The following is a 141,370-nucleotide window of genomic DNA, read 5'->3' on the forward strand; positions in this document are numbered from 1 at the left end:
TAGTTTATTGCAGCAAAAACAAAGAAGAATGTTGTGGCATTTTAAGGCTATCATAATAAATAATAACTGTATTAGTATTTAAGAAGCATTTGTCATGGTGACAGCCATGTCCTACATTGCCTCCAGGGCTGTTAACAATTGCCAAACAAACAGTGAAGTGAAAATGTAGCCTAGACTCTTCATAACGTTTACGTTGGTTACACAACGTGCTCCGGAATAATCCAGGAAAAACCCGCAGACTGTGTATGTCACAAAATGAACAACTATCAACAATACTTCGGGCATCAGATTTATTACATAAGTTCAGCTCGTTATATAAGCTCTGAGCCCCCCCCCCCGCAACTTCAGCCAAGATTTGGAAAATCCTGTCATCCTACGGAAATTTAGATAAATTAGGGCCAAACTAGACGGAGAAACCTCTGAATCCACTTTACCCAGCCATTGTTTCACACGCTCACGTAGCTAGAGACATAGAAGGCGCAAATGCACTGTTTCCTCCCACCCTCCAGTCCGCGTTTATGGGCGTGGTAAGCAGCCTACATCAGAGAGCGCTCCGGGTTAATCAATAACAAGCATAAACGTCTCCATTCATTCAAAAGATGGCACAGTCAGTCTATATTCATACATTAACCGAAGTGCATGAACAAAGGGGTAGTCAAGGACTGTCAAACGTTAGTCTAGGTACACAAAGCAAGCTGGTGAGCACAAGCTCAGCTGAACGCCCATTCTTATCCGAGCATCGCTTTGTCAGGCTCCCGCCCCTCAAAAATGAATTTATTCCATACTGGTCAACCGAGGACAATAGCTTTGCGCAACAGCGAACCCCTATGCTCGCTGCACAATGGAATCCCTGTATTACTTATTTCTATTTCCCACTGGAAGCATCAAACCCCACGCCCGGTTTTCGCCCTCTCCCCGCTTCCTCCGGAGACGCGTTTTACTGCTGCTGCTCCTCCTCCTCCTCCCTTTACAATGGACATTCTTCGGAATTAGGAAAATCTAAATATTCTAATAATAGCACCCTGAGCCCCCATCTCCCGGCCTAGCCAATTAGCGGATCCACACCAGAAGGGTGGGACTCTAAATCTTCCGTTAGCCAATCACAGAAGCCGGTAGAAGCCTTCGGCTTCAACCCGACACTTTTTGCGCAAGAAGGAGGGCGGGCGCGCGAGAGGAAGCCGTCACGGTCCGCGGGCCAATTGCGACCGGGGCTTCGGCGACGGGACCAATCGGCTGGCGGCAGCCGCGCAGGCTAGCCAATGGCGCACGCGCGGGGAGGTGGCGCCGCTGCCGCCGCTGCTACTGCCGCCAGGGGAGAAGGGGGCGGAGGCGACCCCGGTCTGGCAGGGGAGGGGGGGATTGGGCCTGGCTGGGCCCAGCCGGAGCCTCCTGCCGCCTGCACCGAGCGAGCGGGGAGAGCGCCCCCTCCCCGCGGGCCCAGCCCAAGCCCCAGCCCGGCCCCCGCCCGGCCATGGGCAACGCGGCCACGGCCAAGAAGGGCGGCGAGATTGAGAGCGGTGAGTGCGCGGCGGGAGGAAGCCGGGTGTGGGGAGCGGGGGCCGCAGTCTGGGAGAAGCCGAGGCAGGAACTGGCGCCGGACCTCCCTCTTCCCTCCCGGAGCGGGGAGGGTGCTGGGGTTTGCGGGCAGCCGGTTCCGGAGAGTGGAGGAGCAGCGGGGGCGTCGCCGCCCGTGAAGCCCGCTCGCGGGGCAGGACACCGCCTTGCCCCCCCCTGCCTTCACACCAGGTATCCCGGGCCGGGAGTGGGGGTGTTTCCCCAGCCAGGCCTTTGCCTCCGCCTGCCGTGCCAGGCTTATCCGTAGTGCGGGGGTGGCGGGCGGCCCCTCCGTGCCTCGTTTGTGGGACACCTGGCTGGCCGGTGCTGCCGGGGGACTTTGGGGGCGATCTGGCCGGTCTGCCTGCCGCGCTCTCCGGCGCCCCCGCCCTGCCTCCCCTGGGAGCCTGCGAGTGCGCTGCCTCCACATGGAATGAGTCCCCATTCTTCGCGTTCGCCTTCCCCTCCCATGAGCCTTACTTTTAATGCTTTGTCCGATTTGGGTCCACGTGTGTGTTTATTGGGGAAGAGGGTTTCTAGCATGGAAAAACGGGGTTTTTTTTTAAAAAAAATTGGCGAGCTGGGGTTGTTTTCTGCCTCTGGCAACACTGCCTCTGGTCGTGCCTGTGCGCTAAAAACCAGTTTGTGTTGACTTTGTCTGTAACTTGCAGGTTAGTTATCCTCCCCAAATATATCAAACAGATTTAAATACGAAGCGTAGCATTTTCTCTTTTATCTGAAGCTGCTTAGTTAACAGTGGCTGGTACCGAATGTGTGCAATGAAGCTAACACTTTGCTATTGCTTTTAGGCAGGTTTGACAGGTTCCTGTTCAATAGACAGCTCGCCCTGTTAAAACACAAATGGAAGGCTACTTAATTCAGCAGAGACAGACGGATGTGTCCGCTACGCCCCACCCCCCAGAGGAAGCTGCAGAATGGAACTGCAAACGGGTCAGGCAGGGCCTCAGATGGAAAGACTAGCAAGAAAGCAGGAAGTATGTTTGTAGCGTACCTAGATGGAAAACAGAGAGGTCTGCTTGGATTGCTTTCGAGGAAGTGGAAGGCAGGATTTTGTAGCTGGCGGCACACTTGCAGAACAGTCAAAGAATTAATGCTGGAATAGGACCTCGTGAAAACTATTTAAAACTACACACACACCTTTTGGGTTCTTTCATTTTACCTGTCTTCTTTGGGAGCTTGTGGCATGCAAGCCTGTTCAATTGAGTATGAGTTTTATCTGCCACATTGCATCCAAGCAGTGGGTGTGCAAAACTGCACTGGAGAATTCAGGTCATGTTTTTTTTTAGGACTAATGCATCTCACAACCTTGTTTTGTATACCAGCATCTTTAACAACTGGGCTTGGGCTCAGTTACAGATAAAAAATGTGAATCAAAGTTACACTGCAGAACTCGGGATTTCTAGGTGCTAGTACTATTCTTTGAACATGGAATTGTCCATCCTTAAGGGCTCCCTCAAAAGATAAAGTATAGGGGGAAATGTATGAAAATTGCAAAGGAAGTGCCAGGGCTTGGCACAGAAAGTTATAAGAGAGCTCTCAGACTTCTGCTCTGTGTGGACTCAGTCCTTGTCCCAGCATGTACTCCTAAATCCCTTCCCAGAGTTGTGGATAGGATTCAGGAACCTTGACTTCTTGTCCATTATTACTCTCTTCCCTTCCCAGCTTGTTTTACTCTGTGATTAAAATCCCATTACTGTTTAGACTGAGGCTGACCCTTTCCCAAAGAGATTATTACACTTAGTAGCAGTATGGCAGGATTATATCTGTGGCTTGTAATGATCACTGTAGAAAGAGGAAAGGGCAAGGCACATAGCAAGTGTACAAATTCCTACCCCTGCATCACTGCCTTACAATGTTTTAATGTATTCATTGTTTTCAGCACTTCATTCATTTGTCAGCTGTTAACAGTATCCAGGGATTGCCCAACAAGACAACGACAAGAATCCACCAACAGCCTATGAAGCAATATGGCTAACCTGATCCAAAAACACCCACCCCACTCATACATGAAAACAAAGTTCATCACAGCCAATCACAAACAAACAACCGCACCCTAGGGCAACCCCAACCTCTCACCACCAGAGGAACACAAGCGAATAGTAAAGAGAACCCACACAGGCGACGTTGACACAAAACCCCACACATACATTAAATTAAACAGAAACCGCCACCTGACCCCATCCCCACCCTCCATGGTCCCCTCCACCTCTTCCCCCCTTTCTTCCTAATGTAACACTAAAGTTGCAACAAATGAAACTGATCTGTAGAAAATGTAACTTGAAAAAAGAGACATTGCACATACTTTTGTAAACCAAGAAACCTTTAATAAAAAATACATTAAAAAAACAGTATCCAGGAATTTAGGGACTCTGTAGTAAGAATGAGATGGACCAATATTTTGGACTTCCTGAACAGCAAAAGCCTGATTTATACTGTTTTTATTAACCACAAAGATAGCTATTGCCAAAGAAAGAGAACTCAACATTGTGTATTAAAAATAAGTTGTGCAAATTAATATTTTGTGCAGATACACTTATCTTGTAGAAATATGTCTATGTTTGATTCTAAATATATTTATATTATTTTGTGGAATTTAGAATATATCCTGGAAGGGAATCACAGGTAAATGAGTGACATAGGGTAACATGAAGTGCAAGATTCATAGGTACTTGTGCATGTCTTCGATGATCACTGGTTCTTTCAAAAGCACATTTGTAAATATTAACTGAAGGACTGAAACCTACTGTTATATATTTAAAACGTGGATTTATCAGCAATCCAAATACTACACCATATTTGAGTATGTGGAATCTCAGGACATGCATAGTTCTGACTCTTAAGTTATTTTTATTTAGGTAAATGTATACCTTGTCCTTCTATTGTGATCGTGGTACTTGGAAGAGGAGTTTGTTAAGTCAAGATAGGGAAAATTTAAGGACATTTCCTTAAAATTGTCTTGAGTAGCTGTGATTGAATTCTAAACATCCTTCAAAACTTTAGCTTGATCATCACATTTAACATACATGCATGCATGTCATCTAATAAAGTTCAAGTTCATAAATTGATGGTTGTAGCCAAAGCCCATGATAGTATTAATGCAATAATACAGAACATATATTCATAATACAAAAAGACTGCCAAGTTCCTGAAACACACAGTTTCCCTTGTATCTCTCTCAGAACTCCAATTCTAATATTTTGCCTTTTAAAAATCCAATTTACCAGCATCCATAATGTAAGAAAGACAAGTTCCCAGATACACCAACAAACTCAAATCCAGCTTGATTTCAGATTAAACGTCTGAAGCACCACCACAATTTATAGCAATTTTATCTTAACTCCTTTTTCCTGATTTTTTTTTTCCAGCCAGTGTATAGAGGGCCATTCTGCATGTTAAAGGTAAAGGTACCCCTGCCCGTACGGGCCAGTCGTGTCCGACTCTGGGGTTGCGCGCCCATCTCGCTTAAGAGGCTGGGGGCCAGCGCTGTCTGAAGACACTTCCGGGTCACGTGGCCAGTGTGACAAGCTGCATCTGGCGAGCCAGCGCAGCACACGGAAATGCCGTATACCTTCCCGCTAGTAAGCGGTCCCTATTTATCTACTTGCACCCGGGGGTGCTTTCGAACTGCTAGGTTGGCAGGCGCTGGGACCGAGCAATGGGAGCGCACCCCACCACGGGGATTTGAACCGCCGACCTGACGATCAGCAAGTCCTAGGCGCTGAGGTTTTACCCACAGCGCCACCCGCGCATGTTATGGAGCTATTATTGCCACTCAAAAGAAACAACAGTGTGTGCCTGCTTGCTTGTGTGAACAAAGGTTTCAGAAAGCCATCTCTTGGCCCTCTCTATAAGGGGCAGGCTAACAGATAATAAGTGATGTCTCCCACCTGACCATAAATACAAAGTCTGTATACAACACCTTGTTGTAGTCGCCTTCCAAGATTTGGAAACGCAGCTCAATAAAGACATTTAGGGAAACTTGTGAAAGTTGAGATACTAGCTCTAAAATGCTCTTTTTTTCAAGAGTGGGTAGCAAGGGAGAAATTTTGTGTTTCTAATTAGTTGTAGGTCCCTTCTGGGTTCTGTCCAGAAGATCTAATCCCTTAGTTGTCATCTAGTCAAAAAGCTATTTCCTAGCCTTTGCAACAAATGATTTATTGGCAGTTATAAAATATTACAAAGGCTATTTTCTCAAGTAACAGCATGCATTATATGAGCTCCATTAGATAAAAAAACCTGAAGGCTTCTGAACACTGGCTTGTTGTAGAAATATGCTCTGTGGACCATTATTCTCTGCACAGAATAATCCAGTTAGCAACTGAAATAGTAATTATTAATTGTTAAATAGGAACTTTAGCACACTATCCACATGATATCCAAGCTGTAAGGTTTAAGAAGTGGGAAGGAATCCTTGGATCTGCCTCTGCCTGCAGCTCTCCTGGTATATGTGCAGCAGTTGGAGGTGGGCTCCCTTGCAGCTTTCCAGTCCAATCTGTCCCCTTTTGTTGCTTTCAACAGATCTGAGGAGCAGACGCAACATTAGACCTGTGCCTCTATTGCTGATGGAACTTCTTTGCAGATTTGTTGTTTGATCCACAAAGAAACTGTGCTGATAAATTTTACTCCCAGCTCTCATATTTGGCAGGATTAAAAAGGAAAACAAAGCACGACTTCAATTAAACGGAGCACAGCTTTAATTAAACAATTAATCCAGTATAATGTATGTGAAGCTTTTATGTGAAGTGCACTTAATAGAAGCACTGTTTCTTTTTATTAAATGGGACATCCAGGTGCCTGTGGCTTGGCTGCTAGGCTCTGTGTAAAATGTCTATTATGGAATTTCTGGAAGATAGATGGGTCACGTAAACTTCCTGCCTACTCTGATGAACTCAGAAGGGGAACAATTCTTTTATTTATGTAGCCTTTTTTTAAAAAAAACCTGACAACTTAATTATTGTGATTCTCTTTCATTGGCGGCTTTAAAGTTGAAACTAGATAACAACTACTACATCCTACCTTTCCTCCAATAAGTTCAAGGTGGAGTACCTGGTTCTTTCCCTTCTCAGTTTGCCCTCACAACAACCTTGTGAGGCAGGATTAAGTTGAGAGGCAGTGCCAAGCCCAGTTTGTGACTGAGTAGGGATTGTGCAACATTACATGGAGGTCCTTTCCAGCTCTGCAACTGTCTGTTTAAAACAGAGGTGCCTTAGGTGTGGACATCCATATCTTGTTGGACCCCAATTCCTGTCAGCTTCACCTATCTGAAGTAATCATTCAGTGCAAATGATAAATGGATTTTAATAGGCTAGCCAACAGATCTGGAGAAATGCAAATAGGCCTTCTGTTTGTAGCCACCTGCCAAACGTGAGACGGCTCTCAGATGTTGATTGGAGTGCAATAGGGGTTACTTACAGACAGTCCTTGAGGTATTCTGGTCCAAAACGCTTGTCAGTTTTTTGGTCAAAGAAAATGTGGCTATATAGGTATCAAAGTTGTGGCTGACTCACTGTTGGTATGGTAAGTAAATATAAATGAAATGTACGGAGAACCCATGGATTGGTAAACTGAACTCTTTCAGTTTAAAAAACAGTCCAGTAGCACCTTAGAGACCAACTAAGTTTGTTCTGGGTATCAGCTTTTGTGTGCATGCACACTTCTTGGTATCTGAAGCCGCTTTTTTCCAAGCTTGGGCCCTCCAGATATTTCAAACTATAGCTTCCAGCATTGGCTGTACTGGCAGAAGCTGTTGTGAATTGGAGGCCACCAGGTTGGCAAAGGCTTAAAATCTTGCTGGTATTAGAAATTGAGTTGGTTCATCTCTTGGCTTCTGTGAAAGTGATATGATTTGCCTATGATCTCTCTACCGTATATAAAGTGGAGTGGGTTGGGGCTTCTGACCCAGTGAAAAAAACCCTATCAGCATGTGTTAATCTGGTTTTTTAAAAAAACATAGTTTGGGTGAACACAGAGTCCCTGAAAACACACTAAAACTTAGAGAATATGCATTGGTTTTGTGGTTAAATTTTGTTTACTTATATGTCTTCTCACCCTCAAAAGGGCCTCCGGGGCCTGCTGCAACCTTCAAGTGACAATAAAACAAATTATAAAACCAGAGATAATTTCACATCAGCCAACAAATCAAATCCACTGCTGGCTGTAATCGTGGCAAGTAGCAAAAGAACTCCCTGGAGTTGGGGAAAGGTGTTAGGAGTAAGCTGTGATTACTGTAAGAAGTTTCTTCAGAAGATGCAGACAGGAGAGGAAAATGTAAGAAACCTTTATCTGTGTACACTATAAAAATATGAAACTGTTTCCTTGCCCATGTAATTGGCACTCCGTTCTTCCAAGGTTCCGAACAGGCCCCAGCAGTTCTTGCTCTCCTCATTAGGTTCTCCCAGTTATGTGACTGAAGCTGTCTTCAAGGAAGAGTTTGATGTGCACGGGATCCCAGATGTTTTAGGGTTCTTGGTAGGTTAAAAGTGTGAGCTCGCACTGATGATTAAGATGAGAAATTGGAACTCTATTAAAGATCAGAGTAAACTAGCAGGAACTTTTGGTAAAATGAGGTCAAACCTGAGCTTACAAAGCCAATAATGGACTTTGAAAGTTTTGTGCGCTTTGGAGCTGAAGGGTGGGGTGGCAAATATGCCAAGGGTGGCTATTTTCTGTGAAGAGTTGGTATGGTAGGTAAAGGCTAATAAGGAAGCAACAACTTCATTTGTATGAGTAGCACAGTGTCGGGAATGCTTCATACCTCACAGAGTAAAGGTTCAAGTGGTGGTACTTTTGCTACATAATTTTGAAGTGTCTAAGAAGCATCTGTTTCATAGCATGTACACATCTGGGGAGTCAACCAAGGCCGTTCCTTGCCATGTGCATAGGTGCATGTAGCTGTTTCACACAATGTGTTCACCATGTGTAGATCATGAATGATCTTCAAGAAATTACTACAACCCCGTAAGTCAGAATGCAAATTGCTGACGTGAATTAGGGCCCTGCTGCACCTGTAAGCACTCATTGATTAGTGTAAAAATCCACTCTTTTTGCAATCAAGATGGCTGGTTTAAAATGTGTTTAAAGAGTAATTTACTGCCTTAACAAACTGGAGTATGAACGCTGAGCAGCCCTTTGTACATTCCTTTGTAGAATCCAGGGATGATTTCACACTTAATTGGTTGTTGTTTTTTTTAGTGTGTGAATACTTCATAATACATAGCATTTAAATATTAGCCAGCTCTTAAGTTGCTTGAAGCGTCTTAAAAGCAAAGTGCTGCCCGTTTCATTCTCCTGTGTAGGGCAGTCAGCACGTGTTTCTGGCAGGATTCCTGGGCTGCATCAATAGGAGTATAGCATCTAGATCAAGGGAGGTAATAGTGCCACTGTATTCTGCTCTGGTCAGACCACACCTGGAGTACTGTGTCCAGTTCTGGGCACCACAATTCAAGAAGGACACTGACAAACTGGAACGTGTCCAGAGGAGGGCAACCAAAATGGTCAAAGGCCTGGAAACAATGCCTTATGAGGAACGGCTAAGGGAGCTGGGCATGTTTAGCCTGGAGAAGAGGAGGTTAAGGGGTGATATGATAGCCATGTTCAAATATATAAAAGGATGTCACATAGAGGAGGGAGAAAGGTTGTTTTCTGCTGCTCCAGAGAAGCGGACACGGAGCAATGGATCCAAACTACAAGAAAGAAGATTCCACCTAAACATTAGGAAGAACTTCCTGACAGTAAGAGCTGTTCGACAGTGGAATTTTCTGCCAAGGAGTGTGGTGGAGTCTCCTACTTTGGAGGTCTTTAAGCAGAGGCTTGACAACCATATGTCAGGAGTGCTCTGATGGTGTTTCCTGCTTGGCAGGGGGTTGGACTCGATGGCCCTTGTGGTCTCTTCCAACTCTATGATTCTATGATTCTATGATTCTATGACTGTGATAAGTGGGTATCCAACAGCGGACTCTTGTTGGAGTCACCTGCTGAATTTCTGTTTGGATTGCTGCCGATAAGGGGCGTAGGGGCTTCTTCTGGGAAAAAGATTTGGTAGCCCAAACCCTTAAGTGCTGTTCTCCTTGTCACTTCCTCCAAGATTCTGTGTTGCTTTCTGAAGTGTTGCAGACAGGTTAGTCACCAGGTGGGTAATTTCCGAGGGTGAGCAAATGCAACAACCTGCAACATCTCTCTACACTATATTTGCACTCATCCCTAATCACACAGACAAGTGTACAGGCATTCACAAACCACAGGCAGACCTTCCTGTGCTCCCACTGTTGTTGCCACTGCCATCCTGGGGTGGACGGAAGAAAGAAAGCCAGCAGCTCAGGCCTGCAGCGCGAGCAAGCAGACCAGGTGGGCAGCCCAGGCAAGCCTTCCTACGCGCTCTCTGTCATTGCTACCACAATATGGGTGTGTGTAGAGGAAACAGGTCAGCGGCCCAGGCAGGTAAAGTGGCAGAGTTGGCCACCCGGACAGGCCTTGCTGAGCTCCCTCTGTTACCATCTGCAAAGAGGGGGGGGGGGCGGCGGCAAGAGAATGAAGAGGCCCTCTCCCTGCTGCTGCCAGAAGGAAATCTGCAAATGAAGCAGAAGTGGGGAGATAGGGGAAGGTTTTCTGCCCATCTTGTGGGTGGGGATTGAGCCAGTTGTGAGGGGTTTGGTGTGGGAGAGGTGTAAAACGAGAGGATTGGCAATGGGGGTGGGGTTATATAGTTCATAAGTCCTGCTTCTGATTTGGGAAATGTTTTTGGTCTTTGTGCTACTAGCTTCATGCTCCCTTTCTCCTGGGTTGACCGCCTAAAAGACACGCTTGACTCTTCCACTGCCTCCATGCCAAGCTCTTTTTCTCTTTTTCTCAGGCGTGGACCTCATCCTGTTGCCTTGTGGTCTTGGTGCAGAGGGAGCAGCCATCAAATTTCCACAATCTGTATCTATCTGTAGACTGATCTAGCAGTACGATGTGGAGAAAGTTGATAGAGAAGTTTTGCTCCCCTTCATAAAAATAGAACTAGATGTTGAATGTTGGAAGTGCCACAGCACACAAAAGGAAGTATATCTTCATTCAGGGCATAGTTAAACTACATGCTGTCACAAATGTGATGGTCACCATCTTTAAGGCTCCTGGTCATGGTGGCTGTGTATAATCTCACGTGTCAGAGGTGATGAGCTTCTGAATAGGGTTTGTCAGGAAGCACAAGGGGAGAAAGTGCTGTTGTGATCGTGACCTGGTTGTTGACTTCCCATAGGTCTGAGTGGCCACTTTGAGAATAGGATGCTGGACTAGATAGGTCTTTGGTCTGATCCAACAGAACTCTTCTTATTCTTATATCAGCTAGATCTTATCCTGATTTGTTAGTTGCTCCAAGTATTTTAGGTTATCTTTTAAAATGCATTTTATTATTATGGAACAGAAACACGGAACATTTCCTGGAGTTGCTTTCTATATCTCTTAGCCCCTGCCCTTGTTGCTGTTTTGAATTGGGAAGGCAGCAAAATAAACTGAAATTTCAAGAAGATCCAGCTTGCTTTTTTTCTCATATGCTGGTGGCTGCAGTAGCAACTTCCCTTCCCTTCCAGTTTTAATGTGTAAAACTGAGCATTGACCCTGAGTACTAAAATCCTTGACTAGAATGATTCGTTTCCTGATCAACCTGTTCTGTTTGTTAGTAGGTTAATCAAGAGGTGATTTCAGACCAAAGACTGTAAAGGGGTCTGTCTACTAAATTACAAAAAGGGAAAAAAAGATTGGACATATTGCTCAAGAGAACCCTATTATGTTTAAATGGAGATAGAAGCTGTCTAAATGACAATGACAAGCTGGCTTGAGTGACTACTGCCTCTTGCTAACTGTAGCATGCTGTAAACCTTGGTGGATAAGTGAGGGAGTATTACAAATTAGTGCATTTGTAGTTTTGGCAGGAATAGGAGAGTGGTTTGGGCATCCACAGACCAGATCAGGCACGTTCTTCAGCCATGATGCATTTAAGACTATCAGCGCCTGGCCTGTGGAATGTTTTCTGGCAATTCTAATTAGGAGAACAAACTTGAAGTTTAACCTTCTGTTGCCCTGTGGTTCAAGTGTGGGATTGTGTTGTGAGCCATTCCACTTGTAACGTTTTTGCAAAGGAGTAATGGCTAATAATTGTATTGATCAGGTTAGATAAGACTTACAGGCCAGAGCCTTATTGTAGCACGATACAGTGATTGGGTTTTGGCTCTTTCCTGATGAATTTCTCGTACATGGAAGATTGGAAACTACAAATACAGTACCCGGTCTTATGTGTTCGCTATTTATTTAGCAGCTTTTAACCTTGCTTGTTTAGACTTCAAAAGTCATTTCAGCTGACAGAATTTTAAAAAAAGAAAAAGAAAACGCAAATCATTAAGAACAAGGAGAAAATGCAACCATTGGACATGCCTCTAACCCAAACACCCTCCTAAAAGGATCTTAAACATTATACTTTTGAAAGCTGATGCAAGAGTTCGTTAAATGCATTCCCTAGGGATAGTGTTCCAAAGAGTACCCCTCATCCTCCTGCAACAAACAAGGGAACTGTTAAGCATTGCTTTTCCAGTGTTCCCAAGGACATAATAGTGGTGTAGTGTAGTGGTTAAGAGCAGTAGATTCGTAATCTGGTGAACCGGGTTCGCTTCCCTGCTCCTCCACATGCAGCTGCTGGGTGACCTTGGGCTAGTCACACTTTTCTGAAGTCTCTCAGCCCCACTCACCTCACAGAGTGTTTGTTGTGGGGGAGGAAGGGAAAGGAGAATGTTAGCCGCTTTGAGACTCCTTCGGGTAGTGATAAAGCGGGATATCAAATCTAAAAAAACCCCAAAAAACTGGTGGTATGCCTCTGATAACTTTGGTTCAGGGCTTTAAATATCAAAAATATACTTTGATGTGTGCTTAGAAGCACACTGGCAATGCATCCAAATGTTTGAAAACGGATGTAATATATTGTCAGCAATCTACCCCCATTAAGAGCTTTGCTGTTGTATTTATTTATTACATTTATATTCTACTTCTCTAAGGAGCTCAAAACAATGTACACGGTCCTCCTTTCTTTACCCAGCCCTCCCTGTTATCTTCACAACAACTTGGTCACTAGCCCAAGGTCACTCATCAAGCTTCATGGCTGAATGGGGGTTTGAACTTAGGTTTCTGTAGCCTGGACATTCTAACCATTACACTGTCCATTGCCCAAACATAGCGTGGAGTTTAGCTATAGCTGACACAATAATGTATACTGTAGTTTAACAGTGCTGAACAAAAAGGAAAAAAAATGGATGCTTTTTGTGCCATCTGGTGGCCATTTATTTCCTACACTGGTGAAAAGGGTCTACAAAATAATGTTATCCACTGCACCTCTACAAAACTGGGTGTTGTGGCCATGCATACTTCTTTGTACTTCAGCTGGAGAAGATGACCCTGCTGTGGATGGATGCCCCCACACTACCCTGATGGAACAACGTAAGAGAATCCTGTAGAGAAAAACTAAAAGAAGAATTAGTTTTATAAAGACATGAATTCTAAACACGGAAGCAGTGACATGCAGTGATTTTTTTTGTAGGGGAACACTTTGGGTCAGAAGCACCACCTTGTGAGGATGGTTGCCGGGGGGGGGGGGCAGAAGTCTCCTGGGCTTTGAGGAGGAGGTGCCAGGCTTTAATGCTTTAATACTCTAATTTACCAGGAACATTTAGGGGACTAGCCTAGTCCCCCTAGTCAACTGCCCGGAAGCTGGTGAGGTTGGGGAGTACAGAGGACCCTTATAACTGAAGTATACCTGAAGGAGCGTCTCCACCCCCATTGTTCAGCCCAGACACTGAGGTCCAGCTCCAAGGACCTTCTGGAAGTTTCCTCACTGCAAGAAGTAAGGTTACAGGGAACAAGGCAGAGCGCCTTCTCGGTAGTGGTGCCCACCCCCCGCCCTGTGGAACACTCATCAGATGTCCAGGGAATAAACAATTCTCTGACGTTTAGAAGACATCTGAAGGCAGCCCTGTTTAGGGAAGTTTTCGGTGTTTGATCTTTTATCATGTTTTTAATATTCTGTTGGGAGCCGCCCAGAGTGGCTGGGGAAACCCAGCCAGATGGACAGGGTGTGAATAATAAAGTAGTATTATTGTAACTGTGTTCAGTCACCTAGTTTTGATTTGTTATACAAACTTGAACGAAGCGAAACAGCCAATCGGGCGCAGGGCAGCAGGCCTGTGTGCTGAGGGTTCTGCTCTGGCCACGCCCTCCCAGTTCTACAGGAGATCACTGGAGATCAGACCAGGCAGGCCCGGGGCCTGATGTGCTCTGCTCGTGTTTCTTAAAAGTATGTGCCAAAGGCAGGCTCCTGGGCCTCGGAAGGGTTTGATCCTTACTCTTGTTCTTTACAGGGTCTGGCTTTAGGTCTTTTAAGCGGGCTGTTTCACTCCACCCCCCCCCTCTCTGCCCCTTGGAGCCGGTCTCCCAGAGAGCTGGCAAAGCGGTAGTATGGATTGGGCCTTCTGGGGAGCCATAGGTGAAGAGAAGCCACATTCCAGACTGGCAAGATGGAGGTCGGAGGTGAGGGGGAGTAATAGGCTGGGTAGCCTGGGGAGGAGAAGAGGCTCGGAGACTATGATGCCAGCCCTCTTGGGGGTCCAAGGAGGGGGTGTTGTGGCTTTGTCTAGGGACAGGTAGCCCTGGTCTTCACCGCAGGGGAGGGAGGGGAATGTGACAGGATGAGTGGAGCTGAGAAGTAGAGAGATTTCCCACTCTTAATGTGAGGTGGCTTCCGTTTGGGCCCAATCGAGGGACTTGGGAAGGTGAAGAATGGCTTTGATTTACTTAGCTGTACCATCTGGCTTCTGCAGGCTGATAATTTAAGAAAAGGTAGGCCCTTTGATTATAACATGCTGTTCGGTCTAACTTAACATAATCCCATCTGGTTACCTTTCCCTGTCTTGGCCTCTTGCAGGTTTGCACTGTGGCAGGTCAGTAATTCAGGTTTACGTTCCTTGAGGGAGAGGATTTTTATTTCTGTTGGGACAGTTTGTACAAGGCCCTAAAAATCTGTGGTTACTGTGGGACTGAGTTCTTTAGAGTGGAGCGTGGCAAGTGGCTAACAGAGGGAATGTCCACACTTTGGATTCCTATGTTGAATTATTAAGAGAGAGCATTATTTGTTAGAGCTGGTTGATGGTCCTGGAGCTTATTGATTAAATTATGATTGTACATAAGTGTGCTGATTGAAACCCAAACTTCATATTGAGGTCTGTTATAGTTAAAATGCTGTTGAGAGGGATGCCTTTTCTAAGAACTGGGGGGAACTGGAGAAGTTCAGTGTTTCTTATGTTAAGCATAGAATACTTTGCTAATTCTCCATATAGAGAAAGTAGTACTTTGGTGCTATGCAGAAGTAGGCTGTGAAGTTTGAGCTCTGTTTCAATGATGTGCGTAATGTAGAATTAGGCTTTTCTAGAATGGAAAATAATGTTAGTGGTGTCTTTGGCAGACTGGAATGGGAATCTTGGGAAGGCGTGAAGGTTATATAAATGAAGGAGCAGATCGTTTAAGATGCAAGCAGTGAAAATAGGGAAAGTGCTGTTACTCTTGAAAAAGGAATCCGTTTTATCTTCTAGTGAGTTTTGTTTAGGATGTGTGCAAAGAAAAAACAAAGCAAACAAAACTATATAAAGCTGGAATACTTCTGGAAATCAGACTTTCATAAGTTTTTTCTTTTTGTTATACATCTTAATCTCAGCTCCTTTGCTATGGTTGTGCAGTGCGGAGATATATTTATTTTTTAATGGCCAGGAGAGAACCCAAAAGATCACACAAGCAAAATTCTTGATTTTGTTCAGCATCAGGTCCATACTGAAAATCTTTAACTGGGGTCACCAGTCAGTCATACTTGTATTGTTTGTAGCAGATGATCATTACATGTAAGAATCACTAGCTAACTGAATTTTGCTTTTACAGACTTAACTGCAGTAGAGTATATGTGACCCACTCATGTAACTTTCCATGTGATGTACTTGTTTGCTTTCAGAAGCAGACTCACCGGGGTTCACTTCAAATGAATGGGTACCTTGTGATGCAGCTGTATTGCTTGGCTTGGTGTGCATTCAGCTTCCAACAGCCAGCATATGAATAGAGTGCTGAGTGGAAGGCTTTATGCACCCTTCAGTGCTTACTCTTTATTCTTTTTAACATAGGTTGAGAGGTAACAGGTTGAGATGCATTACTTAATTCCAACTGTGCTGCTTCCAGTTCGTGATCTGATCCACCATCTGCGAAGTACTTCAGATGAATGGAAAAGTTCAAGGGACACTTGGCCACAGAAAAGAGTTTTGAGAGAGATGTGGCCCAGCACCATTCCCTGTGGTCCAGCCACCAGAGGGGGGTGTTGCACATGGTTTCTAAAGATGGTATAATGCTGATTGGTTTGCCAGTTTCAGAATGTGTGATTCGAGCATCTCTTGTTACCAATTAATGAGAAAAACCATGGGGTGTGTATGTCACTTGTAATTGTTGGCAAGGTGTACCGTTTATGCTCTGTGCTCCTTGTTCAGTTATTACTTGGTTTGGAAAAGAGAAAATGGTTGATGATACCTTTTGCAGATAAGATTATCTGTTTCTGCATTAATCACAAAAGACACAAGCATAAGAGACGCAGGTGATCTCAGAAGTTGCCTCAGTGTGCTAGAATGTGTGGAAGTGCTAATGTTGGAGTTGTAATATGTATTACTATGCCAGAAAATAGTCATGTTGTCGGATATCTCCTTTTGCAAAGCTCTTAGCACATACATGTGCCTCTTGAGAGCAAACCTGTGGCTTTAGAGCTACGGTATATGGTGAGAGAGGGTGTGAAGTACATATAAAGGAATAAGGTTTCAGAAAGTGGAACACTCATTAGCAATGCATTATGTGTACCGAGGTGCTAAAATATCGCAAACAGTCAGATCCTAACAATGTGTACTTTGGAAGTAAGCCTGCTTGATGCAATGAGAAATCCTTAACATGTAGATAAATCTTCCAGTTTACATCTAGATAAACTTTACAAAGCCATGTAAGGTTGAGGCTGCAAAGAAGGATCACTTTCAAATCCCAAATGATTGTTGCAAGAGCTATATTGGTATCTTCATTCTCTCCTTTGCAATCCTGTTCACAGAGCAAGGAGCCACTTTGAGAGAGGAATGGATTTCAGCTGATCAGCCAGCAAACATAATAGCCATGTCTTTTCTTGCTCTTCTTCATACCTAAAGCACTATCTATAGGAAGTGTGTGTGTGTGTGGGGGGAAACATATGTGTGTGTATACACATTGTGAAAACAATATACATCCAGGCCCCATTACATGTAGATGTGTGAGTACCTAAGGTGCAGCTTATTCTGACTTGTACTTATTGTGTAGAGGTCACCATATTGCACTGAGCCGTACTGTTTTGTTACACAAAGCCTTTAGGTCAGGTTGATTTCTGGTCTACCAGCTTTTGTTGGACTCCCATCTGCTGCAGTCAGCATGACCCGTGGTCGGCTAAGATGGGAGTTGTAGTCCTACTTTAGACTGGTATGCTGGGTTCAGCATTTTGGAACGGGACAGTCAGAAGGATGGGACAGCATTGGTGAATTTAGCTGCTGGTTGACAATACTACTATTTTATGCTTTATACCTGCCAGCTGTATTGAGAATGAAATCAACTTGTCCAGCCTGGCTGTGGAAAATGTGCATGAGAATGTGTGATATCCTCATTGTGGGGTTCAGACTTGTGGAAGAAAAAAAATGATGTTGCTGTGAAGTTTTGCCTTTTTTGTGGGGAAGCTGTGTAATGGGATCACCACCCTTTGCAATCTCCTATCAGGATAGTTGTAGCTCAATATTGTTCTGTACCTTGTGTCTGAGAGGCCCTTATTTTTCACAGAATACCTCTTGATTACATTGCTGTCAGCAAACGGAGGAGGGGGGAATTAAAATTCTGACATTTATATAAAAAAAAACTGTTTGGAGACTTCACACAGACAAAGCCCTAGCTTTCCTGAGTAGCGTGGGCTTACTGGCAAGCTTGTATTAACTATGCAAACCCTGATATCATGTTACATTAGCGGGTATGGAACTCTGTAAGTGTGGTTCTCCAATTCTAAAGTGTTGCTCTTTGGCTTGATGGTATATCTCTTGATGTCTCATTCTAAACATTGATGTGCTGATGCTGCAAACATCAGGATAAAACTCTGCCAAAAGTTTCTAAACAATATTTTCCATTGAGCATAACTCATTATTTGGTAGTGGTTTGGAATTTTGAATTCAGAAGCCATTTTTAAAACATTATTGCAATGCTTTATTGCATTTGTTTTAAAAACAAAGACTATTCACCAATTCTCCTTCCTTTCTCTCATTAAAGTTTTCAGGTGTAATTTAAGACTTGTTTATGAAAATACATAAGACAGAAACTATGCAGGCAAACATAACTGGAGGATTTTACAGTGAAAACTGTGGCTCTCGGCAGCAAACTTGTTAAAGTGCTGGGAATGGATAATGAACTAAAGGGACGTAGCTGACTTTCATATTTTAGTTAAGTATAATAATGTGCACAGCATGTATAAGCATGTTTCCGCTCATACCATTTCTGCAACTTCCATTGGTAACCACTTATATTTTGTGCTTGCCAATTAATGGAGGACTCCATCTACTAGTGTTTTGTAAATAATGACAAATGTGCAGAAGCCCGCCCTCTAAAAGCACTAATTGTTGCATATCTCACTCTATCTGGTGAGTGGTACAACTCCCACATCAAAAATTCAGGTGGTCAGTGCTACCTAATTGATTTACATCAGTTTACACCACCAGCAATTACTGAAATGTAGGGAAAGGAATGGCCAGTAGTTAACAACAGTCTGTTAGCAGAAATTAAAAGATTCAGCTTCCCCAACCATCTTTGTTTTAACTAATTCTGATGCAGGTCGTTATCTGATTTTTATTTGTTACCTATTGCTCTTTACTGTGGCTTTAATGCATGCCTTTTGCACACTGTGAGCCCTCTCATGAACCATTCTGGTTAAGAGGCAGTGTTGAATATGTCAAATTAAATAATATTGCCTGGCGTGTTTTAACTGAGAAACATTCCTCAGTGTTTCGTTTTTAGCTTCTGTGTGGGAGCTTCATGTTTCTAACCACTTTCATTCTTAGTGAAGTATTCCAGGCTGCTCGGAATGGCAGGGAGTCATATCGTACCAGATGATTCTTTCAGCCAATTAGGGTGACCCAAGTTCCCAGGGAGTCAGCTTAACCGATTAGACACTCCCAATATCTGACATATGAAATTGGGTTCATTGTAAGGTAGCAAAGAACAGAAAGAGCTCTGTCAAAAGAATCTGCTGGCAGAGTGTGCCAAGAAAGAAAAGTCTGAAATATCCTCAAGTCCCAAATATTCACTTTCCTTTCTGAAAAGGGCTTCTGCATCTTACTCGCAAGTTCTGAGATCCAGTTCTAAAGAGTGTTGTGACAGTCCAGTAGGTGCAGTTGGAAGAGGATGCCACTAAGTACATTCTGGTATTGAGTTTACATAATGAGAAAATTGGTTCCATTACCTATCAATTTGGTACATTTGAAAGATATACAGTGATGAGGTGATATATTCAGACTTCAAAAGAAAGACGTGTTCCATTTCTAAGAAACAAAGCTGATGGTAGCACAGTTTGATTTTGCTTGTTCCCAAGGTGCATTGCCCCAGGACAAGTTGACCCCATGTTCAGAGTCTATGAAGAAGAAGAAGAAGAGTTTGGATTTGATATCCCGTCTTTCACTCCCCTTCAGGAGTCTCAAAGCAGCTAACATTCTCCTTTCCCTTCCTCCCCCACAACAAACACTCTGTGAGGTGAGTGGGGCTGAGAGACTTCAAAGAAGTGTAACTAGCCCAAAGAAGTGTAACTAGCTGCATGTGGAGGAGCAGAGACGCAAACCCGGTTCCCCAGATTACGAGACTACCGCTCTTAAACACTACACCACACTGGCTCAGTAGTATCCTGAATTTTGCTTGCCAGTGGCCACCTCTGAGCAAGTGAAGACTTGTCCATGTATATATATATATATATATTTAATGATATTTATTAAGGTTTCAAAGAAAAGAATTACATGAATTTAAAAAAAAGAAGAAAAAGAAAGACAAAAGTAAAAATAAAAGAAAAAATACAAATACAAAAAAGATAAAAAACACTTTTAAAAAATACATCAGTCTTTCCATACCTTACATTCATTTCCTTGTTTCCCTGACCTCCTCACGCCTCCCTTTTTTGTATTCCAATTCAGTTAGTTAATTCAGCAATTTCTTTCCCTCTTTGTTTTTATCTTAGTCCTTTAACATAATATATTATAACTTTGGATTCTTACCTGTTAACAATCCATTTTTACATACACCTTTATAACATTGCTGCTTAAACCACTTAACTTCATTCTGACATCATTCTAACATTCATTAATTTTGCAATATTTCTGTAAATAGTCTTTAAATTTCTTCCAGTCTTCTTCCTCCGACTCTTCTCCCTGGTCTCGGATTCTGCCAGTCATTTCCACCAATTCCATGTAGTCCATCACCTTCATCTGCCATTCTTCCAGAGTGGGTAGATCTTGTGTCTTCCAATACTTTGCAATAAGTATTCTTGCTGCTGTTGTGGCATACATAAAAAAAGTTCTGTCCTTCGTTGGCACCATTTGGCCGACCATGCCCAGGAGAAAGGCCTCTGGTTTCTTCAGAAAGGTATATTTAAATACCCTTTTCATTTCATTATAAATCATCTCCCAGAAAGCCTTAATCCTTGGGCACGTCCACCAAAGGTGAAAGAATGTACCTTCAGTTTCTTTACATTTCCAACATTTACTATCGGGCAAATGATAGATTTTTGACTGGGGTCATGTACCACCTGTATATCATTTTCATAATATTCTCTCTTAAGGCATTACATGCCGTAAACTTCATACCTGTGGTCCATAACTGTTCCCAGTCAGCCATCATTATGTTATGTCCAACATCTTGTGCCCATTTAATCATAGCAGATTTCACCGTTTCATCCTGTGTATTCCATTTCAACAGCAAGTTATACATCTTTGACAAAATCTTAGTTTTGGGTTCTAACAGTTCTGTTTCTAATTTTGATTTTTCCACCTGGAGGCCAATTTTCTTTGTCCAAATTGTATGCCTCCATTATCTGATAATAATGAAGCCAGTCTCGCACTTTGTTTTTTAATTTCTCAAAACTCTGCAATTTCAGTCTATCTCCCTCTTGTTCCAAAATTTCCCAATATTTCGGCCATTTGACCTCCATATTGAGCTTTTTCTGAGCCTTCGCTTCCATCGGTGACAGCCACCTTGGGGTTTTATTTTCCAATAGGTCCTTATATCTTATCCAAACATTAAACAATGCTTTCCTGACAATATGGTTTTTAAATGCTTTATGTGCTTTGACCTTATCATACCACAGGTATGCATGCCATCCAAATACATTGTTAAAACCTTCTAAAAGACTTGTCCATGTATAATCTGGAAGCTTTTCTTCCACTGCAAATGGCAGGTGTGGAACTCCCAATCCAGATAAGGATTGCAGCAGCAGTAAGAGGTTAAAGCTCCCTGTTCTCCTGCCAATTCATACTGAATCCCTGTGCCTACTAAGTTCCTTTTTTAAAAAGGCCATTAATTCAATTGCTAACTGTGTGAAAAGCATCTTGTACGGCCCTAATTTTAATGGCACATCTATCTGTACCAGCATCTAAATGTTCTCTTTGGGCTTCAAAATGTGTGTAATTAAGAAGGCATTAATTGTCCTTTAGTTGGTAGTTTATATTACGCTACAATAGTTCTGCCAAATGGGGGGGGCAGGGGTTGACCCCAAAGTAGTTAATGATATAAGAAGAGCCCTGCTGGATCCAATCAAAAGCTGATATGATTTAGCATCTTGTTTCCCACCATGGCCAACCAGGTACCAGATATTGGGAGGAGGTAGGATATGTGCACTCCAGCAACTGGTATACAGAGGTGTGCCACCTCTGATCCTGGAGGTAGGATACAGCACCTTTCTCCCCTTCGCACAGTTGTATGTGGCAAAAACTGATGAGAACTTTGATGTAGCAGTATTATGGTAAAGGTATTATGGGTACAGAATTACTTGTACAGACCACTTGCTGTCATCCCAAACTGTCCATTCACTTAGCCTTTCCAGTTACTGTATTTTCCGTCTATAAGACGCCCCCATGTATAAGACGCCCCCTATTTTGGGGGACCCAGAATTAAGAAAATGGGGGGAGATGTAGCCGTGTACAGTATAAGATGCCCCCTAATTTTTGACATTATTTTTTAGGGGGGAAACCTAGTCTTATACATGGAAAAATACAGTAGGTCTTCTTCATCTGGTTGGATTCTTGCTCAGCAGCTTGCATATCTGCTTGTAGTGTTGAAGGGTAACCCTGTTAAGTCAGAGGCACGGAAATTGCTGAGGAGGGCAGAGCACCTCAAGGACTCTTCCACCTGTCCTCTTGGTGTGCCATTCCATGTCTTACACAACCATTGCTTTCTGCCGCTGTGGCTGGTTGCATTTATTCCAGCATGCTCATTAAAAAATATTTTAAGCTTTTGTGCTGAACCCGTCAGAGATTTGCCTCCTGGGATGACAAAAAAATAATAATCACCTGATCTAATGAAGCCTCACCTGCACAATGTTTAACCCTTTCTGTGTCTTCAAAGGTGAGAACCTGTTTGTTTTTTAATGCCACAAATTAAGATTCCTAACTTCTTGAGAGCTTGGAAACCTGGCAACTTCTCTGCAGTTAGTAGGTCTACCCTGCTCTAAGTACTTGGTTTCTACTACTGCCTACAAGTCAGTCTAGGAAGGAAATTGTTTGCTCTACTTCTGCTACATATCACATTGATGTATTTGATCTGGATTGATTCAGCTGAATTGTAGTACTGTGAAGAAGAGATCATTATTTCCTTTGTTTTTCTGCTAGAGATGCGTTAACATGCACCCAACGGATTTGCAGTATGAGCAGTAGTTGTTGTGAACTTTTGTCTTTTCTGTAAGTCGGGTCTAGAATAATGGTTTGGATTTCCAGAAATGGCATGCTTAATACTCAGTTTGAAGCATTTTCCAGCCATGTGAGAAGTTGTTCTTCCTGGGTGCATCATTCGTCTACCTAGTTCAGTAAGCTGTCTTTGGCAGTAGTCAAATCTGACTGCTCTCAGAGGAAGTGACTGTGTTCTTGCTTTGTGATCTGAATGATGATAAAGTGTTGGCCTGCAGAGAGGCTTTCTGAACTTTACGAAATGCAGAGCAGCAAAGGGATCCTCTTTGCATTCTTAGTTAATAGTTCCGAGTTTCAGTCCTTAAGCTGGTGCATCTCACCAGTTTCAGCAGAGAGAATGGACAATGGAGGAGTGCAGTTTCCTCATGTGCATGTTTTGCTGAACATTAGTGCAGAAGATGCAAAGTTGGTAGCCTGTTCCTTTAAGGACTTTGTACAAAGCTGGCACCATGCCCAGCCTCTTCTCTTCTTCTTCCCACTTCAAGGCAGTTCCTTTGGGGCTTTTCCTGAAACAATACCGCAAGCTACCCTGCCACTCTGCTTGCTCTGCTTGCCCTGCAGACAGTCTCTGAATCAAGAGCCAGCTCTGCTTTGAGGGACAATGGAGAGTTGCAGCACAGGCAGAATGAACTATGCAGCCTGAGTCTGGATCTGTGCTGAAGGCGTAGAGAACAAGGCTGTCGTCTGGAAACAGCGATATGGAAGCTGAACCCCGTAGTCCTCAGAGTATGTGGGAAGGCGACTCCGAATTCAGCTTCCAATTTTGGACCCAGCTTTTTCTGTGGATGCACTTGGTTGGCCGGTTGGTCACTTACGTCCTGCGTAGCTTTGGGGGGCTAAAGCAATAACTCCTTCCTGTCCCTTATGACTTGGTTGTTCTTTGGAGGTCCACTGTGACATCTAATATTTTTAGAGCTCTTTGGCAAGCAGTCCTATGAGGAAGAGACGTCGCCCTGTATTTTTTCTTCTTTCCTTACCTCCATTCTTCTCTGTTCTGGATGGCCTTGCCTAAGAAAGGCTTCTTAACCTTGAGAGAAGGACAAAGCTTTAGAAGCAAGATTTCTGGTTTCTCTTCCCATGTTTATCCACACACTCTGGACTGTGCAGTAATCTTTTGCTTCATTCAGAGAATATGAGCTTTTGGGGGCTGCTTAGCAATAGAATCCAGAAGTCATGAGGACTTCCATTCTGCAAATGAATGTTCACCCTTGGAATGTTGTATTAGTGTTTAGAAAGAGTGATTTCTATCTCCAGAACATGGAGCATCCAAGGGGATATGGACTTGAATGAGCTCCTACTTTGAGTTTTGGGGGGCCACACCTTGTCTTATTCCATCTACAGCATCAGAGGTTTGCTTTGGTGTGCTCTAGTTTCATCAAGTTATCTGAACATCTTGGTCCCTTCCAACTCTACAATTCTATGATTCTATCTCAGTCTCCCTCTCTCCTTGAATTGTTTCTTCTTTCTGTTAAAGAATCACCTCGTTTTGGAAGATAATAGGGCTTCCCTACCTGACAATTTCCTTATTTGCCCTAACTTCAGCCCTGAGGGCAAAAGAGATTCGGAGAATTTGTGAGCTATTTTAAGCCTCATTGCATAGTCCTTGCTACTGCTGATCTGGCAGGCCTTGCTCCCTCTGTATTAATCAAATCTGCCTGCTGTTCACCCTCTGATCAGCTGTGTAAGTGACCAGGCTCCCTGTATTTCTTTCTAAACAGAGAGAATATGGAATGAACTGTCTTGGAGCCTTTCTGAGCCTTAGCGTGGGGGCTTGGGAAAACCTAATATGGATGGCTGCCCCAGACTTGTTGCTGAACTGACATGAATGCTATGGTCCAGGGAGGTGGGTTTGATGGAAGTCGAGAGCAGTCGGCTCAAGCCAAAATGCCTGTGTGAATCACTTGGAGGGGAATGTTAAGAACTCTGCTGAATCTGGGACTGTGTCTGTTCTCCGGTTGCTGCCTTTACCCCTCTCTTCCTGTGGCGGGACAGGAAAAGCAGTGCCGCTGCCTCTACCTGTTGGCAAATAGCAATGACTGAAGAGAGTGCCCTCCTGGATCCTGACTGAGCTGCTTGGCTGTGTTTGCTCCGAGAGCAGAGCTGGGGCAGAGGAAAAGAACCGGTGATAAAATAAAAGAGAAACATGAGCCATGGAGCTGAGGTGAACTCTCAAAACTCCAGCAAGGACAAAGGGTGTAAGATGTCGGCGCTACAGAAACTGGAGAGTCTGGCAGGGCGGATCTTTTACTGGGGGCCACGGAGTGATGCTGGGGCACCGAACGTTGGGGAGGCAGCCTATGAATCTGAGCACACGGCAGCCTGGAATGAGCAGAGTGAGTTGACAAGGGAGCACGGTTTCCAGGGGTGCCAGAATCGGTGGGTTCCCCCGAGACTCTGCTCCAGAGCTGCTGCTGTTCTGTGCCTCTTGGTGCATGCGTATGCTTGTGGTTGAGTGTATAACTGGAATCTGAAATAGGGCTCTGATATTTTTCAGAGAAGCCCGCAAAAGGCTATAGCCTTAGCTCCGACAGCCATTCTGGCTATGACTGTTGACTACCTCTTTCCTCATGCTAAGCTAAAGTGTAGGGTGCTCAACTTTAATGAGGCCACAGCTGCTTGGTGTGTGGCTTTGATTTTGGCCTTAGAGAAGCCCCATCGGTTCTCAAAAGCCCACTTCAACTCACTCTTTCTTACTATTTGTTATCAAGCTGTTGGAGCCGGATGCTGCCCTAACTCTGCAAGTGTCTATTGCACGGAGTAGAGGTGGGGAGCCTGTAACTCTCCCAAAGTTGTTGGGCTTCTGCTTCTATCAACCCTGGCCCAAATAGCCAATAGGAAGGGATGATGTGAGTTGTAGTCTAGTAACATTGGCGGGGCACAGTTCCCCATCCCTGACTTAGAGAAAGGATAGCTGGAGCGTTCCTGGATGTTCTCCCACATTTTGTGGGGAGAATTGCAACTTTTTGGGAAGTTGTGGGGAAAGGTAATTATTAAGAAGCAAATTCTCTTTGCCCGTGTGTGTTTCAAAACTTTCTTCCCATTTTGACAGATTTTCCCCGGCCTCTCCAACTGATGTTGTCACTTTAGCTGTTTTGGTTAAAATGTGTGGTCAGAGTTGTTGACATAGGGAATTTCAGTCTGAGGTTGACAGAGTGATGTGAGTGAAAGTCATGGGCTGATGATTGTTCCTTTTTCCTCTTTGCTGCCACTACCAGTCAGGATTGTAGCTTTTGTTGTTGACTTGGTGTGATGTCATATTCTATTTCTGTCACTGGCTGTATCTTAATTCATGGTGTTGTCTACCTGTAGAGTGATGGGTTGTAAATAGATGGTAGGTCTTCTATTGTTCTGTCTGGACCACACATTACTTCTTCATCTAAGGCAAAAGGGAGTGAATGCAGTCTTTTCTTGGATCCTCAAGTATGTTTAAACAAAACTGTCACAATGTTTTGGCAATGCTGCTTGGTCTAAAATAGAACCTTGTTGAACATCTGATGCCAGATTCTTCTGTGGCCCCTTTAATCTTTTGGCATTGACACCTCCTCCATGCTGCATCTGAGTGTGTTGCACAGGAAGGAAAGTGTTCAAAACCACCAGCAGCACATTTTGGATCTATTTAGCTTATACAATACACATGTAGATTCTGTTCAACATCTACATGAAACTGCTGACAGAGGTCATTTGTAGATTTTGGCTGTGGAGTCATCAGTATGCAGATGACAGCCACCTCTCTCTCATTTTCATTTGTTCCTGTAAGATAGTTGAAAGGCTGAATTGCTGTCTGATATCTGTGATGGACTGGATAGGGTGCAATGAGGGCAAACATAATTCAGACAGAAGAGGTACTGTTGGTAGTTGGACCGTGTGATATGAGATTGGTTTTGCAGCCTGTTCGGGGTGGAAAGTGTGAAAGTGCAGATGCTTAGTTTTCTGCAGGTGGTGAGGGGTGCCTTTTCCCAGTATCACCAGGTGCAACAGCTATCATCCTCCCTGACACAGGGGAATCTTGCCACAGTCATTCCTCCTCCTCTAGTGACCTTCAGATGACAGTGCTGTAACTGTTTATGTGGGGCTGCCTTTCAAAAGCGTTTGGAAACCTCAATTAGTTGCAGCCAGAATGCAAGGCACTTTGAATCTGTAATTAATGTATATGAATGCTGATTCTACATGATTTGCACTAGCTGCTGATTAATTATCATGTTCAGTTGCCTTGAACCCTCTTGTGAGGAACCCCAGGCTTTTGCCAGAGTTCAGCCTGCTCCAGAGAGGGTGCTCACCACACAACACCCTGCCTCTTCTTAGCTAGGCAGATAATAAACCAGAACTCCAGCTAACACTGCACAACTCTCTGGCTTGCTGAAGACCAGAAGGTCACTGCAGGGCTGGTCCCTTTGCATCAGCCAGTCCACCCAATCTGACACACAGCAATGCGCATCTGCCATCAGCTCTGTCTTCTTTTGGTTTTTTATTTATTTCAAGATCAGAGCACTTGGGAAATGTGAAGTGCTTCCGATCTCCTCCGATGTTTCCAAAATTGACAAGCCAATTGGAGCAGTTCATTTCAACAGTATAATGTAAGACAGTAGGGGGTCATTTTGTTGCTGCAATTGGCAAGGATTTCTAATCCTTAGTTTTTAACAATCTACTATAAACCCCTTGGGGATCTGTTAGTAGAGTATCTTCAGTCCACCCCGGCCTAGAGCATACAAATATAGGGTAACGTCATGAATGATTGGTGGCTATTTAGCTTCCTGCATAGTTTCATTTGAATTAACTAGTTAAGCAACTCTGCAGTAGGATTAGATTTCTCTAACAGTGATCCCTGTATTTCATGTTTATTAAATCCTCATAAAGAAAGCATGCTAGTTAAATCAGGGTGGGTTTTGTCTATCCTGCTAAGCACTGAAAAATTTGTGTCTGTTTTTCAGAGATGTCCTATGTCCTTTCAAACAAGGTGTTCTCTAGATTTGTGTCATCTTCTCCAGAACTGTTGACTGGATTTGCTTTCCTACCTTGCCCTGTCCAAATCCAGGTTTAAATGTGACTGTCTTTGATCTTATATTAGCTTGGCAACCCTAAATGCTTAAGCAACAATAAACAAGTATGTTACTTGTCAACCACCCACTGGGGAAGATGCATAGAGTGCATCTGTCAGTGAAATTTTAGGCTTTAATCATCTGTACCCTTAGAGCTAGGTTGGCTGGCCAATTTCATTTAGACAAGGACTATGAGTTATTGGTACTCCTGGCTGAAATGTGGCAGACTTCCTTTGTTGATCACTCCTGCAAGCTTAGTGTTAGCAGGACCAGTTGCTTCTCCAGGTTTCCTAAAGCCCACCAAAGCCTTCCCATGCCAGTTATATAGAGCAGATGTCAAAGGGACTTGTAATTTGGGCAACACATGTTGTCTCTATTCCCAGGGATTCCCTTCCCTCAGTAACAATCAGATGCATAGTTAAAACCTGTGCAGACTTGGAAAGGTTGGCAGCTAGGTAGAGCTGTTTATGAGAAATTCCTGCAAGATTTGTGATGTACGCATTCAGTGAGATGAATTATGTTCCCAAGTGTAAATATGTTCAAGTGGTCTGGTCCTTTGCTTCCTAGGTCTTGGTACTGTTGATTTAAGAATATTGATTTCTCCCACTATGCTTTAGGCTCTAGGACAACTTGAAAGATTAGTTTGCCTCTCTTGAAGACAAGGCATAAAGCAGCAGCAACCCCACTTCTCCGTGTGGCCTGGTTGATGCAAGGACTGCATATTATTCTCTTGGCAATTGTGCATCTAGTGTTGCAGGAGAAGTGTGATTGGTACATGTATTGAATGGTTATCTTGTTAAATCATAGTGCAAGAAGGCATTGAAGTTAAGAATCCTTACTTTTTGTAGGAAGGCTTGCTGCTTTTTCTCTCCCTCTCCCCGCCCCCTTTCCCTTGTACCTTCCCTATCTTATGCTATGGCAAGTTCACAACACTGTGGAATAGAATGCCCCTTTGAAGCCTAAGTTGGGCTGGCACCCTCAGCTCTGCAATAGCTGATGGGCAAGTGCTAAACAATAGCTGGTGGGAGGTGCTGTTTGACTCACTGCTTGCCTGCTAATTTTGGTTCTTGGCCTGAATCGGCTGCAGTTTCCTATTGAGCGCAGCCGTGTTAGGGACATGGCTGGCTGTTCAATCTATTCCCAGGGAAATTGATTAGGGTCACTGTGTTCTGGGCCTCTGGCAAAGCTACTTTGTCCTTCATCTTCTAGACCACTGGGGCATTGTGGTTGAAGGGTGGAAAACCAGTGTCTCTCTCCTGTAGGTGGGCCTCTTACAGAACATGACTAACTGGTCTTAAAGCAACCTGTAGCTGAGAGAAAGGCTTCAGGATTGAAGAGAGATGAGTGCTCAACCTTTTTTCTCTGGGCGCTGTGTTAAATTATTCTGACTGCACCTGTACACTCATAATTATTACATAATTCTGTTTTGAAGGCACTGAAGAATTCAGCAAAAATTGTGCTCGCTCCTTTCTGCTTTGATACTTTTTGTTCTTGCAATATGTCTCAAGGTACCTCCTCCAGTATCTAAAATGTCTTCATTCTGCACATATAACTTAGTGGAAGATGTTCTCAATGAGCTTCTTGCCTTAATTTTGTAATTTTGATGCTTTGCTTTAGGGTCTTATAAGCACAGCAATAGAGGGGCATGTCTGTTGTTATCCACTTTTGTCACCTACTTCCTACAGCAACTGCCCTGTACTGTATTTGCTACTAGCAGTAATTTTTGCCTGCCTTGTTGAGGACTTGAGCACTTAACATTGCCTGTCTTTGAACCTCATCTTTGAGGTAGTATTGCAAAAGGGCAAATTACAAACTCTTTGATCATTGTACCACCTACCAACAAAACTTTTGTCTTTTTTGAATTGGGCTACGTTTTATTGGTCAGTTTTATGGTGACCAAAGCAGCATTGGTAGCAAAACTTGGCCAGAAGAAAGATTGATTAGCTAGATTTGAGAAGCCACCACCCTCTCAAACCCCTTGCCTCTCCTCCTCAGTCAACACATCTCACCAGCCCTGCTTCATGCCTTCCTCAAGTGCTTTTGCTGGCTGGAATGCATCCTTGAACTGTGATGATCCCACTTCCTCGTTGGGATGGAGAGATGTGTACTTTTGCATGGTCAGCTTCTGCATGATGTGGCTTCTGCATGGTCAGAATGCAACCTACTATACAAAGGTAGTAAGAGCTGCATCTGTCGCTCCACCTACTTCTTGCTTCTGGTCCTGCTTCCTCTCTGGAATACATCTCTTGGAAAACTGCTCAAGAGGGAACAAGACTCACGTTCAAGTCACTGCTCAACCATGAAGCTCACTGGGTTGTCCTGAGCCAGTAGCTCTTCCTGCTTAACTTACCTTACAGGGTACTTAGGAAGATAAAAGCGGAGGGAGCAGGGAGAACCATATATGCTACTCCCTGGCCTTCCTTGAAAAATGGAGTATAATTTAAAAGCAACTGTATGGCAGGAATCTTTCAGCCATAAAGGTAGGATTATTATAGTGGGACTGGGTGGGAGGTAGGAATGGAATGGTCACTTATAACACTGCACCTATCCAGTGGCAGGTGCTGGTAGCATTTGCTCAGCCCCACTGCACACAGTAGTAATAGCACCAAAGACTCCTATGCACGGGAAGAATTGCTTTTCCCAGGCATAAATAGTAAGTGCCATCACTGGCAAAGTGCAGTAACTCTTGGAACAGAAGCACAGCTTCTGAGAAAGGCATCTCAACTGCACATGACATGAGTTGCAACTGCATACTCATTGCATAAAAATAAAAAAAAACATTGAAGGGCCCTAACAAGAGACTTGTGCTCTATAGGCTCTTTAAAAAAAAGAGCTGTGTACAAGCAGATGATCATAGCCAGTGCTAAAGCAGTGAATGTGCTTTGTGGAGCCTCTGCCCCCTGCCACTGCCCACAAGCACAGAATGGGATCTGTGTGCATAGAACGCCAACTGGTGACTATTCTGGAAGTGAGCCAGGGACTGGCAGCTTGAATGCCAGTGTTGAATGGTGTCATTGTTTCTTATTGATACACCTGCCCAAGAGCCATAGATTCTGGAAATGCAAGAGAATGAAATTTGCGAGGAAAAAACAATGTCCAATCTTAAGTGAGAAAGGGAGCAGTATTATGATAGAAAGGGTTTGGTGGCTGCTGAGAGGAGACAATGAAGACAGCGAGAGCCACAGCAAAACTCCAGATTCCTCCACTGAGCATGTAAGCTTCCACGTTGGCTGCTCCCAGGACTGGACTGCACTAGCAAAAAATTCCATATCAAGTAGAAGTACAAAAGCACTTTTGCCATATTTTAAATGGAATACATAAACAGGGTTCTTACTTGTTCTCAACAAACTTCTCCTTCAGAAAGTTGAGGAAACAATGAGGGACATGCTATTTTTAGATCAGAATCTGACTAATAGGAAGGAAATGTTTGAGTCTGTGAAAACAGTTGGCTATGTAAAAGAAAGTAACTATGAACTGCTGAAATCCATGATCCTGAAATAGGAAGAGGAAGGGCAGCAGAATAGCAATGAATGTTTAACAGCTGAAAGCTTCAAAAAGAGCATTAGCTTTTTGAAAAGTGTTGGCTGGAAAAATGTTTTGAAAGGAGAATCTATGATAGCAATCAAAGCCTGATGTTCTTTCCTAATATGATCAGGGCAGGAAATGGGACCTCCAAAACAAAGTTGAAAGGAAGTCAACCTACCTTAATATCTGGCTCTGACTGATGGTGCAAATGGGGACATCTTGCATTGCTTCTACTGTCTGACCCTTAGAGAAAGGGAGCTCTGTTATGAGAAATGCAGCTGCCTGGAACACCTGTGTTCTCCATGATTGCAAGTCATCATTTGGTGTGACATTCTTGGGGTCTTCTGGGAATCTCTCTTGTGCCAACCCTAGGCATTTTGCTGCCTCAAGTAGAGTCCGAATTATGTCGACTAGGGTCAGCATTTTAAAATGTCTTTGCCACCTATTCAGATACAGATTCTTGCCTTCATCCATCTCTTCATCACTGCCCCTTTGGTGCCACATACAGCAGAACTCTACCTTGTTACATGGTAGGGATGGTCATGATCCCCCCCCCTTTTGGAGATCATAAATTCTAAAAACAAACAATTTCAGACCAAATAGGTTAAAAAAAATGTAACTGTGCCTGCAGCACTAAAGGAAACCATTACTCACCTTGGAACCTGTTGGTAATTGGCCTTCTAGGGTGGTCTGATCCATCAAGAAGTATGCCATGCTGTTTTGTCTCCAACTGTAGTCCTTTGCACTACTTTACAGGTGAAACATTTCCATGTGTGTCTGAAGGTTGGAAGGATGTTTGCCATGTCTGAAAGTGGGGTATAAATGTATTTAAAAAATAAAAAATTGTCCAGTAGCACCTTAGAGACCAACTACTGATAAGTTTGTTCTTGGTATGAGCTTTCATGTACATGCAGACTTCTTCAGATACCTTGTGAGGTTGATGGACTTGCATTTCATGGGGCTCAATGTGGTGCCTTCCATGGTTCTAGATTCAGGTAGGTGTTGGTCTGATGCAGTAGAAATATATAAATTAAAAAGTGTCCAGTTGGGTAGTCACCTTCCCATTGAACAGACTTCAGTAAGAAGTGCTCCTGGCTAGCCTGGCCCGCTCCTGAAATGAAGAAACCAAGGACTGACGCCATCAGTTGTTTGATGGTATCTCCCTCCCTTCCAGTATTCTTGGAGCCTGCTGACCATCATTCCGTCAGATGCATTCAGAACCTGGCACTTTCAGACAGAGCCTCCTTCCCATATGCTGCCAGAAATCATTGGATGCTCTTCACAGGGGCTATTACAAAATTCTGAGACAGACTCAGAACAGCTGATGCTCGAAAAGCAAAAGCTGGGGGGGAGGGTTTGCTTTTGATTCATTCTTGCTTATGAGACGCTCTGAGAAGGTTGGGCTGATCTTTGAGCATCCTCTGTATGGAGGTTATCTTTAGCTCAGCTACCGAGCAGTCATTCCTTCTGAATCACTGTTCTGCTTTTCTCTTGAGAAATTAGTCCAGCTCTGACTTGAGGGAGCAATGTGAAGCCTTAGGCCTTCTGGCATCTCATTGTACTTGTGCTGGATAGGACTGCTTTTATCTCCTCAAATATATGTGTGTGTGCCTATGTTGTAGATTTCATTCAACTTCGTATTTCCACGTGAGTCCTGCTACTATCTCTAGCTGCTTCTGTTGGGCCACCACCTCAAGAGAGTCCTGTGCTGGGTAGCTGCATATGCTTAATCTTCTAGTAAATTGGCAATTGTGGTGTAGCTGTCATGCCTTATTATCTCACTGGTCATCACCTGCAGGCCATGTAAACAAGGCTCTCTCCTCTCATCCCTTGGTATTTTCTTTTGGATTAGGAGCTGCTCTTGTATAGGTTACTTTAAGCCTGTGTTAACCTGTTTCTATTAACGAAAAGAGACACAGGGCTATCTGTTCTTGGCAAGCATGTGCTTGAACTTGCTTTCTGTTCTGGTGTTTGTTTTTAGGATCTGATCTGGGGCAGCTGGGTTAAGAGGCGATTCCTTTTCAATCTTTGGGGCTTCCTCTCTTTTTCAGCAGCCGCATGACACTTCACTCGCATACATCAAAGTAAAAACCTAACAAGTAATGAGGGTGAGTGAAGCAGGAGCTCAAGGTGGAACTGAGATCACTAATGGCAGAATGAAAATCTCACGTCTGGGCTGATAAAATGTTTTCATTCCGAGGGAACAAAAGAAAGGGGTTTCTCTCGGCACCAGCTGGAGACTTGGGCTTTTACTTTCTCTGCTTACTTTCCCCTCTTAAGGAATAGAAAAGAGATGTATAGTCACCACTTGAAAACAAGCAAGTGCACCGCTACCTTTCCTCTTTTAATCTGGAAAACAAGAAGGGTGAGTGCATGCAGGCTGGTCTTTGCAGGGCATGGGGGGAGGATCTACGGCAGCCTTTTGTGATAGGCTTGTGAATGAGCCGCCTTTGGTGACTGGCAGTATCTTTCTCGCCACCTCCTCCTCTCTTTCTCTTTGCATTGCCATCCCCTGCCCCCCTTCTCCCCCCCAGCATTGTTTCGTAACCAGCTGTCCCACTTACAGAACAGTTGTTTCTGGACTTCGGGGAAGTGTTACACTGGGGGGGAAATGGTTTGCACAGCATCTGCGATGACTCTCTCGACCTCATCTCTAGGCAGAGGCCACGTTGGCACGGTCTAGTTCAAGCCTCACTCCACTTGGAATCTCAGGAGCTCCGTGTATGGTGGATCTTCAAGGTGGAGCCTGAATAAGCAGCAGGTGTTCCAGAGTAGCCTTTCCAGGTGCTATGGTAGATCACTCCTGCTGGCTATAACGGTGGCCTACACTGATGCAGTCGAAGGAAAGGGAGAGAAGGCGAAACAGGCGTGCCCTGGAGCTGCGCTCAGCCCTTTGCTGGCTGGGGACTCTCTTTCGCTTCCAGGAGAAGTTGAGCTCCAGGCGGGGGCCGTGTTTGCTTTTGCCACCAGGGGCAAAGTCCCCCATGAGCCGCCGGGTCAGCCCTTCCCCGCCACCCGTTTTGACCTTTTAACTGTATGGTTGCAGCTACGGAAACAGCCAGGTCACCAGGTGGACCCTTGGGGTTGAGGGCCACCGAATGGATGGTAAGGAACCACGGGGTCCTGGGTGGGTGAACGGACTGCTGTCTGCTTTCTCCCTCGCTCCCTGTGTTTATTAGACAGCTGCTTCTTTCAAGGAATGTATGGTGAGAAAAAGGCTCTAAAGACAAAGACATACATGGATCTATCTGTGACGCTGAATGTGGCACAGTAAATTTTTGAGCAGATGGGTTTGTACTCACATGCAGCCCCCACAACAAATCAGCTTTGACTGTCATAGACATATGTAGAAACTATTTAAATGGTTAGCCTTGGGGGAGTTATTCCTGATGAATTATGTTTCCACTAACTCCAGAATTTATCCCCTTTTATTTCCAGTTAAAGAACCTTGAGCGTTGAACAAAAGATGCTCAGAGCTGCTGTTTTCTCTCTAAGGGTACCATTTTTGCTTTATGAATTTGCAGCACGTCGTAGTTTGAGCTGAGCTTTCTTGCTGCTATTACCATCCTAATTGCTGTTTTAAATGCTTATATGAAGGAAGAATCTGCCAGTTTATTCTAAGTGGTAGATTCAAAGCCTCAAAAATCAAAGGTGTTGGCACCATAAAGAGTAAGGAGGGTCAATTAGGAGAAGTCTAAGGATCAACATGCTCAAGCGTGTGCTCCTTGCTGACAAGCCGCCTAAAGCCAATTCTGATAACTTTCACCCATTCCATTGGACATGGTTGTATTTAAAATGTCTAGCTCTCAAGGTTGTGATGAAGTATCAGAAATAGCTGTTTAGATTCTGCTAAACACTTAGGATATGGATGAGTCTTGAAGCAGATTCTCTTGTTTCCTGGAATTCTAACATTTTATCAGTATTCCAAACTCATGGGAGTGGCAAGGGTGGAGAAGGCTCATCATTTGTGGGGTAGGAGGGAAAGGTTAAAGTTCCCTCTCTATTTTTTTTTAACTGACTGGCTTCCTAATGGTGCATTTAAGTGTTACATCTAATTTGGCTTTCAGTGACAAATGGCAGGTGAAAACATTTTCCCCTGGAAACCTATGCCTGCTCACTTTGACCACTGGTCTTCTCTAGAGGCCTTTCTTTCTCCCCCATTAATGTCTGTTGTTACACCTTCTGACCTGGTCACTACAATCTCAGTTATAGGGTGATGGGCAGCCTATTGGTGAAGAAACTGCACCATGCTTTTTTCTCAGAAACACTGTCCTGTCACTTATTAGGACCATGTTCACAGATGTCATGGCTGAGCTGAGATGTCATGAGACTTCCTGTTTCAGCCGCCAATAAAAAATAGAGCCATTGTGATGTAGTGTTACTGTATTGGACTTGGACTGGGGAGACCCTGGGTTCTAATCCCCACTCAGCTATGAAACCCACTGGGTGACCTTGGATCAGTGACTCTTAGCCTAATCTGCTCACAACTTTTGTTAGTATAATTGGAGAAAGGGGGATAATAGAATTGTGTATGGTGCCCTGAGCTCCTTGGAAGAAGAGCGAGATATAAATGTAATAAGAAATAAAAAAATAAATATTTTACATCCTCAAAAGTATCACAAGCAAAATGAAATTTGCATAAATCTGTCCCATGGTTGATTCCAATTGCAGGCATTGGTTTACTGGTCATAGGATATTTCTTAGAAGTGTTGAGGGCATGAGGTTATAGAACCAGATTACCTGCACTTGGCCTAGAAATTAAGGGCACATGCACACCATACATCCCAACACACATTTAAAGTGCATGGCTTTCCCAAAAGAATCCTGGGAACTCTATTTCTCTCCCCCCCCCCCAGTACCTTCAACTACATATTCCAGGATTCCTCGGAGGAAGTTATGTGCTTTAACTGTGTGTTGGTTGTGCTTCAAGGGTGTGGCATGGATCTGCCCTAAATCTGCTAGTCTGTATCCCATCCTTTTGCTGACTGGCTTTCTATACTAGAGAGATTACAATGGCGTCTGTTCCTGTATAGCCACTGAAAAAGACAGGAGAATGCAAGGCAGTGTATTGATAACATCTGGCTGGCCTGTGCTTGCCTATGGCCAAGGCTCTTAGGATGTTTAAGATCCCTCTGAGATAACATACAAGTTACGCACCAAAGCCAACACTTGCCCCTCAAGAGACTTGTTAGCCAAGTGATGATGCTTTTTTGTTGTTGTTTTGGAAACCTTGTGAGGCCCCTTGTGTTGGAGAATATATTGGTTTCCGTCTCCAGTTGCTAGCAGTGCAGGAGTGAGATTAAATTCTAATTTCATATCTGAATTAATGCTGAAAAGACCCAGAGTGATAAAGTGGTGAAACAAAACCAGTAAAACATTAAATGAGGAACATTGAGGTGGCAATGTTCAGATGCAGAATCCCACGCAGACTGCTTCCCAACAGTCCTGCAAAAAGATGTTTTCCTTGCATTTCTAAAATGTCACCGTGAAAATCATTGCCACACTTCTTCTGGGAACTCATTCCAAACCTGCTGGAAAGGTCCTGCTCCTTCCAATTGAAGTTGTAACTTCTGGAAGATGGGGATTTTTATCTGGGCCCAACCAGAAGTTCCTAATGGGAGGCTAGTGTATGTGTGTCAGGAACACAGGAAGCTACCTTCCACCAAAGCAGACAATTGGTCAGTCTAATTTAGGGATGGAGTCCCTGTGGCCCTCCAGATGTTGGACTCCATCTTCCATCAGTCCCAGCTGGCATGACCAATGACCAGGGATGATGAGAGTTGTGGCCCAACAACATGGATGGCCACAGGTTACCATCTCTAGTCTAGACTGACTGGGAGCACCTTTCCAGGATTTCAGACAGGTCTTTCCCAACCTACTTGGAGATACTAGAGATTGAGCCTGGAGCGTTCTGCATGTAAAGCAGGGGTGGGGAACCTGGGGCCCTCCAGCTGTTCTTGGACTTTTTACTCGCATCGGCCCCAGCCAGCATGGCCAATGGTAAGGGACAATGGGAGCTGGAGGTGAGCAATATCTGGAGGCCCAGAGGTTTTTCAGTTGCATGTGCCCTATTGCTATACGGGTGTCCCCCCTACTTAGGCAGAGATTATGTTTCAGGGCCCACGCACATAAGCAAAAATCGTGTAAGTGGGGAGCACCCTCTAAAAAGCCTCTGAACGCCTGCTTTTCCCTGCTCTCCAGCTCTCTCTACAATGCAGACTAAAATATCAGCTCTGGGGCTGGTTGGAGGCTGGAGGACACGCAGGTAAGTAGTGGTGGCGGCTGTGGCTGCTGCAGTACCCCGCCCATCAGCTGTTAGAGAGGGAGGCTGTGTGCTCGGGTCTCTTTGGGGCTTCCTCCGCCGTCACTGATGTCTTTTTCAGGCTTTAGGGAGGGTCTCCTCACAAGCAACAAGGACTGTTCAGCTCTCTCCCACGATTTCCTGCTTTGCATTTTTTTATTTATTTCCTGGCACTGCATGTATATGTGTTTGTGTACAAGTTTATTGCCTGTAGTCTTTCCCTCTTGTATGGCCAGAATGCCTAGTAACCTACAGTTACTTCAGCTTCCCTTCTGATAGGGAGTGCAGTTCATCTCCTTGAGCAGCCTGGACCTTGTTTTTACTCCATGCAGAAGATACCATCTGCCTGGGAATGCAAATGGTGCCATACCAACAATTATTTGAAGCATGTGTGGTTCCACAAAATGTGTTCCGTAAATAACACTGGGGCTTTTATTCCCTAGTGCAGCTTTTCTTTTGTATTCCCTTCCATTTGTTTATTCTTAAGGCGTTTATATGCGGCTTAATCATAAGCATTTCCACCAAGTATTTTCTGAGAGGACTGTGACCTAAGCTGCAGAGCAGCTAAAATAGCATTTGGAGGTAGCCTTCTCCATGGGAAGCACAAAATAAGTTTTTTAAAAAACATAAATACAGCATGTCCATCATACGATGCTCTAATTTGCCATGCTCATGAAAATCATATGCAAATGGTATTTCATGTGGATTAGCACTGAACTTTCAGCTCCTGCAGCTTTTCTCGAGGTGCCCCTCTTTCGAACAAGGTGCTCCACCTTGGCTGTTGCTTTGCTGATCTCCGAAGTGCAGAGAGAAAAGAGGTGAATTCGTGTGTCTGATGCGAACAGCTTCTGCGTGGTGAATAAGCCTGGTGGGAGAACCCTTTGAGGATGAAAGCGTGCATGGTGGAGATTGGCGCAGTTAAAGAGAGTGCCTGCCTATGTTGCTTGAGTGCCCTGTGCTCAGTTTATCTGCCAGCAATGCAGCCTAGTAGTTGTGTTTTGGATACAGTGGGAGAAGGAGGAGATACCGGAGGCTTTGAAAGATTACTAGGGCTGCATCTCTATTAGTCCCCTATGCTCTGGTGTTTATCTTGGCACAGGTCAGTCTGTGAGGCTCTTGTGCAATTGGACATGGTCGATTAGTTCCATAAGCTGGATTCATGGAGTCTGACCAAGCCAGTGTGAATAGAAAATGCCTTCATCGGGTTCACTGTTTAAGGGGTGCTCTCAGCTCAAATGGTGTAATGGAGAGTTATTTCTGTGGCAAGAGATGCTTTTAACACCTGGGGCTTTGTCGTAATAAGGCAAATGGTGTGTTTCTGCTCTTTCCCCCTTGTTGCTTCTATTCAGCCAACCAATTTCTTGTTCTGTTGTCATCTGCAATTCTGGCTGCAACAGCGGTTGAAGATGTGTGGGGAGGGGAGCATAATTAGGAAGGGAAATGGCTGGAGAATCCAACCCCCTTGGGCCAACCCAGTCTTGTATACAGCATACTGTCTCTCGCAGCAGCTAGCATAAGAAACCTATTACAAGAAAGGTAGAAGAGCCCTCTAGTGGTCATAGAAAGGATGTTTTCACACATATATTGGGTATCTTAATCTGCAACAGAAATTTGCTGAAGCCCTAAAGCTGGGGTGGGGAGCCTGTGTCCCCCAGAAGTTGCTGGACTATAACTCCCATAATCCCAGACCATTAACCATATTGGCTGAGGCTTATGGGTGGCCCACTTTAACTGATTCCGCAGCCCCGCCCTATGCACTTCAGATCTCATGAAGGCAACCCTCTTAAAGGAAACAAGGGGCACCCAAAAATAAAGTAATGATTTCTGCATACTCTGAGGACTCTCTGGGAGACATGCAGAAGTATGTAAGTTTCTGAGCTGAAAGAGAGAACAACTTTTTGAAAAGAGAAAAAAAGCACTGTGGGCACTTTAAGAGTTTTGGAATGTCAGTGACATACAGAAAAATAGACTATTTACTGGTGCAGTTCATCTCTGTCGGAAGAGGGAAATTCTAGGTTCATGTTGCACCCCAAAAGTAAGAGGTGCTGTCTTTTTGCTGCTAGCCTCTTCTGGGAGGGGGTTGGGGGCCAGGGTGGGGCCCATGCTGCTGTTGCTGTCCATTTACAGCAATGTTAAAATCCTGGGTTTCCTTCATTGTTTTATGTGAGCAGCTCTTAGTTCTGCCCTGGAGGATGGAAAAAGTGGGTCAGATTGGAAGTTGGGCATGCTGCGTTAGTCTAGCAATTATGTCTATGGCTGCAGGCTGTTGAGCCATAGAATGATGGTGTCAGTTAAAAGTGGCAAGCAGAGGGGGAGGTTGGGGGATGCATGCCATGAGGCTAAAATATTTTCACCCTATATATCCCTCTATTTTGATAATTTTTTTTAAAAAGGTGCTCGTACTCATGTCTTGATAAAAGTGCTGTGGGTACCAGACCAAATGGCTACCTTGGCAGCAAAAGGTGCCTGCACTCCATATTGGTGAGTGCTGCCCTCCCAGAAACAATATATGCACACATTCATACATATATCTCAATAAAACACTTGGGTTCAGGATTGGCAACCAGCCTTGAACCCTGGGCAAGTTAGCATTTATAGCAGACTCGGGGAATGTTTATAACATGTGGGAAAGCAAAAATATGTGAATCTTGAATAGTACTGCTGGCCTCCTGTTTCAGGCTATGCGGAACCCTGAACATTTAGAATTATTTTCTCTGTATGCCCAAGTAGCTGAATTAAATCCAAAGGTGTGCCAGATACATTAAAATTGAGAAAAGGTGAAGCCCATTCCTTTGTTTTTCAGATCTAGCAAAAAGATTGTAAAATGCTGACCTACAGCTCCCATCATTCTTGACTGTTCCTGACCATTCTGGCTCAGACTTGCGGGAATTGGAGCCTAGTGACACCTGGAGGGCCACAAAACTTAACAGAATTCTGCTGCCTTTTGCAAACTTGCTTCAAAGCGTTCTGGTCAGTGAGAGTGCTTCAGAAAGGAAAGCTGAATCTGCTCTTCTCCAGCCTTCTCAGCTCAGGCTGTGGGTACCATGGCCACAGAATACTGCTCTTCACGTTGGGTCTGTAATACAGGGGGAGGGAACAGCTGTCTTTGGAAAGGGCCATAGCTCAGTGGCAGAGCATATACTTCTGTGTGCATTGAAGGTCCCAAATTCAATTGCTTGTACCGCTAGCAAGGTTGAAAAAGTGTCTCACCTGCCAGCCTGTGGAGTTGCTGGCAGTCAAGTGTTGCTAAGCAAGATGGGCCAGTGGGCTGATTTGGGCACAAGGCAGCTTCTACTACTTAGAAAAACATTTATTAGATGTGCGTTCCAGCACAGAAGCCATCCGCTGCACAGAGTTCAAATAATGGATTAAAGCAAATCTATCAAATAAGCCGCTAGACGAAATTTCATGAAATGATAGGGGTCATTAGTGTGGGAGATGAAGAAAATGTGGGTAGAGCTTGTTGGGTTAAAAATAGGGCTAGCTGAACATGCCCACGCTTGCCGTGTACTGTAGGGGAGTGCTCAGACTCCCAATAACTTTTTCTGTCTTAAAAAAAGAAATCTACAAAATGGTGTGAGCATTTCTTCAAAGGCACTCTTCAAGCTGGATGATTCAGAAGCACTGCAGAATGGCAGGTGAGCTTCAGAGTGAGCGAGCGCCTCGTGTTCCACATTGGGACACACAAACTCCTGCACAGACACTGATGGGATCTAAATGAGCTGTCACTACTGCCAGCGAGGGCTTGGGGTCATGGTAGAAAGTGCAGTGACGTCATCTCAGTGTGCTGGCGCAGTGGAGGAAAAGCAAATCTGATACTGGGAATTACTATGAAAAGGGACTGAAAATGAAATGGCAAGTACGCCAGGATGGGACTCTGGTATGGCTGTGCTTGGAATGCCAATGTAGTTCTAGTGGCCTGGTTTTGAAAAAGAGATCACAGAAGGGGAGGAAAGTAAAGAAATGGGTGGCTAAAGATATTCCCGTGGATGGGACTTCCTTCGAAGAGAAGTTTAGGCCGCACACTTATTTAGTTCACAAAATTAGGAATGGTGTGAAAGAAACCAAAACATTGGAGTTTGAAGTTCTCTAATACTTTGACAGCAAGTTCAGGACAAATTAAAGCAAGCACTGTTTTCAACTTTATGGAATTCATCCCACAGTTTGGAAGGCCACTAACACTGTCATTATCACTGTCAACTGGAATAGGTTTAGCTCCCATAGATGGGTCTATCAATGGCTGTAGGTCATGGTTTGCAGATGCACTATATCTTTCCTTAGCAGAGGCAGCGAACAGACAGAGGATGATTATTGAAATCATGTCCTAGTTATCAATTTTCCAGGGGTATGTGGTTGGTCCTGGTTAGAGACCATATACTATACTTGATGAACCTAGAATTCTGATCCTGCAAGATTATTGTTGCCAACATCCAACAAGAGGAACAAACAATTACTTGCACTTTCACACTTGTATTACGTTTTTCCAAGGAACTCAAGGTAACGTATGTGGGATTGTCAGTTTTTTCCTCCCAGCAGCCTTGTGAATTAAGTTATGTTGCTTGTGTGATTTTCCCCCGCCCCGCCCCACCCCGCAAAAAGACCCCTTCAAAACCATTGAGCTTCATGGTTCAAATTCAGTTATCTAGCCACTACACCACAATGACTCTTACAGTGCCATTTGAAAGCTGGGAGAACAGGAGATTAGCACATCACAATTATAGCCTTGAGCAGGGTCAGCAGAGGGCTGGTCCACTGTCCCTCAGACCTTGTGGGGGGCTGGACTATATTTTGGGGGGGGAGAAATGAATGAATTCCTATGCCCCACAAATAACCCAAAGATGCATTTTAAATGAAAGCACACATTGTACTCATGTAAAAACACGCTGATTCCTGGACCGTCCGTGGGCCGGATTTATAAGGCGATTGGGCCGGATCTGGCCCCCGGGCCTTAGTTTGCCTACGCATGGCCCTTGAGGCCCTTGAGGAATGATGCAAGTTCACTGGGCAAGAAATTGTACAGCAGTCAGTAATGATGAGACATGTGGTCCAACACCATCTGGTAACCCAAGAATGAGAGAGGTTGTCTTAAGGAATTTTTTTCCTGTTCCTGGTGGCCTATCTAAATTTTAGCCAAAGTGGTTTTTTAAACCACAGTTTCTCTTATTTGAAATATACATATTGATGAGGCAGTATTGCATCTTTCTCTGATTTGGCATGTAAATGCACATGTTTGAATTGCAATGCAATGTCTTGAGTTTTGTGTGCCATAACTTGGAAGCCCAGATTGCTAGGGGATATCAGCTTCATTATGGAGTCAGGCGAATGTTCAGGGCTCACTTTCAGGCAAAATAAACTCCCAGCCCCTAAACCACACTCTGAACCTAACACTAAACCAAGGTTTATTAAACTATGGTTTATGAAACCACGGCTTAGTATTTTGTGCAAAGCCTGCCTAGTGGCTTGACTATGGTTTGTTTACTGCTAACAAACCATGATCTGAAGCTGTGGTTCGTTGCTGGTTTATGACCCTTAGTTTGTTGTAATTAAGTTTTGCAACTCTCACCAAGCCAAACACCCTTCCTTAACCATGGTTTGTTTGGCCTCCCCACCCCAGATGCTCACTGAACTACAAAGGCATGAGTTGAGAGCAGCTGAAAATTGAACCAAACTTTGGAGAAAAACAAGCCATGGTTTGCTTGCTCATCTGTGAGACAACTCATGGCTTGTTTTAACAAACCGTGGTTTAGTGTTCTGTGTGAACCAGGCCTCTGTCTGGAGAACAGAGCAGCCATCAAGAATGCAGAATTGTTCCCTCCCTTTGCCTAGACCTCAAGACAGGGTTGATGGTTTAGAGTGCAGTTGGAGGCTCTTGGGCATGACGCAGGAGCGACTGATGGCCTGAGGTTAGATGAGATCATAGTGCTCAGCCTGGCCTTAAGGCCTGTGGTGCTCTGTCGCTGTCGGGGGTCCCTCATGGCTTATGGAAGAGGTCAGTGTTCTGGAGATGGGGAGGGGTGATTGCTGCCCCTTTTTGGAGGGGGGCCCATGGAGCTAAAATATAATGCTGAGATGGCCCTAGGAAGGGGGGAAGAGCTGCCAGAATTTTCTTACGTGGCAAAAGAAATCTCCTTGAGGAGTGGGGAGGGGGCTGGGATCTGTGCAGGAAGGTGTAAGCTGGTGGCGCTCTGTAAGTAATGTGGATAAAGCAGGAGACAAAGGGAAAGTAGGTCAGACAGGCTGAGCTGGAGCTCCACGTCTGTTTGTGTGCGTGTCTCGGGGAAATCCAGCCGCTCTGTGCTGCAGCATGAAGGAATTGGGTGGGAGGATTGCTGGGAAGGTTTGGAGTGAGAGGATGCTATGAAAGCATCCCCAGACTGCGCCTGGCCATGTTCCCTTTGTGTCAGGTACCTCTCCTGTAGGAAATCAGAGGCTGGTGCAAAGCAACCTTATTTCAGGGGCTCCTCCATTTTACGGTCTTCTGATCTCATGCCAGGAGAAGCTGCATCTCCACGATGGGAGGGGGGAACTCAAAATGAGCTTTTTCTGGTGGATGCAGGGGCAGACTTAACTCCACATTCTCAACTGGGAGCCAGGATCCCTGGAATCTGTAGTCAGGCTCCATTTCTGTAGATGGTAGTGAACCGTTCAGCAAATTTACCCTGGTTGAGGAGTGCTTGCTCGGCCTTTTCTGCTTCTCTTTGCTTTATGTAGATACAGTCGTACCTTGGATCCCAAATGCCTTGCAACTCAAATGCTTTGGCTCCCGAACGCCGCAAACCCGGAAGTGAGTGTTCTGGTTTGCGAATGTTCTTTGGAAGCCAAACATCTGACGTGGGTTCCGCAGGTTCTGATTGCATGCCGGAAGCTCCTGCAGCCAATTGGAAGCCGCGCCTTGGTTGCTGAATGTTTTGGAAGTTGAACGGACTTCTGGAACGGATTCCATTCGGCTTCCAAGGTACAACTGTATATGCTGTGCTTGGCCCCAGTGGATGATGGGATCTTGAGGGCTTAGTTTGTAAGGTTGTTGTTTCATAGAATCATAGAGGTGGCAACTGCCAACTGCAGTATTGTTGATAGGTGGCCATCCAGCCTGCTGTTCTTGATGCTGATATGTAGTTGTTTTTCTCACAGAGTGACCCGAAGAAACTTCCATTGAAAACAATAGCAAAAAACACAGCAATACAATTAAAAGGCAGGTCTGATAGATTCCTAGCCAACACGAAAAGAGGCCACAATCCCCCCCCCCCAAATTTAAGGACCCAAAACCTGGGTGAAGAGAAAAGTCTAAATATAGATAAAGATGGCACCAGGTATACCTCCCTGGGGAGAGCATTTCACAACAGGGAGCCACGACTGAAAAGGCCTTCATGAAAGAGAGTCATCTGCCCCTTCCAAAGCAGTCTGGTTTACTGTTGAACATGTCATGCCATCAGGAAGTTCTTCCTGATGTTTGGTCTAAATCCAGTCCTTTTTCTTGTAGTCTAAACCCATTAATTCAGGTGCTATCTTTTGGAACAACAGAAAACAAAGTTGCTCCATCTATGTAACAGGGGGTCTATTGCATTGCCTCTTGATAGTCTGTTCTCCAGGGTGTAAAATTCACTGACTCCTTCAACCTTCCCCCAAAGGGCTTGGTTTCCAGGCTCTTCATCATCATGGTTGCCCTCCTTAGAAAACATTCCAGGAGTGAGGCAACCTTTTAGAAAGTGGGGGTGTGAAAATTGTTTGGGGTTCCTTCCCAGCTCAGCAAGGGGTACCAGTCTAAGAATGCACCCAGCCCCTTCCTAGTTAATCAAGCGGTACTGCTTTGCCAGTGAACACAACCTTTTGGTGTTGGCAGAACGCTGTTTTACATAGATGGAGATGCTGGAAGAGGGAGTTTAGTATGCCAATTCTGCTTTCTAAAGCCCAGCCCTGAGCTACTTCTGGAAATATCCTCTGCCAGAGTCCCCAAAACTCTGGTTTATATCATGACAAAAAACTAAACTAAACTTGGACGATGTTCAGCTTGCATAATACACAGAATTAGCATATAATTATTTGATCACTTTTAATCAGCCAAATTTATTTAATTAACTGATTAGATTATGACTCCAATTGTCTTCAGAACCCGCACAAGTGGTAACAGCATGGGATATTATTTCTCTTGTGCAGCTGGAGTAGAGAGAAAAGGATGGGGTTCATGGGATACAGGTGAATGATTAGGATGTGTTAAGGGTAATTTTCTCTCTCATTTACCTGTTTACCTCTAGATCCTTTAGAAGACACTGAATCCACCTTCCTAAGCTTTATCTTTCTTTTGTGGCCATGACTGCTAGAAACTGTCCAATTTGAGGCAGTCACACCCAGTTGGGTGTTCTCATCTGCAGCTATATTTGACATGTTTCTGTCGGCAGTAGATGGGTTTTAAAGCCCAAAACCTGTTTGGACATGGAGCATTTCCTTGGTTCTGTGAATTTTCTGCTCTCAAGAACCCACTTTGTTGTCGTGCTTGGTGCCATTATATACCTGTAGCTTAAAAAACCCTGATTATGCAATTTAGAGAGTGTACAACGATCTACGTGGTAGCCTTCCTGCTTTGGATATATGGAGTGTGTTGGAGCACCAGGTAGTTTCTCTTAGACACAAGACTACCTTCCAGGTTGGATCTGATCTTTTGTACATTATAGAACACAAGGTATGCAGTGGCCATGCCATGGCTGCTGGTGTCTGCATACAGGTCATCAGTTGGTTTGCAGTCAGGATGATATTGGGAGCCCTTAGTTCAGTGCTGGTGGATGTGTGGCTCTCTAAATGTGTATTCCAGCTTCAGCTAGTGGTCGGGGAAGGTGGGAATTGCAGTCCAGCAGCATCTGGAGGGCCACAGGTCCCCTCTTTTCCATGTTTCAGTCACTGTCTCAGCACATGGCAGGTGCTTTTACCATGAGTAGCTCACCTGTGACTGGGAAACCAGAGTCTCTGAGTCTTGAATGATTCCACTTTACCTCTCATGATTGATGTTATTGGCTGAAGGGCCCGTGCTTCCCCAGATTCTTCTCAGAATTTCATTCCACAGCTCCTAAATTGCTCTTTTAAACTCCTGAAAATAAGTCTGGGGGTTGTGGCATGAGACCCTTTTTGAAGGGGAGAAGCTGCCAGTACATGGAACTGCCAGTCTTGAAAGTCTCTAGTTGTGTGTGTGTATTTTTGAAACTTGCAGAGCACCTTCTGAGTTGGAAACTGAGGAGAAAATGTGTGCATGCAAACAGATGGCCCTATGGTATTTTAGATGCTTACCGTCAGGGCAGGATTCACCTAATGAACCCCATCAGTAGAAGCTCTGCACAAGGGCTTCTGCATGTGCAACAGGGCTTCCCCCTCTCCCACGTGCACCCTGAAATTGTCTCGAAAGGGTTGGGGAACCCCCAGAACCGCATAGAGGGAGGGAGATGGTTCCATCTGGCAAGTGGAAACCCTTACATAGGCAGAGCGTCATGGTGCGGCATTGAATTTCACATCTGTATGACTCCTCAAAAGCCTTGCAAATGAGTGGCATGGATGTGGAGAGAGTGGGGCCTGCCTTCCTTTTTCATGGGTTTACTTATTCCTTGCTCTTGCTTTAAAAGGCTGGAGGTCCCAATGTGGCCCAAAGTTGTCTGTGACTTGCAAGGATTGGGCACAGGTTGGCCCCCAAAAGAAGCAACATGGTGACAGACCTAAAGCTGAGCAGCCATGATCTTTAGCAGAGGTGACCGGTTGCTACTGTATTCTCCAGGCTGGATTTAGGGCTCCAGTGGTAACACAGATTTCTCAGATATTGATTGGGCATATTTCCACAGGCCAGCAGTTGGCCATTTCTCATCTAGAGTCTCATGGCTGAGCCTAAAAGAGGGGGCTGTGTGTCTGCTCTCTGCCCTCCAGGGAATGTTTGCTCCTTGGGAATCCGACTTGTTGAAAGGTGTTGTCTTCCCCTTTCTGGCCTTCCTGCTGGGACTGCATCCTCCGTTCCTGGTGATTCAGCAAATAGGCCCGTCAAAGAAATGAGAGCTGGCAGACTTGAAGGGGACTCCTGTTTCCCAACATAGCCTCTTTGACTCCTAAGGAGTGTTCAGTGGCTCAGGCCTTCAGGCAACATGCTCTCTTGTCAATGCTCTTTCTCTGCTTCTGCTTACTTACAGTGAAGGAGTTTCTTGCCAAAGCCAAAGAAGAGTTCCTCAAGAAATGGGAGAACCCGTTGCAGGTAGGACACCTCTCTTCTCGTCTTGATATTTTGCCTTCCTTTCTTTATCTAGCCATAGCAGCCTGCGTCTTGTTGCTTCTAAGCTCTTAGGCCTGATTTGAAAGTGACACTGACCTGGTTTGCATGCAACCATCAGCCAGAGTTAGACAACTTATGGCTTCGCAGGAATGTGCATGTGTATTGGTGCACGCGGCTTAAATTGCTCCCATGTACCCTGCCTCCTTTTGATGTGCTGGAAAGAAAACAGACCAGGGTGCCAAGAATACATGTGTAAAGTTTCACATAATACAGGTGTACAGTTTAAGCTCAGAATATGTGTGTACAGTTTCACACAACTGGTGTTGCATTTAAGTAAGGGATGCACTGCCTAACTTGAATGCTATAGTGTGCCGCATGCATTGAAACAACTGCCTTGATATTAAATTCATTACATCTATATCCCACCTTTCCTCAAGCTGGTTTACATAGTTCTCCCCATTTTATCCTCACAGCAGTCCTGTGAGGTAGGTTAGGCTGAGAAACTGCAACTGGCCCATTGAGCTTCCTGGCTGAGTGGGGATATGAACCCTGGTGTCCTGGGTCCAGGTCTGACACTCTGATCACTCTGGCTCTCCTGTACTGGCTGTGGGGAAGCCCATTTGGGTCTGCATTCGCTTGTTTTGTGTGTGTATAAAATGTGGCCAGTGTAACTTTTTAAAACGAGGCTTTGGAAGGATCTTGCCAAACCTTTGTTATTGCTGGTTACACCAAAGGCAAAAGTCTTGATGCTGGTGGACATCCTAAATTATCCTGCTGAAGAAATAGGCGCTGAGATAGGTGTTTCAGTCCCCAGGTTATTCTGGAACTGCCCCTTTTCTAGGAATAATTTTGCAAGGAGGAGAGTGAGGTGTCCAAGATGGAAACACAGGAAGAGAGTCAGCTTTGGATTAGTTTACCTTTTGCAGTTCTAAGACACTTTGGAAGATGTGTCTGACAATAAGGTTTGCCAGTGCCCGGGTTGCTTGCATGACAAGGAACAAATAGTCAAGATCTTTCCAAATTACTAAGCAAGGGTCAGAAGCCCTTCACCTATCACATATACTCTTTGGTGTTAGCAGACCATATTACAGAAAGGGGAATGCAATCTCCCTCTAGCTGAATAAGGTATTTTCTTCCCTGCAATATCTGATGAATACCTCACTGCTCAACTAACAGGTCCGATGCTTTAGCTTTTCAGCAAATAACTCCCAGAAGGTGACTGCCAAAATAACTGCTTCATGGCAATAAAATGACTGTGTAAATTGGCCCGGAAATTTGGATGCTCTCGCTGTTTTGGCTTGTTCCATTTGCTGCCCCCTACGTAAAGGTGTCATTACATCTGGTTGTATTTTGCAATAAGTGTGATATTTGGGGATATTAGTGTTTTTTTGTCAGGCTCTAAGGCTTAACCTGTTGCTGCTAGTTTCTAGGTTATTACAGATAGTGTAGTGAGTGTTGGGTGTATGTACAGTCCTTTTTGTGGACTGAGTTGGATTTTCTTGCTGTTCAGTATGCAGGAGGATTGTATGTCTTTCTCTCTAAAAACTCTTGCCTTTTGCGCCCCCTCGTGGTAAAAAACCCCAAGAACACTGCAAGTTTCAGGAAGAAGAGTTAGCACGCCACAGGGATGACCCTCTTCAATAACAGTTGCTGCTTTAATATGGCAAGGGAAGACATGGTACTGCCTGAAGGGTTATCTTTAAAATGAAACTAGTAAGCCGGCATTTTGAACCCTCACGGCCATTTAAGGGCCCCCAAAATCTGATAACTAGAGCCTGGTGTCCTTGCCAGATTGTCTTCCTCTGCTTTTTATATTATTATTTTCCAAATCCTTTTTCAGAATACGTCCAGCCTGGATCACTTCGAACGGCTCAAGACCCTGGGTACAGGCTCTTTTGGGCGGGTGATGCTCGTGAAGCACAAGGAGACCGGGAATTACTTTGCCATGAAGATCCTTGACAAGCAGAAAGTGAGTTTGAGCCTGTCGTGGAGTTCTGGGAGTTTGTGCCTGAGGTTGGCAAGAGGGAGGCCCAACTGTCTCTGGCTGATTTCCTTTCTGTCTTGCAGGTTGTGAAGCTGAAGCAGATCGAGCACACCCTCAATGAAAAACGCATTCTCCAGGCTGTGAACTTCCCATTCCTTGTCAGGCTAGAGTATTCTTTTAAGGTAAAGGGTGTCTTTGCACTCTCTCTCCCCACCCCTGCCTAAATATTCATTCTCTGGCTTTCTGGTCCTCTGGACACCTGCTCTGCTGCATCAGATCAAAGGCACACAGGGGCCAACCAGATACTTAAGGGAAGCTAATCACTTTACCATAGCACCCAGGTAATCTTTTTGCCTCTGTCTGGGCTTGTGGCTAGCTGAGCATCCACCACTGCAGGCAAGCCCAGTTGGCTGGATACTTTCTGTGCCGGTACAATAGGTGCAGTGTGCTTCCCCTTTGGGAGCAGCCTGGGTGGATGGATCTCCTGGGCTAGAGCACACATTGTCATGATAGGCCCTCAAAACTCTTCCTTATGATAGGCCTTCAATATTTTGTTTTGTCCTACCTCTTTCTGGCGTTTGTGCAGCTTTGGGCAAGTAAACAAGTGGGCTCTATAAGCATACAGAATGTTAAATAAAGCCAACAGTATTTTATCATTTTGTGTTTGAGTTACCCAGAGAACAATCTTACTGGGTTGCCTTATATCAATACAGTAAGTAAGGCTGCAATCCTAACACCTCTTATCTAGGAGTAAGCCCCATTGAATTCAGTAGGATTTACTTTTAAGTCAATGTGAAAGTGCTATAGGGAGCATGCAAGTCTGGACTATGTGACAAGGCAGCCTTGTCTATTAATGCAGCTCTAAATCGAGGTTTTGCAGGCTTCCGTTCATCTCAGCTACATGGAAAGGATATAAAAAGCCATTGAGTCGTACCTATTGCCACAAAGGGCAGAACCATTTTTTAAAAATCTGCTTTGAAGGAAATATGCATGTTTATATACCCTTTGTGGCTGTAACCTAAAACCATGGATACAGTGTCTGTTTGAAAGCACAACCAGAAGAGGAGGCCTCTACTGCTGTCTTATAGGCTCCTTCCCATTTTCCCTCTGCTATAGCAGTCCTTGACAATGCCGTGTCAGAAGCTTACCTCTCAATCAGAATAAAGCCTGAACAAATACATTCATGCTACCTTGCAGAGATTGTTTCAGTTGTAGACTTCGGGGGTTAAAAAAAAAAGTATCTTAATTCTAAATACTATTTCCTTGGCAGTAAGTCCCATTGATGTTAGTGGGACTTGCTTCCAAGTTGGTTGGTGTTAGACTGTGTGTCTAATTCATTCCCTTGGTAGTGAGAGTAATTCTGTAAATCTACAAGAAGATCCTTGCTGGATCAGCCCAAAAGCCCATCTAGTCCAGCATTCTGCCCAACAGTCCATACTAGCCAACCAGGTGCTTATGGGGAGCCACAAACAGGATCTGAGCACAACACTCTTTTGTTTATGAACTGGTATAGAGAGGCCTGCTACCCCATAGTGGAGTGACTATAGTTATCATGACTAGAGGTCATTATTAGTCTTATCCTACATGACCAGGTACTAAGAGGTTTGAGTTCACCTTAGTAACTGCTACTTTTGAAGTTGTTGCCTTTTTTTTAAGGTCATGGCAGGAAGAGACTCTGAGCAGAACATAGCGCTAAAACCAAAACACTCTGCTATAGAAACAGTTTTGCACCAAGCAAAACTATATGATCGTTGTGCAAATAAGTTGTGCAAATAAAAGGGGACTAGAGGACAAGGAACTTGTATACATTCAGATTTTAAAGAACTTGCATTTATTGAGCAGAAAGCAAGGCAATAGTGGTAGAGAGCGATGGACTAGGGAACAAACGTGAAGATTGGAATGGGGGCAGTTAGGAAAGTGTAGCCATGTGAAAGGAACGAAGTACTGATCTGAAATGCTGGGACCTGTTCCTTCACCACCACCTAGTCTATAGGCATTGTATCAACATTTTGGTTTTTTATCTGCAACTGCAAGGGCAAGATACTTCATTTTTTTAAAGGAAATTGGCAGGAACCTGAATTCTTTCTCCCAGCCCAACAGCAAACCCAGTTTCTGTTCTAGAGTGCTCCTATAGATGTGTGAGTACACTGGTGCAAGCATCACTGCAGAAAGGCAATATAGAAGTAAATAAATTGGGGAGCTGTGGCCCTGAACATACAAGGTTGGGGTGGGTGCAAAGCAGTGCTGGCCAGGACCCTGAGTTGTTTCTGCCCTTGATTACAGGATAACTCAAATCTGTACATGGTGATGGAATACATCCCAGGTGGCGAGATGTTCTCCCACCTACGACGGATTGGCAGGTTCAGGTGAGTGTGCTCCCCTGTCATTGCAAGGTTGGGATGATGCTCTCAGTTGTGGGAACAGAACAGCTGAGAGTTGGGCTTCCTGGGTTAGAACAGTGGAGAGGAACCAGGAAAGAACTAGGTTTCTCTTGTTCTGCACTTTAAAGTTGAGTGGAGGATATCTTCCCCTTCCAGCAAGCCCTAACTTCTGGGGTAAAGAATATGCAGTTTAGAAAAAAGTCTAATGATAGGACAGAAGCTGCATTTGCTTTGACATTAATTCCCATCCTCCTGGATGTGAAGCTGGTGACTTGCAAGAAGCAGATCATTCCTATCAGAGTGTGGTGACAACAACACTGAGTTCCTGATTATTCTCGTTAACACTAAGGGGCAAGGGGTGACCTGGCTTGACAGGCCCATATGAGCGGAGTGCTTTTCATCAGAGGATTGTTAGCGGAGACTTCAGTATAGAAGCTACCACTACAGAACATGCTTCTATCTTGCTTTGTATCCATTTACTGTATGGAAAGCGGGATGCTTGTTAACATGCTCTCATTTAACTGTGTAGTTATGTGTGCTTCAGATAAATTGCCATCTTGTAGAACATTATAGAACTGGCATAGCACTGAGACTGAGCAACGGACTAGGAAGCCCCCAGTTCGAATGGTGCCTCTGCCATGAACTCAGCTACATGACATTACGCAAAGTTCTGTCTCACAGCCTCAGCCCCACCATCTGCGGCACGGAGAGTAAATAGTAATGACTTACCTTACAGGATTGTTGCAATGATTACACCTACATAAGAACATGGTCAGAATAAGGGAAGAGATTCTGCATGCGCTCAGCCAGAGGTGGGGCAGGGAGAGCATGAGTGAAATGTGTGAGATAAGACTCAAGGTCCTGTTGAATGGGGAACAGGGGAGAGAGCTGGTCTTGGTTTGTGGCAGGGGTGGAAACCTGAGCCCTTTTGCTGAGAGTACAGCTCCCATCATCCCTGACTGAGCTGGTTGGGGCTGATGGGAGTTGGAGCCCAACCCAACAGTGCTCTGGTGGGCCACAGGTTCTCCATCCCTGGTTTATGGGGATCAGTGAAGGTGAAGACTCAGCTGGCATACATTAGAGATGGCTTGTGAAAAAGCTCTTCCCCCCTTTGTTGCAGTGAACCTCATGCCCGGTTTTATGCCGCTCAGATAGTGCTGACTTTTGAGTACCTGCACTCACTAGATCTCATCTATCGAGACTTGAAGCCTGAGAACCTCCTCATCGACCAGCAGGGCTACATTGAGGTAAGGCTGCTTCCATCCATTCTGTGAGATTCTGCTGCACAGCATTTTGAGAATTCCTCTCCTTGTCAGTATGTCTAGGAATACTGTTTCTTTCCCCAAATATCTGTAACAATTAGTTTTTTAAGAAAGGACTAAATTTTGACAAGCTTAAGTAACTTCTTAGGAAATTTTTGAGTTGACATAAAATCTAAAGGCGTACCTCTTTTTATCATTTGTGCTTTGAATATCAGGAAGTTCCTTCCCCTCCTCGCCAAAGTGGTGCCTGCTTAACCAAATATGCTCCAAACCACCAGATGCACTTTTCCTATTTTGGTGGCAAGTAGGGAGCATGGTAGAAAACATTCATTATGAGCAGTTGCTGTTTAGAAAGCAATACTTACCTTTGGAAACAAAATCTTCTCTCTTATAGATATTCCACCCGAAACATCACCTCTCCATGTACTGGGGTTTGTGCAAGCCTCTATCACTTCCTTTGTGCTGCTGACCCTATTGGTGTGGAGAACTCAGCTTTGTTAATTTTCTCTTACCTCCAGGTGACAGATTTTGGCTTTGCCAAACGAGTGAAAGGCCGAACATGGACCCTTTGTGGGACTCCAGAGTACCTGGCTCCTGAAATCATTCTGAGCAAGGTGAGACACCTGTACTCAGGAACAGTTTTTTGGGCCTTGTTCAGCCCAGAAAGAAGACTGTGTTCATCTCAATATCTTGCAGTACACTGCAATTAAGTGCCGATCATCCTTGGTGTTTGTGATCTGAGCCTGCTTTCCTGTTTCAGGGTTATAACAAAGCTGTGGACTGGTGGGCCCTGGGTGTCCTCATCTATGAAATGGCAGCCGGCTACCCCCCATTTTTTGCAGACCAGCCCATTCAGATATATGAGAAGATTGTCTCTGGGAAGGTAATATTTCAGCATAGAGGCTTGCATGCTGGGTACAGGATATTACAAATATATATTACAATATGTAGACCATCTTGCCCATGGAGAAAATGCAGTACTTCCCTAGAAGGCGTGTTAGAAATTTCCAAATAGCTCACACTATACAGTGCATACATTTATAATGTTCGGTGAAGCATGGACCTGCTGTGTTTACCTGCCAAATAAATGTTGGAGTAGGTGGAATTCAGCAGACTGTGAACGGAAACCCCCTCTGTATTTTCTTGGCAAATCTTCCAGCTATTTTTTGGTGCTGCTTGCAGCTTTCACCACAGGAACAAATGTCTGGAAATCTAGATGGCTGCAGTTATATTCACAGTCTGACCTTATTTTGAGGAAAGGGGCAGATCTGTTGGCTTCATTTGAAAACTGAGTCTCAAATTTTGTATACTTTAAACAAACTTAAGGCTCTAGTCTTCAGTGTGAAGAAGAAATTAGTTGAAGAATTCTACAGGCTAAGTGGAATATGGATTTTCTGAGTCTAGAATTCCAGTGTCTGTAATACTTGGCAGTTCTCCCAGGTGAGACTCCTAGAGTAATGTGAGGCCGAGCAGCACAAAAAAGATCAGAAAAGCACAAAGTGGAGTTTTATAAGTTAAACAGAGTAAAACAACGGAAAGGGGGAGACATGCAACTCAAGATCTCTGTAACTGCAAGGCTGTGAGTTTTCAGAATATTGCTCTTGGAATTTGTAACATGGCCTAAAGGAGTGAGGTGTGGCAGGGCAGTGTTGGAAGAGCTTTGCAGGAAAATGTGTGATGGCAAAGGAACATCTCCCCCACCCAATAAAACTAAACAAAAGTAATGGAGATCAGTGAATATATGTGCTAGCTTTCAGATGGCTGGGGCTTGCTCTTGCTCTGCTGCTCCAGAACATGCATGCTCTCTTTGAGTCCAGCTGTCCTTTTCTCCCTTCCCTGCCATTTATCCTATGAATTTTCACTGGCCCTACTTGCCAACTTTGATTTCTTAGGTGGTTAATGCTAAAATAATCAGTATTAAGTTGCCGTTTGAGTGAGGCTATTAGGCCAGGAGCTGTACTAACCCAGCCTTTCTCAGCAACACCTAAGATCTTCTATTGAGTCAACTAATTGTTGACGAATAAACATGCATTGTGGATAACAGTTATTCTGTGGCACTGACCGCAGTTTACTTTGGATTTGAAATTTGTGCAGGTGTGTTATGGATCTCCACAATGTCCTTCAGCAAAGGATTTGTCCTTGTTAAGATTGCTGTGATACTATTATTATTATTACTATTATCATTATTATTAGCACTTAGTATCACAGTTGGGCATGAGGCATTACTATTAACTAGCTGAATTAATATAAAAGCTCCCAGAACCTTGTTTGTGATAGGTTCTTGCATCAGGACAGCTCAGCTAAGGTTGCATATAAAAAACATAGTCAAAATGTTAGGCGCTTGATCAGGTTTGGTTCTCTGCAAAAGAAACTGGTGAAACTTGTGCACCTCTGTGAGGTGGGCTTTTACTTAGCTAAGTCATCCAAGTAATAATGACTGAGGGTTAAACACGGTTGGTCATGATGACAGTCTAGCACAGATCTCAGCAGAATGAATAGCAAGTAACCATTAATCAAGATTAGGTGCTCTGATTAAAAGAGAAATGGAATCTGGGTAGAAGTAGCTCCTTTCACAATACCAAGAGGCTAAGCCAGACTCTGTGATACTTACGTTTGATCTTGGTGAAGCTTGTATAGAATTCCAGTCTTACATTTAAACTGGTACACTAAATGTACTTAAATATAGGGCATGTCTACACTACAGATTTGAGCCAGATTTTTTCAAACTGATTCATCTGTTTCCACCACCCTGCCAAGGAAACCTAAGAGCATTGCTTGGGGATCCTCATTGCTTCATAGAATCACATTGCCTAATGCCTTAAGCCCCTTTAAAAACTATGGTGTAAATATGTGCATAACCTAGCGCCACATCCCTACTAATCTCTGCCTGATAACATTCTACCTTTTTATCTATCTATTATCTTTCTGTGGTAGAACAAAATGTAGGTTACAGTAAGTATATATACGTGAACTGCCCTGAAATCTTTGGATGAAGGGTGGTATACAAATTTAATACACAAATAAAATAAATATAGCCACTTTGCCAGTGCTTTTTTCTTTGGGCATTTGCTCCTAGGGCTTCTGATTGAAGATCTTCAAAGCCACCCTGAATTTCATTTAGGTGAGATACATTGTCGAGAAGCAAGCACCAAGAGCACCTGTATTATTTTTAAGGGTTTTCTTGCTGTCAACTTCTTTTGCCAAACTGCTTCTTAAATTGTTTTCAGTTTTTAAAATGTAGTTCAGGGGACATTGCGTCAGTTGTACATTTGTGTGTGCATGTGAATTTCTCTCTTTCAGCAGTTCCTGTGCCAAGCCAGTCAGACCATTTTTTTAAAATTCAGAAGTTATAAATCAGTTTTTAAAGAGAGAGAGGCAAGCGTTCCAAGTGTGTTAGTAAAAGCCCTCCTTCTGTCCCTCTTGTGTTTAGAGTGTTTCCAGAGGGATGTGCACATCTCTGTCTCTGTGGCAGCTAGAAGTTCTTGATAGAATAAATTCTAGGATTTGTGGGAACGTGCAGTGTTAACATTTAAGGACATAAGAAGAGCCTGCTAGATTCTGTTCTCACAGTGGCCAACCAGATTCATATGGGAAGTCCTCAAGCAGGGCATGGGTGCAACTTCCCAAGGCCCCAGTTTTGTGGTAGATGTTGCAATTGCAGACATAGGGTGAATTAGTGCTTTGGCTACAGAGCATAATGAATCTCACTTCCTGCCCTTTCCCTGCGGCTGTCAGATTTCTCCTGGAAGGCAGAGAGATTAACCTGTTCTTGGCTTCTGCCTCATTGTACCCAGGTTCGCTTCCCGTCTCACTTCAGCTCAGACCTGAAGGACCTGTTGCGTAACTTACTCCAGGTAGACCTCACCAAACGCTTTGGCAACCTCAAAAATGGAGTCAATGACATCAAGAACCACAAGTGGTTTGCTACTACCGATTGGATTGCCATCTACCAACGGAAGGTAAGGAGAAGTAGGAAGGTGCAGTCAGAAGAGGGGGGGCGGCTTGTGGCAGCAGCCCACAGCCTTATTTCCAAAGCAAAGGTTTCCACTATCACACTGCCAGAGGAGTAATGCCAACTCACTGTGGGTGTGTAGTGCTGGTACACAAAGCCATCCAAACACGCGTATCACCTTTTGGAAGCGTATCGCTCACAAGCAAGAGAGCCCCCAACCCACAAAGCTTATCTCTGTGTTGAGAAAACCTGTGTGTGAAGCAGCTCTTGCACTTCGGTGGAACTTGCAGGCCCAATATTAATGATATAGGATCTCGGACATATTGTGATTATTAGTTATCTGTGAAAAGATCCCAGGATCTAGTTAAATCCACTGTTGCATCTGTGTTGGAAATTGTCATGTCTTCTCTTAGACCTTCCCTTTGTGAATTTGACTGAAAGCTTCAACCCCACAGCTGCTAATGGCATCTGGATGCTAAAAACCACCTCTGGTCACGTGTTGCTTTCCACGGTATAAGCCTGCGGCTTTCCAGATGTTGTCAGACTCCAGTTCCCACCTTGCTGGTCAGGAGTTTGAATCCAGCACAGTCTGGAGGGCCATTCCTGGTATAGGATCTGCTAGTGGCCCATATGAAAGTAATGGCCCATAGAACATGATGAGAGGGCAGGGCTGAGAAACCCCTTTGTATGAAAAAGCTGAAGGGAGGCAGGATAGGATGATGTCGTTGACTGTGTTCACTCTTAGTTCTGCTGCCTACCTAATTTGCAAATATTCTGGAGATGAAGGTTATAAGTTTCAGTTCCTCCTAAACTGGGGGAAAATAGCAGGCCCAATTAAATGCATCTCTGCCTTGAGAGGAGGAAGCTGAGCAGCAAGGCAGGGGTCAGTAGGTACAGCTTCCATTTTGGCTGGGCCTGATTCAGAGCCAAACAAGACATGTGTTTTTGTTCAGTCTGTGCCTGCCTATTTGCTTGTAACATGCAGGTGTGGGGAGAGCCATGTTTTATGTCAGGGTGGGCACACAAGTAAGGGGATCAAGGGCTATTCTGTCCTCCCTTTTCCTTTTTGTTTTATTATAATTATAATTTATTATTTATTGAATTTATATTCCGCCCTATATCCGGAGGTCTCAGGGTGGTTCACAAAACAAAATCAAAATATAAAACCACAAAACACATTATCAAAATAAAAACAACAACCCAATAAATACACCCCAACAAAGCAAAAAAAATACTGTACCACATTCTAAAAGGGCATAGGATGTCAATCAAATCAACCAAAGGCCTGGTTAAAAAGGAACATTTTTGCCTTGCGCCTAAAGGTGTATAATGCTGCTTTGAGATTCTTTCCCCCCAAACCAGTTCCAGTATTGGAAGTAGAGTGGGCTAAAGGGAAAGGAGATTAAAGTAACCCAAGTGTGGCAAGGTAAAGGAGGGGAAAGTTTTGTTCCCCTCTCCTGCCAACTCATTTTTGATACTCAGAAAGTAGATCTCAGCCCCACCTGAGAGATAAGCAGTCAAGGACCTGATTAAAAAGCACAGGCATGTCTGGCTTGCCCTTTAGCGGGCTTAAGCTATGAGTGAGGAAGAGCTCATGTTGCTCTCCTTCCCTGTGGAATAGGCTCAGCTGTATCCAAGGGCCACATTCCCTTTTGGGCAGCCTTCCAGGGACCACATGCTGATGGTGGGTGAAGCCAGAGACCAAAGCAGTGGATGTGCATTTTATGGTGCAATAGGCTCCTTTCTACAGATGTTTGCACACACCCACAACCTCTGCCTTCCATCCAGGCAAACAAGAGGTATTACCAGAGCCAAGGACCTATTCCAGTCAGGCAAGGGGGGGCAGGGAGGTGTGTGTGGTCTGGGGAGGGTCCCACAGTTCAGAGAGGAGTACATTTGCCCCCCAACCCTGAGGTTCCCCTGTATGACATGCACTCTCTCTCTCCTGCCCACCTATTTTTGTTTCTGGTTAAATTGAGAAGGCTTAAACCAATAACCCTGCAGGGAGTCCAATTTCACAGCGAATGGTATTTCTCTCTCCTAAACCCATGCAGACACGACCCCTAATAACTCCTCGCTTTGTCCCCTCCCCTCCACAGGTGGAAGCTCCCTTTATACCAAAGTGCAAAGGCCCCGGCGACACAAGTAACTTTGACGACTACGAGGAAGAGGAGATCCGGGTGTCCATCAGTGAGAAGTGCGCCAAGGAGTTTGCAGAATTTTAGGGCCAGTCCCCCTTGCTTTGTGTGCCCAGGAAAAGGAAGGGCTGGATTTGATCAGCCCCAAGGGCCAGAGTTCCTTGCCTATATGTTAATTTGGGGAGGTGGGAGAGTGTTGGGGTTCACCTGAATCTGTTTGGGCAGAAGAGAGAAAAGGGGAGTTCATTTTGAAGCTGTGGAAAAGGCAGCAGTCGGAGTGCCATCCATCCACCTCCCACTGAAAGCTGTAAGGTGGCTCCCAGCCACTCTCAGGCAGGTTTTAAACAAATTCCCTTCCTCCTCATATTGACTCCAATACCCCTCCCCACCACTACCACACACAAACCCTAATTGGACAGTCCCTGGTTTATTGGTGGCTTTATTTTATTTTTATTTTATTTTTTAGGGGAAAGGGGATATATTTGCCATTCATCACCCCCTATGAAAGGTCTGGTTCATGGGGCATTGCAAGAATTTCTGGAGGGGGGGTTAGGGCAAGAAATAACCACATCCACACAGCACTTTGGTGTTTAGACCAGCACTGAACAGGTTAATGGCCCCACCCTCTCGCCTTCTCCTATGGGACAACTCCTGTCCTTTTATCAGTCCCCCCCCCTTTCCAGGCCCCTTTTATTATCTTTAAATAAAAAGTTTAAAGAAATAGTTGACTGGCTTTATAAAAAAAGGGTTTTAAAAGTCTAGGCAGGGCACAGTGCTTTTTTATACGCTCTGTCTCCCGCACCGTTAAATTAAATTCAGCCGGAATTTTAACTCTGTAAAAACAACTGAGTTTTAGCATGAAGAATTTGTGTGTGTTTTTTGGATAGAAAAACACTTTATTTCCAATCTTTGTCTCCCTATTTTGGGGGAAAGAAGGGGGCAATAGTTTTCACACCTGTAGGAGGGAGCAGTGACTGGTTGCCAGCTGGCAAAGGCATACTGAGAGAAAGAAGCTTGTCTCAATTTGTCTTTCTTAAATGTGCACACACCCCTTCTCTCTCTCTCTCTCTCTCCCCCTCCCTCCCTCCCTCTCCCTCCCTTAGTCTCCCCATCACCACCACCCTCCAATCCAAATGTCCCAACATGAGTTTCCCCACTTCAGGCAACTCTTGGAGCATCTGCCTGAACGGAAGAGAAACAAGCAGGATCTAGTCCACCCTGTGAAACATCAGATAGACTCTAGCTAGTTGCCATGGTTCAAAGGGGCCTCTCCCGTTTGGTGAGCCATCAGGGTGGGAGAAAGTCCATGTAGATAGAGCTTGGCCGTCGCAGGCAAAATGCATTGGCTGCTGGGATCCTACCCTTCCCAACTCAAACCTCTGACATCTGTTTTTGTAATACAAGGATCTTTCCAGTCTGTTGGTGGAAACTCCATCGTACCGGTCCTTAAGGGCTCCATCGGCCTGCTATGTGGGGTTTTTTTAAATGTTAAGACGGTAAGGAGGGAGTGGAAAATGTAAATCCCGGTGTAAATGGAGGTGGGGTAGGGGCTTAGAAACGAAAGTGTTGGGAAGGCCCATTCCATTTTGACCTGCAGTTCTGACAGGGAATGAGAGGTGGCATCTGTTTTATTAGAGTCTTTTCTCATGGATGCGGAGGGAGCTGTGACTCAAAGATGAGGAGGGGGAGCCCATTTCTCTCCATTTAATTTGTTCCGACTCTTTCCTCCCCCTCCCTTTCCAATGCAATGCCTCTTTGTGTTCTGTCTTCACCTACCCCACTCCAAACACACTCTATATTCACCAGTTTAGTTTTCTTTTGTTTTCTTTCTGTGGCTGGGGAGCAAAGCAGTCTTCTTTAGATTGATAGATGACATATAACACATACAGAAGCGCTGTCAGGAGCAGGCAAGCTTTGCTTGCCCCTCCAACTCCTCGTCGTCCTCTTCCCACCAATAGCTCATTGGCCTCTTCTGTGTTGGGTTGGGGAGACAGCGGGAGTTAAAATACCCACCAGCTCCCTGCCTCAGAAAAAAACACTTCTATGTAATCCAACAAAACTTGTTTCACTGAGAAAAAAACAAACCCTACTTCCTCTTTAACAGTGTGCTTTGTTGTAAACATATTTGAAACTATTACCAATAAAGTTTTGTTTAAAAAAAACCTGAATTTTTATTTCTGAAGTGTGACTTAAGACAGGGTGGTGCGGAGAAGAGGAAGAAGCGAGGGGCTGTGATGACATTGAGAGGTTTGAACGCTAATACGGGAGACAGTACTTGGGCCTTCCAAATGACAGGTGCTAAATGATGGCACTTAATGGGAAGTTATGGAATATATCTTCTTAGAGAGCAGTATGTGTGCTCACATTTGCCACTGACACAGTGAGATTCTTTACCTACGGTTTAATTGCCATGCCTGAAGGTACATAGATTGAGGGTATTGTCTGTCCTGATCAACTTTAAGGAGGTCAGCTAACAAAATGGATTAGCTAGTTTTAACTTACTAGCCAATCAATAATGCAGTAGCAATATAAGTGATATTTTGAGACTATTTAATTTTTAGTTTGTGGGAATTCTGCTAGCATCTTAAAGATGGAAAGTTAAGATTATCAAATAGCTGTGAAAATGGGATCATGTGTCTGTTACCTAAAGTTTACACCAGCATTCCACAATTGCCAGATTCACTGGACCTGTGTGTTTAGATAGATAGATAGATAGAGCCATAGAATGTTGATATTTATAGAAAGCTCCTACCCTGCTGATTACAAAAGAATACACTATTTGTATGTGAAATAAATGTCACATGTCGAGTTACGTAATGAACTATAGTGTTGTACAAAGTCTCCTAGTACAAAATCCATCCATTCAAGGCCATTGAAAGTTGGGCAGACAAAATATAAACCACTTTAATGGTACACAGACATTCCTGTTCTTGTAAGAGATCAACCATTATCAACACTGTCTCTGAGAAAACTAACTGTATTAGTCTCCAGAGGTACAACTATATTGCAAGGTCTCTGGACATTTGTGTTTTGCTTTTGGGGTCTCTGCTTATCGTCATAGTTAAAGAACTTTTTCAGCAAGATGTATGGCAACTGTAGTTGGCTATAATGTCACTCTTTTCCTTAATCTAAATTTTGCTTTTTCTATGTACGTATTTCAGGCTTGGCTTGAAAAAGTGACAGCCTACCAATAGCTTGTGGCACATTACAAACAAACTTTTTTGTGTTGCATTAGCTAGCTAGGATGCTAGAGCAGTTTTTCATGCTGCTACAAGACTCCTTTCTTGTTCTAGTTCGACTGAAGTTGGCTTCTAAAGAGATGTCCGCTCAAGTGAAGTGATGGAATGAGGTGCACTGGAAAACTAGGGTGAACTGTTCTAAAAGTGAATGGGTCATTCTGAGAATAACAAGCATTAGGGACTGAACAGCAAAGGGATGCAACTTGATTTGAAGCATGCTAGCTGCTTTCCCAGTTCATACAGAGGTAAGACTTCTTGGAGCTATGAGATCCTTTTTGGTTCCTTTTTTAATTTTCTTAGCTAAACCCAGATACACTGTAGTTTGTTCACTCCACCTTCCCCCAATGTTGACGACAGTTTGGAAGAGGAATTCCACTTTCACCTCCGGTTAATAGCTGTGGTATTACTTTCAAAAACTGCAAAATCTTTTTGACCAGAGATGGCAGTGGGACAAAAATGTGTGTGTGTGTGTGTGTGTGTGTGTGTGTGTGTATACACATGGGAACTGAAGCCCTTCTCAAACCACTTTTCATCTCTCAAGCATACCTGTCTTCCTCTTAAATTGCCTTCTGATACCCTATCTGGTCCCCATTGTTTGAGCACTTTTTTCTCTTCATGATGGTCAGGCAAGGAGGCCACATCTGGTGATGAGCAAAGTCTTGCTCCGGAGGGTAGCACTTGGTTAACAGTGATCCCCAGCGTTCCAAAGCTAACAGGGTACAGAAGTTGTAGGCCAGTAAGACTGCCTACAGTTCTTGCAGCTTCTTGAAGCTGTCTGAAACCGTGCAGCCTCTCAGTAGGTCCACATACAACTCATGGCTGCTATGCAAGAAAGTTGGTACAAAAGACACTATAACACTAGAGAATGTTGAAAACCCAGAAGCACAAAGTTAAATGTCTCAAACACAGGCTTGTTAATGCAACTTGCCCCTTTTCCTGTCACGTAAGACAGGCTCCGTTGCCCTATGTAAGGAATCATACCCCAATTTCAATGTATCAGCTGTTTAGGTATCTTCACAAGTTGGATTAAACTGTATGTGTGTGTGTTTGTGTGCAGTCTTCAGGCCATTTGACTTGCATAATATCCTTTTTACATAAGATTTAGATAACTGATGTGTATATATGTTAAAGTTGTATACTCAAGAGGAATGCCACATTTGGCATGCTCTTGTCTCTGTTCAGGATGCCTGGAAACCTTGCATTTGCTTGCCAGCAAATACTGGAATTCTTGAACCTTGGTGTTTTAAGGAAAACCACAAATGAGAGATGTTAAGAGTAACCAAAATGCTACTGCAATTTTTCAAGGCGGTTGCTCTTGAAATCTCTCTGGAGGGCACAAATGCTTCGGTTTGGAAAAGATCATTCATTTGACACACTGGGAGTTTTAAAGTAAAACAAGTGGACTGGTAGTTTCAAAACATACTGAAAGCTACAGTGCTTTATTCCCACCTCTGGAAGGGAGGAGGGCTTGAAAAAGAGATGGCCTGAAGGCAGTTCATTCCTGACCACTTCCTCTCACTGACTCAGCTTGTGAACATGGGCATATTGCTTCCCTTTCCAGTGCCTCTTTCCCATCAGTAATGGGGCTGGATCAAAGCTACTGCTTCCCACAGTCCACATCACTGCTAAATCGTGTTACCTGTGCCATAACTGGAAAAACTATGATTTGAGGTGGACTGGAAATTCTCACAGGATTAGCATTGGGGAAAGCATTGAGTTAAACAGGTACAGCCTAAGAGGACACAGAACCCTGTTATTCTGCCCTAATTGCAATATGTGGGAACTGGGAATATAACTCATGAAAGCTACCTCTTAACATATCCTTATCAGCTGTCCTCAACTTATAGAAGTAGTCTATAGTGCAATGTTAAAACTCATGGTAACTTAGCATGGCTGCTCAATTTATACTATCCATTTTGCTTTTGGGGCCATAGAAAGCTACCTGATTCTGAGTCAGATCATTGGTCTATCTAACTTAGTACTGTCTGCACTGGCTGGCAGTGGCTCGCTAGGGTTTTTGATGCAAGGTTTCCCCCCAGTCCTGCCTTGAGCCACCAAGCAGATGCTTTTGTTCTCCCCCAGAATAAACAAGGAAGAGATTCTGTTCTGTAGGATCCCTTATTCACTTTTCCCCTACTCTTGCTCCTGCCCCAGGCATAAAGCCGATCACTACTGTCTTTCTCTTATGATGGTCAGTGTACTGCAGGAACTCATCTACTATATAGTTCAGTAGGTTGCTGCACTCTGCATAGACATTCAACGCATCTCTCACCGAGAACCGAGCCTGTTCCTATTTACGTTGCCTCTGTATTCTAATTCTTGGCCATGCTATTGCAATGTGTTGTTGGAAATATATATAGAAGTTGGAGCTGCAACAATACGATGCACTGCTGAGTGCTGCTATTAAAGATTCCAACCACTCCCTCCCTCAAACCAGTTAGTCAGTCTCTGGCTCCTGAGCATGCTGTTCTCATTGGTCTGCTTTGAGATTTCCTTCCATTGGCTTTTTCCACTTTTTTTGTATTGCTACAAATCTTGGGGTTCCCCTATGCCTGGTAGTAGCTCCCGTTTTGTGCAAGGGCCTACAGCTTGAAAAGTGGAGCAGCATCCGCGTACACAACATTTTGCAGCACTGCCCTTCCTCTGCAAGCTAGCACTACCCAAGAACTGTGATGAAGATTGGTCTAGCTTGGTCAGGACTTGAGTAATTAGCAGGTAGAGAAGATGGACAATAGCACTGACTTCAACCAGACATAGCTTAAGTTGGTGGTGCTGACGTGCACTGCTGACTTTTACGTGAACAATAACTACCACACTATTTACTATGGATATGCTTTAGTGCAACTCGTGTTCACAAATAAATGAAGAGTGTGGTGTGGTGTGCTAGCCTTTGGCATCTTGTGAAAATTTCACAGCCCTACAATACATCAGTACAGAGAAAATATACTCAAGGCCTCAGTCACTCTACTGCAGATTTCCTGTCTCATCTCTTTGAAATTCAATAGTCAATATTCCTAGCATTGCTTAGATTCTGACTTCTGGGGCTGCGGGGATCCAACTGTTACAATTAATTGCTTAACCATAATAGAAACAGGTACGAGCTTCCCCTTTCTGATCCTACTTATCCTCTTAAACTATGTTTTAGCAGCTTATATTTTGTTATGTCATCACATCATAAACTCTGGGGTCCTGGCCAAAAAGAAGAGTACAGTAATCAAAATGCAACCTATTGTGAAATCTAAGGGCCTCCTTTCTAACATTTCTAGTGTATGAGAACAAGAGTCGGAGGAGGGTACCCAAGACTGTGAGAGTTTACAGCAGGACATCCTAGTGTGACCAGAGGCCAACTGGTTGTGACAACTGCAAGAGTTCAGTTCAGTCTGACCTCTGTGTATTTACTTGGATGAAAGTCTCACTATGCTCAGTGGAGCTTGCTTCTCTGTGCACAGAACTGAAACCTTAATGGTGTAGCCTAGGGCTGCAAAAGCAAATGTCATAGGAAGTGAAGGAGTGGTGGCTGGGAGGGACATTTTTCCTCTCTTTACAGCCGCCTTTAAAAAAAAAAACACAAAGCAAAACATAGAGGTTCTGATCTCCTTCCATATTTGAGCGCTCGCATTTATCTGCTGTAGTCAGGAAATACAAGTGTACAGGGGCAGGCAGGACAAACCTTCAGCGATCGGGATTAAGCAAGGGCGTGGACGCTGACCGCTGTAGTTTTGAGTGAATAAATGTGGACTAGGAGGAGGTCAGGTTCGTAAATTGGGCAAATGAAGACGGGCGTTTGAGAGGAAAGCTAAGCGTTGCAGGCTGAGGGGGAAACTTCTATTCCACTTTCCGCTAAAATCCGCCGCTGAAACTCCTGCTGCTATAAATGGAACAGCCAGCGAGTTGTTTTTTTAAAAAAAAGAATTATGTACTCGCCGGATTCCTGCTGTTGACTTCTGCCTGAGGCGGCCAGAGAGCGCCCTTTCCAGCCGGCGCGGCCGCTAAGGGGACGCTGCGAATTCTCCTGCTCCACCTTAAGCCGCCAAGTGTAGGGAGGCTACGGGAGGCAACAGCGCCTCCTTAAGCGGCTGCGGGTCCCGCTCGGGCGGTGGTGGAGGCGGCGGCGCGTGCGGCTGGGGGAAGGGGAGGGAGGAGCTCGCGCTGCCCGGACCAGCCCGCGCGCCGCCGCTTCCAGCAGCAGCAGCGCCTGCCGGGCGGAGGGTCTAGTTGGCGCCGCGCGGGCAAGAGCTGAGGCCAAGGCGGAGCGGCGCACGGGGGCAGCGAAGCCCCGGGGGAGGCGGCAACACCATGGCCGGGCCCCCGCCGCCGCCCCCGGGCCAGGAGGCGCCGCGCTACCAGGAGTGGATCTTGGACACCATCGACTCGCTGCGCTCGCGCAAGGCGCGCCCGGACCTGGAGCGCATCTGCCGCATGGTGCGCCGGCGGCACGGCCCGGAGCCGGAGCGCACCCGCGCCGAGCTGGAGAAGCTCATCCAGCAGCGCGCCGTGCTCCGCGTCAGCTACAAGGGAAGCATCTCGTACCGCAACGCTGCGCGGGTCCAGCCGCCTCGGCGAGGCGGAACGCCCGCCGCCAGCCCCGCGGCCCCGCAGCGGCCGGCCCGCACTTCCCCGCCCAGCGCTCCCGCCGCCGCCGCCGCCGCCACCGCGACGCCCCGGTCCTCCCAGCGTGCAGCGCCCCGCGCGGAGCCAGCCGCGCCGCCGCCACCTCCTCCGCCGCCGCCACCGCCGCAGCCGCCGCCTCCTCGTCGGACCGGCCGGGAGCGACCGCCGCCGCCTGCCCCCGCCCCGGAGGAGCCCTCCCCCGTCAGCCTGCGAGAGATTGTGCGCTACTTGGGCGGCGACGGCGCCGCGCCGGGGGGCGGCCGAGTGACTCGAGGCCGAGCGCAGGGGCTGCTCCAAGAGGAGCGGCTGGAGAGGACCCGCTTGGGTGGCGGCGGGGGCGGGGGCGGCAGCGGCAACAGCGTCGCCTTGCCCAGGGCGGAGAGAGGCGCGCAGGCCCGGGCGCCCAGCGCCAGGGCTTACAGGAACAAGGTGAGGGGCTGCCGCGGCGCGCGCGGGGGGAGGGGGTGGGGGCGGGGCGGCGGGGGCGCACGGGCTGAGGGGAACAGGTGAGCTTCCCCAGGACGGAAACGGACCTAGCGGAGGAGTGCGCGCGCAGGGGGTGCCCGAACACTGGGCGCGCGGGGGGGGGAGCGGAGGGGCGGGCGCCGGAGAGGAGCCGCTTTCGGGGAGGGCAGACGGCGCCCAGCCCCCCGAATGTTGTCAGCGGGCGCTCGCGCAGGTGTGCGTGTGTCTGGGAGGAAGAGTTATGGGCAGCGCCCAATCAAATCGCTTTGGCACGGGAGGGGGCGCCACGATTGGTGCCTGGGCTTCGACGGGGCGACATTCTCCCGTGCAGTTCCGAAGTATTGTGGGAAGGTGAGCGGAAAGGCCGCCGCTGGATGGCACAACTCCGCCTGGTCCGCGGGGAACTTGCGGGGCCGAGTTGGGGAGCGGGTAAGAACCAACCCCGGGCGTGTGGAGAGGCTCCGCTCACCTGCGTGCGTGGCCCTCCGGTGACACTTGTGCGGCGTGGAGGATGCACGTCGGGCCATGGACAGTGGCCCCTTCTCCGACCTCGCCACCCCCCCCCCCGCCAAACTCAGGCCGTGCCAGGCTCCGTATAAACACAGAACAAAGAGTCAGTTTGTGCTTGACCTAAAGGGTTCTGTAACCTCCAATAAGGTCGGGAGGTGGTGGGAGTAGTAAGGCAGCGAATGCAAACGGGGAGCGGAGGGGGGAGCAGAAAAGGAGAAATCATGTCACCCTCATGTCAGGAGAGTGACCAGCTCTGGAATGTAACCCAATCCAGTAAGGATCAGAGCAATTATCAAGGGTAGAATACAATTACAGTCCAGTAAAAAGAAGCCCCTTTCGGTTCTCTCTTATTTTTGGCAAGTTTTCTGTTACAAGGATGGCAATAGATTTCCATAAATCTAGGCGGATCTGCCCAACAAAGCCAAGTGGAGGGATGGTGTGGCTGAAGTTTGATTCCATCTCTTCTTGGATTAGAAGGCTCCTGCTGTGTTTCAAAGAGCCTCTGAGCATTTTGCGGTAGTATTTTGGAGGCCTTTACCCAGACTAGCAACACCACTGGTTCCAAGTACAGTGGTACCTTAGGTTACATATGCTTCAGGTTACAGACTCTGCTAACCCAGAAATAGTACCTCGGGTTAAGAACTTTGCTTCAGGATGAGAACAAAAATCGTGCTCTGGCGGCGCGGCAGCAGCGGGAATCCCATTAGCTAAAGTGGTGCTTCAGGTTAAGAACAGTTTCAGGTTAAGAACGGACCTCCGGAACAAATTAAGTGTGTAACCAGAGGTACCACTGTACAGTAACTCATTTTGAACAAATAGGGGAAACTGAAGCAGGATTACAAGAAATGGCTCTGAGTAAAATTACATTGTAACCTGGAAGTAGATTGGCTTAGTTGTCAAAGTGTGCAATCCTGTTTATATGTCTAGACAGAAGTAACAGCCACAGAGGTCAGTGGTACTTAACTCCCAGGAAAGCTGGCATAGGATTTAGCAAAAGGCCACAATCCCATACACCCTTAGCTTGGCAGTAAGCACCATTAACAACAATTATGTGTAGGACAGTACTGTAAAGTCAATAAAAGTGAAACAAGGAACTTGAGGCACCAACATTGAGTAAGCCTGGAGAGTTAGACACAGGGGTGATTAGTCTGGGGTGCTGTGGAAGCAGGGCCTGGATTTGTAAATATATATGTATTCTTTTTATGTTTGCAGAAGGCAGGTGAGGAGGTCAAAGGTGAAGAAGAAGAGGAGGAGGAGGAAGAAGAAGAGGATGAAGCCTCCACCATGTCTGAAGGTTCAGAGGTGGCACAAGATTATGAGGCCAGCAACTACAGCAGACCTGGGATGGGCCAGGTGAACGGGGACTGTAAGGACAGCAAGCATGGTGGGAAAGAGATCCCGCCCAGCAGTGCCCTCACCAGAGACCTGCGCTCCCTCGAGGAGCAGCCCTTGAACAAAGGATCAGAGCGTCCCCACCATGAAGGAAATGAGCAATGTCATACAAAGGCCTCTTGGCCTGGAGAAAGTGCCTGTCACCATCTGGGGGGCAGCAAGAAAGATGGCAGCGCCTATCAGCAGCCAGACAGAGCAGGTATAGGGTATAGGGTGGGCGAGAGGGCGGGGGGGGGAGTAGTTGGCTAAGCTTGACTTTTCTTGGGAGACCCAGGCCCTAGAGGGATATGGCAAAAGATCCTAATGGAGGAACTATTGGAGATGGTGATAAGATTATTGCACAGGTTTTTCCAGTGTAAATAGACCCCTGGGGTCGTTGTGCAACTCACTATTGAGAATTATGCCTAGGAGCCCTAGGCCAGGTCAGTGGTATTATGGGTGGATGAGGAGCGGGGGGTCAGATTGTGGGAAGATGGCTTTGGCTCTCAGGTGTTTGTGCCATGGGAATTAAAACTGGCTTCTTGTTCTCTGCCTCAAAAGGGCTCCAGGCACATACACATGCACAAATTCATTCACCAGCTAGTTAAAGCCTCATTGCTATGTAAGAGAACCAGGCCCATTCCCATTTGTGTGTTGTTTTTTCTCCCTCTCTCTTACTTTCTCCCAGTGTCACCAGCTGTTGCAGGTACTGAGCCCTCTGTGCCCTCATCCCCTGGGAGACCTGGCATCCAGGCAGATGGGAGAGCCTTCAGCTGCACGTAAGTTTTGAGTGGGCACCGAAAACCCATTTGTTTAATGACAGCTAGTTCACCTATGACCCTCTGTAAGGAGAGAACACTTGAGTACCCTGCCATCAGTGCCACCACCTATTTAGAAAAGGACCAGACAAGACGTCTTCAGCAGTGAGTAAAGGCTGACTGCATCTAGAAGGGCTTTCATCTGGGTAAGCTTGCCCCTCATTCTACCCTGGTGCTTATGGAAATGAGGGAGGAGCTGTAGCTGCTGCCTCACCCCAGCTGGTTCTTAAGAGAAGGAGCAGCAGCAGCAGCACTTAGCTTTTGCACACTCTGGGAAATGAAGCTGCTGTCAGAGTGAATGAGGGGCTGCTGAGGTGGTGGCAGTAGAGGAGGAAGCAGTAAGTTAGTCCTGCAAGTTTCTTCAGCTGCCTCCCTCCTTCATTGGAGGAAATGAGTTGCTGCTGCCCTTCAGATTCCGAAGCAGGCACAGTGGGGTTGAAATACTTAGACGTCCTCATTAGGCTGCTTTGCACATTGCCATATTCGTGTGACTGTGATGCCATATTGGTGCCTCTCAATGGGGGCCTTCCCTTCCTGTTTGCTGGGATAGGCTTCCTGTTAGCCTGGCCTCTGTCACCCATGTTCTGGGAACCTCCAAGATAGACTGCTGGAATGCACTGTCTATAGAGCTGCCTTGGGAAACTGTTCAGAAGCTGCAGTTCGTATAGAATGCAGCTGCTTGATTGCTGCCTGGGACTGGGTGTTAGGATCATGTTTTGCCTGTGCTACGTGGCTACACTGGCTTCCATTCCATTAGTGGGTCCTGTTCAAAGGGAACTTGAAGGGCCATCTGTCTCCAGATATGCCTCACTGACTGAGGTGAGGTGGGTGGCAACCAGAGAAAGTTTATTTTTGCTGGTGGATCCCCAGCAAGTGATGGAACATCTTCTGCCCAAAGATGTTTCCCTGACAAGATGCTATTTTTCCTTTCAGCTCCAAGCAGGTGTTTTTTTTATTTACCCAAGCTTTTGAGATGAAGTTATTGCTCTCTGTCATTTTGCGGCATTTGACTTTATTATTCACATTTTGTTTTACTCTTGTAACCCCTCCCCTTCCCGCAGTATATTTGAAGTGTGGCTTAAAAATACACATAATAAATTACTGGGGCGGGGTTTGGGTGGCCCCGTACAGAAAAACTTGTCTCTTGCTCAAGTTGGGTTCTTTTTATGATCTGCCCCCCCCCCCTATTCTGGATCCATGCATGCACTCTCTTCTTTTTAACTCCTGGTGAGAAGTCCCCTTCTCATTGTGGAGCAGGAGGCCATTGGATGCCTGGGGTATGAATTCTCTTTTCTCTCTCTCTCCTCCTTGTAGCTCAGTGAAGGAGAAGCCTTCTGACCCAGTGGAATGGACTGTGAGTGATGTTGTGGATTATTTCACAGAAGCTGGTTTTGCTGAGCAAGCATCTGCCTTTCAAGAACAGGTGAGAACCTTGGAATACCAAGTGAAAGATTTGGGGATTAATGCTCAAGCGGAACTCTTAGTGAAATAGAAGGCCCTGAATGGCATGGGCACTGAATGTTTAACAGGGTAGGGACTTGCATGTATGCACACTTGGTTCCTAGTTGCTTAGGGGCTCTTTGTCAAATGTAAAACACGAGCCAGGGTGCATATGATTGTACATCAAAGCAGCAGTCACTGTGGGGGTTTCTTGCGTGCTAAAAAACCTGCCTTGCAAATAACAGAGGTGCTTGCCAATGATTAGAGATCTGTTTCAGTTATCCATATTGCCACTCCCCACCATTGCTTCCGACTGGTTATTTGCTTCAGGAAAAATAGTTACTAGAGCTCAGCAATCCTATTTGAATGTGTGTTTATGTTCATAGGAAGCATCCAGAGTGTTCTCCCACACACGTCTTCCCCATCCCTCTCTGCATGTTGCATCATGGGCCTCTTTCCCTTAGTATGGGATTTGGCTCCTTCAGCCCTCTCTCCTCTTGTAATCAAGGCTCTCTGCCTGGTCCAACTACAGCTGTCAATGACACCAACCAAGGCCAAAGTCAGGCTTCCCTCTTCAGGGATCTACACTTAGAAGCATCCCACCTTGTGAGCTGGATGCTGTCTATGGACATCTGCACCTTCAAGCCACCTTTCCATAGGCCCTGTTGCGACCTAAGCTCAACAGAGAGTGGTGGTGTTGTGCTTCCTATGCGCTGTGTTCAGATAGAAAAGACTGAAAAATACTCTTGTGACTATTTCAAAATATGAAATTCTGCTTAGGATGGGCATTTCCTGGTGACTTGTGTTCATAACTGTCAACGTTTCCCTTATTCCAAATAGGATTCCTCGCAAGAAAAGGGAAAAGTTGACAGCTATGCTTGTGTTGGAGGCCTAATGGGTTGATGGCCAGGTGTTAAACCAGTGGCATGAATCGTAATTGATAATGCTTAAATATCTGTTAAAAGGATGGGGAAGGACTAAGCATTCAAGATAGGCAAAAAAATGTGCATAAATTCAATCATATCCATTCCTCAACCTGGAAGCTCGTCTAGATTTAAAGAACACTTTCCTTCTTCCCTCCAGTTCACTGAGGAGGGGGATTCCTTCTTAATACAGATCTCTACTATTGCTTTCTTAAAAGTGGTGTGTGTGTGTGTGTGTGTAATCTATATTCTGTCTCTTAATGGGGGGAGTCCCTGTGCCCTAAACACCCTGTTGTTTTGTCCCTCTGTTGCTCCCGCTGCAGGAGATCGATGGGAAGTCTCTTCTGCTGATGCAGCGCACCGATGTCCTGACCGGCCTCTCCATCCGCCTGGGGCCTGCTCTCAAGATCTACGAGTACCACATCAAGGTGCTGCAGCAGTGCCACTTTGAGGAGGACGAGGGCGACTCCTTCATGGGCTGAGGAGGACGGGCGCAGCTCGCGAAGGGTGTGGAGAGCTTGGGTGGGGAGAAGTGAACGGGGACTCTGCCAACCGCTACTGTCTCGAGTCATTTCAGCCTTTCTCTGCCTCCATGAAAACAAAGAGAAGCAGCTGTGTGGGAAGGGGAAGAAGGACTTTGGCCAGATTTTTGTGAAAATGGTGGGGAGGACAGAAATGATGATCCAGGCTTTGCGGCTTCTCTACCCTGATTGTCCAGAGATAGGAAAGACAGGGAGGGAGGGCTGCAAAAAAGAAAAAGAAAATCCCACCCTTCTCCCAACCTGTCTGTGTTACTTACCCCAGCATTTTACTTACCATAGTGCATTGTCTGTTATTGGGAAAGGGTGGAAAGATGTGGTTTTTGTCCCTCTTCCCAGCCGCAGTTTAATTGAGATAATTTGTGCTTCAGCATCCCCCTTTCCCCTTCCCCTTTACCACCACCACAACAGCAACCACAGTAGCACTTGATGGTCCTACCTGCTCCCCTCCCTTTGTTGCTGTTCTCAAGAAGACAAAGATAGAGCCTGCTGAAGGTGTCAGGAGGTTTTAATCAAATATCTTTTTATTCTCTTTTCTGTTTGGGTAGGCTTTTCTTCCAGTTTTCATGGCCGTTGCCCAGAGTCAACTGCTTTTTATTATTTCTTTCTTCCCATTTTTTAAAAAAATATATAAATATTTAAACTGGAAAAAAACCCAATTGGTTTAGTATTCCCAGACTTGTTAGCCTTCTGGAAGGGTATTGGATCACCTAAAATGAACATGTGTCTAAAGGACAAAAGTATGTGTAAAAAGAGGTGGAAGTCCTGAGTTCTGCTCTCTTTTTCTCTCCTTTTTTATTTGAGGGTGGTGATGTCACCTAGTGGTGTTGCTAATCAGTTTATGGGATGTATTCTGACTAGTCCAGGGATGGGAGCAGAACTCTGGAGTTCTGGCTCAATTTTCAATGCTATAATCAACTGGGGTAAAAAGTGTGGTAACATTTGCACCATCACCAGGTCTAAAATGAAACACTTAGCGTTTAGGGAAGGTCTCATTGCAGTAACAGAGGCAGATGACTTGTCGTCTGTGTATATTCACAACCCGGTGGCTTAGATGGTGCTTCTATAGCAGATAATATAAGTGGAGCAAACACTTTGGGGACTGAAAAGAGCAAGGAAAGGAAATGGTCCGTAGCCCTGTTCTCAGTTACGAAAAATGGGGTGTGGTTTTTGTTGCCTTAAGAAAGGATCTCCTCTTGTTAAAGCAGGCCAAGCCCGCAAAGGTAGACTGTAAAGGCAAGAGGGGGTGGTAAAAAAGACTACAGTGAAATTGGCTCTTTGTGCAAATCAAATGGAGAGGCTCTAGCTATGGCACACAACACAAAATCTGAGCTTTCTTGGTGATTTTTCAGGGCACACCTCTTGAGTACCCCAGTTGCTTAGTAAGTATCTGTTTCACAAACAGTTTGAAACTCGTTTCACTGTCATGGCTTTCTCTAAAGAACTGTAGGAATGGACACCTTTTGGTGAGGCTGCTGAGAACTCTTTTGTAGTATCTTAGACCCTTTTACAGAATGACAGTTCCTTGAATTTGTTGTTTTAGAGCCGTGGCAAATGAGGGTTGAAACTGGTTTAAATTTGGAATGTAGACAGGCCCTTAGTACAGTTTGAGGATCAGTGGATAGACAGTAGCTACCCTGTTTAGTTGTGACTCAGAAACAGAGAAGCGTACGTAGCTCGAGACACAACCCAACATGCATGCCTAGAGGAATGCACAGCTAGACAGGAGCACACTGAATTTATGTTCTCAAAATTTTATTTGGAACCATGAGGGCTAGAAACCTATTGTTTGAACTTTGAAAGCAGAGGTTCTCAATGTTGTAGCACAAAAGTGCCTCAGGGGCTTACATACCGGCTGCATGTTGCCCCCTATTGCACTAGACCCTACTATTTTGTCCAGAGCTGGGAATAAAAAAACAACAAGATTTTTGGGTTCTAATATGTATTCTGTTTATTGGCCACCAGTTGTCAAAAGAGCTGCCATAGGAGGTGAAATGCTTTAGGAACCAATTTAGATGACTCAACAGTGGGAGTGATTTTTCCAACTCTTCATGCTGTCCTTTTGGGAACAGAGTAGGGCGCATAGAATTGGGCTGCCCATTTACTTCATTGTTATTGACACTGGCCAGGGTGGAAAGAAGAGAGGACATTCATAATCCACAGTGGAAAGGTGTAGATTAGAATGGACAAAGCCAAGCAAGGCTGTTGCAGCGCAGTGTTCTGAAAATTCCTCTGTGAGGCTTGGATGGGACAAGGTTGTGTTGCCTGTCAGTGCAGAGGGTAGTTCAAGTAAGAGACAAGACGGAAAGGGGCTTCAGGATCCTAACTTCCTAGATATACTGTAGTACAGTTTAAGGGCTGATATACATGACCTTGTGCTGATGAAAACACAGATAAGGTGTTGGCTGGTTGTGTGGTTTTTTAAAAAACAGATTTGTGCTTTGGGATCTAGGCTTGAGCTGGTTGGCAATGGGCCCAGGTTGTAACATACAGGTTTTGGAAATTTGTGCAGGGGGAATGGCCTTGGCTAAGGCTGTGCTAAGGTGTGAACTGGGCTTGTGTTCCCTAATTCAACATCTACAAAATCCAAAGGCGAAGTTTCCTTAGTAAAGGTGGACACAACATATTGCACAGTCTTTTATGTTGATCTAGGCTAATCTAGCGACCGGAAGTTAAACACTTAAAGGCTAGGAATTAATTTGGACCATTCTAATGAGGAGAAATAGTATTTTAATACTTCAGCTGGTCAAATAAGTGCTCCATCACATTGGGTGACTCAGTTCCAACGAAGTTTCATCTCAACCTTTATTTGAAATCTAGTTTGGATGTGAAGCTGAAACCCGGAGGTTTGGGATGGACTGGGCTGGGGAATCACGTGCACCCACTTCAGTGTGAGACCTCACACCTGGCGCCCTCTACCTCAGAGCTTTCCAAACTTTTCATGTTGGCGACACACTTTTTAGACATGCATTATTTTGTAACACAGTAATTCAGTTTTGCTAGCAAACCGGAGGTTAAACTAACCCCTTTCCAGCACCAGGAAGAGAGCGGGGAACATTTGCACGACACACTAACACACTAAGGTGTCGCTTCACAGAGTTTGGAAAGCTCTGTTCTACCTGAATTGAATACATAAGAGTTACTTAACCTAGTCAGAGACTGAATCACAGACATTTCCCTAAACTTGCTTAAAATCCTTATTTCAATCATGGTGCAGGGGTGGTCTAGCACCCAATGTTGCTGCAGAAGCAATATGTCTCAGGTGGTGAAAAGCGAATGGGGGTGCAGGGAGTGGGAAATATTCTAGGGCCATTTAACCAACTAGGCCTCTGGCAAAGTGGTCATTCCTCAAACTGCTGATCAGTGATGTCTTGGGTGTATGGTTGAAATATCAAGGAAATGCTTGATATTTCATGGGCTTCTCCTTGGAAATGGTGATGCAATCTAAGCCCACATACCCACCTGAAAGAAGTGGACGGAGGATAATTAAGAAAATACATGCTTCTAACGGACTTTGCAGCTTTCCTATTCTTCAGATTTGCTGATGAACATGGGATGGAACTGTCCAACTTTGGGACTACAAGTGGTTGAGCTATAAGTACGTATGCCTCTGGATGTCCTCTGTTCTGTTTCCAAATGTGCTGCCTTGACTTAAAATGGACGGAGGACCTGTAGCCCTCCAGAAGTTGGACTTCCAGCCAGCATGGCCAGGAATGATGGAAGCCGTAATGCAGCACCAGCATCTTAGGCCCTACAGATGCTCTAACACTCTGAGGATCCTTAGGCTGTAGTTCTGTACCTGCTTACTGTGGGATAAGCTCAGTCGAAGTGAGTAGAACCTACAGCTGAGTACAAGTTTGTTAGCTACTTTCAGCACTATGTGGCATTTAAATTGAGATTAACCCAAAAGCAGCTGGGTTGTCAACGATGAACATCCCTACAGAACAAATTCATTCAGGACTGGCATACTAGAGGTATCAATGTTTGTGGTGCTTACAACCAGAAGTCGATCTTTTAAAACAATAATGTGCTGCTCCTGTTTAGCTATGAGTATTTAACCTCGTGGCTAATGGTGGGACCCAATGCACTGTCCTGCAGCATACACACACAAAAAGGCAATCAAAGCAATTAAGCATCTGAAATACTTTGAGGAAAGGCTAAAATACTTGAAGCTTTATAATTAAATGGAAGAGGGGAGGTATGAATTGTGTGTGTTGTGGCAAGTCCATCTCTTCCCTACATACAGGCTATGCTTCCACCTCTGCCAAACAGACCAAGGACAGATTTTTTTAAAAAAAACTATGCTTTGTCAGATAGTTGATGGAAGGCTGTTGTACGATGTGATGGCCACTGGCTCCAGTGCAGGGTCTAGCACTAGCTGTTTGCCACGATAAACTAAATGGACACACCTGATTCAGAGGCAGTCTACCTTGGACAGCCAGCTGGCAGTCTAGCCACTCTCAAAAACAGGATGCTGAAATGGATGAACTCTGTCTGAGGCCATGGAAGTCTTTATGTTCCTCATTCTGACTTCAATGTACCTTTGGGAGTAGATAATAAATTAGGATTGATTCCCCCCCTCCCCCAAGAAGATTTACAATGAAAGCAACAGCTCTGTGGCTGATAACTGTGTGTAAGGGAAGATTCTGCTTCAGTAAAAAATAGTAAAGGACTTTGAATTCCCATTGTGCTGATCCTTCGTTGCTTTCAACTTGGTAGCCACTGTAGGGAGTTCCAGATAGGTCACTGTCGAGTTCAAAATTATTATTCCGTTCTTCCTGAGAAGTGATTGCATGCTGCGCTTTGTGCTGGACTTCAGTAACATAACTGCATATTGAGGATGGGAATGGGGTGAGGGAAGATCAGAGGCTTTTGGTTTAAAGGATAATAACTCCTGGCTCCTATAAGAGGGTCCATTTGATCAATCCACGTTTGCATCTGTTTATAAGATGCTGAAGTGGACTTTTTGCATGGCAAGCAACCATAACAGGACTCCTTGCCCAGGCAAAGCCTGTGTTCCTTGGAACAAAATAATCGTTTGTGTGGGTCTTGGGAATGGCAAAAAAGCAAAAAAAAATAAAATAGAACTAAGCCTGGAGGAAATCCTGCTACAACCAATTTTTTTAGGGTAAGGTATAGGGGGTCCAGCTGTACAAATACAAATTATGGGAAGTAGGCTATGATAGGCACCTTACAAATAGAACTTCATACTTGGTATAGCATTTTTTATAGTATTGGTTTGGATGTAGGTAGGTTGGAGAATCTGCACAGGAACTCAAGGGAAAATATATGCTGCTATGACACTTTTGAGACCACTTAGTGTGCCATTCCAACATGTCATTAAGAGTACACTCATTGGAATGAATGACTGTGACTAAGATTGGTTGATAAATTTCAATGGATGGGATTTACCTAACCAGCCCCTCAGCAGAAGCTTCCCCCTGCACACCATGTCACACCCAAAAATTGGTTATTTTGGCAAGGTGTGCGTGCATCAGAACTCCCAGAATAGTACACACGAGGAGAGGGAGATGATTCTATCTGAACAGCTGGAAGAGTGATATTGACTTCCACCAAATATTTCCTGAGTAAAACTTCAAGTTATAAAGCCTGAGGGTACCAGTTAAGTCATTGGCACTTAAAAGGTAAACATACATCCCTTTACCTCATTTTGCTACAGCAAATCATTCTGTGAACTACAGCAGGAACAGTGTAGTGCTCTCTCTGCAGGATTTGCTTTATAAATCCCCTTGTTTTGTGGTAAAAACAAATAAGCAGCCAAATGCCCTGCCTGTCCCAGGCCTGGACTGTTACATTCTTTACCTTCCCAGTTATCAAGGTGCTGCTTCTCCACTCAACTTAGAAGAGTTAGAGATGGCACAGCAAGTAGCAGGCTCTTAAATAAAAGTCTCTCCTTTCAGTATGCAAACTGCAGCTGCACCTCAACCAAGCTTTAAGGTACGGGGGCTAGAGATGAATGTGTTGGTGTTGGCCACTGTGTGCAGACTGCATCTTTTAAAGCCCATCCATATCCTTTTGATGACATAATAGACACAGCAGAACTGTGCCAGCAGCTTCTACTTTGTAGTTTTACTTGAGCACACAGAAGAACCGGCTAACCATCATTACCAACAACCAATTTTGTTGTGGTTACAATAGTAGAGCGCTCCATTAACAGAAGGAAGATGCCACCTGTCCCATGCTTCATAAGGGTAGGTGAAGAGTACAGAGCTAGCAGTTCAAATGGTTACCGGTAAATCTATTATCCAGGCCTGAACTGGTACCTAATTTTGAAGCAATTTGCACCACCCATCATGCAAGACCCCAACCCCAAACTACTGTCCAGTATATGCAAGTCTTAAATGTACACTGCAAATGTAGAATTTGGAGCTGGATACAGGATTCAGGCCTGACATGGAACCATGCATTTCAGTCATCTAAGGAACCAGTCTAGGCGCCAATATTAAGGTGAATCTGCTAGGGAAAGTGTTTTAGGGAAGATGAAGAAAGCAATTCACGACAAGTGCAAAATTGTATTAGAACTGAAACCTATTTTGAGGAAATAAATACAGTACACCCTGAACCTATAAGCCCCCCCCCCCATTTTGAAACATGGACACAACAGCGGAAACTCAAGTTCATCTTTATTTTAAGAAACTAAGAAAAATCTATCATAATTTATCACCAACAATGTGCTACATTACAAAAGCAGTCACACACATGCAAACTTCAGAAGGGGGGCGGGAAACCACACACCTTGTTACAGTTAATAAGGCTCCATTTCCAATGATATCACTACACAAAGCTACAGTTCCATCGAGTTTTAAGAGATACATCCCAAACCCTGCATTCAAGGCACATGTAGCTGCATGGACAAGAGTTACCAAGAGGAAAACCATTTCTGAATGCATGGAAGAGGAGGACCATATTGCCATGCAGATGATAGGTTTCACAGTTGGGCTACTTCCACCATAGCAATTTGTAATGCCTGGGCACTTTCAGCCCCACAAGCAAGGAAGGGCTAACCAACATAGACGCCTTGTCCCTACCTAGAAAACAATCTTCTCCATCTCATGTAACATTTTCCTAGCAGCACTAATCTCTCAAGGTAATTGACTCAAGAATCCTAAATTCTGCCATCTCCATTGTAGCAGGCAGAAATGGAGGAAAGTAATGCCTCAAAGGCATTTCTACCTTTGCACTGCTCAGGAGTTTCTCTAGCAAGTGGTCCTGTGCTACGTGCCCAAGTATGCGGAGGTGAAGGAGAATTTTTTTTATTTTTAAAATCCCTGTGATGGGACATTCTATCCCACAACTGGCATGTGGGGTACTGGCAGTAATTTTTTCCCACTTAATACCAGCAAATGCTAGGAGGCCTTTACTAGAAAAAAAGATGCAGTGTTTCATCGCCATTAAAGTCTGTTACAGCAGAGTCCCACAGCAAAAAGTGTCAGTTGCATTTGTCCATCATCAAAGAAAGGAAGTCCCTGGGCATGGCACAACTATCCCTGCAAAGCACCATAGGAAACCTGCAGGTTGCTACTGTTGTGCCAATACGGAGACAGGATAGCACAGTCATCGGCATTGCAATCTTGTCCACTTCTCTATACTGCTGAACTTTGGGTTCAAGCTCCCAGGAAGAAGACACTCTGTACCAAACAATTCCCGAGCAGAATAATTCCCAAAGAGATTCTCATTATCCTTTCCCCTGGACAGGGTACAGATGTCTATGTAAAAAAAACCAAGTTGATGGGCACTTAGATGGCAAACCACATACCAGCACAAGCCCTCCCACCAAATACTTTGAAACTTGGGGCATGACCCGCTCCTGAGAAGTACAGAAATGGCTAAAGACAGAGCAGTTCCTCCTCACTTGTAGATGCTCCCCCCCTTTATGTCATTGGAGGGGCAATTTCATGTGTTGCTCTTTCAGGGGAAAGAGGTAGAAACGCCTTTCTCCCAAGAGCAAGCAGTTTGCTTTAGAAGGGTTCCCTGTATCTGTAGTCAGCTATGAGAAATGAGGCACGTGAACACTTTCTGCCAACCTAGGAAAGGTCTGCCAGCTTTTGTAGCCATTAACTGCCAATAAATCCATGTGGAACTCCAAGGCCACATCAGTAGCTGTATCAGACAGTTGCTTATCTACGGCTGGGGGCAGCCCCCAGCCAAGTAGAGAAAGTATTGCTATGTCAACCAAAAGCGGAGGGGTGTGGTCCCCCCCCCAGCACTTACCAGGCGAAGTTGCGCAGGACTATCTCAAGTGTAGAAGCTGCCCCATATCACTGAAAACCCAAACAAAATGTAGAGGGGGTCCAGTGAGCTAAAAGCAGCTCAAAAGTGAATTTGCACTTTCTGGCAAGTGGCAAAACAGTGGCTAAGCTACGGTAAAAGCCAACAGAGCCATCATCTCACATAGTGTTTCTCATTAGCTGCCCAAGAGATCAGGAGAATGGGAGGAGGAACACCCCCGCAGTTGGCTAACACTAGATTCTGAAGTCCCTACAGGAGTGGCTGGATCGTACCTAAGGGGAAGGATGTTGGGGGGAAACAAGTCAAAATGCCCAAGGGAAACTTTCCATTTCCAAGGAAACAAATTCAGTGGAAGGTCTCCACCTCCACCACAGTCCAGTCCCCGTGCGGGGATGACATGTCCTCTGGGGAGAAGCTGGTCACAGAAGTGATGCTGGCGCGCGATTCATCCAGAGGAGAGATCAGTTCGGTCCACTTGCCAATCTCTGCTTCGCTGCTCAGCGCCCCCTTCCCCCCAGCTGCCCCGGAAGGGGCCTCCGCTGAGAAGAGCAGCGTCCGGCTGATCAGCTGCTGCACCATTGTGGCCTGGATGCTTCCTAGGTGAAGAGCCTGGTCTCGGGACGCAGCGCGCAAATGGCGGCTCCCGTCCTCTTCGTCCGGGCCAGGAGTCTCAGCGCCACTTTCCACTTCATAGATAGTGGAGAGGATCTCTGACGGACAGGGTCCCCAGGGGAAGGGCAGGCCAGCCCCATTGTCACCTACAAACAGGGCAAGGAGCTTGGGTTGGAAAGAGTGGCCCTCAGGGTAGGGTGGTGACGAACAAAGAGGAAGTGACAGACAAGAAGAACACAACAGGAGAGCAGGGGAAGAGAGCTTGGGTTTACTTCTTTCTTTTTAAAAAGAAAACCTGAGATGCTTCTCAGCCTGGCAAGAGCTGCCTTCAAAGGTTGCTGTTATCTATTGGCTGAACCCACCACCATTGCAATGCCTGGGCTGTGCAGAACCCTTTTGTTCAGATCCCCTACTTTGTCTCCCTCTAGTGTGGTCCCATCCAGATATGGGGCCAGCTTAATGGACATACAACAGCTGTAAGAATTGCAGGGGGACCTGGCTAGGGTTGCCTTTTGGGATTCCCAAGCAACTCCCCATCCACTCATGGTCCCTGTCAGACACCCACTCCCGAGTTTCTCAAGATGATAGGTTGGGCAGGTGGGCAATTATTTTCTGGAGTCCTGGTTGACCATTTTACTTAAAAAGCCAACCAGCAGCAGAAAGATGTATCCATCAAGGAAGTTGTAGTTAAGTTGCCAGTCAGCTCTGCCATTCTTTTGACAAAACAGAACACCCAATCATTCTTACTGGGGACCCAAGCTTCTTTCGGCATGTGACCTTGCTAGTCCAGTAGGATTTCAACATATTTTGCTCCCCCTAGAATGGCAATTAGTTTGAACACTCCCCCATTTCACTACACCTATCGCTTCTAAAGAGATCAACCTATGCTCTTCCTACCACCCTACAGAAGGTCACAAGGTTAAGGTCTCATATTCCAAAATTACAACTGTAACAAAGCTGGTTTGCCTAGATCAGTTGCCTTAGCCAACTTCATTGGACTATAGTGGGGGGGGGGTGTCTCATGGACCATAGAATCCCCTGCTTGATGCTGGAATTTCTGAGCTAAAACATCTCCAGCAGGGACTTCCGGTTCAGCCCGACACCAGCGCAGGCGGGGATTTCTTCCTTGCGGGAGGATCCTGAGCTTTCCGGAGAAAATAGGGGTTCCACAGGGCGCAGTGGTCCCCTGAAAAGTGTCTGGTGGGTGTCCAGACACACAGGTTCCCGCAGAGCCTAAACGCGGACCTCTCGGCTGTCAGGTAACTCCGTTTTTTCGGAGCGAAGAGTACGGCGGGGGGAGAAGCGGGCAGAGGGAAACCATGGCTGTCTCCGGAAAAAGCGAAGCCCCGTGCCTGTAGGAGAAGGCTGGATTCTCAAAGAAAAGGAAACTCAAGCCTAATAAAGAGAGAAACGGCTTGGATATTATCAAAGGAAAGGCTGGGTAAAAAAGAAGTCGAAAAAAGAGCACAATTTTTACCTGGAATCATTTTGAACGCAAGGAATAGGCAAAGCAGAGAGAAATGCGAGTGACGCTAGCGGACAAAGTTCTTCTCTCCTTTCTAATTCCCTTTGTCTGTATGGGAAGATACTAAGTAACTAACAAAAAGAGGAATTTAGAGGGAGAGCAAAGAGATAATTTTTTGCTACTTTTGGCTTCTTCTTAGCCCTCCCGGCGACAGGGGGAAGGACGCGAAACTTAGTTTCACTTAAGAAGCTCTGCATAACGGAGGTCTCCATTTCGTGAAAGTTGGGTCTCCATTACAAACGCTTTGAAATACCAGCGGGGAGAGGAAGAGGATATCGCCTTTGCTAAGCCCTCCGAATATTCTACCTAAGTTTAATAATTTGATAAAAGCCTCTATTTGTTGGGGGCAAAACTAAAGAAGAAGCGGTGGGCAAAAACTAAAAGAGAAGTTGAACAAACTCTCATTTCTCTCCTCCCTTCTCTCGCTCTTTCCTTTCCTTCTTCCCTGTCACTCCTCCGTTAATTGGATACTAGACCCCTGGTGGACAGGGGAGAAACTACAATCGACTCCTTCTTCTCTTTCTTTTTTCTTTTTATTTTTCTTGACGATTTGGAATTTTTTGGGAGTCAGCTCAATTGGGGGCAAGAAGAAAAAAAGTGAACTCAAAATAACTTTTGGAATAAAAAACCTCATAAGGAATAGCCCATTTGGGGGCAAGAAGAACTGAGCTGTCCATTTAATAGACCTAAAATTGGGGAAGTCCCCAGAAGGATTATAAACTATACTCTCTCCTCCCTTGACCTCTCTGGACTCTCCCTTTGGTTTGTGGGAATACTACATTTGGTGGAATAGCCTAATTGGTGGCAATTGGACTCCTATTTAAATTTATCTCCATGAGACTTCACTTAAGACTATTTGAATTACTTCATTATAAACCTACTAATATTAAGTGTATGGAATCCTAAAGAATTGGAAGGCACCAATAGACTTGATATTGTGTGATATTGTTCCGAGCCTTGGAAAACATTGTAAAATTGACTGATACGTTTAGATTGGAGAAGGGTAATTTGATTATTGCAATAAGCTTTTTACTTCATTTAATTAACGTAGTAAGACAATTCGGTATAAAATGTCTCATGTACCAAAGAAAGGCGGGAATGGGGGGACACCAGGGGAAAGGAAGGGGTCTAAGCAAGAAACAGATTTTAGATCTGAAATATTAAAGATGTTCGCAGATATAAGGCAAAGTGAAAAAAATCTGGAAACAAAAATTGAGCAGGTAGATTCAAAGATTGGGAAAATGGATAAGAAAATAGATGAAACTGTGAGTGAGTTGAAAGGACAAATTAAAGAGGTATCTAAAAGAACCCAGGTGTTAGAAGAAGGAATGAAAAGGACAAAACTGGAAATGAAGGAGTTAAAGCGTGAGGATGACAAAATTAGAGTAGGACTTGTAGAAACCAACAAAATACAAGAGGAAATGTGGGATGCGATCTCCATGAATGAACTTCGGCAGCGGGAAGTTAATTTAAGACTGAGGGGGGTACCAGAGAATCAAGGAGAGAATATTAGGCAAAAACTATTAACAGAACTGGCACAATGGCTGGAGTGGCAAACAGAGGAGGTCGCGAACACAATACAGAATGTCTTTAGACTAAAAGTGAAGACGACCAAGGCAAGGAAATTCCCAGGGGATTGTCTTATAGTCTTTAAGGACAGAGACATGAGAAACATGGTGTTACAAAAAAATAGGGAAAAAAGATTATGTATCGATGGTAGTTACATAATCATCTTTAAAGATATACCAATTAGGTTGTTGAAACGGAGAGACCCCTATAAGCCACAGGTGCAAATTCTCAAAAAGAATAATATAGAATTCAAATGGGAGTTTCCGGAAGGAATCTCATTCACTTATAAAAATAAAAGGCATAGAATAACCAGACCAGAGGAAATAGGTAAATTCCAAAGAAAATACAAAGAGTTATTAACGGAAGAGGAAGAAGAGCTTAGAGGAGCAGTAGGAGGGGTGGAGGTGAAGGGACTGAAGGATGTGGGGGAGAGGAGGAAGGCTGGGGAAGGATTAGAGGAGGAGCGGGAGGAGGAGGAGGGAGAGGAGGAAGAGGAGGAAGAGGAGGGATTATAAGGAATTCAACTAAAGAGAAAGGTATTCCTATTAACTGAAAACAAAAAAAAACAAAAAAAGAAGATAAGATGGCATTAAAATTATGGAACTGGAATATAAACGGACTGAATGATAAAAAAAAAAGGAATAAGGTGGAACAATTTCTAAAGAAAAAAAACTTAGATATCATCTGTTTGCAAGAGACGCATGTGGCAAAACGGCATAGGAGAATTTTGATAAACAAAAGGCTTGGAAACGAATTTATATCTTCAGATAAGGGGAAGAAAAGAGGAGTAATTTTATATATAAAAAACAAAATAGAAGCGCATCAAATCTTTAAGGACGAAGAAGGAAGAATTATTGCAGTACAAATTAATTGGCAAGGTGAAAAAATAATAATTGTTGGAATTTATGCACCTAATGGGAATAAAGCTGATTTTTATAAAAACTTGGAGGAAAAATTGATGGAATATGTGGACCAAAAAATAATTATGATGGGAGATATGAACGGGGTGGTTTCAATCGAAATGGATAGGTTGAGGGAGAGTGGATCAAAAGAAGGGAAGCTACCTAAATCATTTTTTGAAATGATTAAAAACTGTAATTTAGTAGACATATGGAGACTAAGACATCCACAGGAAAAACAATTCACATATCATTCAGAACCAAATCAATCTATGTCGAGAATTGACCAAATCTGGATATCAAATGAATTAAGCCTAAGAACCCTCCAGATAGAAATAGAACCAAGAGTAATCTCAGATCATAGTCCGATTAAATTGGAGATTAAAGGCCTGGAAGAAAGAACGTTTAGATGGAGGATGAACGATAGCCTTTTTGATGACCAAAAATTTGTACAACAGGCACAGAAGAAAATGAATGAATACTTCATAGATAACTGTAATAAGGGTACGAAAATGAGTATAGTGTGGGACGCAAGCAAGGCGGTGATGCGTGGTCTTTATATACAACAAAACTCAATTAAAAGGAAGAATAGAGAGAAAGAGAAGAAAGAAATACTAAAACAAATTATGGAATATGAGCAAAAGTTAATTAAAAATCCGAACAATAGGAAAGTTAGACAAAGTATCAAGACCTTGCAAACCCAATTTGCTATGATAATAAATAAGGAGGTGGAATGGAATATTAAAAGATTAAGACAAAAGGATTTTGAATTTGCGAATAAATCTGGAAAATGGCTGGCCTGGCAGATTAAGAAAAGGAAAGAACAGAGTACAATAAATAAGATCAGAGTAAGGGACGAAGAGATAACTAGCCCTAAGGGCATCAGGAAAGGATTTTTGGACTTTTATAGTCAACTGTATAGGAAAAAAGAAAAGAATAACATAAGGAAAATAGAGAGATACTTAAAAGAGAAAAAGGTGCAAAAGATCCCAACAGAAGCAAGAGATAAGTTAAATGCCCCGATAGACGAAGAGGAAATCAAGATGGTTATATCAGAGTTGAAAAACGGGAAGGCCCCAGGACCAGATGGCTTCACAGCAAGGTATTACAAAGAATTGAAAACAATTTTGATAACACCGCTGAAAGAAACAATGAATAATATCTTAAAAGAGAGGGAGATTCCAGAGACCTGGAAGGAAGCATATATAACTTTTATTCCAAAAGAAGGTACGGATTTAACACAAGTAAAGAATTATAGACCAATTTCTTTGCTAAACACCGATTATAAAATCTTCGCAGGAATAATAGCAAAGAGATTAAAAAAGGTTTTGCAAGGAATCATCCACGAAGACCAGACAGGCTTCCTTCCACGAAGACAGATGAGAGACAATGTGAGAAATATAATAAACATTCTGGAGTACTTGACAGCGAACAATGAGAGAAGAGCAATGTTAATGTTTGTCGACGCCGAAAAGGCATTCGACAACATATCATGGGACTTTATGCTAAAAAATATGGAATACATGGAGATGGGAAACGACTTCCTTAATGGAATGAAGGCAATATACATGGACCAAAGGGCAAAACTGTTAGTGAATAATGTGACAACAGAAGAAATTAAAATATCAAAGGGCACAAGACAGGGCTGCCCGCTCTCGCCACTGCTGTTCATCATGGTGCTGGAGATTCTTCTGAAGTCAATTAGAGAAAATAAAAAGATAAAGGGGGTGACAGTAGGCCGCAATGAATATAAAGTTAGAGCCTTTGCGGACGATTTGGTTATAATGGTGGAGGAGCCGACGGATAATGCAACTGAGGTGATAGAGGAAATTGAAAAATTTGGTGAGGTGGCCGGTTTTATGTTAAATAGGGGGAAGACAAAGATCTTAACAAAAAATATGGACCAAACAATGCAAGAGATATTACAACAACAAATAGGTATCGAAATTGTTAGGAAGGTGAAATACTTGGGCATATGGATAACAACTAAAAATATTGACCTAATTCAAAATAATTATGTACCGGTATGGCAGGGAATTAAGAAAGATTTGGAGAGTTGGGGAAGGCTAAAACTATCTTTCTGGGGTAGAATAGCAATGATCAAAATGAACGTGTTGCCAAAGATGATATTCTTGTTTCAGATGATCCCAGTACTAAGAGGAGTGAAGATCTTTAAGGAATGGCAAAGATGGATATCAAGATATATCTGGCAGGGCAAAAAGCCAAGAATCAAATATAAATTGTTGACGGATGTAAAGGAAAGAGGAGGTTTTGCCCTGCCAGATTTGAAGTTATATTATGAGGCATCATGTCTTTGCTGGGTAAAAGAATGGATAAAATTGAAAGATACAAAGCTATTGGATCTGGAGGGATTTGATATTAGATTCGGGTGGCACGTGCATTTATGGAAAGAGAAGAAAAAGGGTCACAAATCGTTTGAAAACCATATCTTCCGGAAATCGTTAATTGAAGTATGGGACAGATATAAAAACATATTAGAAAGGGGAGTCCCACATTGGTTCTCTCCGGTAGAGGCTATAGCTATTAAGAAAACTAATATGGGGTGTAACTGGATAACGTATAATGATTTGGTCATGAAAGAAGGGGATAAATGGAGGATAAAACCATACGAACAAGTAAAAGAATATGTTTATGACTGGCTGCAATACCTTCAGATAAGTGAAATGTTTAAAAAGGAGATAAAAGAGAGACGATATAATGAAAAAGACTCGAAATTCCAAACAGAGATTATTGATAACGATTATAAGATAATATCTAAAATGTACAAAATTTTATTGGAATGGGAAACAATGGACGAAGAGGTGAAAGAGGTAATGATTCACTGGGCCAGGGATTTGGGATATAGTATAGAATTAGAGGAATGGCAAAAAATATGGACTGAAAATTTGAACTTCACGGCATGTATCACGTTGAAAGAAAACACTATGAAGATGGTGTACAGATGGTATATGACACCTGCTAGGCTTGCAAAGATGTACAAAACTTGTAATAAATGTTGGAGGTGCAAAGAGAAGGAGGGTACATTTATGCACATGTGGTGGGAATGCAGAAAGGTAAAGGGGTTCTGGGAAACAATATATGGTGAGTTAAAAAAAATGTTGAAGTATAATTTTGTAAAGAGACCAGAATTTTTTTTGCTAGGAGTAACCAAGAATGCAATAAATAAGAGGGATAGAAAACTTTTTCAGTATGCAATAACGGCAGCGAGAACCCTACTGGCCCAGAGGTGGAAACAACAGGAGACACCGACTTTGGAAGAATGGAGAGCAAAACTAACAGACTATGCGGAACTGGATAAGTTAACGGGAAAGATCAGATTTCAAAGAGACCACAAGTTTTTGGAGGACTGGGGAAAATTTAGGGAGTATTTGGAAACTGTATGTGAGGATCATATAACGCTAGTATGTTTTAAAGAAGCTTTGTGAAAAAATTAAGGAATATTGCAAAAAAGAAAAGGTAGATAGAAAAATTTATTTAAAGGTGATATAATAATTAGGAATGCGTAGACGAAGAAACAATTACGGATGATTACCAGGAGAATTGAGGGAGGTCCATTAAGTGAATTATGTGATGTGTAAATGGAATGTTATGAGATCATAAGAAAAACCTTTAATAAAAAATTATATGCAAAAAAAAAAATAAAACATCTCCAGCAGAGGGGTGCCTAGCTTCTGCTCAAAGACCTCCACCCCCCTAGATAATTGGGTTTGCTGCCTAACTGGTCCTTGCCATCAACAGGTTTCTCCTGCTACTTAAGCCTTAGGTCTAGTCCAGGCCTCTGGAGCAGGAGAGTGGGTTTTGCCCTCTTCCATGGTATTCAGTCCCATTTATAGAAAGCTCTCCTCCCTGCTAGCTGCATTAGAAGAGGCCTGTTCGAATTTCAATTCCTCTTATATTTGATAAGGTGAGACTCGCTTTAGGGGAGCTGCCTGCAAGACTAGCCTGAAGATTGCCATAAGTATAACCCCTCCCCACCAAATGCTCTGCAGAGCCTTTTTTTGGCAGGGCTTCATCCAGTTCATGAGAGAGAAGCAAATGGTGATGGGATCCCATAAAAAAAAATAACCGTCAAGGCACAGGGAGGCTCCAAGGTCACTAGAAACAACTACTAGGCTCAAGGGCTGCTGAACAAGGCTAGGAAAGTGTATTGACCTTGATGGATTAAAATTCTACCCAGCTCTGCAAAATATTCCCATGATTCACTGCTGCCAATATGCCAGTCAGATTTGCCCCAGTGCAAAACCAACCAAGGTTTCTGGGCTACTTGAGCAACACAGCACACAAGAGGCAGCGCTCAATGACAGGGCTCCACATTGCGTCCCTAACACCTGAGCAACTTTGAAAAATACGTGGACTGTCCTTGGCGAGATCTCGGAAGCAAAGCCACTTACAGCCGCGTTCAGTTAGGGCTCTCCGCTCTCTCCAAGCCCCCAACCCCCCCACCTCAAAACAGTAGGGAACAGATCTCCTGGAAAAACAAGACAGGCCAGATCAGATAGACAAAGTGATGCTTTATTCAACATATCAAGACTAAGAAGTTTACCCTTCTCAGAAAACACGCTAAAATACACACAGTTTCCCGCGAAGAAAAGGGGTTGTCGAGATGGGGGGGGGGGAGAGAGAGGTATCAAACACAAAGAGACAAAAAAAGTATGCCTGTTTGGCTAGAAACACAGATGGAACAGGTGCACATGGAAGGAGAGGGGCCGTCTTCCTTCCCTACAGGGTACTATTGCACATTGAGATACCACAGGTTGGCACTTTTGACACAGACAAGGCAGGTTTCCTCTATACGTTACCTGCAGCCAAGCTATAAGTGGCAGTGAAAGGCTGGGATGACTCTTCCCCCTGCCCTCCAGGCGTCTTCTGGGGGGCTGGCGAGGCCTGCAAGGAGTGCTGCTCCCAATCCACAGGGGCCTTGCTGCCGGTCTCTTTGGGGAGCTGGTCCTTGCTGCCCTCTTCGCTCTCGAGGGAAGAGAGGCCAGGGCTCTTCCCACAGCTGTCGGTGGAGTGGAGGTGGAAGGCGCCAAAGACGTCGCAAGAGGCGGCAGAGTTGGTGGAGGCCGGGGTCTCGGTGCCGGCGTCGCCGGAGCCCGGCTCGTCAGACTCCTCCACGGAGTGGGGCAAGGACGGCTTGCCCGGGAAAGACGTCGACAGGCACACGGCTGTTTTGGCGAAGCCCGGGTCCTTCAGGAGATCGGCGTCCAGCTCGGCTTCCTCCTCGGAGGACACGGTGGGCTCAGTGGGCGGGTCGCCAAGGACTTCGTCAGCAGGCAGGGTCTCCGCCTCATCGTCTCCCTTCTCCATGTGGATGCCCAGGTCCAGCTCCCCAGGCAGGTCCTCCAGGGGGCTCAGGAGCTGGTGGCAGGTCTGCTCCAGTTTCTCCTCCGACTTGGACTCCACCCCGGAGCTGCTGTCATAGTCCAGCAGTTCCTCGGGGGTGCTGGTCTCGCTGCTACTCTTGCCTGCCAAATCGGGTCCGCTTAAAGTGCTGGACTTTGAAGAGGAGCCTCCCCTCTCTGGGGACTGGCTCATGGTCAGCACTGTGCTACTCAGCAGCAAGTCGGGGAGCTCGGGGAGCTGGGCAGGAGGCTCCTGCAGCAGCTCAAGGCTCTTCAGGGGCAGGGTCTGGGGTTTGTGCACCAACACCTGAGCCACACCGCTCGGAGAGAGCTCCCCTGAGAGAGGGGGCCAGAAGCCTGGAGCTTCCCCTGCAGGAGCCTCCTCTCTGTTCAGGTTACCCACACACATTTCCAGGAGCATTGGATCATCACCACCACCATCATCATCATCATCCACAGGGCCTCCAATTATGGGATGTCCACCCAAACAACTGCACGGGTCGCTGTGGGCTACAGGAGGCTCTCCAGCAAATTCTGTGGGAAGCAAGCTTTCAGGGGTCTGGAGAGAGACGGGGGCCTGGTCCTGAACAAACTCACCGATTACAGAAGGTTCTGCTGCATGCGGAGGCTCCAGGAGTTCATCTTCGGTATAAATGGCAGCTGTGTGTGGCCTCTCAGCCTGTGGAGAAGTGACCACTTCCTGTGTTACGTCACCACATTGAGCTGCAAGCTCTAGTGGGCTCCTCCTCAGCCTCTCAGTCTCTGCCTCCAGTGGGGCCCTGTCCACCTGCCGCTCCACCTCTGGGCTACGAGGCAGGCTTAGGACCTCGTCCATCACTTCATGTTCAGCTGCCCAAGGCTCTGCCATAGTTTCCAGAGGAGGACCTGCCTGGCTGAACGAGGAGGGCTGCTCCGCTGTAAGGACAGACACCTCCGCTGCCTGTGCCAGAGGTTTGGCAGTTTGGGCTTTTCCAAGCAACCCAAAATGTGGAACCAAGGACCCGGGAGAATGAAATCCTTCTACACAGCTTGGCATGGGGACATCTTCCCCAGTGGACACCGGCGTGCCGGGTGATGAGAGGTGGCTTATGCCTTCACAAGGCTCTTCCGCGTCAAGCAGTAAGTGCGGCTGCTCAACAGCCACTGGAACATCAAGGCGCGGAAAGACTTGCTCCTCTAAGTACTCAGAGTCTGCGCCTGCCTGCCTAGTCTGGGAAGATTCCAGTGTTGAAGTTTGGGAAGCAAGCCCCGAATCAACAGGAAGAGATGGTTCGTAAGTGCAAGCTGCCTGCAAGCCCAGTATTTCATCACCAGGGACGTTCAGGACCTCAGAGATCTCGTCATGATTCACATCTTGCGGAGGCAGAGAGACCAGAGGTGCCTCAAGGACTGCTGGATGCGTCTCAGTGGGAGAGGAAGAGACCGTCACATCTTGTGGGCTAGATGAAGCCAGAGGCGCCACAAGGACTGCTGGATGCATCTCACTAGGAGAGGAAGAGTCCTTCACATCATCTGGACTGGACAAAGCCAAAGGTGTGACAAGGACCGCTGGATGCATCTCGGTGGGCGAGGAAGAGACCGTCACATCTTGCTGATCAAGCGAGGATAGGGGTGCCTCAAGAGCGGCTGGAGTTAGCACTTTCAGGCTGGGGTGTCCAGCCCAGTCTTCCCCTTCCAAGCCCCTTGGCTCCAACTGCTCAGTCGCCACGGCTTCCACCCTGCAGGTCTCAGACACTGCCTCTTGGGAGTCTAGCAAGGAAACAGTCTCTACCTCTGCTGCAGGGTCTAATTGTTCTATGGGCCCTGCCTCCTCTATGGAGATGCTTTCTGCTTCACCAATGCCCACCGTGGCATGCCCTTCCTTGGCCTTCTGGACCTTCTTTGGAGAGGGGGCCTGCTCTTGGCTAGGAAGGGCATCTTTCTTGGGGGGCTTCTTGCCTGGACTGCCCCCTGCAGGAGAAGCCTTGGAAGCAGAGACAGCAGCTCTTTGTGGCGTGGGCGGATGCGAAGTCCCACCAGCCGCCTTGGCAGGAGTTCTGGGCTTAGTGGACTCCGAGAACTTCTTCGACGAAAGCTTGGTATTCGGAAGGGCGGCCGCATTCCTTTGCCCGAGGTTTTGCTCGGACTGAGATTTGGAGCTTGGGAGTTTGGGGTGCCTGGAGGGGGCAGGCGGCATCTTCACAGCAGGGTTTGATCTTGAAGGCTGGGCCTTTGAGGTCGTGACAGCTCTGGAAGCATCTGGAATGAGAAATAGTATTTTAAGTCCATTGCAGCGATTGCCAAAGCTGAGCCTCTCGCAACGTGCGTCAATGCATGCTGGGAGATTTAAGCGGCCGAAGGTCTGATTCTCATGGCAGCTGCAATTCTGCTCCAAAGCCATAAACATTTACCCATTTTATGCCTGCCACCTGGTTTCAAACCAAACAACATAAAAGCCACAGTACCATCACTAGGAATGCTTCGCTATGAACCACTAAAGGAATCTCCAACTGCTGCACCCCATGCCTTATGGAGCCAGAATTTGGGTCACCTCAAACCCCCTTTGAAATAAGGCACCATTAGCTATAGTTTAATGCAGATATGCAATGCAGGATTCCCGAACCTGGTGCCCATATGATGTTGAACTGCAACTCCCACCATGTTGGGTCACTGGTCGTGCTGCCTAGTGCCAATGGGAGTTGAAGTGCAACAAGCTCTGGAGGGCACCACGTTGAGGAAGGCTGGTGGAATGTATAGTCCCCCAACTAAGGTGGCAGCTCTCACTCTCAGAAAGCCCCTAACTAAAATCTCACTTCTGCTATGAACCCACTAGGTGGGCTTCAGCAAGCAGCTTTCAACTGGAGGCTTGCAACATGGAAATGCCAACCTATCTTCAGAGGATTGAAACTAGATACTGTTATGCGGGTTTCTTGACGTATAGAAGTGCTATATAAATGTCTCAATTTCCAGAGGGGCAGCTGTGTTAGTCCATGCAGCAAAAGTGATGACACCTTAAAGACATTTCATAGGACTTGTCCCATGCCTAGAAAGCACGGGTCTGAGCAGTTTCCCCTCTTTAGCTTGGAATAGGAACAAATAGCAATCTGAAGAAAACCTGATTGCTGTTTGCACTGACTAAGCGCTAAAGAGGGGCTTTCCCCGGGTTAACAAAGCAAGATAAGGGGCAGTGTGGAAAAGCCCATAGACTTGAGCCCACTTCATGAGATGCATGTATGCTGTGTACTCTTGTGAAGATTTCCTCATTTCCTTGTTACCCCCCAACTATACATGTCCAAGATTCCACAGAAAGTGGAACTTTTCCCTTTCTGCATTATGCTGTGGAAGGCTCAGCCTTCCCATAAGCCACCTATGTATCTTCACATGTACCTCTTTGTGTAGCCGGACTGCTTTTCTGCTGCGCTACTACAGCTTGACCAGCAGCTGGCACTGCCTGCTTAGGTTTCCCCAGACTTTTGCCGTTGGCTGCGGTGCTATTGGCTGGTGGTCTGTTTAGGGCTGATGCAGTTGAATTCTTGGTCCCTGGCAACCAAGTTCTGAAACAGAAAGCAACAAGATTATGCAGGGGAGAGAGACTGTAGCTCAAGCCTTTCCAACACACAGAGGCCATTGGTGCCAGCATGCTGGTGCATTGGCACAAATGCTAGCACTTCCAAGTCTCTGGCAATTAGCTGCAACCAGAGTGGCAAGGTTATCCTTGACAAATGCCAGCCGTCAAGAGAAGAGAAGTGTTCCAGTGAGAAAGCTATAAAAAAATAGATTTAAAAAATCAGATCACTTCCTCCGTTCTAGCCGCTCCTTGGGCTTCAGATCCTCAAGGCAAGTGGGGCGGCGGGGGGGGGGAGGAAACATAAAATTAGCCGTGCTTCCCATTCCTCCACTTGTTTACAACATGCAAATCAGAGCCCTGGGGAAACGCAGAACCTTCCTGGAGAATATCCCCACCCCCGACTCTCCGGGCCTTGCCTCCAGTCATTTCCAAGATTAAAAGAGGAAATGCATAAAAGCAAATTAAAAGTAGGTAAATGTATCTCTACAACTGCTATTTCTCTGCCCACTGCTTTCTTTTTGGTACACCGTACAGGTTACCCCAAAGGAAGTCAATGGGGCAAAATTCTGCCTGTAGATTTGCCTTAAGAGGACCACTCATTTCTCAAGAGGTGGCTGAGTGAAGATGATTAAACCGATTCCTTTTTTTGTAAAGTGTGGCACATCACCAAAACTGGTATTTACTCTAGGCAGGGCAGCCTCTGCAGTACTTGCCAGCACAGTTCAAAAGACTGCTTCAGTAACCATCGCTTTTAGCAGAGAACTGCCTGCTCCAATGTGCAGTGGGGGAAGCACTGTACACAAGGCGATTGTGGGCCACATTTTCCTGAATCAGAATGGAAACTACACTTCGGTCAAGTTGGTTCAGACACTGCACTGTTGCTAAGCGCACCCTATCAGTCTGTTCAGAGACTGCAAAGGTAGGACTCGCAGCAGACCCACAAAAACAGTACATGGGGTCATCTATGGGATGCATCGTTAAGTGGGAGGTGCACGGTTTTTGTCGTTGCTATGATGGTGTTCAAGAAGCTGGCAGCCCACCCCCCGCCAATCACTCATCACATTGCAGACCCACATCCCACTGTTCTCTGACTTCCTTCTAACGGAAGCAGGGCTGCATCTACTCACTAGGACACCAGTCCTTTGGGCCCTTCAATGTTGCTGAACTACAACTCCCATCAGGCCCAGCGAGCATGGCCAACAGTCAGGGATGATGGGAGTTGTAGTTCAGCAACGTCCAGAGGGCCAAAGGTTCCCCACACCTGCACTAGGATGACAAACAGCCACTGTGGTGCCCGTGGACAGTGCTGGACTCAGGTCAGTCACCCTCTTAGCCTGGCCTGCCTCCTAGGACTGCTCCTGGGACAGAAGTACATGCTTTGCATGTACTGTATTAGGTACCATACCCAGCATCTCCAGGCAGGGCTGGGAAAGATCCCTCCCTGCGACCCTGAACTGATGCTGCCAGTCAGTGTTGGCAATGCTGAGGTGAATGGATCAGTGGTCTGACTCACAGCTCCCTGTGCTCCTCCGTTCCATACCTGGTGGGCTTTGTCTGTTCGGGTTTCTTGACTTTCGTGGAAGTTGCCTTTGGTGCTACAGAAAGAGCAAAGAAGATACTTGCCTTAAGTAAACAGCTGATTAAAGCACAGAACAAACGATCAGAAGACCCTAGCTGGATAAGCATGAAAGAGCTACCAGCAGAACAGGGAAGGGTCCTGGAACCTCATTTCTCTATCAGGTTTGAGTACATGGTGAGTGATTATCACAGCCAGGCCTGTGCACATATTTGCAAGGTATACAAGTGGAAACCTAGAAAAACAAATTACTAGGGGGTTTTAGATGGGGGGGCAGGGAGGAAGGACCCTTTAGTTAGCCACATAGTTCCATGTTGTTCCCAAAATTTGGCCCAATTTGGGGAGGGAGGGTATATGGGAAGTTAGCATTGAGTTAAGCTGTGTTTGAGAGAACCTGGCCCAGATCACAGCCTTCTCTAGACAAGCATGTCTAGGAACAAACCTCAGAGGTGCCATGCAATGTCTTAAGGGGCTTAGCACAGCTTTAATAAGCCCCTGCTGAGGAGTTAGGCTGGCAATCCATACCTGAAGCCGTCACCTGCGTTTCCACTTTTGTGGGTTTCTGCTGCACCTCCTTCTCCTGACCGATCCTTTCTGAAGTCTTTGGCCCGCTGGGTCTGTCCCCCATGACCTTTTTCACTGCCCCCTTAGCAGACAAGTTGGTGGCAGCACTGGCTTTGGCCACTGGCTGCTTCGTCTGCAACACAGGCGGCTTCCTGGCTGCTCCATTGCTGAGCATTCTGGGGGCGCCGCAAGGAACTGTAGGAGGACGACTTGTAGGGGCTCCTGGCTGCTTCCTGCCAGGGACTTGCCCTGGAGCCCGAGGGCTCCTGCTGGGTGTTTGCTTTGCTGCAGGTGGACAGGCAGCCCGGGCTCCTTTACTGGCCGTTGCCACGCCATTCAGCCGTGGAGCTGGGTCTCCACCAGCAGCGCCATTGTCATCCATCTTCGCACCGACTGACACTGGGCAGGCTGTCCGTATCTCTCTGAACCGCTAGGCCAGGTGCAGGGCTCCGTTTTCACCTGCGACCTGAAAAAGAGGACCACCAACACTTTGTGTGGAACCCCACCCCAATGAAGCTCTGCGGGGATTGTGTGTAGTATTGCAGATGACTCTCACATCCCGTTGGTTCAGCAAGCTGAACCTAGCTGCTTCGGATGCAAAAAGCCAGCACTGACTATATACACAAAAGCATTCATATGCGGCCATCTAGTCACATGAAGCTATCTGCAGCTTGTTGCCAAAAGCTTTCAGAGAGGTGGATTCTACATTGGGGGACTGCAAAGAAAAGCATGAACATCCACGCAGTACAAAACTAATTTTCTAGGGATGCCAAAGTCATAGTGGCAGCTGCCACATGTTGGAGTCTTACTGGTAAATCAGATCAGTCAAGCAACAGTTGCGTTGATAGGATCCACCTTAGAGTCACAAGGCCAATGTTGTGTTGTTCATTAGATTGGCCCTATTTCTGCCACTGTGCAGTCCCCTTTGTAGAGCAAAGTGACAAATCAGGAACATTGCCGCCCAGAAAGCAGCATTTGCCCATGGCTGGCAACTATTTTAGCTGTCTACTTTGCAACAAGGGTTCCGTCACTCCCAGCAAAAAAAGAAAAGAAAAAAATGTGTTCCATCAAAACCACAGAGCACTCAAGCTTGGGGGATGTGGTGAGAAAGAAAACCAAATCCACCAGCAGAAGGAGAACCGGATATTCCTCACCATGCTCTGCTCCCTATGCCTTCCCAAGTAACTTATCGGTGGAAGAGCAGCTGGCAGGGACAGGCCAAGAGAGAGTATAACTTGAAAGGAGGACTCTTCCCAGATGGCATCCAATGGACCGTCAAGGCATTTAAAAGATCACTACAAAATTTACAACCACTACTGTAGCTGAAATTTATATTCAACAATAAATCCTACGCCGCAAAACCAAGGCAGCTCAGAGCCATACTATTAGATAATTAGATCTCCTATCAAAGCCCTTTTCAGTATGACAAAAGAGAGGAAGTTATTTTAAACATGTCTTAGCTTTGGAGGGTGGGTTGGGTTTTTTTAAGGGATTTGTTGAAGACAGTTCAATTCCTGCCTCTAAACTGAGGAGAGACTCAAAACTTTACAGGGAAAGTTGAAGTGCCTCTGAGACAAGGTGAACAGCAAAACAGAAGATGCAAATTTGTTTCAGAAAATGCCTCGCACTTACACACACTTGCTTGGAGCCTATTTAAAATGCAAGGTTTATCCACATTGATTATCCAGGATTGGCATGTAGCATACAAAAGAGCTGAAGGCCTTATGCAACTGCCATGCACTGAATCTTGGGTTGATTTGACGAGAGCAGCCTCCGCCAACAAATCAGCCCCTGCCAGCACAGAACACTGGCTGAAGCCGAAAGCAACTGGAGGGTACCAGGTCGGGAGAGCTCCCCTTATGAGAACCTTGGGTGCACCTGATGCAGTTTGCACAGCAGGTTTGGGACCAACCAAGCCCTGTTGCCAGTGGTAATTTTGCACCTGAGCAGAAGTGTGATGAACTGTGGCTGCAGAGGCCACAATACATGATAGCACTCCTCTCCAGGGGAGAGGGCAGAAGACAAGGGGAGGGCTGCCAAGCCACGTGGTCCAACGTTGACACTACCAATGATCTATTTTCCTGTGCAGGAAGTGAAAGACTAACTGGCCCTTGGCAGCCTCTGCACAGTCTTCCCAGGCAATAAGTGTCATAGAATACTTTGCCCGCTGCCCATGAACTGACAGAGATGACTTAGGTAGATAGGTCTCAAGTCACCCACTGACTTAGAGAGGCTCTTCCACCTATATCCTAGGGCACCCAATGGTCCACCAGCAGATCACATTACCTTCTGCCCACTCTAGAGAAGCCATATGCAGAAAGCTTCAGTGACTGCTGACAGCTATTAGATCCTGAAGGCAGTTCCCAGGGTCATTTCCATTCTGCTCTTAGAGCACAAGGCAATGAGGGGGCTATGGGTAGAGTCTTCACCCATATTTGCTTATTCAGCTGGTTGTTTTAAAGCCCTAACTGAACATCCAGGACATTTAGCCACTCCTATGCTGAAAAGAATGGTTAACTTTTAACCCACTGTTTGATGTGGGAGAGAAAGATGCACAAACAGCACCATATTTGCAAAAAAGCACATTTGTTCAATGCAACAAGAATGAACTTGTTGGGGACCAACCCCTTAAGTCACACTTGACACAACACCTCTCCGTGTAAATAACCTTCCCAGTCAATATCAGCTATTGCCAAACAGTTCTGATAGGAAACTTTTGCCCTCCCGCCCTGTTATTATCTTAAGAGGTCCTTTTGTTTTAATACTGTACTTTGGTTTCTCCTGACCTTCTTGTCTCCTGCATGGTCAAGTTTCAGTTTCACTTTCTGCTTGCTGAAAGTGTGTACCCTCCAAAATCCCTTATATATGCATATACTGCATATGCCGTTCCTTGGAGTATCACAGAAGGTAGCCATTTAACTTTTAAGTCATAACCAGCCTCCAATTTTTATTTTCCATATTGTTTTGTTAATGAATACAACTTGACATTTTAAAACCCAGCAGAGCTAAGTGTTGTTCATGCTACAGTTGAACTCTTTGAAATCTCTCTTACACACACCCTGCCCAAAATTGTATTTACACTTTTCCCCCACCCTTCTACTGCCCACCATGAGTACCGTTCAGTTGTCTCAAATATCTTGTTCGGTTGTTTATAACCCACCACAACATCCTGGCATGTTTATAATTCTGCATCACCCAAAGCTGCAAAGCATATGTTTCAGTCCACATCTGAGCCCAAGGCAGGCCCATGGGAAAACCTGCTGCTTTTCTAGCCCTTGAATGCTGCTGCACATTCTCCCAAACTTTCCAGCTACATTAGACACACAACGCTCCCTCGAAGGCAAAAGAAGTGCAAGGGAGCTGCAGCCCCTCCACCCCTGCCCCCAAAGCAAGAGAGTTAGATCATTCCAACAGTCACCCATTCACTTTTGTGTTTTTGTTTGTTCCAATTATTGTCCCAGGAGGAAGAGCTCTGCTAGCAAGCCTATAATTTCTCTTCTGGTTTTGGAGATGGCCATTACGTTCCCCAGCTACAACCTTGCCGATCCGCTTTAATTACACAAAGTACGTACCAGGGAGATCGATCTAGAAGCATCAGTGTGTAAAGACACAGTTACACCTGCTTAGCTACCCCAATCCATTATCTTCCCCCCAACACAATCATCCATGACTTCTGCTTCCTGTTAGGTTAGGTAGGTGATTAGATTAGCAGACATCTCTCCCATTTAAAAACTCACCTGATTTGATGTATACTCCCCAAACTTATTTCCATCTTATAACTGAAGTACTTTACTTCACCAGTGATTTTCCTTATCCTTCAGTGTTCATGCACTGCCCTTCCTTTGCACACTTCTGTAGCAACATCCTTTCACTAGCAAATGGTCCATACACCTTGCCCTAAAGGGTTTCATTCATTCATCTCAATCCCAAAAAGGCTTTGCCTTTCCCCTAGAGCAGGGGTCAGCAAGCTTTCATCAAGGGGTTAGTCCACTGTCCGGCTTAGACCTTGCGGGGGACCGGACTATATATTGTGGGAAAAATAAACGAATTCCTATGGCCCACAAGTAACCCAGAGATGCATTTTAAATAAAAGCACACATTCTACTCACGTAAAAACACACTGATTCCCAGACCACCCGCAGCCTGGATTTAGAAGGCGATTGGGCCGGATCCAGCCCCCGGACCTTAGTTTGCCTACCCATGCTCTAGACTAGCCCATTTCTGCATATCTCAGCCATCCATCTAAAAGCCGCTAGCTCACCTGAATTCCCCCATCCGCATATTTTTACTTTATTTCCTGTGGGATTTTTCTTGGAGGGGTAGCCTGTTTCCTAGCGAGGAGCTAATCGGGGGCGGGGGGGGGGGAAGGCTTTTTCTGTTGAGTACAAAGCCTTAATACAAACTTTCTCTCCATTTTAGAGACAGGCTCCTTTACATGTATACTGTGATGGAGGGGGAGAAAGGAACCCCTTTGTCCACTGTCAACTACATGGGACCCTATGAAAGGTGAGATAGTTGACATTTGTTCTTCCAGTAACCAGCCAAGAGAGATTTGGTTCAGTTTGCCTTTCCTGCAAAAAGGCAGCCTCAATTTCATTTTATCTTTTAAATGGATTCATCCAGCAATACCAGGGAAAGCCTATTCACTCTCACAAAGAAGCACAGGGTGGGGCTGTGTGTTCATACGAGATGGTAGCTCATCACCACTGCAAATCCCTCCCTTAACAAAGGAAAGGGCCTGCAGATCTTAGGAATTGGTCCCTCCTGGTTTCATGCGAGACTTTTTAGGGATGGGAGCCACTTCCCCCTGTGGCCCCTGACATTATGGAGGCTTTGTGTATTTTGTTTGTTTATATATAATATAAACCTCGCTTTTCGGTACCGACGCTTTTAATGCACTTGTAGCCTTAGCTCGCTTCAATCAGCTTGCTGGGGAAAAAAACCCCTTTCACATCACGCCTTTTTTTAAAAGGAAAAAATGCCCTGCTTACTGCACCCAGAGAAAGTGCAACAACAAGAATAGCCACCAACGGGTACAGCAAATGCAGTGTGCAGCTCCCCTCTCCGAGGGTGACGAGTTGGTCGGAGAGGGAGAGGGGACGGGGCTAACAGGCTAACACAGCAGATTCTGCCCCGAAGGCTTCACGAAGCCCGGAGAAGAGCCTGGGATCCAGCTCCTAGTCTTCCCTTTGGCCGGGAGGATCCATTCAAAAACTGCCCAGCCTAACAAAAAAGCCAACACCCCGCCCCGCCCCTCCAGATCAGGGCTGTTCGCTCGGTCCGCTTTGCACCTGCCGGCGCCATGTGCACCGGAGCCCCACGCGCCCCCCAATAAGCTGACCCCCAGCACGTGGGAAACCGGGGGAAGAGAAGAGAAGCAACCCGCCCTGCCCAGCCGTGGGGGAGAGGAGAGCCGCCCAGACCCTCTCCGCTCCGCGCGCAGTTCCCAAAGCTCCGGCCAGGGGCCGCCCGCCGCCGGAACTCCCGGCGCCCCCTCGACGGCTGTTACCTCGCTCGCTCGCTCGCGGCGCGCCGGGAAGCCGAGCCAACCGTCCCTCGGCCGCTCCAGCAAGCGAAGGAGCCCTGGGGGGCTTTTGTCTCCGTGCAGGGGATGCTGCCGGCCGGCCTGGGCGTCGCTGCTGCTGGTGCTGCTGCCGGCGGCGGCGGCGCCTGCCCTGGGCGTGTGTGGCCGGAGGGCGCGGAGGAAGGCGGAGTGGAGGAGGCGGCAGCAGCAGCGCCAGAGACGCACAAAGTAGGCATGGGGAAAGGGGCGGGGCGGGAGGGAGAGCAGAAATGCCCCTCTCAATTACCTGGACAGCCAATGGCAGCGCCGGTTGGGGTTTGGAAGGGATGATGTCACTCTCGCGGGGAGAGGCTGGCGCTGCGCGGATCAATTGTGTCTTCGGCTGCGCCGCCGGCAGCTATTATGGCCCCCGCCCCGCCCCCGCCCATGTGGCAGCTGGTTAATAGTAATTCAGCCGCGGGGGGGGGGAGCGTTAACCCTCCGCCTGCTGGAGCGCTGATAGCGAGCCTGCTACTGTCAGAAGAGGACACATGGGGCTGGTTCACACGTGCGCGGATATACCCCCCTTCTGACCTGAACGTGTGAACTGGTTTTACTGAAAAGAGTTGTTCGAGCAGGGGCCGACCCGGGTTGCAGGACCCTGCCTGGGTCAAAGGGGCCCTTAAGCGGGCCCCTCCTGGCAGACCGGGCTGGCCCACCCTCCCCATCCCCAAGCAGGCTCACTGTCTGCCAGTGGTACTGACAGGAGCACCAGCCAGGCCTGCACAGCTTTACTTGCCTGCGGTTGCCCTTTCCCGTTTCCGCACCATGAGGATATTCCGGAGGGCCACAGTCTCCCCATCCATTATCTGTACTGTAGCCCTCTGAAAGAAGAATTTGTTCCAGTTCCTCAGACAGTGATCTCATCCAAAAGATTTGCCTCAGGCGTTCTAAAAACTATAATATCCACAGAATGAAGAGACAGAATTGGAAAGGCTGGAATGATCTACTACAGGACAGACCCAGAAGAAAAAGCAACTGAACACAGCATTTTGTCAAAGGAACCAGCCCGAACTGTTCCTTTAAAAAAAGCCCAACAATTTTGGGGGTTTCGTCAACAACTTTTGGGGTGTCCTGGTTTTTACTTTTTGAAGTATGGTACGGTATCAGCTGCCAACAATGCCTTCCTAGTGTCTGCATAGGACAAATAAGCAAGGACCCACAGTTAAGAATAAATGGGCACAATGCTTACATATTTTTTTTAAGGCAGCATAAGCTAGTGGGAAGATACTATTTCATTTTCTCAGGACACACTGCTGCCAACCTGAAAGTCACCAGCATTTAACAGCAGCAAAAACTTTTACGAGGACTCCAGTGTGAAATTGCTGGATTAGAATTTATGAGTACAGTAAGTTTAATCCTATGTATTCAGATCAGGAATTTCTGTCTCATGATCTCTTGTCTTTCATGACCTTTTGGCCCAGTTGTTCACAATTGTTTTCTCTATAGCCATGCAATATATGTTTGATGAACTGGGCTCTAGTCCGCCAAGTCTTATGCTGCAATAAACTGGAGACTCTTCAAGGTGCCACAAGTCTTTCTGGTTGTTGTTTTTTGCTTTGCTTTGCTTTGCTTTTAATCAACATGTCATCAGCTTATGTGCTTTGTGACAACAGAGTCCAAGTGGCTTACACACCCTGCTATATTTTACACCATGTTACTTCTGAGAGCTGCTTTCCAAAATCAGCTGAAAACAAAACACTTAATATAGCACTATATTATCTAGCACTGCCCACCCCCATGTCTAGCATTTTCTTTCATGTTTGCTCAGACCTGCAACTTGCCTTAGGGCCATCTTCACAGCGTGCAGCCTGATGGTGGACAAACTAATTTGGATTGTATTTGCGGGCTGCAGCTCCTGAGTTAGATGCTGCATGGTGTGTTGCAGAAAGGCCTGATGTTGAAGTTATCTCCATCCTTCCTTAGCCAACAAGGAGTAGTGAGGATTATTATGGGAAGAGTTGTCCTGGCCTTCAGAGTGAAAACATTCTTCTGGCAGCTAATTCCAGAGGTGGGTGCTTCTTGCTTGCCTCTGATCTCTGTGTTTTTTAATTTTTTGTTTACTTTAGGAGTGAAAATGCTGAATCTCAATACTAGGGGAAGAGCAGGGCTAGCCCAAATCATTTTGCTGCCTCAGGCAAAGGGCGAAATAGTGCCCCCTCTCCTCCCCCCCCCTACAGAATTCAACAGGACTGGAGACGAACCTGAGTTCCTCAACACTCCTAATGGCTGTGTGTATTGGCTCTTTCTGCATCCAGAATTTCTCCTTCACTGTCAACTGTGCTCATTAATCACCACCACCCTGAAGTCCCTTCATTAGTCCCCCAGAACTTAGCCTGGATCAGAGTTGTCTTATGTAATAATTGTTTAATTTTATAAAAACCAAACAAAGATTTCCATATATCCATGTATCTGCAAAATATAAAACCGCTGAACCTTTTCATTTTAATACATAGATCTCTTTAAAATAAAGCCCACTATTCATTAGATGAATTGGGAGAAACAGCAAAGGAGGAGAACTGGAAAGCACTTTGCACAATGAAAATAGCTCTAATATGATTATTTAAGAAAAATCACAACAATAATAATGGATAAGGAGAGAGACATTCATCACATATGGCTGCTATACCTGGTTAATTCTTTATAGGCCATATGGAGGTTCTACCACCCCACCCTAACCAGGCACCAGGGCCCGAATCAGAGATTTCTGCATGCGCCAGGAAGTTGCACATGTGCTGCTGTGCTTAAAAATGCACACATCCATTCCCCCCAGAGACATGGTTAGTGCTCCTCCGGTCCTGCTGGCTCTAATTTTTGTGTGGAGAAGAGGGACACTGGACTCAATCCATCACCTTCTCTGCCTCCCCTCCAACCCCCCTCTTCAAGGGTCAGCATAGATAGAACTGGCAATGTGTTCAGCTGTACACTCTTAAGCAGGCTGGATCAGATCATTTCACTCCTACTCCAGCCATTACACTCCAGTAAGGGAGATCAATGAACAGCAACCTCTTTCCACTCACAGATCAAAGTCTTTAATGAGCCAAAGAGCTTTGAGATTTTGATGAGGGATGGCAATAACACTCAGAATTGTTGATTACCATTTTGAGTACTGATTTGCAACTGTCCCAAATCCCACAATTTATTTTATGTGTTTTCAGCTTGGGAAACGGTGGTGTAGATTATATAGTGCAGTCCAGTGAAGCAGCAGACTTAAGCGCTCTCTCTTGTGTTTGCTAAGTTTGGAGGAGGTAGGCCATATGCCAAGGCCCTTCTAACCCCTGGACCCAGTAAGTGTTGAAATCTAATCAAGGATTCTAATTCCTGGGAAAGCTAGGCTAGCTTCCTGGTGAGGTGACAGACTAGGTACTGGGCTACCGATGGAACGAAAGTGGCTCAGCACCAGAGGGCAAAAGGGTGGGCCTCCTCCCTCCGCTGGCTGGAAGTTAGAGAGACGAGGGTCAGAGCTGAGAGTGAAGTTATGTGAGTTAGAAGATGGAAGCAAGGCAGCAGGCTGGTAAGGCAGAGGGTCAGAGTGATGCCTGATTTCTCTTGCAATCCAAGGCTGCGGCTATGGGAGAAGCAAGACCCTTTTGGGGTGTCAATGCTGTGAACCCCTCCATTGTAGGCTTAGATTGTATAGAAGTGTAACTCAACTGTGCACCATAGCCTCTGCTGTGCCACGCTCCAAGGAAACCGAACCTTGGGTAAGTGTCACGGGGGGATTAGAGTGGTGTACAACAACATAATGGAAAGACATCTAGGCTTGAGCAGGGAGCAAGCCATTGTTGGAAACCGGAAAAATAAACTCTACCCTCCTAATCCATCCCCGGCCCCAGTTTCAATGGACTTGTGCTGCAGTGGATACAATGAACCATTATTATTATTAGCATATTTTCATGACATCTTTTAGAGATCTGGTCGCTGGTTCTGGCTCCATAAGATACTTTTTAAACATTTAAATTCAGAAAATCCATAACCCCAAAGGTGACACTTCTCACAGATTTTGTGAGTCAATGAATATGCTAATTCCAGAAGACAAGAATTGGATTGTCATTGCTTGTGGAGACATAGCTAAATTACTTTACCCCTCTCCTATTTGTAAAAGCTGGTCTAAAAGCAAGAGGTTTTGGTCTCTTACTCCAAAAACCACATTCCATGCATGGTTCAGGCAGCCAACCTGGCTTTTACAGAGAAGGTGGCCTCTAGATGGCAGTAAAGTCACACTGCTGTAAGATCCCCTCTCCTGCCCTACAGGCACTGTGACCCAAGGTAAGTCTCTTTCCAGGTCTTGAAGCTTGTTGTACAGTTACAAACTCCTCTCTGAAATCCAGGACAGCTGCTGTCAGTCCGGCTAGCAAATACAAGGCCAAGTGGTCTGACTCTATGTATAGAAGCTTCTGGCGTTCATTTGTATCCTTAAAATGAGATTTAACCAGAGCAGAACAATGCTAGCATCATCTGTATCTTACCATCTTTCTGTTAACGTGAGCATTAATGGCATATTTCTTATTCCACCCCCTTGCAAAATAATGACATATTGCTAACTTATTCATTTTGGGACCTACTAGAATCCAAATATCTTCAGGGGATGTCGTATGCTGGTGATTTTCATCATGTTTTGTATTTATATCCTTGTAGGGCTATTGGAGTGGATAGCATTTAGCATTCACCTTTGGTGAATTTGGTTTGAATGTTTTCAGAGCAGCACTCCTATCAAAAGCAGATCTAGGAGAGCACAACCAGTTCGATAGCGCCAGAGGTGGGGGGCGGGGCGGATCCTGACCGCTTAAATTTGAAACACCAAGATCCGCCACTGTTCCCAGCTCATGTTGATTCCCTATAGCAGTGGTTTTCAACCAGTGTGCCATGGTACCCTGGGGTGCCTTGAATGATGGTCAGGGGTGCCACAGGCAACACTGGCCTCTGCCCCTCTTTCCTTCCCTCCCTCCTCTGATGCCCTCTTGTGTCTCTGCCTCCCAAAGGCTTGCACAGCTGTTTGTTGCAGCAGCCCAGGCCACAAGCTCCACAGGCAAATGGTGCCTCTGGGAGGCACCTGTCTTTGGGGGAGGGGGGGGCAGCTCAGAGACCAGGGACAGCAGCAGCCCAGGGAAGAGGAGAGGAGGCTGAGGGAACACTCCACAAGGGAGGGTGTTCCAAAAAGGGTGAGAGGCTGCCAGCTCTGGAGGCAAGGGGTGACATATCTGGGCTCCTGAGCCCCACAGGGGAGCCGCAGAAAGAATGTAGTTGGTCAAGGAAGCCGTGGACTCAAAAAGGTTGAAAACCTCTGCTCTATAGTATTTGAAACCCTGCCTCCCACCATTCAGTCTTAGTCAAATGTAATATGTATATGCATAGTCTTCTGTTGCTCCACTGAAGTGTCTGGTAAAAATGGTAGAATGGCAGTGGGCTGAGACTGTTTAAAGTAACGCTGAAGGCGAACTATATAAAACCTACTGCATTCCCCATATCTACTAAATTGGTTAACCTGTAAAAAGAAACCATTAAGACATTTGGCACAACTTAAACAATAAATATATGTCAGCTGCTAATAATGAGGATGTGATAAATATGGTCACTAGTATCTCATGAAGAAGGCTTGTGCATGTTTACTTAGAAGTAAGACCCAATCAGTTCAGTGAGGCAAACTCTCAAGAGAATGTGATTAGGATTGTAGCCTTAAAATCATAATTGAGAGCCCAAGAATACATTTTGAAAATAACAAGAACCCCTCAGTTCCAACTAAGGTCAGGTCCTGCTGGTTTTGCAAACCAATTTCCTCCTACATTGGGAAGAATGGAGTTCAGGGGCGATGGCTGTAGAAATGGAAAGCAACCAAGGTTACCTATCACATACCCCTTGAACATTTTATATCAAGCCCTTTTGCAAGGGCAGTGTCATGATTTTCCTACACCAAAACCTCCAAGACGACGGAAAGAGGCACAAACACCAGAATGAAGTGACAGACATTTCATTCTAGCAACTTTTAAGATCCAAGAGGGAGAGTGGAATCAAAAGCTCTGCTTACAAGATGCAAAGCAAGGAAGGCTTCATTATGAAGCTAAATAGCCGACACTCCAAACCAGCGTTGAAGCTATAATATTTATGCAAAAAAGGTAAATAAAATAAAATCTCCTTATTTGTAGCAAAGCCTACTTTGCTGCGCTCATAAATATAGTTTTCCTCAACAGGACAAGAAAGACTTAACAGTTTAATATCTGTTCCAACATTGCCCCCCTATTCTCTGATGATCCCTGTTGCTGCTCACCAGGAACATATAGGGAACATGATTAATTATTAAAAAGTGCTTCAATAAATCTAGGAGGAGGTCTCTTTAAGCTTAGCCATGGTGCAACAGAATTGCTGGAGAGGAGAGTCTCGCCAAATGGGGGATTGCCTTTTACAAATGACTGTTCCGGAAATCAACATGTCTTAGTCTGGAGGCAGATGCTGATTTTCAAAGGAAGAAAGTGATTTTCAAAGGAAGAAAGTGATTTGATAAAGTGTTTCCCTTCTGCTACCATCACATCTGGATAAATAGGGTCTGCTGGTTTTTGAAATAACACAGAAAATCTCCTTCAACTCTCAGCCCTCCCTCTTTTTTGTTTTCAGTCTGCAATGTGTGTGTTTACTCTGATTTTCCCCACATTTTAATTTTTTAAAAAATATTCCCCCCAACCCAAGTTTGAATAACAGTTCGGCAACACGCAGAAGGATGAGCTGGGAAACAGCACAAACTGGAGAAAGAAGCCAAATGTGCACGGATATGCCCTTCCCTTTCCGCATTGTTGTTGCCAACAGGTTTCTTTCTCTCCAGGAAACCATCTCACCACCAGGGTGTGCTGTGAGCAGGAGGCAAGGCAGCCCTTCGGTTCAAAGGAGGACAGAATGGGAAGCAAAGGTTTCCAACTGAGGCAGACAAGGAATTTGAAGCACAGGTGCAAACAGCAGGCGGTGAAGGGGAAGCAGGTCCCTGTCAACCCTTGTTTGGCCATTTTCTCAATAATTCACAGGGTTAAAAAAGCAACAACAGCAGCAGCAGCAGACAACATGGTAGAGTGGCAGCAATCACCTGACCTCTGGGTAGCTAAGTTGCTTCTGCTTACCTGGAAGGGGAGGGGCCAGGCAGCGAGGAGGTCAGCGCAGTGCAAACACACCAGGAGTGCCGGTCTGCCTCTGCATTTGCACCATGATGACCTTCTCACTGCCTTGCCCCCTCCACCCATAGTAGCAACTCAGTTGCCTGGAGGTCAAGTGAGCACTGCCACTCCACCATGGCTTCCTCTACTGGCCATTAATCTGAACTCTGTACCAAAACTCATCCTAATTCATTATTTGTGGGACTGTCTTGAGGTTGCATTGCCAGATTTCAATCTAAAAAGGACCGTAGGATCTTAGGGAGGCATCCAGGGCAGATCTGACTCCCCCTCACCCCAAGCCAGTCCAGCTGTGGGTTATCTGCCTTGCATCCTCCTCTGCTCTTTCCAGTCAAAGGACCTTAAGGGTATCAGAGCTGTCCATCTTGGAATTTGGCAAATCAAACCAGAGAATTTACAGCTATCCCTAGCGTGCAAGGGCTGTGCTTCCTCCTTCATTCCAGCACTGTGACCAAATCATGGACTGTGGAGCCCTAAAGGTGGCTGCAGTGGGGAGATCTCTTTGTTTGACTCTCCCATTTTGTTGCCCAAGGCCCAGTTCCAGCCTGAGCCTGGCTGGGCTGAATGGAGAGATTGAACCCAGCGACATGAGATCCATTCCTCAAATCGCTAGATCTCTAGACTCCCAGGCACAGCACAATGTAATCAACCCATATACTGAGGAACTAGTGCACCTCCAAAATCCATGTTGCCTTTCCTAATTTTAGTTGCATTTGCATTCATGGAAGCAGGGCAGGTTTAGGATGTCCTGTTTTCTCCTGACATCAGGCAGAGGGGCCTCAAGTCCATAGGGGTGATCCAGAGTCACTGGAGATGGGTCGACTCGGTTCCCGAGGGTAGCGGGCTCCATCACTCCAGGAATTTGTGAATATCCCCATTGAGCTGGTACCGGGGCCCCATGGCAGGTTCGCTGAGGAGCGGGCAATGAGCCGGGCCGCACTGGCAAGTGTGGATCATCATGACGTTCTTGGAGAAGGAGCTCCCATCCGGGCAATGGAAGGGCACGCTCAGGGTGCGAGTGCGCAGAGGGACACAGCAGCGGCCATCCAAGCAGGACCCGCAGTAGCTGGGCTGGTAACGGCGTGGGCTCTTGCAGCCAGCGTAGCTGAACCTCACCGGCTCACGCACTTTGTGTGTCCGCAAGCACTTCTTGCCCTTCTGAAAAGAGGAGAGGAAAGTATTTGCACTGTGTGCAAAAGAATACAGCCCAGGAAAGCTGTATGCACACAAAGCATACAGCTGGAGAACCTAGTCATGGAATAGAATAATAGAATTGTAGAGTTGGAAGGGAATATGGGACAGTTGCAGGAATATGCAGCTGTCACATATGGGGGATCACACCTGCAACCCTGGCATTATCAGCACCACACTGTAACCAGCTGAGCTATTCTTCTTTATAGTAAACAAGCACACACACCTCTTAGCTCCACAGGCACCATTCCTGTAATGTAAGCCTGGAGCAGAACATCTCACCATCTTGGGCCCTAATCCCACCTGTTAGGCTCAAAACTTGCCATTTTGAATGGTTGGGAGTGCAGGCAGGCTCAGCTCTCGTGTCCCAGATGCTGGGCTTCTGTGGTAAGAAGTGCCCTCCCCTATTCCCTGCTCGCCCTCTTCCCGCCTTCCCAACCCTCACCTTTAGTTTGGAAAAATCAGGTTTCCCGCAAGGCCTGATCTGACACAGCCGGGTCTCTTTGATCAGTTTGCACTTTGGGTTGTCGCTGGTGACGCGGGTGGAGATGCCGAAGCCGCAGCTCTTGGAGCACGGCGACCAGTCCGTAGTCTGAGCCAAGCACTTGTGCTGTTGCTTTGCCACGTGGCTTTGGAAGAATGGCCTCCATGCTGGGGAAGAGAAGGGAATCCCAGTTACCGCACTGTCATTCTGAACCCAAAGGGAACAGTGAGCAATGTACTGCCAGCAGCTACACACATTGGCCAAGCATAAAATGAGATTGAAAGGGATTAAGTTCCTTAAGAGATGTGGAACACGTCTGTTCTGTTCTCTGGATGTTACTAGACTACAGTTCCAATCATCCCCAGCTACTGGCCATGCTGGCTGGGAATGATGGGAGTTGGAGTCCAGCAGCACCTGGGGAGCCACAGGTTCCCTGCAACTTCCACAAATGGAAGGCAGGCATTAATGGGCAACAGAAGAAGGCAATTGTCTCCTTGTCCTGTAGATGAGCTTCCCATAGGCATCTAGCTGCCATCATGCTAAGTCAAGATGACTCAGCTGGATTCTTCGTAAGCCTCCATGGCAGCCACACCATTCAAAATGGCAACTACAGAAAGAGGCAAGGCCACATGTTGGGTAGGAAACATGGGAAATGAGTTTGTAGGGGGGAAATGGAGGGAAGAGGGTGTGGATGTGGAGGCTGTTCGGGACTCTGGCAACTGAGAACCCATCAACTCCATTTAGACTAAACTGGCATCTGTAGAATAAATTCCCAGTAGGTGCAAACTCTTGTCTTCTGGGAAGGAAATGCCCTGCATTCCTCTTTTGCCATGAAACCACAAAACAAAATATGCAGGAGTAGTGGCATCCCGACCAACCATCACTTGGGAGCAAGAGTGATACAGGAGATGGTGTGAACAATCCCTCTCAGACAGATTTAATGCTTTTCGGTCCCTCTCTTATGCAACCACTGCCATGCTTAGTCGAAATAGCAACTGGGAACCAAAGCAAATGCAAGGGAAGGATCACATTTCCTGCCCCTCGGGAGCATCAGATATAGATCCTGAAAGGGCAAAGGCCAGCTCCCACTCTTACCCCTATTTATGTTCTGTGTCTCCACCCTGTTTAGGTGCCGCTTCCACGCAACACAGTGCCAGCTTTCCATTTCCCGCCCTTGGAGCAAAACGGTTATAAACTTGGCCAGCTGCATCTTAGGCACTTCTCAAGGCGCAACCTTTCCCTCAGTGCCTTGGTGCACAGACCGCATGAGGCCCAAGGAGTAGGAAGTGAAGACACCAAGGCACTTGGAGGCAGGAGGAAATTTCAGGAGAGAGTTAGTAGCAAAGCCACTAGATTGCTGTCAAAGAGAGAAGGGAGCTACATCGCCACTAGCTTGTGTGAGACACGGACCTAGAAATTGATAGTGCAAGGAGGTTTCATGGGTGAGATGGTGTCCCAAAGCGGTTTAAGGAGCAGCTTGTCATCAAAGAGCAATGCCACACAGTAAGCAGATGACTTTTAAGCCTTGCAATGCGGCCTGCTAATAAACATCCTGGTATGACATCCTACAGTACATTTTCCTACAAGGGAATGCCTCTGACAGATGCAGTCTCACAAGAAGAAGAAGAAGAAGAGTTTGGATTTGATATCCCGCCTTTCACTCCCCTTCAGGAGTCTCAAAGCGGCTAACAATCTCCTTTCCCTTCCTCCCCCACAACAAACACTCTGTGGGGTGAGTGGGGCTGAGAGACTTCACAGAAGTGTGACTGGCCCAAGGTCACCCAGCAGCTGCATGTGGAGGAGCGGAGACGCGAACCCGGTTTCCCAGATTACGTGACTACCGCTCTTAACCACTACACCACAAGCAATGGCTGGAAGCCTTCATCTTACTTTGCTATGCCATTTCCCATGGGGCAGATGCAACACACTGCTGCACAGCTCATAAAGCAGTTTTGGTTTTTTTGGTCCAAAGGTGCCTATCGTTCTAAGCTGGGGAGGTGGAGAATCCCTACAGCCATAAATCACCTCATAACTACCTATATTCAGGTCCCCAAAGCAATTGTTTAAATTGTGATGCACACCAAATTTAGCAACAACCAAATATACTGCCCAAGACTATCCCCACGCAGACTCTCTATTCCTATGCAAACATTAGAGTGACCTAATACGATGGAAAATATCCAGTATAAAGGGATGCCTTCCATTCTAAGGATTTCCAAAGGAGCAGCCATGTTTGTTGTTGCAAAAGAAACTTCCAGGTGGACTCGTCTCGTCATCCATTTGCAGGCCACATTCCCATCTGGACAACCTTCAAGCGTTCAAGGGGTGGGTGGGGCAAGAGGCAAAGGGAGCCAAGCAATCAGTGCAAATTTTAACTCAGACAGTACACTAGTTTCTAGACTCGCTCACATGCTCCTCTCAGTCCACGCATGCAAGCTTGAGGCATTTTCAGAGACACACACCAGCCTGTCAAGAAGACTCAGGAAGCGTGCAAAGCCAGGCTAGCGAAGCAGTGGTGTCGCCTGGGGATAGGGGGTGTGCTCGGTGAGAGGGTGTGGCCTAGGGGAAGTCCCAAGGGAGTGGGGGCGGGACTTATTCAGCCCTGGGGCCTGAGCCTCCCCATCCCTGCTGTAGTCCATGAAAGCTTATGCCACAACAGAAGTGTTAGGTCTTTAAGGTGCCACAAGCCTCTTGGTATAAATACAGGCAGAAGCTGAATAGCATTCCTGCTCCTCCAGTCGCAACAGCTCTGACTGCACTCTTCAGCCCTCACCTGGTAGGTTTTTCCAGTGTCCGCCTTTGCCCACATAGATGAGCTCATTGTCACTGGAGTCGCCATTGGTGTTGTACTCAAAGGTGACCCCTCCATACTTCTTGAGTCCTTTGCTGCACACAAACTTCTTGCAGCACTGGCCAGGCACCTTCAGGAGTTTGGGGCTGGGGCAGCCCAGGGAGGCCAGGGGCAGCTCTAGTGGGCAGAGCGGCTGGCAACCCACAGCCCCGTCGATGCAAGTGCACTGGTGTTTGCAGCTGGGCTGGAAATTCTCCCCGTTCTGGTAGATGCGGCCGTTGTATTCGCAGGTCCGGCCTTCTTGCTTTGCTGAGGAGGTAGAAAGGTATGTGTTATTCAGTTTCAGAAGTTGGATTAAAAATGAAAAAGTGATGCTGACTGTAAGGTCCCTGTAATTGAGGACCAGGCTACAGGCATCTGGATTGGTTTCAAGAAGTCATCATGGAATTGCACGAGGGCAGCAGTTTCAGAGATCCTTTGAAATAAGTGCCAACAGGCAAATGGTCCCTGACATTCATCCCAGCAACACAAAATCCTCCATTCACCTAAACTGGTGTCTAGTTAGGGATTAGCATCCATGGTTACCACAGATCAATGATGGGAGACCAGATAATTTTTTAAAATAGCCAAGAGGTGATAGGGTGGGAGAGGACTCTGAGATCACTTCCTGCTTCCCTCTACTCATCCGCAACTTCAGGCCAACCTGGGAGTGAGCTACATAACAGCAAGCCTCATCCCTGGAGTCTGTGGATGTGAAAAACAGAGCAGGACTTAACCTGCCAGCGTCGTAAGTAAGAGAAATACACTCCTCTGCAGAACTAGGTTTTTAGGGGCCATGTCAACAAGAAGAGAGTGTTTGGAGCTTTAAATAGCCATGTGAAAACAGGATGCGAAGAGCTCACATGGACCGAGATCGGGTTGCAAAGGCCTGAGCCACGCCTGGAGCGCCTATCTGCTACATGCAGTGTGCTTCCCCCTGGCCCACAGAGATGTGCCCTTCACCTTACTCCCCTGCAACTATTTAGACAACTTTTCACTTGCTCCTTGCTCTCTTCTTGGCATGTGTGCTCCTGAACGAAGATCTTACTTCTCACACTTTCCAGCAAGGGGCAGTGCTCAGACATACAGGGAAACAGGTGGTCCCAGACACAACCGTGACCCTGGTAAATGTACAGAATTGAAGTAGTCTCGAGGAAGGAGTGGGGAAAACATGCTTTCTCATGGGAACAGTGTTGCCCTCCAGCATCGCCTCCCAGCTCAGAGAGAGAGAGAGAGGTAACATGTAGCTTGCATATGTGGAGCCACAAGATGAATGCTAATACAGATCTACTAGGACCTTCAATGTTTCCAAAAGCAAGTGTGCTCTTGTGTGAGCGTCATAAACCTGCTACCTAGAAGGGAGCAAAATACCTGGCGTAGAAACTGCCAAGGAGCTCCCTTCCTCCTAGTCTGCAAATCTGGTTTTCTGTCCCACTGGGGGGGAAAAGAGTGAGTGGCTGGCTGACCCTGCAAAAAATGCTCACCACATCCATGAGAGGAGATAGAGGGAAACAACAGAGGTTCACCCTCCACCAAGCAGAGCCACAACTCAAGAGTCCCATTGCTGCCCAGCTGCCCTCAGAGATCTCTTTTACACCAGACTTATCCAACTTGGCACTTCCAGATGTTCCAGACTACAGCTGGTGCTGATGGGAGCTGTTGTTTAAAACATCTGGAGGGCACTAGCTTGGTGAAGGCTGGATTACATCACTTCTCTCCAACTCCTGAGCTCATGCCATTTTAAAGCAAGCACACACCGAGAGAGGGAGGTTTAAAAGCAGTCATAGGAACAAACAAGCATGAAAAAGCTGCACAAATATTTTGCTTGGGGCAACTCTCGCCTTACTTAGGTGACCGGCAACAGAGGTTGCCCCAAGCAAATTTTCCAAGAAGCACTGAAGGAAACCCTTGATCAAGAGACTGGCTTTCTCAAAATGCTTCAGGAACAAAAATATTTGCGCAACTGTCTCTCCACACACACTCCTGTCCAATGTTTTGTGCCTCTTCACGATTTCCATTAACCTTTCTATCGTCATGGCAATGCCACGATGGATTCCACAACTACATCCGTCACTAGAGGGAGGTTGGATAAGAGACGACGTATTTTGCTACATCTGCAAATTACCTTCACCAGCCCTCACGGTGGCTCTGCCCAACCCTTCCGGACTTTGATCCTCTTAAAAGAAAACACACCTGGGACACGGGGACCAGTCATCCCTGATATGATTGCCAAAGCAGAATATGTACATCAACAGGAAATCCTTTCCTAGTCTAGCCCCAACAGAGAACGTGTCTGACTAGGCTGGAGGAGAAGCCCTTGCTCCTTCCTCCTTCATTAAATTATGTGCCAGTTTGTGATTAGGTGCCAGTTTAGTACATAACATGCCACTGCCCAACATAGTTGGTTGCTGGTCAACACCCAGCACACTGGGTACGACTTAAAATCGCAGTAATGATTTCAAAGCACTTTCTTGCAGAGTTCACATAAAATACAAAAAAGAAAAAAAAGGTAACCAGCAAGCAGAAAAACACTCAGTTGAAATTATCATCATGACCATCAACAGGATTAAGTAGCAGGAAGCATGGTTTATTTTGTATTTATTTAAAGCATGCACTCTGTTCAGTGACCGAAATAAATTGATTCATTCATTTAAAGCATTTATAAACCCGATAGAAACTTAAAATAAAACAAATTCTATTTAGTAGTAGTAGCAGCAGCAGCAGCATACTGTGTTTCTTTCACAGTGCAAGGTAGGTTTACAAAACGGTTTCAAAAGTTATCATTTTACGATCACTGATAAACCATGACTCCAGCCAGCCCCACAAACAAACAGCTAACAGAAGGGTCGAAGCCCTCTTCCACTCCGTCCTTTCGCCTCTCTTACCCCAACAGATGCCCCGATTCGCCAAGGGGTCGGCCCCAAAATTGCACTCCAGGCCCTTGTGGGGGTCGCAGGGCGAGAGCTGGTCGCAGTCCTCGTTCAGCTGCCGGGCGCACACTTGGCAGCAGCCGCAGTCGTCCAGCACCAGGCTGATTCCGGGGGGGCAGCGAGGCGGGCCGCCAGGGGGGCATCGGCACGTGGCGGGGCAGCGGGAGGCCACCTGCAACGAGAGAGGAATCCTAGAACTGGAAGGGACCGCCTGAGTCATCTAGTCCAACCCCCTGCAATGCAGGGATCCTTTTTGCCCTACAGGGGGCTCAAATTCATGGCCCTGGGATGAAAAGTCTACTGCTCTACCGACTGAACTACCCCAGGGAGGTAGGAAAGGCGGAAGCTGGCCGAGAGGAGCACTCCGCGGGCAAATTGGGGCGCTGAAGCTCCGGATCAGGGCCCTCCTCTCTTAACAGCTTGCGGCGCTTGTGGGATCTTTGGAGACGCGCGGATCTTAACCTTCGCCTGGCCGCCTGCTATGTATTTATTTTAAAGGCCACACCAAAATAGTTTCCTAGATGGCGCTACATGCCACGGAGTCCCGGCATTCTCGGCCTCCCCTACCAACGTGCCCGTCCCCTCCATCCCAAATAAATCTCCGTAATAAAATCCCTGCCACCACCATCAAAGCAGCCCCGCCACAGAGGCACCGGGGCTAAAGCGGCGGCGGAGTTGCAGCTCCCAGGAGTCCACAGGGGCGGAAATTTAAAAACTCGCCTTAATGCTCGGTCAGGTTCTATTCCTGAGCGCGTCCACTCTGGACAGGCTCGCCAGATTTAAGCATTAGGAAGTCTCACACACCGGCCCGATTCCGCACCGCTTCGAGGCACAGAACACCTCCCAGGACCCGGGGATCAACCCCCATCCCCACCGCAACCGGCCGGGACGCGTGTGTGAATAAATGTGGCTCCGCGAGTGCAGTCACGTTGGTGAGCCCGGGATCCACCGGGAGACCCAGCAGAGGGGGGCTGGGGGCCAGCTAGAAACTGGAATCCAGAGTTTAGCGAGAGCTCGCTAGCATTTGATGAAACACCCCCTCCTCAAATGATTCTCGCTGCCTGGTGCTTGGTCACCCCTGCCTGTTATCATCAACAAGGTTGCGCGCACATTTCACTTGCTTAAGCGGAAGAGAAAGAGGTGGCTAAGCAAGAGCTACTCACCAGGGAGATACAGAGCAGGAAAGCAGCGCTAAACAGGACAGCCGGCCTCATTGCTGTCGGATGGGAGGAGACGCCAGAAAGGGAGCAAAAATACCAAAGGAGATGAAATAAAATAAAATAAAATAAAATAAAACGACTCGAGAAACTAACTCTCGGGCGATCGTAGAGCAGCTGCAAAATTGTCCCCAGGATCCTTCGGCTCCGTAAGCTCTCCGCACACCCCTTTTTGCGCAACTTTCAGTACCTACAAAGCAACTACGTTGTTTCTGTATTTATATTTCCCCGGGGCCCCTCCCACCTACCGGGCTGGGAGCCAATAGGAACCTCCTCGCCGGCCAATAGCAACGGTGGCACACTTCCAAACATTCCAGGGGAGGGGCTTTGGAAAGGTGGGAGGGGCTGAATGAATAGAGTCATTCATAAAATTAGAAGGCTAGTGCATTCCGAGGCGATGCGCGCGTAGTCTCGCGCGGGCCAGGGTGTTCCGCTAAGCAGAGTAGCGCTTTTATGGAGACTGCTGAATAAGGCTCCTGCTCCCATAGGGCACATCAGTGCACAGGCATACCAGTATGAGGAGCAGCCGCGGCCACAGTCATTCCTGACATGCAAAAAAACAAATTAGAGCGAAGGAAAAAATCACGGGCGAAGGAAAATAAGCAGAAGGAAGCCAGCGTTTGCTTGGCCAGCGCCAGCCTCTGATCTGACACGAGGGCAGATCAAAGGCCCACAAAACCAGAGAGAGACAAATGGGTGGGGTCTTTCTGGGGGACCAGAATGTGGCTAAGCGCGTGATCCATTTACTTGGGAGTAAGCGCCTTTGAAATCAACGAGACTTCGGAGTGCGCGCGCACAATATTCACCCTGCAATTGTAAAATCATTAAATTGTACCAAAATGGCATCAGAGGGGGCAACAAGCACCACCAGATAAGGGCTGAGGAAGATAAAGTGGGCGGGGGGGGATGCATCCTCTCCTTAGCCCCTTAGAGAAGGGATGGGATATGTACCTAATGAAACATCTTTGCAATAGTGTAAGTTAACTTTCATCCTTTATCACATTTTATAATTGGGAAACCATGTCCTGGTTTGCCTTTTTAAACAAAAGTACCAAAGATCTGCAAAAGGATTTTGAGAATGAATGATTTACCGTATTTTTTGCTCTATAAGACTCACTCCCCCCCCCAAAAAAGTAAGGGGAAATGTGTGTGCGTCTTATGGAGCGAATGCAGGCTGCGCAGCTATCACAGAAGCCAGAACAGCAAGAGGGATTGCTGCTTTCACTGTGCAGCGATCCCTCTTGCTGTTCTGGCTTCTGAGATTCAGAATATTTTTTTTCTTGTTTTCTTCCTCCAAAAACTAGGTGCATCTTGTGGTCTGGTGCGTCTTATAGAGCGAAAAATACGGTACCTTGAAATATTAAACTGATTCTGATACTGTGATTCAATTGCATGGGGCTAAATCTGCTTTCAAGTAAATTACATTCATTCTACTGAAGCAGAGACAAAACTGATATCATTGAGCCTGGCTATAAAGGTAAAGAGACCCCTGACCATTAGGTCCAGTCGTGACCGACTCTGGGGTTGCGGCGCTCATCTCAGTTTATTTGCCTGATGGAGCCGGGGTACAGCTTCTGGGTCATGTGGCCAGCATGACAAAGCCGCTTCTGGCGAACCAGAGCAGCACATGGAAACGCCGTTTACCTTCCAGCCAGAGCAGTACCTATTTATCTGCTTGCACTTTGACGTGCTTTCGAACTGCTAGGTGGGCAGGAGCAGGGACCGAGCAACGGGAGCTCACCCCGTCACGGGGATTCGAACCGCCAACCTTCTGATCGGCAAGTCCTAGGCTCTGTGGTTTAACCCACAGCGCCACCCGCGTCCCCTAGCCTGGCTATATTGGAGCTAATAAGAGATTGGTGATTTCCACTTACCATAAATCAACAGTGCCTCGCAGACATTAATGGGGCCAAAGTTTGAGCAAATCAGCCATCCTTGTAAATAATATGATAGTATCCCCACTACCTCCAATGTTGAGGGTCCAGCCATAATTTTTTCATGGTAGATCTTCATCCTATAATTGCTGATAGATTTGAAATAAGCCTTCTCCACTTACATGGAAAGTGTTGTGAGTTCACTAGAGCAGTTTCCCAAAGGAAACAAGTAAAAGCAATAAATTCACCTCCCCCACTACAATCTGTTAGATTTATTGGCCACATACTGTAGCTGCCAGGCTGATAACTATTCACACAGCCCTGACTGTTATTCGGTGCCCCAAAGACAGGGTATTCCACCCCCAACCACCCCTGCTGACCGATCTTTCCCTTACATACAGGAACCGGTGTCCATTAATATCTCTGCAAAGGGCAGGCTAGAATTAGAATGACAAAACTGGCTGTTCTGAGGACCCCAGGGGCCCCAGTTGGGTGGGTCAGAGTTATACACCTTCCGGCTACAGTAGTTTTAACTTAACTGATGGCAGGGTAAGAATCCCCGGAACACAGAGAGCTCCAACTGTGACAAGTCTGCTAGCTTAAGATGTGGTCTGTACAATGTTCCACCTTCTATTGAGAGTCTGAGGGCATGCTCACACAACGTGTGCTCATTACTTACTTACTTTCTTACAACTTGACATTAATTTATTAATGGCACATTTATTTATTTATTACATTTATATGCCTCCTCCTCCTCCAAGGAGCTTGAGGAAGTGTACATGGTCCCCCCCCCAATTTTATCCTCACAACAATTCTGTGGTATAGGATAGGCTGAGAGGCAATGACCACCCCAAGGTCACCCAGTGAGATTGATGGACGAGTGGGAATTCAAACCCAGGTCACCCAGGTTATCATAGTTCAACACTCTAACCATTACACCACACTGCCAATAGCAGCGCTCTTCAGGTAGCTTGCAAAAATAACATAATATGTCAAATTAATAAGCACAGAGCAATATAACAGTATGTGAATTCCAGCATTTAAAAAACAGCAACTTAGAGTAAAACACCATAGAGGAAAACACAGTACCACTAAAAGTTTGGAACAGATCTACAGCTCTGGAAAAATATCAGTGGATTCAGATACTCACAGTTTAAAACCCTGGGAAACTTAAAAGGTGCCAAAAAAACCACAGAGAAAGTGATTGATTGGGGGGTCATCATCAATATGTGACTGCTGGGTACCATTCTAAATCAAGGTGGTGGACCAAAACATGGCTTTGGGATGATGTCCCCTCTTTCTTGGCACAGGTTCGGCTTCCTCTTGAGATATCACCACCAAATGTGACTTTGATGTGACGTTGCCCAATTTCTGGCATGATGGGTCCAAACTGACAAATTCATTTAAAAATCACAATATTTTTTGGTTCCTAAAAATTATCAGGTGGCAGCAGGCACGTCCCACGAGTATGGCACAAACTTCAGAAGAGAAAGGAGAGGATCAAAATCCAGCACTACCCTGCTTGGACAGCTCCATGTCCCAGCTGCCATGTCTGATTCTTTGGCGAAAGGGTAAGTACAGAGGCTTGACAAGGAGGTCTCTGCCATAGACCAGTACTACAACCATCATGTTATCTAGGGCCTGGCCAGTTTTTAACCTTATAAAATGCCCAAAATTCCCTTCTGGAGTCAATAAGCAAGCAAAGCCATGTCCAATTAGAATCAGTGTGTTAGCTTCATTTCTATGTCTGAAATCCTATTTGTCACTTTCTCCCTGCCCCTCTTTCTCAGGGGACAGTGCTTTTGCAATGGCATCTGGTTGGTCACTGTGGGAACAGGATGCGGGACTAGCTGGGCCTTTGTTCTGATCCAGCAGGATCCTTCTGATGCTAGGAAATGTGTTGCGGAGTCTCTCTGACTGCCTGCCTTTCATAGTAACATTTCCCCCCTTGAGGGGGACCAGAAGCAAAAGAGAACAGGGCTTCTGCATCATTAATAGTTGCAGAGAAAAAGAAATTTCTTGCAGCCCCCAGGTACACTTACTGAAATTCCCTCTGCCACACACAGCTATGAAAAGGTGCTGGGAAGACTGTTCTCTTTTTTCGCCAGACCACCCCACAGCAGTTGCCCACTCAGCTGCATAATGTTATACGTACCTATTAACTTGCATGCCCATTTTAAACCTGGGATGCTTACCTTTGAAGCCATAAATGGTTTGGGACTCAAGTACTTCAAGCGGGATCTCCTTTTACACCTATCTGCTTGCCTGCTAGGATCCTTGGCCAATGCCCTTTTCCAATTACCACCTCCATCAAGAGATGGGGGTTGTTACAAAAAGGAGGTGGGTTTTTAGGTGGCATAATGGTGCCCCAGCCATGCAATGCTCTCTCCAAAGATGTATGTCTGCTGTCATCTTTGCTGTCTTTTAGGCCACAAGCAAATACTTCTATTAAAAATAATTAAATCACCCGGGCATTTTAAAACATTTCCTTTTTGTTATATTAAGTATTTTAAGCTCTGAATTTTAACTGTGTTTATGTTTGCTGGTTGCTTTGCATGCATTTATTGTCATTTTACTTTAAGGTTTGCAAACTGCTTTGAAAACCATTGCTACAAGGTGGCATGTGCGTGTTTTGAAGAAAGTAGTACTTATCCAAGGAAAGCCCAGGGCTGGCATGGGTTTTAGCGTGCAAGAGATGGAGCAGGCTAACCAGGTTTGACACTGGCACTGTGCTCAGGGGAGCTGCTGCCACCTTACTGCATACTGATTTTCAAGCAGGTAATGATATCTGGTTCATACAGACACTGCAGCACCTAGAAACAGCCTAAGGCTGATGCTTCCTATTCTTATGAACTGCCTCCACTTCTGATGAATATTATATACGTAGGGTAGAAATCAGTCGTTGAAAATTTACATGGGTTTAGGCTAGAGCAGGAGTAGGGAACCCTTTTCAGACCGGGGGCCGCATTCCCATCAAGGCAATGTTCCGGAGTCCACATACCAATGGTGGGCAGGACTAGAGGCAAATTGATGCAGCTTTTACATTTTGCTAGATAACTTTTGCTAGCTGCTATCTTCTATCTAGGGACGCGGGTGGCGCTGTGGGTTAAACCACAGAGCCTGCCGATCAGAAGGTTGGCGGTTTGAATCCCTGTGACAGGGTGAGCTCCCGTTGCTTAGTCCCTGCTCCTGCCAACCTAGCAGTTCAAAAGCATGTCAGAGTGCAAGTAGATAAATAGGTACCACTCTGGCAGGAAGGTAAACGGCGTTTCGATGCGCTGCTCTGGTTCGCCAGAAGCGGCTTAGTCATGACCCGGAAGCTGAATGCCGGCTCCCTCGGCCAATAAAGCAAGATGAGCGCGGCAACCCAGAGTCGGCCATGACTGGACCTAATGGTCAGGGGTCCCTTTACCTTTACCTTATCTTCCATCCAAGCAACCAAAAGGCATCGACAAAGTTCAGGGATACACCCCATTCAGGGAAAAACATGCATGGAGGGTATGAAGCAGGACTGGGGAGGGAGTATGACTTGCGGAGAACGCCAAGGGACACACAGACACACAGAGGGCGGCCTGGCAGACTGCATTTGTGCCTGCGGTTCCCCAACCCAGGGCTGGAGTGTCTAAAGAAGACAAGGCAAAAGTATCCTAGAAAAGAGAGAGAGAGGTGTTTATCCAGGAAGATAACCAGGCACATAATAAGTTGAAAGAAATATAAATATTTATTTTAGTTAAGATGGCTCTTAATATTCTAGTTAAAATATTTAATCTTGTTAAGATGCAGAAAGGCATTACCAGATGTTCAAGAGTTACAAACAACATCCCTCTCACAGTGTCTGGTATATAGGGATAAGGTACACTGAATTATTCCACCCCCTTAAATTAAACCTGTTAGGCGTGCCTGGAGTGTTGTGACATAAACTGTGTTTCATTATGCACAGTTCTTTTCCACTTCTCTAGGAACTGCTCTATCCTTAATAACCCTGCAGCTCATCAAGTGCATACATTTAGTTGAAACAAACAAACAAACAAACAAACAAACAAACAAACAAACAAAATTCCTTCCAGTAGCACCTTAGAGACCAACTAAGTTTGTTACTGGTATGAGCTTTCGTGTGCATGCAGACTTCTTCAGATACATTTAGTTGTTGTTGTTGTTTTTGCTGTTTTTGCTTTCAAGCAGAGTGTTGGCTGTTGTCATGGTTCAGAATACCAGCAAATGCCGGGTGTCCTGCCTCTGCACAGTGTGCAAGTCCCAAAATATTTCTGGGGGAGTCTGGGAATCTGGAGAGAGAGAGATTGGGGCAGGGCTTTGGAGAGAAATCCGCCTGCCTCTGGAAGGGCAGATGAGGTCAGGGTTCCAATGCCAATCTGCGTTGAGTGCAAATGGGGTCTCTCTGAGAGTTCAACATTGATCAGCTACGTTTAAGCCCTCCCAGAAGAATGCCATGTCTGGGGACTGATCAGGCTGCACTCTTAGAATCTGGAGAACGGTGAGCCCCAAGTACCACTAAGACGTGGATGCAGAGCTTCACATTAGGAGGAGAAATGGCCTGATGCTTTCATGAAGCTTCATTGAAAAATAAACAGGTATTATAGGAAAAGGAAGCAAACTGCATTCTCCATCCTCTCTCACCATTTCATATCTCTCTCTCTCTCTCTCTCTCTCTCTCTCTCTCTCTCACACACACACACACACACACAGACCAACCAGACTATGTGTGCTGTGAGATTCCTGGGATGCTTGCTGAACCCTCAGGCAGCTTCCTCTGTGGCAAAAGCCCCTGCTGGACAAAGGAGCCTGTGTGCAAGCAATTCCCTTTCCACCAACCCTGTTGGTCACTGGCACCTCCTCCGTGGTGTGTGTGTGTGTGTGTGCACACGCGCCTATGTGCAAACATCATCACTCCTGCGGAATGGAAGGGGCAGCGAGTCAGCACTAAGAACGCCGACCTGGGCAGCTTGAGCAGGGCGGATGAGCATCCCCAAGGATGTGAGGAAGCACAGGGAGCCAACACCAGGGAGAAGGCCTTCCTTCAGGCTGGGACAGCTGGGGGAACTGAGAAAGCCAGGCTGGATCACAGGGGGCTGCAGCAGGAGGGAGCAGCAAGGTCAGCGAGGCAGAGCCCAGGCAGGACCAGAAGCAGTGTAAAATGCAGTGGCATGGGGCGGAAAGCAGGAAGACCACCAGCAGGTGGCGCCCCAGCCAACGATAGGCAGAGCTCCATCCTCCTCACAGCTGTGTTCTGCAAGGGTAACACCGAGACTAAGGGGGAGGAAGGTGACAGCCAGGGCCACCATTTGGAATGGTTGCAAGTAAAACAGGAGGCTGGCTGAAGTTGCTGAGACATTGCCCTCTTTGCACTAATAGTCTCAATTGATAAAATGTGATGCAACAGCAGGACAGGTTTCAGGAGGGGCACCATTTTCTTGCTCCCAGCCTCTCTTAGCTATGCTGTGACAATGGATTCCAGATATTTAAATGCCCAAGGACCAGGAATTGGGTGAAAGTTTGGAGCCAGGGGCCAACAGCAAGGGGTAACCTCATTTCTACACAGCAAGACTTGGAGGGAAAGATCCCTCCCATTGGGTTCAGTTTGGCTTATTCTCACATCACGAGTGTTTAGCGGCATCACTGCACAGGGCCCGGTTCTGTTTTGTCCTTGAGGGCTTGAGTTCCAATAATCATTATTTTAAAAGTGCACATGGTGTTTGTGTTTTGGGGTTTCCTACGAACAGGATAAAAATGGGGCATGTTGGGAGCTTGGCCCAAGGATCCAATTACCAGCTCCTTGGCATCAGGCAGCAAGTCAGCACAGGCTGGTCACCCGATCCCTACCTGCCAAAACAGCCCGATAAACATGCAGCCTATTAATAACAGAGTGGCACTCAGGACAACGCTACAAACACTGGCAGAGTTGGGCCTCTCCTTTCAGAAGTCCTGTATCCCTGTCCATTGGAACGTTAATTACTACAGTGCTCACTGCCCACTCCAAAGTGGATATCGGGTTCTTGGTCTGTGACCCATGAGGTATCACTCTCCTGCAAGGACTGGGGGATCAAAGCCAGCAATCTTGACTCCAAATGTTCCTTGCACTATTCAGCTTTAGCCTAGGTTAGGTGTGGGGAAACTTTGGCCTTCCTGGTGTTGCTGAACTACAACTCCCATAATCCCTGGCCATTGGCCATGCTCATTGGGGCTGATGGGAGTTGTAGTTTGATGGTGCCTGGAGGGCCAGATCTCCCCACTCCTGGCCTAGGGAATGGGAAAGGGAGGAGGAGGAGTTTGGATTTGATATCCTGCTTTATCACTACCCAAAGGAGTCTCAAAGCGGCTAACATTCTCCTTTCCCTTCCTCCCCCACAACAAACACTCTGTGAGGTGAGTGAGGCTGAGAGACTTCAAAGAAGTGTGACTAGCCCAAGGTCACCCAGCAGCTGCATGTGGAGGAGCGGAGACGCAAACCCGGTTCACCAGATTACGAGTCTACCACTCTTAACCACTACACCACACTGGGTCGCAATAAAGGAATGGTACTTTGTACATGTTACTGTAATGGCCAGTTCAGACCGGCCCTTCCTGTTAAGGAGCAGGAAGTCTGGGTAAACCATGCTTGAAGCTTCCTCCATATGGAAGCAGCTCCACACAGAAAGCCAGTCCTGAGTGGACCAGTTTGCCATGTGGATTGACCCTCATCAATTTATGGTGGCACCAATGGAAGTCACCTATGACAACAATCATAGTGAGCTTGTACACACAAACCAGCCATCCTCCAGAGTCGCTTTCAAGGAGTCTCCGCAGGGAGGAAACATGAGGAGCCAGCTTGGTCCATTTCCTTGATGTGTAAGCATCAATAAATTTGTTATTTTAGAACTTCTACATTCTTAGGAATGATTCCTCGCTTGCTTTCTTGAAAGGATTGTACCACACATATATATTGAGCTGCCTCTTAAGAGTTACTCACCTGGTTAAATTTAAATAAACCATGTGGGAGTGTTCTTGCTGCATGACTTCTCCTCCTTCCAGTGCTAGACAATGATACATTTTTAATTTTGCCCTTATTTGGATAAAATGACACATAATAATAATAATAATAATAATAATAATAATAATAATAATAATGGCTTGTTTTGTCCCAGAACATATTTTTAGCGCTTAGCCCTGAATCATGATAATAAGTGAGTTCTTCTGAGTAGGAGCAAAGTCTTTTCCTCACTACTAAGTAAATGCAGACAGCACTAATCTGAGGCAGAGGTTATCACTCGCAGGTAGGTGTGAACGGAGCACCTTTTTGTATATGCACTTGAGAACCTCTCTCTCCTTCTGACCAACATTCCTACCAGCAGAGGACAAGGATAGTTCCTTATGCTGAATGACTCAATTGTTTTCTTTGTTTTCTGGGTTGCATTAGCTCCTTCCGTGCCTTTGAAAAAGAGAATGGTGTTGATCTTCAGCTAGTCAGGCTCAGAGGATAAGTGGCAATTTTAAAAATGCTAATTTTTAGAAGAGCATGCTATAAAATAATTATTTTATTTCAGAGTTTGTAAGCTGCTCTACATTTAGAGGGTACTTATGTAAAAAAAAAAAAATAGTAACAGCATAGAAGGTAATGGTTAGGCTAGCATCCCTCTTCCAAATATGCTAGGTTTTTATTTGCAGGGACTGTTCTACATGGGAAGAGGAAAGGAAAGTTAATAGAAGGAAAGGCGGGTGGGAGAGAAAGAGAAAGAAAGAGGGAAGGAAGGGGGGAAGAGAAGTGGAAAGGAGGGAGACCGAGGCGGGGGAGAAGCGTCTGGAGAGTTGCTCCGGAGTCTGGGGGGCCGCGGGGGTGGGCGCGCGTCCCAGGAGGCGGAGGCCAGCCCGGGCTGGGAGCCGCGCCGCGGCTCGGGGGCGGAAGGCGGACCGCGGCTCCTAGGATGTGGAAAGGGGACGGCGGCGCAGGGGGAGGAGACCCGCACGGCTAGGGCAGCGCGCAGGGGGAGGGGAGCGGGCCGGAGGCGGGCGAGGGGGGCCGCGATCCTGCGCGCCGCGAACATGGCCTCCTTCCCCGCGGGCCCCGCCGAGCCCCCCGGCCGGGGAGAACGGCGTGCCCCCGCCGCCGGAGGAGGGCAGAGGCAGGAGGAGGAGGACGAAGGCGCTGCCCGTTGAAATCAGACAGTGGGAAAATAACAGGAGAGGGAGAAACTAGGGGAGGGGACAGGAGGGGAGGGAAGACAAGACAAGACCATGGGCCACTGTGGCCTTTTCGTACAACTGGGGAGGACCACCGGGGAGATTCAAATCTCAGACCATTAAGCTTTCTTTGGGTCAGCCATTATCATTCAGTCTAACTGCCTCGCAGGCCTGTGGTGAGGAGGGGGAAAATGGCCACCTTGGTATGTCACTTTGAGTTTGTTGGAGGAATTGTAGAATATAAATGTAGACAGTAAGCAAATAAAAAAGACTGCACTTGGGAATGACGATTAAGATAAACCAAATCCACAGACAAATACAAAAACTACAACCAGGAAGGAATAATAAAGTGCCCTTAGTGAGGATAAGGTGCCATTAATATCGTAAAGTCATAATATATCCAGATGGAGAGACTGGTTTGGCACTAATTGAAGAGCAGTTTGACATAAGTCATAAAACACAGTCCGTTTCTTCTAAATGTTCCCACGCCACCCTTTCCTTCTCTGATGGGCTAATGAGCTGTCAGCTGAGCCAAGACTGCTAAGCCTCACAATTTCTCCTGCCATTTCACTTTCAAAGATCTGGCAAATTATTTTCGGTCGCTGTCATGCAGAATTCTTGCTGATGTTGTAAAAGAGCCAGTCTGCGGCATTTTAGCAACAGTGTCTTCTGGCCCTAGTGGAGTCATGAAAATGTGGAAGTAGGGGAACCTCCTCTTCTCTTGTATTTATTTATTGTCCTGACACCCCACACTTCTTCCAAGGAGCCCAGGGATGCCTGCATCGGTGTCGGAGCTGCCCCTCAAGCAGACACAGGGTGGGATCCAGGACTCCAAACCAGCAGATCCTGCCATTGCTCAGATCCTGCTATTGCTCAGGGCAGACCTAGAAGCCCATAGTCCAATCTTGGGGCACCTGTGGCCTTCCAGATGCCAAGATAACCAATGAGCAGTGATGGTTGGAGTTGCCGTCCACCTGGAAGGGCTGCAAAGAGATCCTGATTCTAGCCCCAACATTTCCTGATAATGGAGTCCTATGATGAGCCAGTCAAAGGGGCCTTACCTAGAACTAGCATCTAACTGAAGACAGGAGCTCTTTTATAGGGTGGTCCTGGAGAACCCGAGCTCTGCTTCTCTGGCAGTGGTCCCTGGATCCCCTGGGGAAATAAAAAAGTATTTTTACTTTTCTTCTAGAGCAGCTGAGCATGCTGCAAAAGGCTGTGCTGGTGAGATCCTAGCCAGCCATCATCTTAATTTACCACCAGGCATCTCTGAGTATAAATTAGCATATGCAAATATGTATCACGGGCCCTGGGTCCTTTAAGTACCTAGGAACACTCCTGCCTGCCTGATTGCATTTTAAAAGCAATCATGCTCCTGGTAGTGGAAACACACTGGAAGATGTACAGGGGCTGTGCCTGAAAAGGCTCCCTCTCTTATGGACGAGAGCCAGTGTGGTGTAGTGGTTAAGAGCGGTGGACTCGTAATCTGGTGAACCAGGTTCGTGTCTCCGCTCTTCCACATGCAGCTGCTGGGTGACCTTGGGCCAGTCACACTTCTTTGAAGTCTCTCAGCCCCACTTACCTCACAGAGTGTTTGTTGTGGGGGAGGAAGGGAAAGGAGGTTGTGAGCCGCTTTGAGACTCCTTAGGGTAGTGATAAAGTGGGATATCAAATCCAAACTCTTCTTCTTCTGCTTTTCGAGCTAATGTTGACCCCTGTGTCTCAGCAGTGCAGACAAGGGTGGATGCACTTCAAAGTGGAGAGATCAGCAGGGATTAGTCATATGACTTGTTGCTTCCAACTTGCCCAAGCAGGAGAGCGTTCTAAGGGCAGCACTCGATTGGTTTCAGTTTCCTTCAGAGCAGAAAGAGCGCTGGAGGCTTATGGTGCTCTTGTAATATTTGGTTTGTACAAGTAGAACATAAGTGGAGGCAAGCAGCAGGTGCTCCTAACAGGCCTCAGATCCCCTGAGATGCTTCCAGTCTTCAGCTCACAACTCTCTTTCTACTACTGTGTACTCACTATACTGTACCTTTATAGAACATTTCCCCCCTCAAATAATCCTGGGCACTGTAGGGTTACCATTCCCAGTAAGCTTTAGCAAACCAGAGTGCCCAAAGTCTGTGTCTCTTGCCTGCACCCACATCCCTGCCCCTTCTTCCCCCTCCTTTTAACTAGAGAAGGGTGGGATTTGTCACTTTCTCCAGATTCTGATGGCTGTCGCATTCCAAGCATTCCAGAGAGATTTGCATCAAGAAACCTCTCTTGATTAGCTCCCAGAAAGGAACAGGGGCTGGCCATCCTGGGACATTCAGAAAGATTCACACACTGCTGTCTATCCCAGACTCTGCTTGGTAAAGGTAAAGATAAAGGACAAGGACCCATGGATGGGTAAGTCCAGTCAAAGGTGACTATGGGGTGCAGTGCTCATCTTGCTTCAAGCCAAGGGACAGGACACTGTGACAAGTGCCAGAGTGCACAGAAACACTGTTTACCTTCCCACAGGTAGTAGGGCTTGGGGGGGGGCTAAAGGTAAGGGACACGGGTGGCGCTGTGGGTTAAACCACAGAGCCTAGGACTTGCTGATCAGAAGGTCGGCGGTTCGAATCCCCGCGATGGGGTGAGCTCCCGTTGCTTGGTCCCAGCTCCTGCCAACCTAGCAGTTCGAAAGCACCTCAAAGTGCAAGTAGATAAATAGGTACCGCTCTGGCAGGAAGGTAAACGGCGTTTCCGTGCGCTGCTCTGGTTCACCAGAAGCGGCTTAGTCATGCTGGCCACATGACCCGGAAGCTGTACGCCGGCTCCCTCGGCCAATAAAGCGAGATGAGCGCCACAACCCCAGAGTCGGTCATGACTGGACCTAATGGTCAGGGGTCCCTTTACCTTTACTTAAAGGTAAGGCAGGGTTCCCTGACTCACTTTAGTGAACAATAGCTACATAAGGGATAGGGAACCTGTGGTTTTCTGGGACAACTCCCATTGCCCCTGACCATTCACTCTAATGACTGGAGTGGATGGGAGTTGTAGTTTAGCAACATCTGAAGGGTGACATAAGGGATCTGAGGACACACATATCAGTTTAGCAATAAATACATTTTCAGGGAGCTGTTCCTTCCTCCACCTTGGTCGGATGTGGTTTATAGATAAAAGGAGGATTTTTGGAGACTATTTCTGAGGGAGAGGAGTGCAAGACTCAGGCGTGTTCCCTTGTGAACAGTAGCAGTCTGAGACCAAGACTGCTGCTGACCTTTCTCCAACCCTGGCTTTCTGGTGTGCTGTTGTTTCCAACAGTAATTCTTTGAACAATGATATCAAAGCATTTTTTATTTTGTTATCGCCAGAGCTTAGAGCTGCAACAAGAAATCGTGCCTGGCAGTGGTGCCGAGTGTGGAAGTCAGATCTAGATGGTTACTGGCAAATGTCCAGCGTGGCCTTTAGGCTGCAATCCTATAATCACTTTCCTAGGAGTAAGTTCCATTGAACACAATGGCACTTCCTTCTGCGTAGAGATGCATCCTGAGCCTGATCTCCTCTGTAGAAAACAGCAGTAAAAAGAGCCACTGCTGGTTTCTCAGAAGATAAAAAATAGCGCCTCTGCAACCCAGAGACAGCTAGTCATTCACTGGACTGCTTTAGTTGATTGAATCAGCTTTCCTTTCTCTGGACTATTTCAGTTGATTGATTGAATCAGCCAATCAAGCAGTCAGTCAATCAATCAATCAATCAATCAATCAATCACATGCTTTAAAGGGCCTCAAAAACAGGACAATCTTGATAAAATAGTTTTAAGATAAAGAGCATAAATACAGCAGGGGGGCTTTGAGGGGTGGGTAGGCTGCCAGGGAAGGCTGAATGCTGTGTTTTTTCTACTGCCATGAAGTGCTGTGCTCGCGGCTTTTGTTTTTGCAGCACTTTTATTTTTGCTTATCTGTTATGCTGTTGTTTGTTGTACTTTCTATTTTTGGTGTTAGCTGCTTGGATTTCTTCAAAGGAAAAAAAAAGATGCCAATTTCAAGCAAGCAAACAAACAAACACTGTGCAAGAAGCAGACAAATCCAATGTGGACTGAGGTTACCAAAGGATTTGTGACTGTGGTTAGGCTAGGCCTGCTCAGAGCAAAGTAGGGGAGGCCAACTTCAAATGCACCCCACCGCCCCCAGTAATGAAGGAGTGTGTATTAAGCCCTGCTAATCTCTTTGTATGTTCTATGGTCTCTGTCCCAGGGCAGCTGTTCAGCCATACTCTTTCAGTAGCTGGATTGGACAGGGTGTGCCCGTCCTTTCACAAATGTGGGAAACCTCACACAGAAGGGGCAGCGGAAGAGGGTAGCCACTTAGATCAATCTGAGACATACAAATGAAGCTCCCTCACAACAGTCTGGACTATTGGTCCACCAAGCTGTCAAGAGCTAGAGTTAGGAGTAGTTCAGCAACAAAACATCTGGTACCTGTTAACTCTTTATCCAAAGAAACCAAAACAGTGCAGGCCTAGTAATCACAGCAATTCTTCCCAGTAGGTCTTGCCCCAACGAGGCAATTGTGAGGACTGAACTCCTGTCAGAAACTGTGGCATACTGTCGTTAGTTAAAGTAGACAATACTGAACAAGATGTGCCATTGGTCTGACTAGGTACTGTATATAAGACCACTTGTTATGCTCCTAAACCTGCTAATGTGGCTGGAGACATGCGACAATGGATGGCAGTGACCTGCAGGTTTTTCCCCGGAACAGGGACAGTCTGTCTGAGCTGTTGGAAATTTGGAAGCTCAGCTGCAATGTCCCCTAAAAGTCCATAGTGTTTCTTAACTTGTCCTGGTGCCAGTTCCTGGTGTGTAGGCCTGAGAACTTGCCCCAGGCTTAGAAATTACTACCTACAACAACACTGTTTATCAGCTTGGAGTCTGCAGGCTAAGCAGACAGTCTTTGGGCAAAGGCAAGTGTGTTGGCAAGATCCGTCTGTTGTGTAACTGAAACCAACCAGGGGGAGATGAATGAAGACTTCAAGAGGCCAGTGGAGGGTCAAACAAAGGACCAAAACAAATGAAGTGCTGGAGATCCTTGACTGAGTCTCCCAGCATTTCCCCTTTGCTTACCTCAAAGCAGTTACAGAGTGTACTGGAGGAGTTAATCCTTCCCCCATGCCATTTCCTAGATCTAAGTGCCCCCATCCCAAAGCTGTGCAGCAGGAGAGCGAAAGAGAGGCACATGCAAGTGTCCCTTCTTTTCCCTCTACAAAGCGAAGAGCATTGTGGGAAGGTAATTTTGATTAGGGAAGCGCAAGGGGCAGATTTAAGCTGCTCTCTCCCACCATCACTGCTCCAATCAAATTTGGACCCACCTCTTTTTAGGTAAAAAAATGAATAAATTAGGAGGCTCAGATCATGCATCTCCTGCATCTCATCACTTGCTGTCCCAAAGAGGCCTGTCACTGGAGCATGCATTCACCTGTAAAGCTAAAGGGACCCCTGACCATTAGGTCCAGTTGTGGCTGACTCTGGGGTTGCAGCGCTCATCTCGCTTTATTGGCCGAGGGAGCCCGCGTACAGCTTTTGGGTCATGTGGCCAGCATGACTAAGCTGCTTCTGGCGAACCAGAGCAGCCCACAGAAACGCCGTTTACCTTCCCTATTTATCTACTTGCACTTTGACGTGCTTTCGAACTGCTAGGTTAGTAGGAGCTGGGACTGAGCAACGGGAACTCACCCCATCGTGGCAGTTCGAACCAATGACCTTCTCATCAGCAAGTCCTAGGCTCTGTGGTTTAACCCACAGTGCTGAGTTTGTAGTTAAGGATGCCCAGGTTGCCCCCGGCAAACCTTGCCTATATCGTTGGGAAAGGGTGAATGGCTGTCGTTCCTTCTCCTGACTTTCAGCCACAGTTATGGCAATCAAGACCAGAGATCTTGAGGCATGTGACTTTGGTATCAGTTGTATTTATGACCTACCCCCCAGCTGTCCTGCTTCCCACTTCAAGTGCTTTTGCCCATCTAGGATATGTCATTGAATTCTGATAATGGCTCTTGCTTGCCTGGGTGGAGGACAAAGAAAGGCATAGGATTGTGAGTAGAAACTAGCCTGCCGTACAGAGGGAAATGTTACATTGGTGGCTCTGCCCCATTTTGCCCCTGGCCCCACCCACCGCTGGCATGTGGTCCCTGGAAGGTTGCCCAGGCAGGAATGCAGCCCTTGGGCTTAGCAGGGTTCCCCACCCCTTTGTGAAATTAATTTCTGGTGATGGACATATAGATAGTTCTTGGCAAGTGCTTGTCATTCAGAAAAAAATGGTACTTCTGGCAAGTGCTCAGTATTGGGTCAACGTATGCCTGCCCAATGTGACCCATCCTTTTCCATCAGAATTGTTCTTGGCATATTGGCATGTTGCTTTGATGGCTGCTGTCGCTAATGGTGTGATATGTAATGGTTTCTGGGCGAAGCTTATAACCTCCAGCCTTTAGTTTCCACCCCACTCCAATACAGTGGTCCCTCGGGTTAAGAACTTAATTTGTGCTAGAGGTCCGTTCTTAACCTGAAACTGTTCTTAACCTGAGGCACCACGTTAGCTAATGGGGCCTCCTGCTGCCGCCGCACCACTGCTGCGCGATTTCTGTTCTCATCCTGAAGCAAAGTTCTTAACCCGAGGTACTATTTCTGGGTTAGCCGAGTCTGTAACCTGAAGCATCTGTAACCCGAGGTACCACTGTATGTGGAATACAAGCACCAAACAGAGATGCCCTTGCTTTGGGCAGCCCCATAAAGGAGGTAGCCAGGAAGGAATGGACAAAAATGGAAATGGATGCCTGGACGATGCAAAATTTGTGACGTCTTAGCCCTAGCCAGGGGGTTGGGCATCTGGGCTGTGCTTCAGGCAACAAAGTGCTTAGGCACTTGCTGCAGCTACAACACACTCAGATTTTTCCTGGAGAAGGTTTGGGAACGCTGATGCAATGGATCTTGTTAATCTCCTTGTTAAATAAATGCTAATTCCACGCTGCAATAAAGTGAGGCCCCAATCTTATGTACTCACTTACTAAAGAATAAACATCACCAAACACACGCACAGGGTTGCACTGCCAGGCTCCCCTCCTCCACCCACTTACTATTGAACTCAGGTTGCAATCCTATGCACATTTACCTACTCAAATCCCATGGAACTGAATGAGACTTCCTTCCGAATAAACATGCATACAGGCTTGTTCTGCCAATAGGACTCCCTTATTACGAAACCTGCATAAGGTCTAGCTGCATGTCCCAAATTGGTAAGAATGTAAGAAGTTGCTTTATTCCAAGTCAGACTGATCTATTTAATTTAGTACTGTCCACACTGACTGGCAGCAGCTCTCAAGGGTTTCAGTCAGGGGCATGGCCAGCATGGGCTCTGCTGCTGAGCTATGATCCTTCCCCTCAAAATAAATAAAGTAAGTTTCTAGTCCTCGTAGAGCTAAATAAAGGGTGTAATAATTAGATAGGTACGTAGAAATCTGGAAATGTGGCAGACCTTCATTTTGGGTGCTCCTTGACAACCAGTAATAAAGTCTGGGTAACCACTGTTATCTTCTTCAATGGTATTGCTCCACAACAGATCACTAGTTATTTATTTAACTACTACATCTCAGATTTTGATTAAAATTGCTGTTATCTCACATGTCGAAGTCACATGTTTCCTATGCCTTGTAGTTTTTGAGTTATGTGGGGGGATTAAAAATAGGGAAATGTTATATACATGCACGAATAAGGTCGCTTATGGGGCCCCTCCAGGATTAGGGGGCCCCTGAAGCTTAAACTTCATTAAGTTTCATAGTAGATATGCCCCTGCTTATACCAAATCTGGCCACTGGTCCATCCAGGGTGGTGGATTTATGCCAGACCCATAGGAACTCTCAGACTTAGCAGGGAAAATTACCCAGTGCTAAACTTCTCCTTGGGAAAATGATCAGCATCATACAAGAGGCAAGGTAATTCCAAAGCCAAACAGAAGGAGCGAGGAAGCAGAAACAAGCTGCCACATTTCTCCATGTTCTGGAGCTTTGGTGCCTGGCTGGCTTCCTTTCATTTACCTGCCAGTTGCTTCCGGGCTCTGGGATCCAGGCCTTCATACACAGCTGCACTGTTTAGACTCTTGTGAGGGGAAAATTGGCAACAACACAGGGCCCAGCTCCCCAGCCCACACACATATTGCTGTCAAGAAGAAATGGTCTATTCCAACCAGAGCTGCAAAACACCACAGACAACCTGAGTAGGTCTGTTTAGAGGTAGATCAGGGTCGGTTGAATTTCCCCCCAGACAATGAAAGGCTTTGAGCCCATTCAGAGTCCTAACGATCAGCTTTCTTGAGAACATAATAACCGCCTTTTATAGGCTGCTTTCCTCCACTCACCAAAGGGCAGAATTTAGCACAGGGTTTGTCTACAAGCTTGCCACAAACATTTTACGTAAGGGCTGGAGAGGGGATTATTTTTCCTTGCCTCCCACTTGGACATTGGCTGAAGCGGAGGAGCCTGACCCCAGAGGCAGCTGCATTTTTCAGAAGCACCGAATGATCTCTGGGTAGCCCCCGCCACAGACTGTGTCCAGAATGACTCAATGGCTGGTGCCTTTGTATGCTAAGGGACAGCACCTTGCTCCAGGGGAGGGAAAGGCTGCTGGCACTGAATGAGAAGGCTTTTTGTCCAAGCACAAAAAGACCTGCAGAGATATGAGACAGAGATCCATATCATCACAGGTGTGTAAAAGCACCTCCAGCCTGGGGCTAAGAAGCACAGGCAGACACCAAGGGCCTGGTTTTAAATGGTGACAGGGCTTAAAATGGTGTGATCACTGGGGCCTTTTTGACGAGCTCTGCATGGAAACAGCACATGTCCCAGCTGGGAAACTGAAGGCTAGATTCGTACAATCATTTGTCCCACCAAAAAGAGAACTCTCAACATCCAAGGTCTTCCATCACAGTTGTGGGCCAGCACTAGTTTGGTTCTGCCCTGATTGTGGAGATTTGCAAAGAATGCACCATCTAGGTTTTTTGCAACAGCAATACCTACATGGATCTCTAGTGCAAGGCGACTCCTCCAAAGCTTCACCTCATGACAGGGAGAAAGGGATCACAGCAGAGAAAAGGGATTGTATGCATCTGCTGTGAAGCCACATTCATCACACAATCACATGGAAAGTCCTTCAACTACCGCAGAGGTGGTACAAAACTTGCTTTTTGTATGTGTGTGTGTGAACCCTGGGCTGGGGGGGGGTGCACACGCTTTTTTGGCCAAAAGGCAGAACAGAAATAAACTCTAACAATGACAACACATTTTCATCACCTCCGAGTGATTTCAGTTTAGTTCGTCACTTGGTGAGGGCAGCATAGGATGATGAGCTTTGTTCATGACTCAGGCACTGCAGATCAGACAACACTGGCAGCCGCCACTGCATCAGCACAACTGCAATATTCTTTAGTGGGAATGGTTAACTTGCTCGGTACTCCTGGTCACACTTTCTTTTTTTGAGTTTTATTTATTTATTAATGTTCTTATGTTACATTGGTAAACATTATCATATTACATAACAAGGCTTATTATAATTTAATTTTCAACATGTATACAAAGTTTATATACCTAAAGAAAAGCAACAAGGACAAAAAAACTATTCCAAAATCATATATGTACCAACACTTTGGACTTCCTGTCTATCCCGTTTTATATAACTTTTTTACAAATGAATGTACTCTTATTATTGTATATTTCTTTACATTTTATCTAATACATTCCTATATCAATATGTACCCTTTCAGGGGCTTGGTCTTATTTCTCAACTCAGTCTTTCTCCAACGTCAATCGAATGCTAGCATTCCTAGTCACACTTTCAGGGGCCTGGTCATCCAGCCACGAGAGGCTGAGCGACACAGGTGCTCTTACACTCCTGTGTGTCCAGCACAGCAATCCCAGATGTGTTCACTCAGGGTAGCCCAAAATATTTTGGTACCTGAGGCAAACCACAAAATGGCATGCCTCCTCCCCCAAGGGAACAAGAAGTGGACATTGACAAGGATGAGAATTGACTAGAGCATGGTGCTGGTAACACCAAGGTTACAGGTTTAATCCCGTAAGAAACAGCTGCATATTCCTGCATTGCAGGGGGTGGACTACATGTTCCTCAGGGTCCCTGTCAACTCTATGATGAGAATAAAGATCTACATCAGGAACATCAGGAAAAGGCCACTATAGGTGTGCTATTGTTGGGGAGTCTGCAGTTCTATCCTCCAAGGAGTGCACCACAGCGGTTGATGCCACTGTGGCAGCAGCAGCGGGCAATGCATTTTTTGGAGGCCAGGTCTGCTGCCTGTGGATCCTTGCCTCATGGGTGGGCGAGCCCTGTGTTCATTCCAAAAGAAGTTCTGCTACGTTTAATGTGACTTAATCTCAGTAAGGTTGTGACGGGTGTGTGTGTGGTTAGGATTGCAGTCTTACAGTGGTTTGAGATAAACAGAGAAGGGCAAAGCCACCACCACAAGTGGTGACCAGGCTGATGCACTTTGGATCTTGCTGAGATGCCATCTCACTTCCTCCTGATATAGCTCCAAACTGTGGAAGGAGTCAAGAGGCGTGGAGTTAGCCAACCCTTTTGTTGCATTTTGCCACATCCACATGAATGTCGGCCACCACTTGGGGTCATCAGAATCCACCAGTCCCAACACAGCCCCCCCCATCTGCTTCAGACGTCCAGCGATCTTTGAGGGAGGTTCCAAGGCAGCGTGAGAGGAGTTGGAAATGGCAACTCTCCAGTGGGTGGTTCCCGGCCTGGGCCCGTCTCGGGCTGCTCTTCCTCGCTTCGCGTGGGCCGTCGGGGCGGATTCCTCTCGCTGGGTGCTTGGCTGGGCGGCGGCGCCCTGCGCGAGGTTCCCTCCCTTCCCCAAGCCAGCTCAAGGGAATGGGCAGGGAGGCGGGAGCGCCGGGCGCCTGGGGAGGGACGGGCCCGGCACTGGAGGAGGGCGCCACTTGGACCGGCCGACACCGCCGCCGGCGCCGGAGAAGCCAGCAAGGGCCGCTGCCTCCTAGCGCAGGTGGCCACAAGGAAGCCGGCTCAGGTGCTTCCGGGCGGCCGGGGCAGCCAGCGAGAGCCTACAAACTCCAGGCAAGCAGCTGCGGGGAACCGTCGGTGAGTGTGCGCGTCTTTACGCAGGCCGGGACGTCGGTTTTAGGGAGAGGCGGGATCGACCCATAAAGGGACCGAAGCGTGTCCCATTCACTTCCTCGAAAGTGTGGCTGCGGAGGGGGACTATAGATCCGGGCCAGAGCCGGCGTGTTTACCTGGAAGGATCCCCACATGGCTCCTCGTGGAACTTCCTAGGCAGCGCGCTTACGGCGGGCGGCCCACCCTGACTTTGCCGCTAGAGGTATTGCCCCCCCCACCTTGGGAGCAGGAAAGCGAGCATGTAGCCTTACCTCGGCCCGGCCCGTTCCCAGAATGTGGATGAGGTCCCGACGAGGTGATGCCCGAGCCTAGACCCCCGACAGCAACGGGAGCCTGGCACGCGCACCGACGGTGCCTGGAGATGCTGTGCATTTATGGCTACCCTGTGAGCGCGCGTTTTGCCCTCGGGTAAACTGTGGGGGCAAGATTAGCAGGCGGTGGGGTCTCCCCTTTGTCCGATGGAGTGGGAAAGTGCGGAGGGGGCGCTAGCGGGATCTACTCCTCAAAAATGAAGGAACGTTGGGTGAAGAGATCTTCTCAACTTGCTCAGTTTAGGAAGCTCTTCCTCCAAAAAACTCCATTTGGTCCGGCTGGAATGGCACCCTGCGCATGCACAAGGGGGCCTTCCTTCCTTCCTTAATATTGCATCACAGCCCCCAGGGATGAGCCCTGGCGCTGGAAATGGGCTTGGTGAGCCTGGGTGGATGGTGGTAGCCATCGCTGAAGGCAAGGGATTGAGCAAGGGTGAGGGGGGGGGTATTGAGACCAGCTCCTGTTGGTGGGCTTCCCATGGGCATCTGGTTGGCAGTGAGAACAGGACGCTGGACCAGATGGACTTTTAGTGTGATCCAGTTGTGTTGAACTAGACGACAATTCTATGCTTCTTTAATTGTATGCACTGTTTTGGCCCCACCATACTTTTAAAGCACACGGCTTCTTGGGAACTGTAGCTTGTTAAGAGGTAAACAACAGTCAGGATTATTCAGGGGAAGCCGTGTTCTTTAAATATGCTATGGTGCATCTCTACCCAAATGTAACCATTGCAAATAGGCTGCCTGTGGTGGGGAACTTTTAGAACTACCACGGCTTAAAGTAACTGCTAGAGTTTTCCAATATCTTTAAATACAGGAGCCCTTTCTCTGTGTGTCTCTCAAACTGCAGGGGTAAGGGGAGGACTAGGTACCACCAACTCCGACTAAATGTTGTGCTCCTTGGGTGAAAAATAGTCTTGGACTTTCAAGTGTTCTAAAGCAGGTACTCATTGCTTTGTCTCTACTTACAGGCTGGTTTTTCCAAGGAATGTATGGGGAGAACAGCAAGGAAAACTAGTTGATAGGAAAGATAAACAATTGCAGGGGGAAGTTGGCTAGCAGTTCCTGCTCCCTGATTCCTTTCAATGTTATCTGCCTATTTCTGGGAGACTCTTCAGCTTATTTGACAGAGTTTGGGAGCTGCTTATTCACACACAGTTGTGTATTCAAAGGCTGCAAACACATTTACACACTGCACATTTAAAGCACCCCTACAAAAAAGAACCATGG

At 46.2% G+C, this 141,370-nt stretch overlaps 5 protein-coding genes and 2 long non-coding RNA genes across 19 annotated transcripts in view; 3 read left to right on the forward strand and 4 right to left on the reverse strand.

Annotated features, from left to right (window-relative positions):
* Positions 1 to 1,348: 1,348 nt before the first annotated feature.
* Positions 1,349 to 61,458, forward strand: PRKACA (protein kinase cAMP-activated catalytic subunit alpha). 5 transcript variants are annotated; one of them, XM_082213636.1, is made up of 10 exons: positions 1,349 to 1,517; positions 47,624 to 47,685; positions 49,544 to 49,672; positions 49,771 to 49,869; positions 51,971 to 52,053; positions 53,189 to 53,315; positions 53,849 to 53,944; positions 54,091 to 54,213; positions 57,125 to 57,289; positions 59,382 to 61,458. In XM_082213636.1, the coding sequence occupies exons 1-10, from the start codon at positions 1,472 to 1,474 to the stop codon at positions 59,505 to 59,507; spliced, it is 1,056 nt and encodes a 351-aa protein (XP_082069762.1). In that variant the 5' UTR covers positions 1,349 to 1,471; the 3' UTR covers positions 59,508 to 61,458. The 5 variants fall into 5 exon arrangements, with proteins under 5 accessions (XP_082069762.1, XP_082069765.1, XP_082069763.1 ...); XM_082213639.1 differs by lacking the exon at positions 1,349 to 1,517 and adding an exon at positions 13,792 to 13,888; XM_082213637.1 differs by lacking the exon at positions 1,349 to 1,517 and adding an exon at positions 14,094 to 14,121.
* LOC309527116 lies at positions 12,853 to 14,031 on the reverse strand. Its single transcript, XR_014217111.1, has 2 exons — positions 13,938 to 14,031; positions 12,853 to 13,059 (listed from the first exon to the last, which is right to left on the reverse strand). It is a non-coding gene; the product is annotated as an uncharacterized lncRNA (long non-coding RNA).
* On the reverse strand, positions 28,210 to 33,854 carry LOC309527114. Its single transcript, XR_014217109.1, has 3 exons — positions 33,730 to 33,854; positions 31,820 to 32,256; positions 28,210 to 31,408 (listed from the first exon to the last, which is right to left on the reverse strand). It is a non-coding gene; the product is annotated as an uncharacterized lncRNA (long non-coding RNA).
* Positions 61,459 to 66,814: 5,356 nt separating the features above from the next.
* SAMD1 (sterile alpha motif domain containing 1) lies at positions 66,815 to 75,261 on the forward strand. Its single transcript, XM_082212199.1, has 5 exons — positions 66,815 to 67,699; positions 69,458 to 69,836; positions 70,305 to 70,395; positions 71,749 to 71,857; positions 73,121 to 75,261. Exons 1-5 carry the CDS (start codon positions 66,956 to 66,958, stop codon positions 73,277 to 73,279), a joined length of 1,482 nt encoding a protein of 493 aa, XP_082068325.1. The 5' UTR covers positions 66,815 to 66,955; the 3' UTR covers positions 73,280 to 75,261.
* Positions 75,262 to 79,991: 4,730 nt separating this feature from the next.
* PRR36 (proline rich 36) lies at positions 79,992 to 103,066 on the reverse strand. 7 transcript variants are annotated; one of them, XM_082213630.1, is made up of 6 exons: positions 102,751 to 102,982; positions 97,203 to 97,707; positions 96,615 to 96,696; positions 95,005 to 95,087; positions 91,012 to 93,792; positions 79,992 to 82,344 (listed from the first exon to the last, which is right to left on the reverse strand). In XM_082213630.1, the coding sequence occupies exons 2-6, from the start codon at positions 97,621 to 97,623 to the stop codon at positions 81,932 to 81,934; spliced, it is 3,780 nt and encodes a 1,259-aa protein (XP_082069756.1). In that variant the 5' UTR covers positions 97,624 to 97,707; positions 102,751 to 102,982; the 3' UTR covers positions 79,992 to 81,931. The 7 variants fall into 7 exon arrangements, with proteins under 7 accessions (XP_082069756.1, XP_082069757.1, XP_082069752.1 ...); XM_082213631.1 differs by having other exon boundaries at positions 79,993 to 82,344; positions 96,642 to 96,696; positions 102,751 to 102,981; XM_082213626.1 differs by having other exon boundaries at positions 79,993 to 82,344; positions 94,921 to 95,087; positions 102,751 to 102,981.
* Positions 103,067 to 106,048: 2,982 nt separating this feature from the next.
* LOC309527108 (CCN family member 1-like) lies at positions 106,049 to 118,763 on the reverse strand. Its single transcript, XM_082213640.1, has 5 exons — positions 118,557 to 118,763; positions 117,349 to 117,565; positions 114,407 to 114,733; positions 111,595 to 111,800; positions 106,049 to 111,116 (listed from the first exon to the last, which is right to left on the reverse strand). Exons 1-5 carry the CDS (start codon positions 118,605 to 118,607, stop codon positions 110,808 to 110,810), a joined length of 1,110 nt encoding a protein of 369 aa, XP_082069766.1. The 5' UTR covers positions 118,608 to 118,763; the 3' UTR covers positions 106,049 to 110,807.
* A 20,866-nt stretch (positions 118,764 to 139,629) lies between these two features.
* The window catches only part of LOC309527122 (volume-regulated anion channel subunit LRRC8E-like), a 10,838-nt gene continuing 9,097 nt past the window's right edge, over positions 139,630 to 141,370 (forward strand). The window contains exon 1 of one of the 3 annotated variants that reach the window (XM_082213657.1): positions 139,630 to 139,793. The gene's annotated coding sequence lies outside the window, so the exon portion shown is untranslated. Of the gene's footprint in view, positions 139,794 to 139,884; positions 140,032 to 141,370 lie in introns of those variants that run through there. The other 2 variants (XM_082213654.1, XM_082213656.1) reach the window with 2 other exon arrangements.

This window comes from Podarcis vaucheri (genome assembly GCF_965113315.1).
Source record: "Podarcis vaucheri genome assembly, chromosome: 2".
Taxonomy (NCBI): Eukaryota; Metazoa; Chordata; class Lepidosauria; order Squamata; family Lacertidae; genus Podarcis; species Podarcis vaucheri.

What these genes read in the sequence shown, in the direction of transcription:
- PRKACA (XM_082213635.1), top strand. Translation starts at nt 24,748, where the DNA reads ATGAGCCATGGAGCTGAGGTGAACTCTCAAAACTCCAGCAAGGACAAA. An exon ending in GGCTAGAGTATTCTTTTAAG is followed by an intron (nt 49,870 to 51,970) that starts GTAAAGGGTGTC and finishes CCTTGATTACAG; the next exon opens with GATAACTCAAATCTGTACAT. An exon ending in AGAAGATTGTCTCTGGGAAG is followed by an intron (nt 54,214 to 57,124) that starts GTAATATTTCAG and finishes CATTGTACCCAG; the next exon opens with GTTCGCTTCCCGTCTCACTT.
- SAMD1 (XM_082212199.1), top strand. Translation starts at nt 66,956, where the DNA reads ATGGCCGGGCCCCCGCCGCCGCCCCCGGGCCAGGAGGCGCCGCGCTAC. An exon ending in TCAGCAGCCAGACAGAGCAG is followed by an intron (nt 69,837 to 70,304) that starts GTATAGGGTATA and finishes ACTTTCTCCCAG; the next exon opens with TGTCACCAGCTGTTGCAGGT. An exon ending in GGGAGAGCCTTCAGCTGCAC is followed by an intron (nt 70,396 to 71,748) that starts GTAAGTTTTGAG and finishes TCCTCCTTGTAG; the next exon opens with CTCAGTGAAGGAGAAGCCTT.
- LOC309527108 (XM_082213640.1), bottom strand. Translation starts at nt 118,607, where the DNA reads ATGAGGCCGGCTGTCCTGTTTAGCGCTGCTTTCCTGCTCTGTATCTCC. An exon ending in GAATCGGGGCATCTGTTGGG is followed by an intron (nt 114,734 to 117,348) that starts GTAAGAGAGGCG and finishes CTACCTCCTCAG; the next exon opens with CAAAGCAAGAAGGCCGGACC. An exon ending in ACACTGGAAAAACCTACCAG is followed by an intron (nt 111,801 to 114,406) that starts GTGAGGGCTGAA and finishes TCTCTTCCCCAG; the next exon opens with CATGGAGGCCATTCTTCCAA.
- PRR36 (XM_082213626.1), bottom strand. Translation starts at nt 97,623, where the DNA reads ATGGATGACAATGGCGCTGCTGGTGGAGACCCAGCTCCACGGCTGAAT. An exon ending in CAGTCCGGCTACACAAAGAG is followed by an intron (nt 93,793 to 94,920) that starts GTACATGTGAAG and finishes TTCTCATTCCAG; the next exon opens with ATGCTTCCAGAGCTGTCACG. An exon ending in CACTTATAGCTTGGCTGCAG is followed by an intron (nt 82,345 to 91,011) that starts GTAACGTATAGA and finishes CCCTGTTTGTAG; the next exon opens with GTGACAATGGGGCTGGCCTG.